The 144,179-nt window shown below is 40.7% G+C and overlaps 3 protein-coding genes, 1 long non-coding RNA gene and 1 other non-coding gene across 6 annotated transcripts in view; 2 read left to right on the top strand and 3 right to left on the bottom strand.

Annotated features, from left to right (window-relative positions):
* Nucleotides 1-3,633: 3,633 nt before the first annotated feature.
* LOC116419439 lies at nt 3,634-4,045 on the bottom strand. Its single transcript, XR_004229752.1, has 2 exons — nt 3,887-4,045; nt 3,634-3,763 (listed from the first exon to the last, which is right to left on the bottom strand). It is a non-coding gene; the product is annotated as an uncharacterized LOC116419439 (long non-coding RNA).
* A 22,149-nt stretch (nt 4,046-26,194) lies between these two features.
* On the top strand, nt 26,195-59,625 carry KRT80 (keratin 80). The gene is made up of 9 exons (XM_012551496.2): nt 26,195-26,708; nt 40,047-40,255; nt 47,922-47,982; nt 48,631-48,726; nt 51,443-51,607; nt 54,697-54,822; nt 55,726-55,946; nt 56,666-56,721; nt 57,434-59,625. The coding sequence occupies exons 1-9, from the start codon at nt 26,406-26,408 to the stop codon at nt 57,553-57,555; spliced, it is 1,359 nt and encodes a 452-aa protein (XP_012406950.1). The 5' UTR covers nt 26,195-26,405; the 3' UTR covers nt 57,556-59,625.
* Nucleotides 59,626-98,799: 39,174 nt separating this feature from the next.
* Nucleotides 98,800-98,902, top strand: LOC111721207. The gene has a single exon (XR_002770525.1). It is a non-coding gene; the product is annotated as a U6 spliceosomal RNA (small nuclear RNA).
* A 40,559-nt stretch (nt 98,903-139,461) lies between these two features.
* On the bottom strand, nt 139,462-141,890 carry SMIM41 (small integral membrane protein 41). The gene is made up of 3 exons (XM_031940186.1): nt 141,690-141,890; nt 141,366-141,601; nt 139,462-140,809 (listed from the first exon to the last, which is right to left on the bottom strand). The coding sequence occupies exons 1-3, from the start codon at nt 141,888-141,890 to the stop codon at nt 140,626-140,628; spliced, it is 621 nt and encodes a 206-aa protein (XP_031796046.1). The 3' UTR covers nt 139,462-140,625.
* A 1,425-nt stretch (nt 141,891-143,315) lies between these two features.
* Nucleotides 143,316-144,179, bottom strand: part of ATG101 (autophagy related 101) — an 11,269-nt gene continuing 10,405 nt past the window's right edge. For both annotated transcript variants that reach the window (XM_003772201.4, XM_031937840.1), the window contains exon 3: nt 143,316-144,179. This exon is cut by the window's right edge and continues 62 nt beyond it. In XM_003772201.4, the coding sequence (XP_003772249.1) occupies nt 143,837-144,179 (343 nt within the window). In that variant the 3' untranslated portion in view covers nt 143,316-143,836.

The raw sequence follows: 144,179 nt of genomic DNA on the forward strand, positions 1-144,179 counted from the left end.
TGATTGGTTGGTTGGTTGGCTGTTGTCCTACATTCTTGAAGAGGACCAAGATGACATCACTCTGTTAAAGTCAAGTTACAGGGTATCCAACTGTGACTGATCATACCAATATAAGCTCAGAATGCTCTGCCACAAGTCAGGTACTTTCAGATTCTCTAACTCTTGCTTACATTTCTTCTGAGCTACTTCCATTCTGTTTTTCGCATAAAACACAGCACCTTGGTCAAAGGATATGAACAGACAATTCTCAGATGAAGAAATTGAAACTATTTCTAGTCATATGAAAAGATGCTCCAAGTCATTATTAATCAGAGAAATGCAAATTAAGACAACTCTAAGATACCACTACACACCTGTCAGATTGGCTAAGATGACAGGAAAAAATAATGATGATTGTTGGAGGGGATGTGGGAAAACTGGGACATTGATTCATTGTTGGTGGAGTTGTGAACGAATCCAACCATTTTGGAGAGTAGTTTGGAACTATGCTCAAAAAGTTATCAAACTGTGCATACCCTTTGATCCAGCAGTGTTACTACTGGGATTATATCCCAAAGAGATTATAAAGGGGAAAGGGACCTGTATGTGCACGAATGTTTGTGGCAGCCCTTTTTGTAGTGGCTAGAAACTGGAAACTGAATGGATGTCCATCAGTTGGAGAATGGCTGAATAAATTGTGGTATATGAAAATTATGGAATATTACTGTTCTGTAAGAAATGACCAACAGGATGATTTCAGAAAGGCCTGGAGAGACTTACACGAACTGATGCTGAGTGAAATGAGCAGGACCAGGAGATCATTATATACTTCAACAACAATACTAGATGATGACCAGTTCTGATGGATCAGGCCATCCTCAGCAACGAGATCAACCAAATCATTTCTAATGGAGCAGTAATGAACTGAACTAGCTATACCCAGAAAAAGAACTCTGGGAGATGACTAAAAACCATTACATTGAATTCCCAGTCCCTATATTTATGCACACCTGCATCTTTGATTTCCTTCACAAGCTAATTGTACAATAATTCAGAGTCTGATTCTTTTTGTACAGCAAAATAATGTTTTGGTCATGTATACTTATTGTGTATCTAAGTTATATTTTAATATATTTAACATCTACTGGTCATCCTGCCATCTAGGGGAGGGGGTGGGGGGGGGGGTAAGAGGTGAAAAATTGGAACAAGAGGTTTGGCAATTGTTAATGCTGTAAAGTTACCCATGTATATATCCTGTAAATTAAAGGCTATTAAATAAATAAAAAAAAAAAAAAAACACAGCACCTTCCCTGATGAGAGCATGCTGTGTGGATGGGTCCTGTGCCAGTGTCTCCCATATTGTGAAATAATTTCTAAAGTTCTTAAGAGAAACCTTCAAGTCGAGTGAATGAGGTAGTTTAGGATAATCACTTGCTTTCTGGGATCAGTGTTACTCTGAAAGATTAAATAAGGGGAAGTAGATAATAGTGGGAAATAAAGGTGGGGCATCTGGGAATTGCCCGCACACTGTTGAGTGGTGTTCAAAAAGACTCACCAGAGAGCAATGGAGCCCTTGGTGTCAGTTTTTGAATGAATCTGCCCATCTAGCAACAAACACCTGCCTTTCCCCTTCTCTACAACCATCCCTTTCTTTCCTTTCCTCTTCAAGGTCAACCTTTGTTCTGCTCTCACCCACCTCACAATGGATGACGAAGTATTCTATCCATCTCCTGGCAAAGGGAATGAACTCAGGTTGCAGAAGGTTGCATTTTTGTTCATGGCCAATGCAAAATTTTCTTTTTGCTTGACCAGCCATATTTGTTTCAAGAATTTTGTTCTTCTTTCTCTATTTTTTCCTAGTGAAGGGTGAAATGGGAGGAAGAGAAAATGGTTATTTGTTGCATGAAATTTTAATTGTTTAAATAGACAGAAGAAGGGGTTTTGGCATTCACTAAATTATTAGTCCCAGGATTCTCAAAAGCCAGGGGACAAGCAAGATCCTTCATTAGTCTAGGGAAGACAGATTGCAGAATGCTGGATATGAATGGAAGAGGCATTAGATGAGACCTAATCTAAAACTTTCATTATACCATTGAAGAAACGGAAATGATTCATCTAAATTTACAAACCATTAAGTTGAAGTGCAAGGACTCTGACCCTTATCTGCAGGTTTTTGAGGAGATTTTATTGTTGTCTAATCATTTTTCAGTCATAGCTGACTCTTGTGGCCTCTTTGGGGGTTTTCTTGTCAAAGATACCAGAGGGGTATCTCTGGCTCATTTTACACATGAGGAAACTGAAGTAAATCAGGTTAACTGACTTGCCTAGGGTCACACAGCTACTGTGTGTCTGAGGTCAAATTTGAACTCAGGAAGAGGAATCTGATTCCAAGATAGAGAAAGCTACTATTTATTATGGAAGGGGACACAAAGGAGAGCAAGAGGATGGGAATGGGAGAAATAACCCAGACACCAGACACAGGCAGTGGGCCTCCCAGGAGACAGAAGGCAGGGCATCCAAAGGTTCCTCAATTCCCACCCAGGAATGGAATTAGCCTGGTTTACCTCCCTAGTGCACAATGAAAGAGCTTAAGAGGTATTCTTCTGCTACCACCCCCACCCCACCAGACACTAATGTCTTGAGCTTGTCAACATCTCTCTGGGCTGCCTGAGTGCCAGGCAGCAGCTCTCCAAATGAAGGGGAAGGAGCGGGTCATTAGCCACAAGAGAATGTATCATTAGGGAAGATATGTTGCCATCTCTCAGACAATGGCAAACAGTCATTAAGGACTGTGTCATTAGGATGAGGCAATGTTGGGCCAGCCACAGAACCCACCCAGGGAGCTGCCCCAGCTAGCACTGCTCTCCCTCTCTCTCCCTCCCCCCAGAAGCCTGCCACATAGAGACCCAGCTCTCCACCCTCTTCCAAAATCTCAGACATACAGACTGACACAATATCCCCAAGATCTACCCTCCCTCCGACTCCAGAGGCCCAACATATAGTCACTCTGCCTAAGAATACAGACCCTATCCCAAAAGAGACCAAACACACAATCTCCTCACCCTGCACCATATACAGATAGCCCACAGAAGGGACACAGCCATCATCCCCAAGTCCCCAGACACAGCCACTTCCATTCTAGAGACTCAGATACATGGTTATACATCTCCCCAGGGTCCCAGACACCACCAGCCCACATCATTAATTCATAGATCTGCACTCCCAGAAGGCTCAGACATACAAATACCCCTACCCAAGGACCCTAACACAGAGACCCTCTCCAGAAGGACTCAGACACCCAGGTACTCCTCAGAAGGTCCCAGATCCAGACCCCTCGCCACCCCTTATCAAGGACAGCAAGCAAGCACAGACTTTCTCCCAAAAAATTCATATATACAGACACCACTACCTCAAGGGCCTAAACACAGGCTCCTTCTCAAAGTTTGCAAGGACTCCTTATTTCTAGAACCAAAAGAAGGTTCTAGGAACCAGTTTGAAATAAAGGCTAAATAAACTCAAGAGGTTAGAGGGAATAGAGGAAGATTTTACCAGCTTTCCTTGCCTAGAATAGAAAAAGATACAGCCATGACTTTAGTCCCTGGACACCCTGCTTGGCCTCCCAGGGTGTGGCCTCCAGGAAACATTAGAGCTTTACCTTTGTCCATATAGGGAATTAAAGCATCCCAGAACTGGAAAGTACCTTGCAAGTCATCTGATCCAACCTCCTACTTTTAAGGAGGAAAAAATGTAGCACTGCTTAGCACGGGACTTGGAGTCACTACACCTAAATCAATGAATAAACAAACATTTATTAATCATCACTACATGGCAAGCATTATGTTGGATCTCACTGGTACTGAGGAGACCAAAACAAAAGTGAAAATGTTCCTGCTCTCAAGAGGCTTACCACATCCTGTGCCTATCCATTCCCTCTCATCTTGTTCAACTCTTGTTGATCCACCATATTCCAGAGAGTCTTCTCAATGTGTTTCTTCTCATCCTTCATTTTTGTCATATGACCAAAGTAAATATAAAGGAGTTAAGGGGAGGAGTGCTAGCCCTTGGGGGAAGGAGTCAGAAAGGACATTAAGTAAAAGATGGTGAGTAAGACTTGAAGAAAATTTGGATTTTACAACATAAAAATGAATAGGAAATATATTTTAGGCATGTGCAACAACAGCTATACAAAGGACCAGAGAGGGAAGGAAAGTGGAGAAATAGTACAAACTGTACTGTGGTTGAATGGTGTGTGTGTGTGTGTGTGTGTGTGTGTGTGTGTGTGTGTATAGAGGAGTACTATCTGCTAAGACTGGAAATGCTAACTGCATCAAATGGGGTCACCAAGACTCAAACACTACTGAATAACAACAATCCTCAGTGCCTATCTACTAAGACTGGAAATGCAGACTGCTCTGGATTGAAGGGTTTTAAAAAGAAAACAGAGCATTTTTTCTGTTCCTAAGGCTAATGGGGAGACATTTATCTTTTCCCCTAAATCTTCCCCATTTCACTTGAGAGTACCATCATCCTTCTAATGACCCAGTTTGACAATATTGGTGACCCCTCAGCTCATTTCTACTGGGTCCACATCACCCATCAGTTCCAAATCTTGTGCATTCTACCTCTAAAGCAATCCTGGAGTCTGACCCCTTCTCTCCACCCACACAGCCACTCCCAATTCAGGCCCTCATTACATCTCTCCTTGACTATTGTAATAATCTTCTCAGTGGCCTCCTGGCCTCAGATCTCTCATCACGCCGATCTACCCTCTGCACAATCACCCAAAGGATTTTTCTAAAGTGAAGTGTCTAAGGGGTCTAAGTGGCCCCTACTTAGTAAACTTCCCTTAGCTCCCAATTACCTCTAGAAGCAAATATAAGATCCATGAGTTGCCATTCAAAAAGCTATTCATGACTTGACCCCATCTTAGCCAAATTAGCCTGCTTACTCTTCCTCATGAACCGCTTTCCATTTCCTATCTCCATACTTTTGTACTGACTGGAATGTTCTTCCCCATCTCTGCCCTTTGAAATTCCTAATTTTTCTTTCCTTCTTTCTTTCTTTCCCTTTTTTCCTTCCTCCCTCCCTCCTTTCTTTCTTTCCTTCTTTCTTTCTTTCTTTTTATGATCCTAGAGTTTAATATCCCTTTATTAGTTTTAGATATATCCTACTGTGACATATTTAGCATGTATAGGACTGCTTGCCATCTTGGGGAAGGGGTGGAGGGAGGGAGGGAGGGAGGGAGGGGGAAAATCAGAACAGAAGTGAGTGCAAGGAATAATGTAAAAAATTACCCTGGCATGAGTTTTGTCAATAAAAAGTTATAATTATTTTTTTAAAAAGTTTTAGATATATCCAATAGAAAGATAAACAAAAAGATTTCTTCTAAGTCTCGAGTTCCTTCTGTATGGGGCTATTCCTGGCTTTCCCAGTCTTCTCCTCCAAAGTTACCTTGTATCTGCTTTATATGTGTTTTACACCTACCTATGTGTTTATGTTCAATCTTTAGGGCAGTGATTGTTTCCATTTTGTCTTTGTGTTCCCCAATACCTAGGCAACTATGTGTCAAAGCCCAACAATGCTGGGCTTGGAGTCAGCAGGATCTGAGTTCAAATTCAGTCTCAGACATTTACTATCTGTATCCCTAGGCAAGTCACTTAACACGTTTGCCTTAGTTTCTTCATCTGTAAAGTGAGCTACAAAAGAAAATGGAGAATCACTCTAGTATCTTTGCCAAGAAAACCTCAAATAGGTCACAGAGAGTCAAACACCACTGAATAGCAACACTCTTAAATACCTTGTGCAGTGCCTAATTAATTGAGGTTTGATTTGGTTGATTGATTGGCTGGTTGGTTGGTTGAATGATGGATCTAGAGAAGTAGGGCCTGGAAAGGAGAGTCAGGGAAGGCTTTCTAAAACAAAAGCCTACTCCTCAATCCTGGGGAGGGAAAAAAGAGCCAAGATTTCTGGGGAAAGAGATTGGAAAATGAACTGAATAAAAGTCAAATTTCTTCCACTGGAGAGGAGTTGAAACTGAAGAATTCCAGAAGACAATAAAGAAAATGAATGGAGAAGCCATGAAGTCTGACATGAGGACATCATCTCCAGGGCAAAGGATACGTCATTTAGTTTCCTTATCTGAGAATGATTTCTCTCTAAGTTCCTGAGAGTCCTTTGCTTCTGCCACACTCTATTTTGTATTAAATGTGTGTGTATGTGTATCCTATACATGTGTGGCTATAAACATATATATTTAGTCATTTACATGCATATATGTGTGTACATATCTATGTATGTGTATATAGGTATACTTGGTACATACATATGTGTGTATATATCTATGAATGTGTATATGCATCTGTGTGTGTACTTATATGTATTGTATACCTCTACAAATGTGTGTGTGTGTATATATATATATATATATATATATATATATATATATATGTCTTGTATATACAGATTCATATTCCCCCCCCCAAACTCCTTAAAGACTGAAACTGGGTTATTTCATTTTTATATCTCCAGTGCCTAGCACACAATAATGACTTAATCACTGTTTGTAGAATTGGATGGTATTGCATTGAAGTATATGTTTTAGCTTTGGGGGCCGGGCCTGGCCCAGAGAGGAATTGGCCAAGCCCCTGTCCCCAGGATGGGAGTGAGACTCATTTTTTTCCTCGTTTGTTTATATTGCCCTGAGCTTACTACCCACGACCCAGTGAGCTGCTATTAGCCTTCAGTAAGTGCAGGCTGTACAATCGATGACCTGGGAAGATAAACTCCCTGAATAGAGGAATCTGTCCCATTGAAAACAATCATTAGATCCCCAATCTGGCCCTGGTGTTTGTTTGCTTTCCTGGCAGACCTGCCCTCAGATGGCAGATCAGAGAGAAGCTGAGGTCATCAGATTCCTACCAGTGCCCGCCCAGCCTTCCATGGAACACCCCCTCACAGATATCTCTGTGACCACCTGCTCTAGCCTCCCCCTCCAAGGCAACTCTCTGCACCTCCATTCCTCTCCACCTCCATGCTACTCTGAGTCCACATATCTGTCCTCCCACCCATATTGTTTACACCTATATAAACCTTGCCTTCATCAATAATTACCACTGCCCCCATATCTGTTTTTAAAGCTTCTTCTGATTCTTTCCAGCTGCACATATCTATTCTCCCACCCAACCTTCATACCCAACATGCCTCACTTAGTGCTTAAGTCTTTAGTTCTCAGCATTGATCAGTCCCGATGGTCCGCATTGCTGCTCAGTTATCCTAGCCTCAACTCCCACCATGGTCAAAGTTCTAAAGTCAGCTCTATTTCCATTCCCACTGACCAAAACAATCAGATATCTTCCACAAGAAATTAAAGGAAATGAGAAAGGGGGAGGATCAGACCCTAAGGTAGACTTCCTGGTCCTGCTCTGACCCTCCCCAATCCCATCCCATCTGCTCATGTCACTTTTTCCTTTTCTCCCCCCCCCCACCTGCTCCCAGCAATGACTTCCTCTTATAAACCCCACATGTCTTAGTTCTTCACCACTTATATAAGATTATACTTATCCACATTGGCATCTTATTTCCCAGATAAATTTCTAGGTCCACAACAGCAGGGACTATACCTTAATCTAAATTTTACATCATGACCCTCAATGCCCAAGCACAAGGCTCCACATGCAGCAGCCTCTAAATAAAGGTTTGGTTAGGGAAAGATTCTTCTCCCAGCCAGTGCTCCAGGCTGCATCCCTCTCCTAGAAGTAGAAAGCTGAGGCCATCGCAATATGGGGATTCTTCTAAAGTCACACAGTCAGCACTTAAAACAGTGCTCAGCACATAGTAGGTGCTTAATCAATGTTTATTGACTGACAGATGACAGGTCACTAGCAAGGCTAAATGATAAGTATTTGTCTCTTCGATCCCAGATCAGTGTCCTTTCCACTACCTGGAATGTAATAGATTCTTGAATGAATAAATAAGTTTGCTGATCATTAATTCAAGGCTCATCTCAGATCCTACTTTCTACATGAAACCTGTCATGATTTCCCCACCCTTTCATTCAGTGATTTCTCCCTTCTCAAATTTTCCTCAAGCTATTGATTTAATTTCTCCTTTGCCCTATCACATTTTACTTGACACCATATTTGTGTGTGTGAGAGAGAGAATATGTGTACATCAAATACATTTCCCTATAGACCCTAAGCTCCACTAGGACCCTTGGATCCTTAGTACAAAGCACAATGCCCTCCTCCCTCCTTGCACACACAAGCATTCATACTTATATAAGTAGGTGATTTTGTTGTTGTTGTTGCTTAACAAATTCATATTAAACTGCATTGAGTCACAGACCCTCAGATTTGGAAAAGAAATTAGGTACCTTCTGTTCCAACCCACAGCTGCACAAGGATCCCCCATTAGTGACCACTCACCCTTAAGGTTAAAGATATCCAGGTAAGAGGAACCCACAGTGTGGTGACAAGAGACAAGTGATGGATCACAGGTTAAAGAATTCAAGACCTAACTCTATCCCGGATTGGACTCTCCCCTGTGATATTTACTACCTATGGGACCTTGGACAAATAATCTACCTTTTCTTTACCTCAATCTTCTCACCTCTAAAGTGAGAGACTAGACTTGAGGCAGCTATATGGTATATGAACTAGTTCTAAACCTAGTCAGTAAATCCTAAATTCAAATCCATCTTCAGGCACTTACTAGCTGTGTGACCCTGAATAAGCTATTTAACCTCTGTTTGCCTCAGTTTCCTTAACTGTAAAATGAAAATAATAATAATGTTTTCACACATCACATTTTTGTTTTTCACACACACAAATGTTTTTCACATTCAATAGCAATATACAGTGGGAAGCTTCCTAGATTTGGAATCCCATCCTAATTTTGTCACTGTGTGAGTTTAAACAAGTCACTATCCCTACTCTGACTCAATTTCTTCATATGTAAAATGAGGAATTTGGACCAGATGACCTCTAAAATTCCTCCAGCTCTAAATCTGTCATCTCCCAATGGTCTTAAGATTCTGGAGACCACCAAGTGAAGCTAATACAATAGATCTTACTATTCTCATTTTACAAATGAGACTGAGGTTCAGAAGTTGTGAATTCATAGAATCATAAATCTAGTGCTGAAAAGGACATCAGAGGTCTATCCCCTCACTTTACAAATGAAGAAACTGAGACCCAGAGAAGATCTCACAGGGAGTATATATCAGATGGGGAGATTTAAACCCAGATCCTTTGACTTACTGTTATCTCGCTCATGGTTAAATAGTTATTAAATATTGTAGTTGGAATTTAAAATCAATTTTTTCTTGACTAAAAGTATAACAATATTTTCTATTATAACAATGGAATTTAATTGATTTGAACTTAATTTAGAACTACCTTTTGGCTGACTACCAGATGGCTGGCTGGCAGACTGGAGGGATGGATGGATAGGTGGCCCCAGGAGCAAAAGATCTTAACTCACCCTTAGAGCTTCCTCCCAGCTTCTGCAAAGTTGCATTAACTGATGAGACAGCTACAGTAGGACCTGGCAGAAAGATTGGCATCATTGTTGGAGTCTAGGCTGGGTGTGAAGCTGAAGTTCCCTAGCTGCAGAGCAGAAATAGCTCTAGCTGTGGTTTCGGTCCATTATCAGGGCAGATAAAAGAAATGTCAGATTGCTGATGAAGGAGCGGTTGTTAGTTATTCCCTTACTATTCATTGGCATCTACCCTACCACTCCCCTGGCCTCCTTTTGACAAATTATTGCATTTTGAAGCTTTCTTTGTCCCTTTTCTGAGAAGAACTGGGAGGGACTGGAACCAGTACTGCTTTTTGTCATTTGTTGTAGAAGGAAAAGGAGGTGAGATGGGTCAGGTATTACTGTCTGGCATAAAAGCAAGAGATTTGATGAACTAGGTTTCCAAGGTTCAAGATAGGGGTATTGTGAGGGAGAGGGTATAATTGTGTGGGTTTCTGATTCCCAGTAGAAGATCAAGACCCAGCTCATGTATTACCTCCTACATGAAGCCTTCCCCCCCAGCTAAAAGTGATCACCTCCCTCATTAAATTTTCCTAGATATCTTTAGCTACATTTCTCCTTGGCCCCCATCACTCTCTAACTTGTATTATATTTATCTGTAGACATTTCATATTTCCTGATGGACTGTAATCCTCTTAAGAGGAGAGTTTATATGAAAAAGAATCACAGATTACAGGCAGCTATGTGTTATAGTGAATAATGTGAGATTCTAGCATTAGGAATATCTGAGTTTGAATCCTGCCTCAGATATTACCTGTGTGATCCGTTCACTTCACTTCTCTCAGCTTTACTTTCCTTATCTGGAAAATGGGTATAATGTAATAACACCTACTTCACAGAGATATTTCAAATGAGATAATATATGTAAAAGGTAAAAAAAATATCTTTTAAACCTTAAAGTACTCTATAAAAATTGCCAATTATAATTATCATCTAGTCCAAACCCTTTATATGACTACTCAGAACACTGAGGTCCAGAAGTGACTTGTCCATTGTCACACAGGTAGTAAACAGTAGAGCTGGGATTTCAACCCAGGGTCTTTGAAGCCAAATCCTGTTTGCCAAACTATTCTGCCTTCCTCTAAAAATAATGTTTTTGTCTGGAAAAACTTACGTGAACCAATGCTAAGTGATATGAACAGAACCAAGAGAACATAGTCCACAGCAACAACAAGATTATGTGATGATCAACTGGGATGGAGTTGGCTCTTTTCAACAATGAGGTGATTCAAGAGAGTTTCAATAGCTTTGTGATGGAGAGAGCCATCAATATCCAGAGAGAACTATTGAGAATAAATGTGGATCAAAGCATAGTACTTTCACCTTTTTTATTATTGTTGCTTTTTCTTCTTCTTCATGTTTTTTTTCCTCTTTTGATCTGATTTTTCTTGTGCAGCAAGATAAATGTGGAAATATTAGAAGAAATGTACATTTCTTTAACGTATCAGATTGCTTGCTGTTTTGGGGAGAGGGAAGAGAGGGAGAAAAATTGGAAAGTGATGTTTTGTCAAGGTAAATGTTGAAAACTGTCTTTGCATGTATTTGGAAAAATAAAAAACTATTTAAAAAGAAAAAAATTAAAATGTTGGTTTTTATCTTTGTATACGCAGTACTGGAAATCAGGCATATATGAGGCATTTTATTATTCATTTATTAAGGTCTGTTGCACGTTTAGTTGAATTTTTGTCAACAGCAAGTGTTCCATGCAGTCCCTGGTGTTGATTTTGTTGGGGAGGAGAAAAGAGAAGAGAATTAAAAAGAAGGAAAGAGAGCAGCACCTGCCCTTGGAGAACTCCCATACTGAAGGATGGATGACACAGGACACACACCCAAGGAATAGACAGCAAACTGGTGATATATGACAAGAATGTAGACTATATATGGAAAAGCTAGAAGAAAAAAAGTTGAACTTGGTGAAGTCAGTCAGGGAAGTCTTCCTGGACAACAAGCAAGATTAGAGGGAAGGAGAGTTCTAAGGTTGTAGGGCACTACCCTGGTTCTGGTTCCATTGCGACTAATATCATTGGGGATCCTGAGAACTGAGGAGGCTGCAGAACAGGAGGCAGTGAATGGGGAGATGGGCCAAGAAGGATAAGCTGAGAAGTGAGGAGAGCAGGTTCCAAGGCAGACTGAGGTGAGAAGACAACCTCATCTGTGGACTGGCATTTCCTGCAGGGGAGTAAAAACAAGAGGATGGAAGTATTTCCCAGGGAAACAAAGAAGGTTTTGGCCACCTCCTCAGAGTTTTGATTTCTTCTTCTCCCTTTTCCCTCCCCATGGGACCAGACATAATAGTGTTGGAGTGGGAGGGAGAGAGGAAGCTAGCCAGCAACCCTGCCCCCAGTTTCCCCCTTGTGCAATCCCTTTTCCTGCTCCTCTCCACCCAACAGCAGGCAGGGCACACATGCCTGAAGTGCCATTGGCATGAACCCAACACCCACATTCCAGAACTGGTGGTGGCAGTGCCTAGGCTGGGGCTCCTGAAGGAGTGATGGAGCCAGGGCCAAGGACTGCTCTCTGTAAACCTCCTGACTGTGGCCTCAGTTCCCTGACCTGATCTCCTGGGGACTTTCCAAAAGGAGCTGGCTCATGGTATCTATCTTAGTTATCTTCTATTCATAGTGACAGTTCCAAAGAGTTGAATTATGAGGAAGAGGGAGGAAAACAAGCATTTATTGAGCACCTACTATCTGCCTGGCACTGTGCAAAGCACTATGGAATATTTTCTCATCTTATCCTCACAACAACCTATGAAATAAGTACTACCTACATCCAAAACTGGAAATTTAGAGTTTAGAGGAATAGCAGTAATCTATGACAGTTCTTAAACTTTTTCTACTCGCAACCCCTTTTCATCCAAGAAATTTTTACACAGCCCCACATATATAGGTACTGAAAATAGGTAAACAGATAAAACATATATTGATAATAAATTGTAATTTCATGGCCCCCGCATTCAGTTATGTGACCCTATATGGGGTTGCAACTCACAGTTTAAGAAGCTTTAATCTATGAGATATCATAAGAATAGGTAGGGGATTAAAATGTGATGAAATTGGAAATGCCCTCCTACGTCAGTCCTATGTCAAGCCAACCCAAGATTATATTTATAATGAAGGTGCTAAAAAGCAATATGGTCCATGAGAAAGAACACTGGATTTGAAGTTGGGTATATTCCAGCTGTATGATACTGGTTATGTAACCTAGAACAAGACCACATCTCTATGACTCTCCATGTTTTCTACCCAGAATATAAAAAGACGGAGCTAAATTATTTCTAAGGTTCCCTTATGGCCTAAATCCTATCCATGGGACAGCACCTAGGATAGATTGTCCCACCCTTTACTGCTAATCTAAAATTTAAGAATGTACTCCTAACTTCTTATTTAATAACTCATTCTCAACTGGTCAGACAGGAATTTATCTCAATCCTTCTTGATCCTAGAAACATGCTAATAATAACAAATATCTACCTCACTGGTCATTTAAAGCTTGAAAAGCTTTTTCCTCATTTCAACCCTGGTATGTGAATAGTGTAATTTATAGCCATTTCACAGGGGAGGAAACAGAAACCCAGAAAGCAATGAAGTGACTTGCCTAGCATCACTGAGCTAGTAAATATCTGAATCAAGGCTTGAACTCAGATATTAGAAGGTTGGAAAGGGAAAGGAACCTGTATCAGATACTCCCTCAGGTTTGCAGATGTAAAGACTGGGGTCTGGAGAAGGAAGGTGACCTAACCAAAGTAACTTAAACATCAAGGGACAGTGTCTCCTAGCTGCCAATCCCCTGAGTCACTCGTCTATATGAGCTGCGTCCAAATCTGTATCCATCCCTTTAATATCTTCTTCCCTAACAGACTTTTCATGTAGAATGAAGCATCCAAGCAGGCTTCCCTCCATCCCAGGATATTTCCTTTTCATATATTTGTCTGGCTAAAAGAATTCATAGTAGTTGTCACATTCATTCCCCTAAACCTACGGATGACTGTGACCACACGGTCCTGGGTAGTTAAAATTGTCCTTGTGTTGAAGATTCCAAAAATTCCCTTATTCACAACATTGCTTTGTTTCACACTTCTTTCCAAAGTCTAAAAAGACTTTGGAACTCGAAACTTTTATCCCTTTTATGTATAGAACTAGAAAATTTATCCCATTTCTGCTTGCTCTAGCTTCCCCTTGAGGTAATAGAGAGAGGTAATAGAGAACTCCGAGCAGGACTTCTGTGCTATTATCTTCAGAAAATTATGACTCTTACTCCAACCCAATTTTCTCCATCCCTGGAACTTAATCCCCTACTTCTTACATAGTACAAAAAGTACTGCAAAGTAGTGGACTTAGTGTCTACAGATCCAAGTTTGAATCCTAGATTTTATGCATCATAGTTGTATGAATGTAAGCAAGATCCTTACTTAATTTCTTCACCTATATGTACTCCCTTGAACTCAATTCTTCATCTTAAATTGGTCCCTGTTTGGGTGCCCAAAGATGGCTTGCTACCTCAGGTTCTAGAGAGAATCTAACTAATCAGGTTCTGTAAGTGGCTATTCTCAACACTAGCAAGTCCCCACCAGTGTGCTTCCTATTAATAATCAGTCAGTTGACTCAGTTCTTAGAAATCTCATTTATACAAATAGCATGATAAGAGCAATAGTTACAAAACGTTCTCCCCAGATCCTGGGGTATATTGTGTCATAAATACATTCAGATACCATGGAGAAGAGTATACATAATCATAAATTACAACATATGGATGACATCGATGGCTAAGACAACTCACAACTCTGGAACTTCAGGGCTTTGATGTAACTTCTCCAGAGTTTTCATGAAGTTCACTGTAAGGTAAAGCATAGGTGATGCTTTATTTGTTCTTAAGATTAGCTGGTTCCTTGAAGGGCACAGCATCTCAGTTGGGTGAACAGATCAACTGAGCTTTCTTCACAGAGGGCACAGCATTTCTCATGGATAAAACAATCCACTTTGGGCTGGATTGAGAGGGTTGATCAGCTCCTCGTAATTCCTGCTAAGATGGTTCTTCAGAGGATACAATCTCTCTATGGAAGAGTCAATTGACTGGACTTCCTAACCTCACTTTTAGATGACAAGCTACCATTTCCACCACATCCAGCTACTGGTTTAACTGGATATTACGGTATCCAGTGAATATGGGTTTTTGGTTGCAGCTACAATATGATTATAAATTTTGAAAGATAAAGAGAACTTTAAGTTTTAATCTTCTTTGACTCCCTCAGGTGGGAGAGATATAGCCTGTGCTGTTTTGATCGTTCTTCCTGGTTCATAGAAGGGTTTCCTCAGTAAAGGACTACACCCTTATTTAGAGTTTACATTTCCCAGATTCTTGTAGGGGTCCTATGGAAACCAAATAATTAGAGACAATCTGTGCTTTGAAACAAGTTTATTGTTGCCTGGATTTTTCATCTGCAATCTATTCAAAGCCACTGATCCCTTCTGAGGTTTTTTATTTATATCTGAAGTGACCTTATCTTTCTATTTTATCATCATTGTTTTAACCCCTTTAGAACTTTCAACTTTGCTGAAGTCTAAGCATGTCATAGTTTCATATTAAAATGGGAGCAATATATTTGCTTGTATGTCTGTATGTTGTTTTGAAGAAACTAAAAAGCACCATACATACAGAAGCTTTTGAATTAATACCAATTCTGACCCTCAGACTTCCATGCATTTATTCCCCCACCCCAACTATCCTTGGGGAGTTTTTCTCTACCCCTTGAAAATTGGCCTCCATTGCCCCATTCTTGGCATTGGATTATTAAAAACAAATAAACTCCTAAATCTGAAATTTAATCTTCTCACTCATGGACTTCTCTAATACCTTAGTTTGTGAGCCTTTGGGAATATTCCTTACCAAGCTGAGCTGATTTTCATAAGCAAAACTTTTCTCATTAGAAAGTTCTCATCACTTAGCTCATCTCCAAATCATAGATGACCATAGACTCAATGTATCCCTATTATGTAGTTTTTTGGGGGGAAAAAGACATAATTCCTACTCTCCAGGAAATTTCCAATCTAATCATTCTATAGAATGTAAGCTCCTTAAGGACAATTTCTTTCTTTCATCTTTATATTCCTTCACAATGCCTGAAAAACTGTAGGTACTTGACAAAAGTTCATGAAATTTGAATTTATTGGTTCACAGGGATCTAACTCTGGTAGTTATGAGAATTATTCAGAACAATAAAAGAAAGGATCCAGTATTGTTCTGGGAGTTGGAGGCAGGGGACAAGGTAAAGATTGAGTGAGATTAATCTGCAAAGACTTCCTGCAGGTGGTACCTGGATTTCCCTATCAATTAATGAAGAAATTCTTAACCTTTCTTTGTGTCCTAGACCTTTTTGGCACTCTGGGAGCTGTTTTCAGAATTGTAAGCTGTTGGTTTCTAATTTATAACAGAAGAAAATGCTCATTTTAGTTAAAGGTCAATTTCCCATGATCTTCTGAAATTTAATTATGATCTCCAGTTAATAAGCCCTGATTTAATGAATCACAGCCAAAATTTTTCTCCCTCTCCTTCTGAAACCTTTATTTTACCCCATGGGCTCCTTTTCTTTCCCCCACCCAACTGACAGTCTCCATACTCATCACACAAATATTTACTGAGTGCCTACTGTGTGCAAGATACTGGTTTTGCTTTTATGAGCTAGACCTCTGCCCAGCTGAGGAAGCAATGTAAGGAGGAGAAGCTGAAACTATGACATAAGGAAATAACTTTCCCATCCACCCCTCAACCTTGAACAGTTGAATTGAGCCACCTTCTCCACCCCCAAACTCTGTTAAATCTGTGAGACTCCTGTCTATAATATCCAGGTGGCCATGACTGAGAAAGAGAGGAAGTAAAAAAATTATAGAAAAATCTAAAGGCTGAAAAAGGAGGGATGTGAAAGAAAGGAAGAAAAGGAAAAAGAGAAAAAGGAAGAGGAAAGGAGACAGACAAAAGAGGGGGGAAGGGGAAGAGAGGAGGAGAGAGAATAGGAATCAGAAGACCCGAGTTCAAATCCTACATCTCCCTAACCTTAGAGCTTCATCTCATCTGTAAAATGAGATAATCGGATTAAATGACTGATAAACTACTTTCTAATTCTATCAATCTACACAATGAATAGACTTTGACAACAGTAACTTGATATGGCTTATAACGGAGGCATATCTCTTCCCAGATTGTAAACTCTGTGAAGGCAGGAACCATATTAATCGTGTGTGTGTGTGTGTGTGTGTGTGTGTGTGTGTGTGTTTCTCCGTTTCTATATCTGTGTGTCTCTCTCACACACACACACAATACTCAGTACTCTGGTGGGAATATAGAAGGATCATGTCTAAGCTAAACTTTATATTAAGCGCCTAGCGTAGTGTTCTTCACACTCATAGTCCCTTACCAAATATTTACTGTTCAACACTTACAATGATCAACTTTGAATGACTTAGCTCTTCTCAGCAATACAAAAATTCAAGATAATTTCAAAAGATTCATGATGGAAAATGATATTCACATCCAGAGAAAGAATTGATGGAATCTCAATGCAGGTCAAAGAACACTAATTTCATTTTTTTTTTCATGGTTTTTTTTTCCCTTTGGGCCTGTCTCCTCTTTTACAATATGACTAATGTAGAAATATGTTTTGCATGATTATATATATATATATATATAATCTATATCAAATTGCTTATAATTTTGGGGGTAGGGTGGAGGTGAGAGAGAGAGGGAGAAAATTTGGAATTCAAAAATTTTAAATGAATATTAAAATTTTTCTTTACATGTAATTAGAAAAAATTAAATATCATTATAAATAAAAATAAATATTTGCTGTATTGCATTATAGCTATTATATCCGATTCAATTAATAATTTATTAAATTATTTTATTTAATATTTATAATTATAAATATTATATATTATAATAATATTTATATTTATTAAAGGGCATTTATTAAGCCCTTTGCTGGGGCAACAAAGACAAAAGCAAAGTAGTTCTTATCTTCAAGGAACTCATGTTACATTGGAAGGGTTAGATTCTATGATTCCCTTAAGAGCATAAGCTATTTAAATTATTCCTTCCATTTCATGACTTTCCTCATTGGATTTTAATATATCACAGGTCAGCACATTTAAATAATTAAATGGGAATTTTGGAGAGGTTTGTGGAAATTACAAATGACATGTGAAGGCCAGCAGATGACAGAGAACCTATGAACAAATACAACCCAAATTTAAAATAAGGAACTATAAACACTCCCTAAAGGGAAAAAATTCAAATTTCTTCTCTGGTACAAAGGGAAAGGCAAAAAAAAAAATTGGGGTGGACTTTCTGGATCATAGGGGCATGTCCCTAACCCCTACATTGTGAAAGGGATAACTGTAGTTTCCTATATCTTGATATTCTTGGTTGCTAGCTAACTCGGTGAAAGAAGGCAAGCAGACCCAGGGACTAATCCTGGCTTTGTGTGGCCCTAGGCGACCTCTCAATTCTCTAGGCAGCTCTCCAAGACACTTACATTGCTTAGTGCAGTGGTTCTCAACTTTTTGTTCTCAGTATCTTCATGTTGTTAAAAAAAAAAAAAACTATTGAGGATCTGTTCAAAGAGTTTTTGTTCACATGGGTTATATTTATAGCTATTTATTATATTAGAAATAAAAAATAATTTTGAATTTGTAGATCTTCTGAAAGGATTTCAGAGACCCCCAACAATTCTTTAGACTCTACTTTGAGGACCACTGTGCCTACCTGCAAAGGTGGAGGAAGTTTACTTCTCTGAGAGTTCCCTATATCAATTAAATCAGAAATCTAGCCCCAATTTTGTAAACCCAGCGCCTTCCAAAGAACCTTGCAAATACTGTGCTTGGACTGAAATTCTATCCCTAATACTCTATGTGTTTCTGTAAGGGGAGGAGAGGGGACAAGTCCTCAGGATTTGGTAGGCTTTTGTTTATTTTTGGGCTTTTCCTCCTGCTGTTCCTGTTTAGCAGCTAGATCAGGCCAGTGCAACACCTTCCTTAACAGCATCTAAAGAGGACTCCACCAACCCTGAAGAGAAAGCCACAAACACTGGACTCTGGCGTTAACTCCATATGGCCCAGAATCATGGCCCTAACGTCCTCCTGTGAACACCCTTCGCCAAGCCCAGGACTGGGACTTGGGAAAGGTGGGCAAGTCACAGACCTAAAGACAGGGTATTGGCAACAGAACTATATCAGCAATCAACCAGGGAAAGGGAATGATGGGGATCGGGCATAGTAACCAATGGAAATCAGATAGCAGAACAGCTAGAACTCACATAAAATGGAATTTAAGAGACAAATCTAAGTCCTATCCCTAAGTTTATAAAAATCAACTTTATAAGATATTATAGAAGCTGATTTGTGTTCTGATGAAAAAGATGGATTGCAAACTCATGAATAAATCAAAAAGTTTTTAAGTGTTTATTATGTGCCAAGCTTGATGTTATGATGGATGGAACACTGGGCCCAGACTGAGAAGGACTAATTTTTCTGAACTCAAATCCAGCTTCAGACACTTAGCAGCTGTGTAATCCTGGGTAAGCCATTTAACTTCTTGTGTCAATCTCAGTTCCCTCAACTATAAAAGATGGATAAAATAACACCTACCTGGGTTGTTGTAAGAATCTGAGGATCAAGTGAGATCCTCATATAGATCAACTATCTATAAAAAGAAAATACTGAGAGCTAAGAGGTAGAGTGTCTTGTTCACAGAACAGCCAATGTCACTAGATTGAAGAGCACCTATAGGGAAGTAAGGTATAAGATTGGAAAGAAAGGAGCGGGGTTAGGTTATAAAAGGGTTTGAATGCCAAACAGATCATTGTGCATTTGACCATGGAGGTCATGAGGAGTCACTGTAGTTTACTGATAGGGGTGGGAAGGTGGTGACATGATCAGTCATGAGCTGTAAGAAAATTATTTTATTATCAAGCTGTGCATACGCTTTGATCCAGCAGTGCTACTGCTGGGCTTATAACCCAAAGAGATCTTAAAGAAGGGAAAGGGACCAGTTTGTGCCAAAATGTTTGTGGCAGCCCTGTTTGTAGTGGCCAGAAACTGGAAACTGAGTAGATGCCCATCAATTGGAGAATGGCTGAATAAATTGTGGTATATGAATGTTATGGAATATTATTGTTCTGTAAGAAATGACCAACAGGATGATTTCAGAAAGGAGAGACTTACATAAACTGATGCTGAGTGAAATGAGCAGAACCAGGAGATCATTATACATGGCAACAACAATACTATATGATGATCAATTCTGATGGAAGTGGCTCTTTTCAACAATGAGATGATTCAAACTAATTCCACTTGTGCAGTGATGAAGAGAACCATCTACACCCAGAGAGAGAACCATAGGAACAGAGCGTGGAATACAACATAGCATTCTCACTCTCTGTTATTATTTGCTTGCATTTTGGTTCTTTTTTTTCTCAGTTTTTCTTTTTCTTCCTTCTTGATCTGATTTTTCTTGTGCAACCAGATGGCTGTGTGATTATGTATACACACATTGGATCTGGCATGTATTTTCGGCATATTTGGCATGTATTGGACTGCCTGCCAGGTGGGGGAGGGGATGGGGAGGAAGAAGGAGAAAATTTGTGGCAGGGGATTATTCAGGGATCAATGTTGGAAAAATTACCTATGCATATGCTTTGTGAATAAAAAGCTTTAATAAAAAAATTTTTTTAAAAAGAAAATTACTTTAGTGGCTGAATGGAGTTCAAATTAGAGTAGGGAGAGACAAGGAAGATAGACCCACCAGCAGTAATCAAGCCATGAGGTGATGGGTGTGCATTACAGTGACAGAGATACCAAAGGACAGAAGGGAACATATTGGAGAAATATTGCAAAATGAAATCAACAGGCCTTGGCAACAGTTTGGATAAAGGAGTGAGGGAAAGATAGTGAAAAATCCAGGCTCTTTGGATGTGATTCTGATGGACTGGGAGGATGGTGTTGCCCTCAATAGTAATAGAGAAAGTAGGAGGTAGTAGGGTTTAGAGAGAAATATAATGAGTTTTGTTTTGGAGATATTGAGTTTAAGATATCTACTGGACATCCAGTATATGACATTTAAAAGGCAATTGGAGATGAGAGATTGGAGGTCAGCAAAGAAACTGGGGTAGATTTGGGAATCATCAATGTAGAGGTGGTAACTAAATCTATGGGATCCAGAATCTTGAAGAAGTTAAAAGGCATAATCTGGAGGAGGATTTAGCAAAGGAAAGAGAGAAGAAGCTGTTAGGTAAGAGGAGAACCAGAAGAAAGTAGTGTCCTAAAATCCTAGAGAGAAGAAAGCATCATAGAGAACAGAGTGCAGAGTGAGCCACAAAGGCTGCATGCAAAGAGATCAAGGATCTTTTGGCAAGAGATCACTGATAACTTTGGAGAGAACACATTCAATGGAATGGCAAGCTGAGAAGTCAGATTGTAAAGGTTTGAGAAGAGAGTGAGAGGAGAGGAAGTGGAGACACTTATTATTAGTGGCCTCTTTGAAGAGTTTAGCTACAAAGGGCTGAAGAGAGGATTATAGTAAGTGGGAATGGAAACAAGTAGCAAGTGGGAAAAAACAAGTGTGAGGTTTTTTTTTTTCAAGATAAGAGAGAGAATATTTTCAGGCAATAAAGAATGAGCCAGTAGAAAGGGAGAGATTTTTAAAAAGTGAAAAAAAAATTGGAATGAGAGAAGGGGAAATCTCTTGAAGGACATGGAATAGAATGAAATCACTTGAATAGGTAAAGAGGTTAGCTTTAGTAAAGAGTAAGACTACTTCATCATGTGAAATGGAGTGATGGAGAAGAAAGTGGCAGAAAGTATCTGAATGACAGGAGATGAGAAAGAAAGGAGAAGAGGGAATTCACAGAAAATAGCCTCATTATTTGGGTAAAGAATGAGGTAAAGTGGGACAGCCAGGTAGTGCAGTGGACCGAGCACCAGCCCTGAAATCAAGACAACTGAACTCAAATCTGGTCTCAGACACTTAACACGTCCCAGCTATGTGACCCTGGACAAGTCACTTAACCCCAATTGCCTCAGGGGAAAAAAGAATGAGGCAAAATTCTCAGCTGAGAGACTGGAGAGATGATAAGCTATGGGAAGTAGAAGGATGAAGTAGACCAAAATGGGAGGTTGCAGGGCTTAGGTGAATATAATCTGCAATATGATAAAGAATTTGAGGGGAAAGAACTATGTAGAGTTGAACTGGGGAGAAGAGAAGAGAGTGGCTGGTGCAGGAAAAATAGCCTGGGAGAGAATTGAAGGGTCAAAGGAGGTGAGATCACAGAATAGTTTTGAAAGGGAAGGCAAAGGGAAAAGTTACAACCCAATATATTATGTGTCCCTTTTATCAATAAAGACAAAAGTATGAGTTATCAAAAGGGACTTCACCAGCAACAAAGAGAAATGAAATAAATTTTAAAATTGTAACCATATAACAGAATTATTAGGTGGTATGTAACAGCCCATGCAAAACCAGAGGAAATGTCATATAAAACATGAACAGAGCAAGCTTACCTTAAGATGCCCCAATATTGCCTCACAGTCTGATACCATTTCCTGAACTAACTAAAGGAAGAGGGAGAGAAGGTCTTTTTGCATCTCTCATTGCTACAATCTACAACTCAGCAAAGTTGTCCCATGTATCCCCTTTTAATCACTGAAGACAAAGATGGAATTATCAAAGAGATGTCACCAGCAGGTAGGGATGGCTGGTAAACTCCCAGTCCCATATAGCAAGACACAGGACCATAACATTTTAATCGAAAAGAGATTTTAAAAGATTATTTAGTCCCATCAAGATCAAATGATATGCTTGTAAAGTGCTTAGTACAGTACCCAATACAAAGTAGGTGCATTTATTAAGTATATGCTACATGCTTAATAAATGCTTATTCCTTGCTTCCCTCATTTATACAGAAGGAAACTTGGGCCCAGGTACATCCAACAACTAGTCCAAATTCAATCACTTCAAAATCTCCACTCATACCCATTAAAAGTCTTCAATAACTTAGTCCTATTGTTTTGTGGATCTCTTTGGAAGTCTGGTGAAAGAAATAGACCAACCTTCTTCAAAGAATAGTGTTTTTAAATGCATAGGATTACTAAGGAAACAATCATTTAAAAAATTTTTTAAAGTCCACGTATTCTAAGTTCAGAACCACTGCTCTTGGAGGGTCAGTTAAATTTAATTCCATAAACATTTTGTGAAGGCTATAACTTACAACTTGAAAGTTCTGTACTGTATTAAAATTTATTAAGTCCTTCCTATGTGCCAGGCACTGTGCTAAAAACTAGGGGTACAAATAAGAAAAAAAAAGTCTACACTCTCAAAAAGTTTTCAATTTAATAAGATGATCTTCCCAAGTTTTAGCAGCCATGTTGGTATTGAGACTGAGTTCACCTGGACTTAACCTCAGAGGAAGACCTACAAGAGGACTTATTGGGGCTCTCACTCAGCTTCCAGAATCTGTGCAAACCCCACATCGCCTCTGGGCCATAGGGAAACTACAGATGGGACATCAGCAAAGTCCCAAGGCCAGGATGTAAGCCTAGGTATTACAAATCTGAGGCCATTCCTACCATGCCATTCTGCTTCGCTGTTGAGTTAAGCTGAAACCAGAGGAGTCCAGATATAGGGCTTGAGGCATCATGGCAGTTGGCCAGGTCTAAAGTTCTGATTGAGAGGAACTGTGAAGTAGGAGAAAGATCACTGTATTTGAAGTCAGGACCTTGGTTCCATTCATATCTCGGCAGCTTGTGAGCAGTAAGATTTTGAACAAATCACATTTATTTGGATTTTAGTTTCCTTATTTATTGTACTGGAACAGTTTATAAAATGTTCACATTTGGGGCAGCTAGGTAGTGTAGTAGATAGAGCCCCAGCCCTAAAGTCAGGAGGACCTGAGTTCAAATCTGACCTCAGATACTTAACACTTCTCAACTGTGTGACCCTGGGCAAATCACTTAACCCCAATTGCCTCAGCAAAAAAAAAAAAATGTTCTAAATCTGAGACCCACCTTCCTTTCCCTTCTAAGTTTCAGTCCTTAAATCTGAGTCTTCCTTAAAATTCCTAGGATCAATATTTTTAGATATCATCATTCCACCAGACTAGCAAGGCTCTGTCCCATAAACAAGGAAAGGATTATTTTTTCACAAGTTGTTGCAGTCATGTCCAATACTTCATGGACTTATTTCAGAGTTTTCTTAGCAATGATACTAGAGTAGTTTGCCATTTCTTTCTCAATCTCATTTTACAGATGAGGAAACTGAGGCAAACAGGGATAAGTGACTTGCCTAAGATCACAGTGTCTAAAACCCAAACTTCAGGCCCAATAGTCTACCCACCAATCAATGTAGCTCCTTCCTTAGCTTAGCCATGTCCATATGATATAAGTTTCTATCAAATTTAAACTCCTTGAGGGAAGGGGATTATTTCTCTTTTTAAGGCCCAATATAATTATTTGGGTGTAATGATCACTGAATAACTGTTGAATGAGTGGAATTAAATTGCATTGAAGAAAATGAGTGTTCGGATACCTATAACCGTGAGGTATTCACATCAGTTAGAGCTGGTGTGTGGTATGATATCACAATAAGGGAAACAGAGCACCTGGTTAACAGCTGATTTTAGAAGTTCATTCACACTCTCTCTTACTCTGAAGTTACCTTCACATTTCTTTTTATTATGTGTACTCTTGTAGGGAAGTCTTGGCTTACAGGTTTTGTAGCAAGTTATCTGAAGTCTTAAGCACAGATAACACTAAAGAGTTTAGATGACAATGAATGTGTGTGGTCAAATAAGGATCTATTTTATCCTAGGAAATACTCTGGGTTCTTCCATGCTCTCTTGAGATGTTGGAGTTGAAAGAGTTTGGTTTTGGTTAAAGCTCAAGCAACATCTACATGAAGCCTTTCTTTGGCATCCAGATGCCAGTCCCCTCTCCAACAAAAACTTTCCTTACTTTTATTTTGTATATACTTATTATCTCCCCTAATGGACTGTAAGCTCCCTTCAGCACCTAGGACTAGCAGACACTTAATAAACAGTTGTTGATTGAATAATTGACCTTGACACTGGCGTTCATATCTAAAGCTTACATCCACTCTGCTACATTAAGAACACAACAGCTCAAAGCCAAATCTGACACTCATATATGTTTCTCCTCTCATTTTAGAAGATGGCAAGGTGTGATGTAAGCATCCAGGTAACCCAGTAGACAGAGCACTGAGTCTGGAGTCAGAAAGACATGAGTTCAAATCCTGCCTCAGACATTATACTAACTAGATGTGTGACTTTCTGCTTCCATTTCCTCTAGTGTAAAATGAAAATAATACAAGTGTACTGGACTTTCCTCTTTTCAACAATGAGGTAATTCGAGGCAATTCCAATAGACATGTGATGGAAAAACCTATTTGCATCCAGAGAGAGGACTATGGAGACTGAAGGTAGATCAAAGCATAATATTTTCATCTTTTTGTTGTTTGTTTTTTTTCTTGTTTTTTCCCTTTTGATCTGATTTTTCTTGTGCAACATGATGAATATGGAAATATGTTTAGAATTGCACATGTTTAACCTATATTGGATTGGTTGCTGTCTAAAAGATGGGGGAGAAAAATTTGGAACACAAGATTTTGCAAAGGTGAATGTTGAAAACTATGTTTGCATGTATTTGGAAAAATAAAACACTATTTTTTTAAAAAAAATGAAGATAATAACTCTCACTTCCCAAGATTGTTGTGAAGATCAAAAGAAAGAATATCTGTGAAGCACTAGCATGGTGCCTGGCATATAGCAGGTGCTTAATAAATGCTTGTTCATTCCCCCATCATTAGGCAGAAGGGCAGTAGAATTATGAGGCTGTTTCCCTGTTTTGCAAAGTAGCCATCCCAGGCTCTTGGGCTGAGGATCATAGATCCAAATTTCTTAGATGTTCTACCAATTCATCTGAAGTATGTTCTTTTCTTTGCATTCAAGCATTTCCTCTCCTCATGAGCAGCCTTGTGGTCCAAAAGAGTTGCTGGACTGGGCTGAGTTCAGAGCCCAGCCCCTGCTATGAACATGTGGATGATGACATTTTCAAAACCTCAGCAGGAGTGGTCAGGGAGGACAGAGATAGAAGGAAGATAAAACATCCGGGAGGGGTTGGGGATGATATTTTTGTCATCATTTATAAACTCTTTAAATTTTTTTTTTATATCTATTTTACTTTCACGGTATGAGTATAGGAGGAAGAATAAAAGGAGGAAAAGAAAAAGAGAAGACTCTGACAGTGAAAAATAAATCATTTTAGAAGCTGTTTTTCCCTGTCAGGCTGGCACCTGAAGGGCCACCATCCACACCTGAGAGCCCAGGGCCAGGGCACAGTCTTGCCTCAGCTTTTCCAGAAGTATGTGAGTATTAATACGTCACCTCTCAGGTATGTTACTGAGGTCTGTGGTGAGAGCTGCTCTCTTTCTCCTTCCTTGTTGTGTCTGCCCTTCTCTCCCACCCACCCACCTTAGGGCTCCTCCCCTCCCCTCCACCCCCGTTCGGAGCCTGACCTGGGTTTTGTTTGGGAGCCTTAATAACCCACTCATAGCATACTACCTCAGGAGGGGAGGGGAAAGATTCAGGGAACTGGGGGGGGGGGGCGGGAGGAGGGAGAGAGAGCAACAGGTTGGTCTGGCTGGGAGGCGTCACGCCCTCCCCGAGAAGGTAATGAGCACGGCACAACAGGTGTTTGCTCCTCATTACCCAGATCTCTCCTCCCTGGTAGAGAAGACAGGAGGCGACTGCCAGACCCCGGCTGCCATATCCCTCTCGCCCAGGGTGCTCCCCCAGGTGCCCGGTCTCCCTGCCCCCCAGGGGGGGCAAGATGGCCTGTCAGTCCAGCGTCAGCTTCAGTAGCCTCAGCAGCTATGGCGTAGCCTCGGGATGGAGCACTGGACCAGGGTCCCCGGGATGGAATGGCTGTGAAGGGCCCAGCTCCAGTCCCAGCTTCAGCTCTCGAAGCCTGACCAGCTGTGGGCCGAGAGGTACCTTCCAGAAGGTGACCGTAAACCCCAGCCTCCTGGTGCCTTTGGACATCAAGGTGGACCCCACCATCCAGCAACAGAAGAATCAGGAGAAAGAGGAGCTGAAGACGCTCAACGATAAATTTGCCTCTCTGATTGGGAAGGTAAGAGGAGGCAGGAGGGGAGCTTTGATGTGAGTCGGCTTCTTTTGTAACTTTATTTGGGGATAAAGTGTCAGTGACACTGGTCTCTAGTTGACACTCAGAGATTTTGCAAAGTGGGATGCATGAAACAACCGAGTGTGGGTTTATTTTTACCTCCTGCTCCTCCTCCTCTCCATTGCCCCGGCTCGGAGCATCCCCGAGGTTCCCTCATCAGCCAATGGGAAGGCAAGATACTTAGCCGAGTTAGTCTCTGAGAAGGGGCGGGACTTTCCCAGCTGCATCCAAGCACTTTGCAAGAACAGGGGACAGTACATGCTGTCCCTGAAGGATGTCTGGAACAAGGGAAAACAGGTTGAATAAAGAAAAATGTACAGGCCATTCTACCTGAGCATAATGGATGCAGTGGAAGAGTGTTTATAGCACTCAGAGATACTCTCCAAAATGCACATCCTGGGTCAAAGTCCCTTCTGCCCTATCAGATTTTCTTCTGCATGAGGGTCTTAGAATATCCTCTCTTAACAGACGAAAAAATTGAGGAATAGAGAGGCTAAACAGCAAGTAGAGGTAGAGGTTTATCAAAGAGGGCAACGAATAACTCAAGCCTCCTTCTCTCTCTATCCATCCCTGGCTGGGTTCTTGTCCCTTTTTCATAATCCTGAAGAGGTATAATATCCTTCTTGGTCCTTTTTGGCAAGCCCCTGTGATTTCCTGGTGAACTGAGGCAGAGAGGATGGGCTGAGGCAGGCCAGGAAGACTGAGGCAAGGAGGAGAATGTAGGACAGGATGAAGATGCTGCCTCGGGCATGTCAGGGGATAGGAATGTTGATGCTGGTATATAGGAGCCAGCCTAACACGTGTCTTCCCCAGTACCATAGCTCTCCAGCCAGGTCCCCTGTTCTGTTGAGATTACAGCAGAAACCCAGCCTTCTTTGGAGATATCTTCAGTACCCATATCCATTGCATGCAATTGGCTCTCTGGTCCTAAACTCTATCTTTGGGAGACCCAGCTCCCTTGTCATATCTGGTCCCTCACAGTAAGGGCCCTCATTCTAAGAAGTCATTTTTTCCTCCTTCTTCCTGTTTCAAATATCACTAACCCCCACTTTCCCGCCTCTCCAAATCCTTCTCTGGCTAATCCTCCCTTTATTCCCCAGCTCTGTCTCCCTGTCTTCTCAGCGCTGATGTCCAGAACTGTCTGCCTGCTCCCCAAAGTTTATCTTCTCCATCAGATTGTCTTCTGCTTATATTCAAGGCAGGGAAGGACGACTGACCATCAATAATAATTAGCATTTATCTAACTTTTTAAGAGCTACAAAACGCATACATACATACCTCATATTCTTATAACAGCATCCTGAGATGGGTGCTATTGTTATCTCCATTTGACAGATGGGTTTGACAAAGGTTAAGTGACTTGTCCAATGTCTTACTGCTCGTAAATGTCTAAGACAGTTTTCAAACTCAGATATATTTTGAATCCAAGTCCCGTTCTCCATCCACTACTCCACCTAGCTGCCTTCCTGAAGAGCAATTGTCTAGCTGGGTGAGAACTTTCTGCCAACTTCTAACAACTGATAAGCCCCAAAACAGTAATTTCCGTCCAATAACAAGCAATTTGTGGAGGGGGCAGGTCTCTGCAGAGCTCCACTCTCCAATCCTCTGACTTAATCCCTTAAAACTATTGCTTCACAGAACTATGGAATTTGGCCAGGACGAGTGACTTTCCTCCCTTGAATGCCAGGGCTGATATCACTTTTAGCTGTTGCCAAAGGGAAGAAGGAAGCTGGAGTTTTGTTTATAGGGCACTGGGCCGAATGACCCCAAAAGATAGGGAGCTTGTGCCCCAGAAACTGGGGCTGAGGAAACTGCCTTTGGAATGCTTTTCCTGGAAGTTATGCCCCAACTCCCACAGCCCCAAAGTTCTCTCCAAGATTATGAGTGTTGGGCATTTGGCCAAGAAGGGGCCCCATTGGTTTTACAACTCTGGAAAGAAAATCTGTTTACTTCCTATGTTGACTACTTTCCTCCCTCCCCCCTCTCTGGATGACAGGAAAGAAAGGTCTCTACCTCCAGAGCTTAAATCTGATACGGAAAACGAACAGAAGCCTGAACAACTGGAGAGAATACTAAATCATTGTAGGTTGTGGGTGGAAGTGGGGGGTCAATCAGGGAGGATTTCCTAAAAACAAGAATAATGAAAAGGGAAAGGAGTGGGGAAAGGACAGTTATGGAGAAACACTAAGAAGATACTAAAAAGCTGCAGGAAAGCTCAGAGAGAAAGGAATTGCTGCGTTATTGCAAGCTAGAATGGAGTCCCTTGCTGGAGACTCATGCAAAATGGAGGGAATGAAGAAGGCAGCACAGATGGTAACTCTAGACATCAGTGATAAAGCTAGAAGACACTTAGGAATCAACTAATCTAACTGCCTGCCATCTTTTAAATATGAGACATCTGAGGCATTTACCTCCATCTCCTACTTCCTCCCTCGTGATTAAAATAACAGTAACAACAATGTACATTTATATGGTGATTTCAAATTTGTAAAACATTTCCTGGGAAATGTTTTATCCCCACAAACCTGGGAAACAGGTGCTCAACAACCCTCATTTTCCTCCTGAGGAAACTGTGGCAAACAGAAGTTAATGGCCTGCCCAGGGTGATCCAAATAGAAAGTGTCTGAAGTTGGATTAGAACTCAGAACTTTTTAGAACTGTATTAGAATTTAGAGCGGGATTAGAACTCATAGACCTTGCTCCAAGTCCAGCGCTCCATCCACTGTGCTACCTGGCTACTTTAAGCTGAGTTAAAAGTTACAGAATTAGGAGAGTGGTAGGAACAGAGAGAAAGGGGGGACATCAGTGATGATAAAAGAGGAAAGGAATAGTAGCTAGAAGAAGAATCAGAGCGAGGAAGGATCATTTCTTCTGGAGATGACTGGCTCATGGGACAATGATCATCAAAATAATGGTCACACTCAATATCTCTAACACTTTAAAGTTTGTAAAGCTTTCAAATATGTGCTCTCATTCGATCCTTACAACAACCCTATTCTATAAGCATTATCTGTACAATGGGAATGTTATTATCCCCATTTTACAGATTAAAAAATTAAGACTGTAACTTTTGAGGAATCAAAGATGTAAAGCCAGAAAGGATCAATGAGTGCAAAGTCCTCACTTTGGATGAAGGAACTGAGGCTTCGTTCCTAAATTAAGTGATTTGTCCCAGAACAGAAGCAGGAAGCAGGAGGGCAAGGATTTGAACATATATTCTTTCTGCTTTTCCATTATACCCACCCTGACAGTCAGTGAAAAGGGCACTATTTGGGGGAGGGAGAAAGATGGTTCATGAATGGATCCTTATTGTCCCCTGAGAACAAGGCAAAAGGAAATGCATTGAGGTGAAATAGTAGGAAAGTTTGCTAGGATAAGGAAGAGATGGAAGGAGATTGTGAAATGTCAGCTTCAAGAGATAGAGCAAAGAGGCAATCACTTCTCATCTGAGCTGCCTGGAGGCAGAGAGATACCTGGGATAATTTCTGCTAGTCCCTAAGGAACTCCAGGGTTAGGAAGGAGCTCTGGATATCATGAGTACTATCCCCTTGTTTTCAGGCAGGCTCGCTAGTAGCCACACCATGAGAGAGTGGGCTCCTTATCCTCCCTAACAGAGCATATTCCCACCTAGAAGCAAAGACATAGATGAGTCCTCCAGATTTTTTTCAAGCAGGTGGGGGTGGCTGGATGGGGGGACCTCACAGCTTAGGAAAACTGCCAAGCCAGAAAGTCACAGAATGAAGAGCAAGGCTAGATAAGGGCAGGGAACGGGTAAGGAGAATTCTAAATCCTCTTGTCCTTGATTCCCAACACACACACACACACACACACACACACACACACACACACACACAAAATCTTATAGCCAGAGTCAGATAGGCCAGGCTATGGGACAAAGTGTTCCAAGAAAGTCTACAAGATCAGTTCCCCACCTTGTCCTGAGGGAATTAAGTATCCCCCACTCCCTATAGCCCCCTCCTTTGGCCCACATCCTCCCAACACTAGAGAAGGACCACCCAGGCAGGTCCTAAGCTGAGCCTAGGGCTGGGGAGCAAGGGATTGCACCTTCGTGAAAGAGGCCCAGAGGGTTGGCCCATCCCTGCTTCGAGTGAATTCCTTTGGCCTATTGGAGACAACTAAACTGGCACTTCATCTGGCTCTGGATTAGTTGCCCTTCCCAGCTCTTTTGTTCCCAGCACGGGCATCAAGGGAGGAGGCCTCCAGAAAAGAAGGTTCCTGGGTGGGGGACAGACTTTCACATCCCGATTCCCTCCCCACCCACTATGACAACATCAAGGGGGGCAAATGGGCTACCACTTCCAGGACTGGAGGTCTCTTCTCTTTAGAACACTTGACTTCATTCACTGTCTTCATGAGCAAAATGACAGCACAAGAATCTGAGATTAGACACAAGGCAAAACTTCTGGGATGGAAGATTTATCTATACACCATGGGTGGAGGAGAGAGCCTCATGTGGCTCCTCCCTCCCCACTCATTGCATAAACATGGGACTGCTGCCCAGCTGAGAATGGTGGGAAATCAGTATGGTGGTGAGAAAAGCCACTTCCCTTCCTTCACTCTACTCTCTCCAAATCCTCTATTTCTCTGTGTCTCTCTGTATGTCTCCCCTCTCTTCTCTCTCCTTCTATGTGTATCTCTCTGTCTCTCTGTCTCTGTCTCTCTCTGTCTCTCTTTGTCTTTCTGTCTCTGTCTCTGTGTGTGTGTCTCTCTCTCAGTCTCTCTCTCTCTCTCTCTCTCTCTCTCTCTTTCTCTCCACACACACACACACACACACACACACACACACACACACACACTCTGATGCATTCTGATCTCTCTGAACTAATCTAGTTATGACCGTCACAGAATATAAACTTGAGAAAGAACTTAGGTTGAACTTCCTAGAAGCTAGAATATTAAGATAATCAAACAGCATCAAATGAATCTGATCCGCATAGTCTTCTTGGCATAGACACAGAAAAAATCATTATCTTGCCCTGAGACCAATTTGACCTCTAAAGGGCCAAAGATCACCCAACTTGTAAAAGAAAGCAGCAAAAAAGGGAAGCAAAGAGAGATCCATGGAGGAGGGGGGACACACCCACTCCTAGCCCCCAGAGTGGAGGGGAATCCATAGAAGATCCCAAACTTGAGAACCACAGTAACCTAGACCTAAGCAAGGAGCCCCCATGGGAAGGAGGAAGGGCAACATTAGTTGACTGGGCTGCCAGGCCCCAGAGCTTAGAATTGTGTGAACCCAAAGAACATCATCGGGATTATTTTCACAGCCAGTGCCTCATGACAAGAGTCTGGATTGTCTAAGAACTAGGAGCCCAGCTTCCCCTCTGTGCTAAACAATTTTGCCCTATAGCTCTGTAACCCTGGTTATAGATCATATGGGGAGATCCAGAAGTGAGAAGAAATATAGTCTCTACCCCTAGGGAGCTTTCAGTCTGGTGAGAGCGGCAAGGCTCCTGCAAAGATGAGCAGAAAGTCAAGAACAGAGTATGAAATGGAAGGCTTTGGTACTTTGAGGAATACAGGTCACCTAAGGCAAATAGGACAAATCAGAGGAGGCTTCCTGAAGAAGGTAGACTTTTGAAAGAATAGAATATGAGCTGGTAGAAAGGAGATGGATGTGTACCCAAGCTCCGAAGAAATAGCTTGTCTGTGGGACAATCAGAGGTGAGTAAACTGGGAAAAGAGAATGACAGAGAAACAAAGACTCAGCTAGAAAGGAAATTTTCTGCCAACTTGTCCAACTTCTAGTAATCAGGAACCTGAGGTCTAAAGAGATACCTTGACATGTCCAAGGAAAAGTCAGAATACAAATCTGAAGCCAGCTCCTGTGGCCTTCACTGTACCTCACTGTCTCCCCAGTCTGGGTCTGGTTTCGGGGGTTCAGATGGGAACATGGAAGGATGGGAACATCCTCAGGTTTGGTATATTGGACGATATTAGCCAGGTGAGGAGGGGGATCAATGAACAGACAACAACAGCCATCACCTACAGAGTCTGTAGGAGCTCTGGGAGCTGAACATAACTCAGTGGAGACAAGCAGTAATCCAAGAATGAAGAACAGCAAAGATGGGCGAAGGATAAAACAGAATTACCCCAATGGACAAGTGTCACCAGGTGACAGGCCTAAGGGGAGGCCTTTTCATGGCCCAGTAATGAGAAAAGCTACATCTCCCTGACAGGTTAGGAAGGTCCATGTCACCACTCCTGAGAACAAAGCTTTGATTTATTCCTATTCCTATTCCTATATTCCTAGGACTTATTCAGTCCTATTCCCAATGATCAGTCTCCATCTCTATCTGTCAGTTTTTCATTAGGATAATGGAGGATGAGTAGGAAAGGGAACGTGGTGCTCACAGCATTACAGAGTCATGGATAAAATACTTCCCTGGGGGCTCAGGAGACCTCATATGTATGTTGTCTTCTATTTCTTCTCATAGCTATTTTTCTTCATGTTTTCTCTCCCCTACTAGACAGGGTGACGTCAGAGATCTCATTTTATTCTTTGGTTTGGAGGAACTTAGCATAATATGGTGACGCCCACCCATAAAATGTGCTTAAGAAATATTTCTTGAGTTGATGTATTGGCAACCCTAATATATAGGATTAAGTTGGCTTTCGTGTTATCTTGTTAATTTGCCACTGATTTGAACTGTAATATGTTCACATTTTGAGTTCAGACAGACATTCCTATGCGTAATAACTTGACATTTTTATAGCACTTTAGACAGTGGATAAGTACTCAGGAAGCTGTTTCAGTCATGTTCAAGTCATGTTCAATTCTTTGTGACCCCATCTGGGGTTTTCTTGGCAAAGATACTGGAGTGGTTTGCCATTTCCTTCTCTAGTTCATTTTACAGATGAAGAAAATGAGGGGAACAGGATGAAGTAACTGGCCCAGGGATCATACAACTAGTAAGTGTCTAAGGCTAGATTTGAATCCAGGAAGATGAAACTTCCTGAATCTAGGATCAGCATTCTATTGTGCACTCTAATTGTCCGAGGCACTGTGCTTAAAAGGAGACAAACAGCCCCTCTCTTCAAGGAGCTCACCATTTAATGGGGGAGAAAATATGTAAATAAAAATGTACAAATAAGCTATATGTGGGAAATGATCGAGGGAGAAAAAGGTGTTAGAACTAAGAGGGGTTGAGTAATGCTTCCTGAAGAAGATGGGATTTTAGTTGGTATTTAAATCTGTGATGCCATAGGACCTCTTAAAAATGAAGGATGAACAACAATAACAATTAAGGATGCTAGGGAAGTCAATAGACAGAAATAAGGAGAGAGAGCATTCTTAGGTATAGGAAACAGCCAGAGAAAATATCTAGAGACTAGAGATGGAGTGTCTTGTTCATGAAACCAGTGAGACAAGTGCCTGGATTAAGAGCGACGTGATTAGGAATAAGGTAGAAAAGACTAGAAAGGGGGATTAGATTATAAAGGGCTTTGAATGTCAAACAGGATTTTGTATTTGGTACTGGGGGGGATGGGGAGCCATTGAAGTTTATTGAGGGAGGGGATAGCATGGTCAGACCTGAGCTTCAGGAAAAATCACATTGATGACTAAATGGAGGATGGAGTGGGAGAAAGTTGTATCAGACAGACCCACCAGCAGGTTATTGCAATAAACCAGGTGTGAAGTGATGAGGGTTTGCACCAGAATTCTGGCAGGTTAAGAAGAGAAAAGAGGATATATTTACGAGATGTTATAGAGGTGAAATCAGCAAGCCTTGGCAACAGATTGACTATAAGTGAGGGGAAAGGAAGTAAGAAATAGAAAGGAGTCAAGGATGGCATCCAGGCTAAAGCCTGAGGGACTTTAGACTTTGAAATTTGCAGAAAGATCTACATATGTTATTTGCATTTGAATCTTACAGTGACTCTATAAGTTGGTCCCACAATTATTATTTCCATTTTACAGATGAGAAAACTGAGGGCCAGAGGAAAAAAGTGCCTTGTACAAAATCTCACAGCTAGTAAGTGTCAGATCACATACCAGAGGCCTCTTTGGAGAGCAGCAGGTTTCTAGAATGCAATGAATAAAATGTGGTCTATGACTTGCTTCATCCTGTCTAGAAGGGAAGATAAAATATGAACACAAGAGCTACGCCACAAAATAAAAAATAGCAAGTGCTTAACATACATACAAATCAGCATCTTGAAGAAACCCATGGAGAAAGAGCCATCTCCTCCTCTGAGCCTTTAGCACCTCCAAATCCTCCATATGGGAAAGGTACAGAAATAACCCCTGCCTGAAACAGAATACTTAGTCCTCAAACTTCCACCCCCAAAAACATCTCCCAATGTATGGACTGAGCTGCCCTGAGGCAGGGCCCCCCCCACCCCTGTCCCCAGTGCCCAGCAGCCCTCATCAGCTGTCTCCAATAACTGCCATCTTCCCCCACTTCCCTGGGAAAGCCCAGGACAAAGGCACTTCTGAGTAGTCTTGCATCCCCTCTAGCCAGAGGTTTCCATATCATAGGAACCCACCACTTCCCAACCTTGCCCAGAGAATCCCTACCCCAGCTTCCTTACTAAACCTGATCCACACCTCTCATCTGTCTTCTGAGTGAGCAAGACAACATGCCCAAATGTGGCCAATGTGTTCTGGCTCCTTCCTCTTCCTTCAGCCTCCTCCTTCCCTCTTTCACTATGAACCCCCCAGGAAAGCTTCCCCTGACTGATGCTGCCCCCTCTTAGAGGCTGGCTACATTGTGAGAATGACAAATGGACATTTGCCAAAAAGACTATTTTATGGAGAACTTGGCAGGCCAATCTCTCACAAGGTAGCCAAAAAAAGTGATACAGGAACACCCTGGAGGTTTCTCTTAAGAACTTTAGAACTGATTGCGGGAAGACACTAGCATAAGACCGCCCAATATGGTGTGCCCTTATTAGAGAAGGGGCTGTGCTCTTTAAGCAAAGGAGAATTGAATTAGCTCAGAAGAAATGAGATGCACAAAGTTAGAGAAGTCACTCCAAATGTTCATAGGACTATTTGTGTCTGGCCTGTGGCTGAGCATTCCAAACTCATATTAGATTGATCAGCCACAATCGGACACATTGTAAGTCAACTCTGACTTAGTGATGTCACTTGGGTCCTCTTCAAGAACGAAGAACAACTAACTAACCAGGCAAAGAAACAAGCAATTAACTCTTCCCTCTGCATCTCCTCTGTCCCTGAGACAAAGTATCCTTAGGATCACAACTTTAAAGCTAGAAAGGACCTTAACCCATCTCATCAGATCTCCCTGTTTTGCAACAAGGAAACAGACCAAGAGAAATGACCACAAGTAGGTAATGACAAAACTAAGAATCCAACCCTGAGGTCCTTCCTCTGTGCCACATTCCCTTCCTATTTTGTACTTGTTGCATAAACATCTAGTGGAAACATTGTATAGACACATGTATACAAGCACTGGTAACTGTCATAAGGGAAAAGGACCAGGTCAGATACAGAATCCCTGATAAGAACTGTTGTTCCTTCTCTGGAACCTCAGTTACTGCAGCCAGCACTCTAGCTCTCAGGGCATGGCCCACCCTCCCCTCTAGACTCCTCTCTGTCTCCTCTGGTCACCATCGCATGCTTCCTTCTCCATTTCAGATACAACCAGAAGTGGGGTTTAAGAGAGTTTACCCTCCATTAAAAGGGGGGTGGATAAAAAAAAAAAAAAACTTGCAGACAAGCGCAGGAGCACCAAGCCCTGGGATCTGGCCCAGAGAATCATTTGCTAAGGTCTTGCTCTAGCCAGTCTTGCAGACAAGTACATGCTGTCCAATATCCAATTCCAAAGAAGGACATGGGACTGGCATTGCTGAATAGGAGGAGCCACCAGCAGGCACCAAGGAAGGAGCTCTCTTAGGGAAAGGGTGTGGTGCACCTCCAAGACAGTAAACAGGATACTAACCAGGTCAAGGGAGAGTTCAACAGCAACTGAATAATAATAGCCCATATTTATATAGTCTTTTTTTTTTAAGTCTGTCTTGTGATATTATTGATATAGGGAGCTCCAAGGGATGAATTCCCCCTACTAATGCATGTCAGCACTTTTTCTGTTACAAAAAGCCAGTCATCAGGGCACAGAGAGGTTAAGTAATTTGACAGGGTCTCTCCCAGGATTGTCAAAGGTAGAGTTTAAATCCAGGTCTCCTCCCAAGCTGGCTCTTTATCCACTGTGCTTGCTACCTTATCTCTGATATAGACTTTAAAATTTATTACAAAACCCTTTTTTGGAGCAACATGGGATAGCAGTAAGGGAACTAGATCTGATGTTAGAAAGCCTAGATTTGAATCCTGACCCTGAAACTTATTACCTTTGTGAATTTCAGCAAGTCACTTCTCTTTAAGGCTCTTTGAAAAAGGCTTCATTATCACTAGGATATTTTCCAGGTCTAAATCCTATGAACATAGGTAGATGATATGAATATTATTAATCCCCTCAGCAGCACCTAGCCACCCCATGGCAAACCCATTGTCACTAGTCCCCAGAAATCCCCATCAGTGGTCTCTCATAACTGCAATCTGTCTCCCTCTCCTACTCATATAGTTGGTCAAGTGTAGGAAGTAGAATCCAAGGAGTTATATCAGAGGCAGAAAAAGGAGTTTACAATAGTCCAAGGCCAGAGAAGTCAGCACCAAATCAGAGATACTCACTATCAAGAGTAACAACAAGCCTGGGGAGATGAGATGCTATCTCGAAGTTTCTCTGCCCAAGATAAGTTTCTCTTGCAATAGCAGCATGCCAGCCATTGTACCTGACTTGTGTAGGTTTTCCAGGCATAAGCTTAAATGGCCACAGTTAACCCTTCTTTTATGCCCAGAGTCTCAGGCCGTGATCCACAGAAATGGCAGGGATCTTAAATTGAGTCAACCAGCCTCAATTATCCTATCCCACCTCTTTTTAGATTTTCAGGAATCCTTATCATATCTCTGCCTCTAATAGCCAACTTCTAGGGAAAGAACTTAGAAAAAGCAGCATAGTACATGGGTTCTGAGCTGCTCTCTGATGCTTACTAGTGATAACCTTAGGGAAGTGATTTAATCTTTCTGAATTCCATTTTACCTCTTGGTAAAATGAAAGTGGACAAACAATTTGGCCTCCAAAGTGCCTCTGAGTTCTAGATTGCTAATGCATGAGTTCTAGTAGCCATGATACTACTTCATAAGCAATGCTCCCCCAGTAACATTTATCATTCAGCATCCCCCTTCACTCAGTGACTGCTGATCATCACACTATCCCACAATAAGGAGATATATACAGGTTGGCAATACATATATAATACATCTTCATTCTCTAATAATGCAAGCATATGGCAAAAGAAAAATGTAATTTCTATCCCCACTTATAAGGGAAAGGCAATTTTTTGGAGGATATGAAGAGAGGGAGTTGTCCAAACGGTTGTGGGGAAGTAGGGAATGTGGAGCCTTATTCATATTGTAGAAGAATGAAGTGAGGGCTCGCCTTCTAACCACTGAGCCTAGAAGTTGGGGAGAAAGCCTTAAAAGGGCTTTAACTTTCATCTTGAATCCTGAGTAAACCACATTTTCAGAGAACTCTAACATCAATCAACAATTATTCATTCAACACTTATCATGTGTCAGCAACTATGTTAGATATTGGTGATAGAAGCACAAAGACAGCCCAGGAGGCCAAATATATTTCAAAGGAAGGAAAGTTTGGAACCAAGTGAAAGGAAGAAAGGAAAGGAAGGGAACAAGCATTTATTCAATACCTGCTTCGTATCAGATACTTTACAAATGGAGCAAACATTTATTAAATGCCTAGTATATTCCAAATCCTTTACAAATGGAGCATGCATTTAATACCTATTATGTGCCAAATACTTTTTGAATGGAGTGAGCATTTATTAATGCCTAGTATATGTGAGACATTTACAAATGGAACAAGCATTTATTAAGTGCCTACTATGTGCCAGACGCTTTACAAATATTATCTCATTTGATCCTTACAATAACCCTGAGATAGGTACTATTATTATTCCCATTTTATAGCTAAGTAAATTGAAATAAACAGAGGTTTAACTAATTCTATATTGCCCAGGAATACATAGCTAGTAAATCTGAGGTAAAATTTGAACTCTAGTGTTCCAGACCCCAGGACCAGGGATCTATCGAGTGAACCACCTACCTCCTTAGAGGGAGAGATGAATTTGATAGAGTGCAGCCAATGAACCTTAGCAGCACCTAACTTGGGATTCCTGTGTTCTGTAACTCATAAATTCTGTTAAGACTGCTGCATTTTATCCTCTTTTGTTTTCACTCCTAGTAAAGTTTTCTCTTGAAAACCATATCTCTGTCTCAAAAACAAAGAAAGGAATGTCCACAGTAGGCCAAGAGCTTCTGGGGCAACTAGAGGACCTGGGGAACAAGAAAAGTGTGGACAGTCCCACTTCACATCTTTGCCCTGACGGAACCATGTCTGTAGTGTTGTACAGAGATTTGTCCAGACCCCACATTTTAAGAAGGACAAAGCCCAGGGACATCAAGGGAAGAGCAACTTGTGGAGTTGGGAGAGGAAGAGAGAACATCCCATTAGAGGGTCAATTGAGGAAATGGAAGAAGTTTGAGGGGAACATAATTGCTATCCTCAAATATCTGAAAGGCCATTCCATCATAAATTCAGCTTGGTCCCATAGAGCAAAACCAAGTAGAAGTTGCAACCATAGATATCAATGGGATATAGGGAGAAACTTCCTGAGAATTAGATTAAAATATAAGGCTTGAGGTGCATAACTAATAATTCTTTGTGGTTTGAAATTGAAATTGAAAACCACATTTGATATAAGTCTGACAACTTAGATATTAGTTATTTATGGGTATTGATATATGGTATTAATTCAGAGGGTTCTCTGTCCCTGGGGGACAAGTGGATGACCTCTTATCAGAGACACTACAAGGCAGATTGCTATTCAGGTAAGAGTTAGACAATAAAATCTCTAAGGTCCCTATGTGCCTGTTAAACTGAATTTAAAAATAAAAATAATTAAAAATTAATAAAAATAAAATTAATTTTTAAAAAATAAGGGCAGAGGGTGGTATAATGAACAGAGACCAGGATTTGAAGCTGGGGGATTTGAGTTCAAATCTTAGATCTCTCAGTGAATTATGATCTGAGACATGTCCTAAATCCTCCAGCCTAAGACTCCTTCTCCCTCACTTTGGATCTAGAGCTCCCCAAATCCCACCAAGCATCCCAACCCTAGCATCCTGTCTTCTCACTACCCATTCCCTAATACTTCTAGGTGCAGTCCCTGGAGCAGCGGAACCAGCTGCTACAAACCCGATGGAGCTTCTTACAGGAGCAAGAATCCACCTCCGTTGACTTCAGCCACATGTATGAGGAGTACCTGAACCGGCTGCAGCAGGAGCTGAGGACAGTGAGCCAGGAGCGAGGTCAGCTTGAAACCAACCTGATGCAGATGCTGGAGAAGGTAGAAGAATACAAGATCAAGTAAGTCTCTGTCCTGTGGTCTAGGCTGGCTTGACTCTTCCTGAGCACAGGAAGACCTGAGAGAGACATGATTTTTTCCATTTCCTATGGAAGTTGGAACAGCCTGAGTTCCTGTCTCTTCTGCTTCCACCCAGAGCTCCCAAGGTCCCAGGGTCTCAGGCATCCTATCTTGGACCACAACTTTCCTCAGAAGCTGTTATTACAACAGCAAGGAGAGCAAAGCAATTAAAATTCAGGACAAAATGGTGGCAACAATTGCCGTTCCATGGGCACCAGCTTCTTCCCACTTGGATGCTATCTGTAGCTTTTTAATCACAGCAAAATTGGTCCAAGGATCTCCATAAACTAACTGTTAACAGGAAAGAGAATAAGAGCTCCCAGAAAGATTTCTCAGGGGCAGAAAAATATAGTCCTGGGAAATCTAGAAGTTTGAGTGTCTTTCTGAATGTTTCTTCATGTCTTCAAATCCTAATATTTGATAGCCTAAGACCCTATAATTCCACTCAATCTGCCCAGCATTATCAACACTTTCACCTTACAGCCTCCCTGACTCACCAGCTCTAATATCCACTTTCCCCAACAACTGACCTTCATAGTTGCCATCAACCACCCCAGACACAAAATTGAATGGAAACCAGCACAGAGAGGACACAGGAAAGACCAGAGAGATTTCATTTCTCCTGTGCTTATCCCCTCATTCCACAATTCACCGTGGGATTTCTCTTTAAGTCTCCACCTAAATTCCATGAGGCCTTTATCTGAATTCTATTAGGCCTCTTGCCTAGTTTCTATTCAGCTGTCAGATTTCTCATTAGGCCTCTCCCTGATTTTCGTTCAGTTTTCTACCTGATTTCTCATAAGCCCGTTGCCTAATTTCCATTAGACTTTCCACACTAGATCTGTAAGGTCCCTTCTCAATCTAAAAAAAAAAAAAATTGTGACGAATTCTATTTGATCTGGCACTCACTCTCCATTAGACTCACTGCCAAATTCTACTCAGTCCTACCCATAGGCATGGGGCCTATGGGCTCTTGTCTGGTCTTATCTGATGTCCCACAGTCCAAGAAACTTTCAAACTGGACTCCATTAGTAGCCAAGAGAAAGAGAATAAGATAAAAGGAGTGGATAGATGAGCGAATGAGAAATGTCAGGTCTCCCCAGAGAGAAGAGCTCAGCTTGAGGGAGAGAAGCATGGAGTTTTTTATCTCCTGGACCCCCCAGGTTGCTCTGCATTTTGGAGGGGGTGCCCAGGTGACTTTGGGCTAGGTCCCGAAGCAGAGAAGAGGGAGGGGCTAATCCTTAGCTACACAAAACTAATGAGATCAGCTATTGCTCTTGACAAGCAAACAAACTGGGAAGGGGAAGGAAGTGGGGGGTGGGGGGCAGGGAGCTGTGAGAGGTATATCAAGGCAGCAAACTGAATTAAAGATATTTTGTGGAGGTGGACAGAGGTGGGGGAAGGAAGGGCAAGGAAACATAGTCACCCAGCTTTGACTTTCAATCCAGGAAGAGGCAACCTCCATAGAACATGAAAATATAGAATATCAGAATTGGAAGGGACCTTAAAATCCATCCAAGTTAATACCCTCATTTTCCAGATGAAGCCCAAAAAAGGAGAACAATTTCCCCAAACTTATTTATGTAGGGAGCTGGAAGCCAAACTGGAATGCCTGATTCCTAGTCACAGGCTTTTCCTACAACCTGAGGAAATAAGGACTTGACACCATTGCTTCCCTTTCACCTGGAAAAGGGACCAAAAGTCAATCCTGCCTCCTCATATTCCCAGGTCTCATCCCCTTCTGGGTCATCTCCATGTGGTCTAGGCTGATTCAGCACATGCTCTAATGGGCATCCAGTGAAACAGACAGGAGAGACTCTAGACAGAAGGAACACAGCCTTCCAGTTGGAAGCAACAACTCTTAGAGACATTAAGTTATTTCTCCTTCAGTGTTTGCCCCTGACCAGGTCGGTAATACTTGTGACCTTCTCCCTTTGTCTTGCCCAAAGAACTCAACAACCTTCATTCTGTACCTTATCTCCTCCTTCTCTCAGACACAGTCCTGGGAGAAAGGCACAACTGGGACAAGAGAACAGACAATGGAAATATTATGCTTCCATGAGAACCAGCCTACTAATGTTTTCCCTGGACCCATCCCCTGCCTGGTTTCTACTGAAATTTACTGCCTGTTTTTAAATTGTTTTATTTTTAATTATCAAGCTATCTTTCTTTTTCCTCCCCACTGATGGAAAAAAAAAGAAAAAGAAAGCCTTGGATCCAACATATAAAGTTAAGCAAAACCAATTTCCACGTTGGCCATGTCTAGAACTGTTTTTATTCCATTAGAGAGTTGTATGGAGGCTCAGGGGTTAGCAAGGACCCAGGTATGTTCCCAAGTTCAATCCTTTGCCTCCAAGTCAGATGCCACCCTACAAACCAGCCTTAGTGTCAATGTCCAGACTTCCACAGAAGCCATACTTGGGATGTTTCATTCAGTCCAGTGAGGAAAGGCTGAGAGGAACTAGGAAAGGGAAGAACAGGGAAAAAGAGGTGGAGAATCCCATATGACCTCAGATAATGTTAAAACATCACCACCTTGTTCCCCATTTTCTTCCTCTAGATAATGAAGGGGTTGAATTCAATGATCATTAATGCCACTTCCGGGCAGCTTGGTGGCCCAGTAGATAGAATGCCTAGCTGGAATTGGGCACATCTACTCTAAAATCTGGCTTCAGACACTCTATGACCCTGTCTGGACAAGTCACTTAACCCTGCTCACCTTAGTTTCCTCATCTGTAAAATGGGTTGGAGAAGAAAACGGCAGATCATTCTAGTATCTCTGCCAAGAAATCCTCAAATAGGATCACCAAAAGTCATATTGGACTCAAAAAGAGTCAAGAACCGTAAAAACTATTGCTCTATTGCCCTTCTGCTCTAAACCATAGGACCCCTCCCAGGTGACCTTTTCTTTGAGCCTGGGCCCTCCTCCATTTGGAAACAGGAACTGGGGAGGAGAACATGTGGCTCTCCGAATATAATGTCCCTGACATTCAAACAAAAAAGGAATTGGGCAACAAACACAGAAGAAATTGGAATAAGCCTATTAGAAATTAGGCAAGGAGAGCATCAGATCTGTCTCAGTCTCAGATTCGTCATCTGTAAAATGGGACAGAGCAGAGAAGAGTGCTCTTGGTGTTGCTGTTTAGTCAATTTTCAGTCATATCTGACTCTTCATGATCCCATTAGGAGTTTACTTAGTAAAGATACTAAAGAATTTTCTTCTCCGGCTCATTTTACAAATGAGGAAACTGAGGCAAACAGTGAAGTGAATTGCTTAGAATCACACAGTTTGTGAGCATGTGAGGTCAGATTTGAACTCTGATCTTCCTGCCTGCGGGCCTGGCCCTCTTTCCACTACTCATATATGTGATATATACAGTGCAAGGGAAAGGTAGTTGTAGAAGGACAGGTTTGCAGAAAGACCTCTTGAAGAAAATGAAATGTTGAATATTGAAGGAAGCCTACATAGCTGGAGATTAAAAAAAAAGAAAGAAAAAAAGGAAAGCACTCCAGAAATGGGGAACAGCCACTATTCATCTTATGGGGAAACTGAGGCCCATAGCCTAAGAGACACCCATATTGTGCGGAGAAGTTAGGGAAGAGCTGGGAATAGATCCAAGTCTCCTGGATCTCAGCTCAGGACTTTGTCCCCCATAGCATCTCCTAGGAGAGCCCAGGACTCAAGGACAGCCAGGGGCTTTCTTTGCCTTCTGACCAGTAGCCTCATTTCCAGTAGACCTGGTTTCTCTCTCAGATGTGCTCCTGCTGAGCTATGATGGCAGAGGTCAAGATTGTGGGTAGATACTCCCACTCAGGATCCCTATGGGGCCTGGGGAATCATGCCAGCTGGTGACATGGGTCTGGGGCAGTCACTGGGACATGGCAGGGAGGGCCAACTATAATTACCACCAGAAAGTGATTCAGGAATTGCAGGGGGGAAACAGAGAAGAGAAGGGACCCATCTCTTAGGCAACTCAGAAGTTCCGAATCCTTGAGTGCACACAGCTTTAATCTTCAGGTCACCTGAAGAATGCCCAGAATGGAGGGAAAGGGAAATACCAGAGATCTCTGCATGATTGGGCAGAGGTCATAGCTGGTACAGCCACAGGCTGAGTATCAGGGGGCAGGTGGGAGGGAGGGGAAGAGCTTATGAGCAATTTTCGGGTCCATTATCCAAAGGGAGTCAGTTACACAAGATCAAAGAGTATTAGGTGGGGCAGAACCAGAATGCAGAAACCTAATCATGCCCTGTCCAGTGGATAGGGTCCCCATTCCAGCCCCATTCCAGCAAAGAACACTTGGAATGGCAACAGCAATGTCCAAGGACGATTCTTCACAGATCAATCTATCTAGTCCTTACCTGCAAGACCTTCCTAAGAAGACAGTATATGCCCCCTTCCCCCTCATTTCTGTTTCTGGTCTATTAGGAGATCTCTTCTGCTGCTTAGTTCTAGGTACTTGTAGCAACAATTAAGTCTAGTAATAAAATAGGCAGCCAGGTAGCACAGTGGATAGAATATGGACCTAGAGTCATGAAGACGCAGCTTCCAAAGTTCAAATGTAGTCTCAGACATTTGCTAGCCAGGCAAGTCACTTAACCTTTCTTGCCTCAGTTTCCTCATCTGTAAAATGGAAAAGAAAACCATCCCAGTATCTTTGCCAAGAAAACCCTAAATGCCATAGCACTATAAATAACTCAACAATACACAAAGTCTAAGACAAAGGTTAGTCCCTAAGTCCTAAAGAATTAGCTTTGGTGAAGGGATCTTCCTAGAGGAACCCTACCTCTGCCCTTGAGGAACTCCTGACCTAATGGAATATATAAACTAAGGCACAAGTATGGAGTGACCAGGTAATAAAGTGAAGACATAAGAGCTGGGAAGATGGAGGAAGGATCATCAATGGAATCAATTAGGGAAGGCTTCCTTGAGAACAGACCAGAAAAAAGAGCAGGATGAAACAGAGAGCCCCAGAGTTTGAGTCATAGGATAGGGGTTCAAGTCTAGATTTTTTCCTAGTTGTATGAACTTCAGCAAGTCATTCATTTCTATTACTCTCAATATCCCCACCTGTAAAATGAGATACTCATTGACTTTGCAGGGTTGTTGTGAAGAAAATGCTTTGCAAACCATTAGAAAATTTGTTGTTAGGCAATTTGCAGAGTTGGGAAGGTAAGAGGAGTAGGGATAGTATTGGAATAAGGAGAGGAGAGGAGGAGAACTGAGAGGATTCCCAATGGAAGTAGGGACAAGGTTATAAGCAGCCTGTGTGAAGAGAAGGTGAGGTGTAAACAGGGTGCTGGAGGCAGGTTAGACAGGCTGGGACAGAGTGAAACCAGAGTCATGGAACAGGAGGAGGGGGTGAAATGGCAGGACCTCTAGGGAAGTTTGATTAAAAGACAGATGGGGAAAGGATATTGAAAACTAAGTTGAATATACGATCAGGAAAAATTTCTCAAAAGAAAGAGGCTACAGGAAGAGAAGAATCAGGTAGTCCCAGAGAGAGAGAAGTTTAATGATGATAGAGAATTTGGATAATGGGAGTGGTTCAGCAGCTTCCCAGAGAATCCAAGCTGGAGAGTTATGGAGAGTCACAGCATGGGGGTGGGAGGAGGGGCAAGAAAGTGACCCTGATTGTTAGGGTCATTAACTCTTTTATGAGCTCACTGTGGAAATATGGAATATGAGTCTCCCATTTCCATTTCACAAGAGAACTTAAGTGAACCTGGGCAGTGGAAGGGACATGTAGGAAGGAAGGAGAATTGAGGATAGGGGCATCGAAGGATTCCCCCCAGTAATGTGCTAGATGGAGTTGGCAATGGGGTTCAGGTGGTCCTGCTACATGCTCCTCTATCTCTCAATCTCTGAACTTGCGATAGTTTTTCAAATATTCCAAAAGAGAATCTCTCTGTATTCTTCCTCCTCGCACCAATTGGAAAGTTTTGAAGTTCAGGGTTCACTTCTAACCTTGTCAGCTGGAGTCTGCCTCAGGGTCAGAGTTAGGTTCTACTCCAAACCTAAAGGACCTGTCATCCCTAGATGGATTGTCCTCATCCCTCTTGGTCCCTGAAGTTACTTAACTCTCTATCCTTCCCAGGACATCTTTTCCAACCCATATATTCAGCCAGAGTAATCCTCACTCTGGGAGACCGAGAGCCAGGAGTGAGTGAAGGTGGCAAAGGACAAGCTGCAAGAGCTCTTGGAACCAAGGAGGGACAGAGGATTCTGGGTTATCTCCCAGAGTGCTTTCTGGCCCTAAGGGAGGTGTGAATTCAGTTATCTCATTCTAAACCCTGATTCTCCCAAACGTGTGAACTCCATTGAGTACTTAGATACTTATAAGCTCTCTAAAGGTGTGAACACAAGCATTGTTTCTATCAGTTCCACTTAGTACCTTGTTTCAAGTTCTGGCCCAAAATATCTCTTTCTAAGATCAAATCAACTCCAATGGCTTAACAGTTTGTAAAGATTCCAACACCCATACCCCACCATACACACACTTCAAATACAAAAGGTAACCCAGAACCAGAAATAATTATATTCCAAATGAATGGGGGGAAAAAAGTCCTAGACAAATAATGAAACCTATCTCTCTCTTCCTTTGTGAAAGGCAGAATATTACATATCTTGTCAGATGAACTCATAGTTCTGGGTGAGTGGCAGGGAGGGTAATATCCAGAAACAACTATGTAAAAACAAAAGGCTTTAATAAAACACTTAAAAGTATAGTTTGCAGGAAATTAAAACTTACAATTTGTTTTCTTATTTTGGGTTATATAGAGTATTTTTAAAATTTGGTTGTCAAGACTTTGCATTGGAACTGTCTGTTCCTACTTTTTAACCATTTATCTTTTTAGGGACTGGCTGTTGGGGTTATAGAGTTGAATCAATTCCCTATAAATCTTAGATATTTGAGACCTTTATGAGAAGAGTTTGTTGCAACAAGATTATTCAATGATCAATTCTGATGGACATGATTCTTCTCAACAATAAAATGATTCAAACCAGTTCCAGTGATCTTGTGATAAAGAGAGCCATCTGCATCTAGAAAGAGAAATGTGGGAATTGCATGTGGTTCATAACATAGCATTTTCACTCTTTTTGTTGTTGTTTGCTTGCATCTTATTTTCTTTCTCATTTTTTTCCTGTTTGAGCTGATTTTTCTTGAACATTAAGTATAAATATGTATGCATATATTGGATTTAGCATATATTTCTACCATGTTTAACATATGTTGGATTACTTGCCATCTAGGGGAGGAAGTGAGGGAAGGGGAAAGAAAATTGGAACACAAGGTTTTGTAAGGGTTAATGTTGAAAAATTATCCATGCATATGTTTTGAAAATAAAAAGCTTTAATTAATTTTTAAAAAGCTAAAAATAAATAAATAAATAAATAAAAAGTTTGTTGCAAAGATTTTTACCCCATTAACTGTTTCCCTTCTAGTTTTAATTGCACTGACTTTCTGTTTAAAAAAAAAAGTTTCAATTTTATGTAATCAAAATTATCCATTTTATTTCCAGTTATCCTTTGGGAAAGGGATTTCTGAACAACATACTTACAGCTTGAATAGAGGAATTGAATCTCTTTTTGTTTCTGTCCCTCTCAGATATGAAGAAGAAATTACCAAGAGAACTGACATGGAGTTCACCTTTGTCCAGTTAAAGAAGGTACTATGCACCCCCACCCCACTACCTCCAGAACTTACCTCCCAAGAATTCTCAATCTTGAGTATGTTACAATCCACACTGTCAATCTGGTGACGCCTATGAAACCCTTCTGGGAATAATACTTCATAACTGGAGGAAATGATAAATCCAAAACAGACTTAGTAAAAACAAAAATGTAACTTTTTCCTATTCAAAATCATGGACCCTCAAGGGGTTTATGGACCCCAGATTAAAAGCCCTTCCCCAAACCCATGGCTTGATTTTTCTTAACCCTGTTTTCTGATTTCCACTAGGTCCACCTGGCTTTTTTTTTTAACACTTTTTTGCAAATGCATCAGCATTTATCCCAAAATACAAAATCAAATAGGCAAATATATGAATAAGAAGAATCACATAACAGGTAGATAGGGCACTGTTCTTGTCGCACTCCTTTTTCCCAGAAGTCTTTTAGATTCTTCTCACAGATCCTTTTCCTCCTCCTTCCCTTAAGTTCCTAGGATCTCTCCTAGGAGGACACTTTCACTCCCTATTGTTGAGACAGCCCCAATACTTGCCCTGTCATTACCCTAATATCCTTCTTTCCTCATTTCAATTCAATCCCAATGTACCCCTCCTACATCTTCCTCACTGATCACTCCCTCCCACTAGGATCTGGATGCCGAGTGTCTTCGAAGGACAGAGCTGGAAGCCAAACTACAAGGACTCCAGAGTTTTGTGGAGTTGATGAAAACTGTGTATGAGCAGGTGAGGAAAAAAAAAGTTCTCTGGCAGCCTCATGAGCATGAAAAGATGGGGGAAAATGGCCTACTAAAAACAAAGTACAACAAAGACTGTCCCTCTCCTCCCGCAAAAGAGATCAACATCAGTATCACATGGTCTGGTCAGAGGATATTGATGTGATTTCCATCTCTGTTACTATATTTATGACTTCAAACAGGTAATTTAAGTTTCCTGAACTTCATCTATAAAATTAAGAGATGATGTTAGATGAGTTCCAAGGTTTCCTTCAGGTTCTTCTTATAAAATCCACTTCTGGGTGACGTTAAATTAATCAATAACTTCTCAGTTTCCTCATCTATAAAGGGATCAGGTCAAAGAAAAGCATCTCTTAAGTCCCTTCCAGCTGTAATATTTGGAGTCTAGGATTCTTTATCCTGGTTTTCACCAGAAAGAAAAATGGAGGACGGTCAGGGGAGAGACTAGGAGGATGCTGGGAATAAAAGGGCCTGAGTAAATGCAATAATTCCTTGGCCATTCATCTGTCTGGCAAAATGGTGAGTTCCCAGGTCACAAAATAGCTCTTCAGAAGACTGGGTGCATAACAAGGACAGAAAGTAGAGAGATCAGAACAAAGGAGATAAGGGGGGAAATGATAATTGTGGGTTGACTACTAGAGGTCCAAGCCAAACTCTCTAAGATCAAGTCATAATGACAGAGAAAACAGATATTTTACAGTCATGTTTGACCCTTTGTGACCCCATTTAGGGTTTTTTTAGCAAAGATTCTAGACTGTTTGCCTTTTCCTTTTCCACGTCATTTTAAAATGAAGGAACTGATACAAATAGGGTTAAGTGACTGGCCCAGGATAACACACAGCTAGTGTCTGAGGCCAGATCTGAACTTAGAAAGATGAGGCTTCTTGATTCCAACCTTGATGCTCCATACACTATGGCCCACTTACCTGCCAGGGAGCCAGCCTCAAAAACTCTGAAGACCTGAATTAAAGTAGCCTTTGACATATTGTCTGTGTGATCTCAAAAAAGTTTCTTAAGTTCTCTGGCAACTCTAGACAATTATGCGTTGCAGAAAAAGTACTGACCCATTTCAATAGTTTTCTTAGCCTAAAGTTCTACATATCAATGAAAATATAGATTCAGGCCCGATCCTATCTCTATATGTAAAGCACTAAGAAGATCCCATTGTCTGCAGATCTGGCTAGGCTCCTCCCATCACCCATCTATTAATTTGAGTTCATGAGCTCCAAGACTGGAAAGAATCATCAAATCATAGAATTGAGAACCAGAAGGACCTAAAAACAATCCCATACAATCTTTCAGCTTTGCTTCTGATCATCAGGTTTATGCCTCAGAGCAAACCTGGAGAGATATTGTCCCACCCTAGAACCAAGTTCTAATGTTGTCAATAAAGAAATTAGAGGCTGCTATCCCTGAATATATCCTGAAAAAAAAACAAAAACGAAGAGTGTACCTCTGAGCCGGAGCCATACTAGCCCTGCAGCCAGCCCATGAAGGAAGGCAACCCCAATTACTGAAATTCTTAATTTCTGAATATTGCCCATTGGGTATGGAGTCTTTCTCTTCCAGGATCTCCATGTTTGGCACTTTCCCAGCCTTTATTCATATTATTATCATTGATATAAATGATTTTCTGGTTCAATTGAACTCCTCACTCTCCTCCATATTTTCCAGTGTCTGTGCTTTTGTCCATGTTATTCTCTATGTCTGGAATATAACCTTCCTAAACCACCCGACTTTGCCTGATGAATTCTCACTCATCCTTCCAAGTCGAACTCAAATACCTCCCCCTCCATGAAGTCTCCCTTTCCCTCAATAGCTATTCTGAATAATCCATAGTCTTGAAGAGTCAGACAAACTGAACTAATTAACAAAAATATGTCATATACCTTGTCAATTGTTATTTCCATAAACTGAAGGAACATGTCTCTTATAAATTTCATATCCCCCTCCTAAAACACTGTACACAGTGGTCTTTAATAAATGGTTGTTGTTTAACTCACCCTTCACTAGGCTCCATCCTCAACTGAGCTCTAAGGAAGAAAGAGACACAGTATCTCCTCTCGTGGAGCTATCAATCTTATGGGAAAGACATGAAGTACTTAGGAAGAATGAGACAAATATAAAGAAAGGATGAGAAACAGATGAGCAGAATGCTTATCTTCAGTGCTGAGGCAATGGGGGAAAAGCAGGAAAAAATGGAATTAGGAGAAGATAATCTGAGAAGACTTCCTAGAAAAGGAGTGTGTAGATTGGGTTAGGAATCCAGGAGGGAAGGCTTAGGGGCAGAGGGGATGAGCAAAGAAGGAAAAAGGAAAGGAAAGAAAGGAAAAAGCAATAACGTAAGAACTCTGACACGTGAGAAATATTAATCATAGACTTCCTAGCTGGAAAGGACCTTACAGATCATCTCGTTCAAATCCCATCCCCTTATTTGGTAGAGAAAGAAAAGAGAATTGATTTTCCCAATATCATACAGAGCGAGGTTTTGAATTCAAGTCCTCTCTTTCCATTCTAGTGTTTTGTGTTATTTTTTTAAAATACCACAAATACTTTCATTCTCTTTTCATGGAAGTGAACATGCTGGGACATCCCCTATTGTAAAAACAAAGGAGCTGAGATAATAGAGGATGGGCACCCCATGGAATCTCTTGCATTCTTCCTCTCTGTTCAAACCTGTTCTTTCCCTTCTTCCCTCCCTCCAGGAACTCCAGGACTTGATGGCCCAGGTGAAGGACATATCAGTGACTGTAGGAATGGACAGTCGCTGCCACATCGACCTCAGTGGCATCGTGGAGGAAGTGAAGGCCCAATATGATGCCATTGCTGCCAAGAGTCTGGAGGAGGCTGAAGCATATTCCAGAAGCAGAGTAAGGACTGTAGTAAGGGCAAACAGGATGGTAGGAAGGGAAGGGAAAAGGGAGATTTTGCAGGTAGGTTATGGACTGCATTTCATAAGGTTGAGAGGGAGAAGTTGGGGGCTGACTCCAGGAAGCTGTCCTAGTCTAGGAATGGGGAGGTAGCTAAGTGCCAGAGAAGGAATGGAAAGGTGAGTGTAGAGGATGAGGAAGGTAAACTCAGGAATACATCAGAAATTTCATGAAACAACTGTGAGACCAAATGTGAGAGAAATTTGGAAAGTGGGGAAGAAATAAAATGCATAATACATGACGAGAAAGAGATAGTCTAGTCTAGAGACTAGAGGAGACTAGACCAGAATCCAGTTGACATTTCCACTAACTTGCTCATTAACCTAAAACAAAAATAATTTCTGAACTACATTTTCTTGGGCAAAACAAGGTGCCTTCCAACCTTGATAAACTGTGTTTTTCTTGGAGGATACTGCAGAGAGGAAACAAATCAATCCATCAAGTATTGCTTCTGTTATGTGGCAGTTGAGGAGGCAAACACAGAGGTCCTTGCTCTCCAGGAGTTTATATCTAATTAGGAAAATAAGGCCTGTTGTATTTCCATTTGTACTGGTCTCTATTCTCAATATGGCCAAAAGTGATTCATCACTCTCTCCCTCTCCCCACCTGTTCCTCCTCCTATCTCCATCACTTCATCTTTTTTAGATTTTTATTTGTACTTGCATTTAATATTATTTTATTTTTTCAATCTCATGTAAAGAGAATTTTCAACACTCATTTTTATAAGATTTTGAGTTCCAAAATTTTCTCCTTTCCTTCTTCCCTCTCCCAGAGAGCAAACAATTCAATATACATGTACAATCATGTTAAACATATTTTAGTCATGTTGTGAAAAAAGAATCAGAACAAAAGGGAAAACCACAAAAAGAAAAAACAAATTTAAGAAAGTGAAAACAGTATGCTTCATTCTGCATTAAGACTTCATAGTTCTTTCTCTGGATACCTATTGCTTCATTTTAAAATATGGTATAAGACTTTGACTCTCTCCTCTGACCTTCAACACTGTCTCAATCTCCAAAGGTTGTATATTCCACCTCTGCCATATCTTTTCTCTGTCCCCTTCTCCCCTAACCCAATCAGGTCCTCATTGACTTTCCCCTGGATGATTATACTAGTTTCATAATGAGTCTTATAGTAGCCTAAGAGTCTAGATCTAACACTGGAAGGATGTCAGAAACCATCTAATACCCTCAAATGAAGGGACCAAAGCCAAGGGAAATTAAATGATTTTTCCAAAACACACAGAAAATTATAGAATTTATCTGAAGACACACAGGTAAAGGTGGGATTTGAACCCATCTACTGTTATCCTATTTTTAGTCTTAACTTCTCTAAATCCATGCTTCCTTCACACTCCTGACCAACTAACCTTCCTTTAATCATGTCTCCTCAAAAGCTTTCAATGGGGACAGCTAGTTGATACAGTGGATAGAGCACCAGCCCTGAAATCAGCAGGAGGATCTAAGTTCAAATCTGGGCTCAGACACTTAACACTTCCTGGCTATGTGACCTTGGGCAAGTCACTTAACCCCAATTGCCTCAGCAACAAAAAAAAAAAAAAAAAACTTCAATGGCTCCCATTTCCCTAGTGAAAAAACTATAAACTCCTGACCATTGGGGCATTCTAGACCTTCCACAACATGGCTCTACCATACATAACCAGTCTTGCCAACTCTTCACCATGGATGCTAGATGTCAGGCTAAGGCTATTGACTTCTACACCATTTTCGAACCTTAGTCTTGCCTTTTCTATCTTCACACCTTTATTTATACAATCCCATGTAGTTGGAATGGACTCCCCCCACTATATTTTGAATAAGTTGCCTTCTGGTAAGGCTTAACTCAGATACTAGCATCTCCATGAAGGCTTCTCTTATGCTACTAACATCCCTTTATTTTTTTTCCTGAGAGTAAAAGGGACTCCTTTTCCTCAGTTTCTCAAATTGCTTTCTATATTCTATATTCAGTTCATTCTCCCTCATCACATGGGGATTCAAATTCATGTCTTCCCCCCTTCCTGAACTAAAGACCCTCATGAGCAGGGACAGTATTATACTTATCTTTGTATTTTTGTCCAATGTCTTTCATTCAATGGGCATTTATAAATGTTCATGGAATTCAAGATACATATACTTGAATCCACATCATCTGGTGATGTTCAGAATCTAAACTACAGGTTTCTGGGGAGAGAAAAATAGGATGAGGGGAAGGAGATAGAGAAGAGAAGAAGAGAGAAGAAATGAAAGGATATATTTGAGAGGATAGAGAATAGAAAGTGGGGGAACGGATAAGAGAAAGAGAGAGAAGGATAAAGAATGTAGGAAGAAAGGAGGCTGGAGAGTGAGAGAGGGGGAGAACAGAGAAGATGGGGAAGAGGGGAAAATAAAGGCTAGGGAGAGAGAAGACATGGGGAGAATAGAGAATATAGCACAATGGGTAGAGTACCAGTACTGGAAACAGAAAAACCTGAGTTCAAATCCAGCCTCAGACACTTGACATTAGCTTTGTGACCTTGAGCAAGTCACTTAATCCAATTATCTAAAAAATGAACAGAACAGACATTGGAGAATAGGAGGGAGCAGAAATGGAGGAAAAGAGAGGGAGGAAGGGAAGAGATAGAAATATAGAGAGTGAAGAAGAAAAAGGGAGGAAATAAATTTGGGAGAAAGAAGACAAGAAAATAGAAGGTGAGTGAAGCAGCTTCATACAATGGAAAGATCCATGGATCTAAAGTGAGAATAAGAAGGTGAGGGATAAAAGAAAGGAAGGATATTAAAGAAATTGGGGGGGATGAGGAGATCAGTGGAGGGAAATGAGAAGAAAACAGAAAGAAGAAAGCAGAAGGTGGGATAAAAAAAACAGAAAAAGAAATGTCAGAGAATAATAAGGAAACTGTGGGAGAAGAGAGCTTTAGGGGAAAGGGGGAGGAGAGAATCACTGAGGATACAAAAGAGAAGTATGGAATGAGAAAAAAGCAGAGAATCTTCCCTCACTAGACCATGTCTCTCACTGACTCGTTTAATTCTCAGCTGGAGGAGAGGGCAGCTCGATCTGCTGAGTTTGGGAACAGCCTTCAAAACAGCCGAAGTGAAATCGCCGACTTGAACATCCAAATTCAGAAGCTAAGGTCCCAAATCCTCTCCCTCAAAAGCCATGTGAGTAACTTAAAGGGGCCAACCCATCAGGGGGGAGATGCATGCACATCTAAACTTCCTCTCCCGTGTCTCTCAACCAGTAAAATTGGACTAGGGCTCATCAGTTGAACCACCTGAGAAAAAAAGGCATGGCCAAAGTTTAATATTCTTAACCATTAATATAGTCAACAAGCATTTCTTAATTGGACCTAGACTTGGAAAGCCTGAGTTCAAGTCTCATTTAGATCTGTAAAGAATGATAGAGTCTATCTCGTCCAAACTCTCTGAGTGGACAACCAAAAAGACTGTTAGCCTTTAAAGGTCTTAGAGTACATTTCCTCCTCTTATTAGTTGTGGCATTGGATGTGACAATCTCTCTGGTTCTCAATGGGAAAAAATGGGAAAAAAGAAAGAAGCATTTATCAAGCACTGTCTCATGCCATCTAGCTGCTTCTAACTGAGCTTATTCATAACCCTTTTCTCACTTATCCCACAGGGTTGTTATAAATCTCAAATGATAGAAGTGATAGGGATTGAACCTATGATTTCAATGATAGAGGGAATACCTAATATAGAAACTCTATCAGTGAGGATGAGAATCTCCTTTGTAACTATAGTCTTAGAAAATTACTTAGCAGCCAAGTGACTTGCGTAGGGTCACACAGTCAGGATGTGTCAGAAATGGAACTTGAACCCAGGTCTTCCAAGGCCAGGTCTCTATCCATTATAGCGCACTGCCTTTCATTGCTCAAGGTCTTTATTTTAGGAAATGTAAAGCACTCTACCATCCCATTTATCCCATCTCTTTATCTAACTGGATTCCTCCACACCTGAGGGATAACCTATTGTCTTTCTACCCAAACTGTCCAAATTGAGCTGCAGTCCCCCTCTCTCTACAATCTCTCCTCATTTTCCTGGTTGTAGTGTCTGCATTTGGAAGAGAACATCAAGACAGCAGAGGAACAAGGAGAGTTGGCCTTCCGGGATGCCCGGGCCAAGCTGACCCAGCTGGAGGAGGCCCTGCAGAAAGCCAAGAAGGACATGGCCATCCAGCTGCGGGACTACCAGGAGCTAATGAACGTCAAGCTGGCCCTGGACATTGAGATTGCCACCTACAGGAAGCTGGTGGAAGGAGAGGAGTGCAGGTAAAGAAAGTGAACTGAAACAAGCCCAGATAAGATGGGGAGATCCTGAGAATTACAGGATTTAAAGCTAGGTCATCTAATAGAACTCTGATTACTCATTTTACAAATAGGAAAACTGAGATACAAAGAGGTCACATACTGTAAAGGAAAGAACACTTGCTTTTGAATTGGAAGGTCTTTTTTCCTTGTTCTATGTGACTTTGGCAAATCATGTAACCTTTTTAGGCCTCAGTTTCCTCATCTGTAAAATCAGGGAATGAAAATAATACTTGTCCTTCCTATCTCACATGATATGAGATATATGCTCCTTGTAAGCAAAAAAACTTCTATAAACATAAGCAATTATTATTATTAAGCAATTTGACAAAGTTTATGAAGTTAGTGATTTATCTAGACCTATAAATCAGAACCCTGTTTCCAGTTGAATATTCTATCCACCCCCTGTACACTCGATGTCATTTTTTAAAGTAAAAAAAAACACTTCTAGCATATGCTATAGAATGGGACAATCCCTAAGTCCAGGAATCGAAGCCTTAAATGAAATTAGGCAATAGGACAGTAGAAATCAGAAAGCTTATTCAATGGAAGAAGAGACATACTACTTGCCCAGGTTAACACAGCACGATAATAGGAGGAATCCTCATAAATTTTTCCCCCCTCTGCTGGAGTCACTAGAGGAGCTCCCTTCTCTACCTGATCTCCTGCTTCTCTCTCCCCAGAATGGACTCTCCTTCCTCTGCAGTTGTCAGTACTGTCCAGTCCCGATCCAGACCTGGTGAGTTTATTTATTTTATCTTATATAGGAGGGAAGGTGGACAGTGGTTGGGATCCCTGAGTTTGAGAGCCTGATTCCTTTTTTGAAGGGCTCTAAAAACAGCTCCAAACAATTTAACAAACATGTACTAGGTGCCTATGGCATGTATGGGGTGGTTAGGCCCGGGAAAGCTAAAATTAAAAGGAAACTAACCTCAAAAAGTCTATCTTCTGCTTGAGGGGCTAGAATCTGCACACAGAGAAATAAATACCAAGTATATTCGAAATAATTTCCAGAGGTAAAGAAAACTAATAAATGGAGGTATAGGAGCATTTAGGAGTATGGCAGCTGAATAAGGTGGGGAAGGAGTGCATCCCAAACATGGTACCAGTCCAAAATGGCATCCAAAGTATTAGAAATAGCAGCTAATATGTCCATTTATCTGCATATAAAACATATAAAGTGAAATAATAAGAAATGGCTGAAAAGATAGGTGGAAGTCAAATGGGAGTGGGGGAGCCTTAAATGCTAAGCTAAAGATTTTGTATTTTGTCTTAGAGGCATAAGATTAGGAGCCATAGATTTTTTGAGTAAAGGAGCAAGATAATCAGATGTGCAATTTAAAAAATATTCATTTTGCATATATGAAGAGGGTAGATCAGAGAAGAAGAATGGATTGGGACGGGACTATGAAATACTACCCATTCACCTCCCATATTCACTTCCCTTTCAGTTGTCTCCAAATCAGGACTCTCAAAGAGCCCATCCAGAAGGAGGAAGAACAGGGGTCCAGTGATCAAGATAACAGAGATGTCTGAGAAACTCATCTCTCAGGAATCTGAGGCCACTCAGTAAGGCAGCTGGCCCCCTGACCCAGCTCGCCATTCCCACAATAACAGGAGTGACTCATGGAAGAGGAGGGAAGCAACAGCCTGCTTGCAACGTCAACAAGAGAAGGTGTCCAGAGGGGGTTAATGATCATTCCACTCTGTTTCTCAACCTCCCGACAACATCACTCATTTCTGGAATTTCCACCCAGAAGTCAAAGCCATTTGCTTCCTTTCCTGGACATACTAAAGGGACTTCAGGATCAATCTTGCCTCTATTCCTTGTCACCTCTAGGACTTCCTCTGATTCCTTCCCCCTACATCCAGTTTTTACTTTAGGTTGGGGGATCTGAATGACTGATCGATCTGCAGGATCCTCTGTCCTGGATATGTCTCTCAAGTTCCTGCCTCAGGACAGAATGAAATGAGCGAGTCTGCCATTGCTCCCTGCTCTGGTCACCTTCATGTTGTTGTCCCTCCTCTGGCACCTCCAGGGGATGGGTGGAGGAAAGGAAGCTTGGGTGCCACTGATGAGCCAGATTAGCAGGGAAGATGAAAGCCCACTGCCTTCCTGGCTACCAACCTTTACTTGCTCCCCAAACACTTAACAGTATTAAAAGTAAGCAGGGTGTGGGGATACCTAGGGGAGAAATTAGATGTTCTTCTGGGTGGGATGAGAGAATTAGCCTCAGGGCTCCTAGGTGCTCAGCTTAGGTGCCTAACTGTCCCTCCCTTTTCCTTCTGCCCCTGATAATTTGCTCAAATGTAATCACCCCCAGGAAAGGAACAGTGTGCTGGCCTGTTCCTGAGCCAGCTTCCCATCTCCTCATCAGGGAAACCTTATATTCTTGCCATTTAGTTGGAAGATAGGGTTAAAGAAGCACCCTTCTCCCATCTAGTTCCAAGTTCTCATGGATGTTGCTAACACTTAAACCCTACTTACATGACTAGAGGAAAGCTAACAGAATCTCATCTTAGCTTATTCAGGTGCAGCTACTGTGGAGCCTAGCATGGACCCCTTGTCCTAGTGTCCCTATGCTCTCACACTCAGGATTCCTATTCTTTAACTATGTACTCTACCCAAAAAGGCAAAGTTCTCATTATCTCTAATATAGCCACATTGCCAAAATTGTCCCCTTCCCATCCTCCCAAGAGAGAAACAGAAATGCCTTGAATCTCCAATTCTTGGTCATCTATGACTGGATTTGCTGCCCTTTTCCTTCTCCCAGGACTAACATCCTATGCCTTGCCTTTTTGCCTTCCTGCCTTCTTTCTCAGTGGTCCATGATGAAGGTTTAATTAAATCCCTTTGGAGCCCCTGAGGATAGAGAATCTAAGCACAGGTGGGTAAGGATTCTCCTTAGCTACTGTCCTCTACAGCTATGCTACAGCCCCAAAATGAAAGTCTTAAAGACACAAGAGAAAAAAATCAGTATCTAAAATAGGAGTATTCAAGTCTGTGACACTAATAATTCCTTTCCCCTTTTCCTATCAGATTCCAAGTGGCCCCCTACTGACCTTTTTTTAGTCTGAAATCTCCTCAGCAAAAGACCCCCAGACTTCCTCCAGCTTCTCCCTTACCTGGGACTCCATAATGCTCCCAACCCTAGTTTTTTCACTCTTCCCCAAGACCCATTTCTTAAGTGTCTAGACTCTGTACCTTTCTTTGGTCTTTGATCTTTAGTATTCCAAGCTGCCAAGCAGAATAGAATGCTATCCACTACCTGCGTCTCAGCTGAGAAATCAAGGGGACACAGGCTTACCTAAATCTCCATCTGGGAAGCTGTCCAACACTTTCCCAGCCCCAAACAAAGACTCTAGCTGCTGTTTTTCATGCTATTTATTGGTTTCTAAGGGTGAAACACATCAATAGGATATGCGATACATAGAAATATATGTATTATTTTTTCATAAGTTATATGGCTCTTAACTTATTGCCTCCCTCCCTCTTTCTGCCTACAAAATCAATACTCTGGACTGTCTTTGTGGACAGCACTTGTCCTAGCCACTGTACCTCATAGATTGAACTCTCCTAGGACAATACCCCCTCCTCTGCCAGGTGGGGTGAATAAAGTGTGCTGAGCATCATTTAATGATGGAGACGTGTCGGTTTCTATGTTCCCCCTTATATTAACTAATGGAATAGAGAGACAATGATAGAGCCAGAACTCGATCTTAGATCTAGCTAATAGAAGGCAGATACCAATAACCAATTGGGAGTAATCCAGGAACTTTTACCTTTGACCCCTGCTCTATTAATTTTCAGTTTTCTAAAAAATTTTGGTACCTAAGCTCCCCATTCAAAGCACTTGAAGGACCAAAAGAATTCCATAAACTTTCCTGTTTCCTAAGCCTATTTGACTCCTTGCATCTGGCTACATGCTGAAGATAAGCCCATGGGACTTATCTCCCTTATTCCATCATCGACATCACAATTAGTCTTAGATCTAACAATTCCAGAAGGTCTGACAATCTCAAAATTGGAGGAAATTTCAGAGGAGGTCTATAGCCCAATGCTTAGCTGAGAGATGCATCCACTCCACAGCCAGTATGCAATTTTCCCACCGAGAACTAGGGAAGTCATAAAATCTGGTCACAATTTCAGTCAGACAGTCCTACATGAATATATAATCCTTCTGTACTATTCTAGCCCCATATGTGGCATTGAGTGTCCTAAAAGGACAATCTTACCAACTTGATCTATGCTATTATCTCCAATATTTCTATATGAGTTGCCTTGTAAAAATCTATACAAAAAGAATTCCCCAAATTATCACTGCATCTCTGTTTTCCAATATTCCTACCTACCATTAGCAGTCAGGATGGTACTGAGCACTTATAGGTTCACAGTGCTAATAAATATAAATCATAGTGTCTGTCCTGAAAAAGTTTAAGATTTTGTTGGACTCTAATAATAATAACTCATATGTGACACCTTTTATAATTTTGAAACATTATTTCATTTGTGCTTAACAATGACCCTCTTCTGTAGGTATGACAGCTGTTATTCTCCTTCACCCTCCCCCCCCATGGTCACAAAGCAAGGTATCAAGGGTGGGGTTTGAAGTCAAGTCTTCTAGTTCTGAACTCACTGCTCATTCCACTATAACATATATGGGATAATTAGAAAACAAAGAAAAACAGAATACAGACACATCTTGCTTTGTTGCACTTCATTTTATTGCTCTTTGCAGATAATGATTTTTTTTTTTACAAATCGAAGGTTTATGCAAAACCTTCATTGAGCAGTCTATTAGTGCCATTTTTCCAACAGCATGTGTTCACATCATGTTTCTGTGTCACATTTTGATAATTTTCACATTTCACATTTTCAAATATCATATTATGCTTATTATAGTGATCTGTGATCAGTGATCTTTGTTGTTACTATTGTGATTGTTTTGAAGCACCATGAATTAGGCCCATATACGAATTTAATTGATAAATGTTATGTCTTCTGACTGCTCTACCAACTAGTCATTCTCCCTCTTCCTGGGCCTCCCTTTTCCCTGAGACGCAGAAATATTGAAATTAAGCTATTTAATAACCTTACAATGGTCTCTAAATGTTCAAGTGAAAGAAAGAGGCAAAGCAACCTTTATTATTATCTTGTATAGAGAAATTGCCACAGTCACCCCAGCCTTCAGCAACCACTATCTGAACAGTCGGAAGCCATCAACTTTGAGGAAAGACCTTTTACCAGCAAAAAGATTTTAGACTCACTGAAAATTCAGATGATGATTAGTATTTTTAGCAATAAAATACATTAATTAAGCTATGTACTGTAGAGGGTCACAGACAGTGGGGAAACTCTGGGTGAGATATAAGACCCTTCAGCCCAGAGGGAACCTGCTAACAATGTCTGGTTCAGCTCCCCATCTCCCCTAAAAGTGCACGACCTTCCTGAGAAGTCAGGGGGCAGTGACAACCTGTGTTGTGATTGAAGCAGAGTGATACCAGGCGGCCAACTACATACAATAGCAAGTTGTTTATGTGGTCCCACGTGCACAGTATATATTGGGCACATTCCCAGTATTTTTGTTACATAAGGATATGAGAGTATAAAAAGGGGAAAGTCCTTGGAATAAACAGACTCCATTTTTCCACCATCCTCAGGAGTCCTGCCTCATCACTACTCCACTAAAACAGTATTTTTTTTATTATAACTTTTTATTGACAGAGCCCATGCCTGGGTAATTTTTTTACAACATTATCCCTTGTACTCACTTCTGTTCTGACTTTTCTCCTCCCTCTCTTCACCCCCTCCCCTAGATGGCAAGCAGTCCTATACAAGTTAAACATGTCACAGTGTATCCTAGATACAATATATGTGTGCAGAACCAAACAGTTCTCTTGTTGCACAAGAAGAATTGGATTCTGAAGGTAAAAATAACCTGGGAAGAAAGACAAAAATGCAGGCAGTTTACATTCATTTCCCAGTGTTCTTTCTTTGGGTGTAACTGCTTCTGTCCATCTTTGATCAATTGAAACTGAGTAAGATCTCTTTGTTGAAGAAATCCACTTCCATCAGAATACATTCTCATATAGTATAATTGTTGAGGTATATAATGATCTCCTGGTTCTGCTCATTTCACTTAGCATCAGTTCATGTAAGTAAGATGGTATATTTTAATCACCCCAGTGTGGGGGCTCTAGAAAGCATGGTACATTTTGTCACCCCAACTTGGGGGCTCTAGAAAGCAGGACACAATAATGTACTTTTTTAGACATAATATTATTTCACACTTAGACTTACAGTATAGTATATATAGTATATTATATTATAAACATATATATAGTACATATAAACTTTTATATGTACTAGGTAGCCAAAATGTTTGTGTGATTTGCTTTATTGTGGTGATTTGGAATTGGAACCCACAATTATCTCCAAGATATGCCTGCGTAGCCCAGGGCAAAGATTAGTGATGTATGAGAGTCCAGACAAAAGCAATGGGTGAGTGCTTATTGTTATTCTCTGGCTCAAACCTATTGCAGAATCTCAGAGTTGGAAAATTCTTCAAAGGCACCTAATCCAACCCCAAACTGAACAAGATTCCCCCATACAACCTTTCTCCTAAAGGGCCATCAACCTTTGTTTTTGTAGTGTGTCACTCTAATGAGCTCTGCTCACTACATGCAGATACAGCCCATCTCACTTTAGGTTATTGCCTTTCATTTGACCCACTCCTAGAGCTCAAATGGCCCAGAGGTTACTGTTTTGTACTGTTTATACACATTTTTGTTAGACCTAAGTCTTTTCTCCCAACCAAATTGTCAGCTCCTGGAGTGCAGGGCTGTCCAAGAGAGCAGTGTACTGAGAAAGAAAGCCTAGGGAAAAGTGGGGTAAGGAAGCCAGGCTTGAAATTCTGGCTGTGTCAAGTCACTTTTCTCCATGTATCTGCCACCTCTTCTGTAAAATGGGGATACTATTAGTTGTACTACCTACCTATCTCTTAGACTTGTCCACGAGATCAAATGAGTTCACAAATGTAAAGCACATTGCAAAGAACTCTATATATATAAGTTAAGTGTGCCTGATTCAGGTCTTCCTAACTCCAGGTCCCATACTTTATTCATTGACCCATCTGGCTACCTCTATGTTTGTTGAATAATAATAATAACTATTAATAACTAATAATTTATCTAGTCTTTACTATATGCTAAGCATTGTGCTAAGTAGTTTTCAATAATCTCAACTGATCCTCATTTTACAGATATGGAAACTAAGTTTGTTATTGTTACAATAACAATTGTTATAATTGTTAAACAGAGTTAAGTGACTTGCCTAAGGTCACACAACTAGTAAGTGTCTGAGGCAAGATTTGAACTCAAGTCCTCCTGACTCCAGACTCACTCTATCTACTGTGCCACCCAGCTATTTATATTTATATACATTTGCTATGTACCAGGCAATGTGCTTTCCATTTGATCTTCATTACATTCATTTGATTTTCACAACAAATTTGAAATGTAGTTATCATTATCTCTATATTACAAATGGGGAAACTGAGGTCAAATAACTTAATAAGGGTCACACAGTTAGTGTCTAAGACAAGATTTGCATTAAATCTTCCTAACTCCAGGCCTGTTGCTTTCTTCACTGTACCACCTAGTTGCCTGAAACAACAATTTCTCCTGTTTCATCCCTGTAGTCTGGAAGAAAAGCATCCAGTATTCCCAAAGAATGTTGCTTTTTTAAATTTTAATTTAAGTTTTAATTTAAATTTAATTAATTAATTAATTAATTTTTGATGTTGTCTTTTTTCAAAATACCTACAAATATAATTTTCAACATTCACCTTTGCAAAATCTTACGTTCCATAGTTTTCTCCCTTCCTCCCTACTTTTCCCTTCCTCTAGACAGCAAATAATGCAATATAGGTTAAACATGTGCAATTCTTTAAACACATTTCCATATTTATCTTGCTGCACAACCAAAGAATATTTCTACCAAGCTTTGGTAGTCTGATGATTTGCCTTGTACACTCCACAGATGCTAAATTAAAAGTAATGACTTAGAAGTGGAGCCTCCTCTCTTTGAGAAACTACTGGATTAAAAAAACAAATTGCAAAGTCTTACTCAATTGCTCTTTCCAAATCAACTTTTAAATACTGCTTATCAATTACCAGCATCTTCTGTCATTATGGAATGGCTTGCCATATGAGATCCCAAAACTGTTGTTTATCTTGCATGAGTTACATTTCAGGGTGGATGCTTCCTGGTTACAAAGAGGGAGACACCTTCCCCTGCTGCTTCTTATCTCTCATCCCAGACTTGTCTGGCTCATTCAAATCCTCCCTAATATTTGTCCTGGATTTAGGCTCTCATATATTTTGCTTTGAGAGCCTATAATGGAACCCAGAATAGATTCAGAATCTAATTTTTTATTTCTGGCCCCCTTCCTTCAGAGGGCAGTTAGGTGGCATAGTAGATAGAGCACTAGATATCAGGTCAGGAAGACTCATCTTCCTGAGTTCAAATCCAGCCTCAGACTCTTACTGGCTATGTGATCTTTGCTGTTTGCCTCATCTGCCTCATATGTAAAATGAGCTTGTGAAAGAAATGACAAACCACTCTGGTATCTTTGCCAAGAAAGCCCTAAATGGGGTCACAAAGAGTTGGACATGACTGAAAAACTACTGAACAGCAACACCCTCTCCTCAGCCTAGAGCTCTCTTGGTATGGTCCCTGCCCAGGTCCTAGCTTTCTGAGGATTGCCTTTTTCTAAATCCTCTCGGCTTAATAAAAATAACACAGCTTTCTAAAGCAATTAAAGGTTCACAAAGTTCTTGGATCACAGAATCCCTATGAGTCAGGGAGTACAAATAATAATATCCCCATTATACAAGTGAGAATAAAAATTAATTATTTGATTGATTTATACAAATATTTCTTTTCTCTCCCTCCTGCTGCCCATCCCATAATTGAACAAAAAGAATGAAAAAGAAAACTCTCATAATTAACATGTGCAGTCCCACAAAACATATTGCACATAAGCCATGTCCAAAAGTGTATGTCCTTTGCCCCACCTTACCCCCTCTTCCCAGGAAGAGCTTCATTTTGAATTTTAAATTCCCTCTCTGACAAGAGATACATGCTACTTCTTTAGTGCTCTGAACTTACTGTACTCATCAGAGTTCTCAAGTTTTTCAACATTGTTTTTCTTTATAATGTTATCATCAAAATCATTCTTTTTACTTACTTCTCTCAGTAATGGAGGAGAAAATTGAGATCCAGTTGTTATTGTTCCATCATTTTTAATGTGTTCCCACTCTCTTACCCCCTTTGGGATTTTCATGGCAAAAAATGGAGTGGTTTGCCATTTTTATCTCCAGGTCTTTTTATAGATGAAGAAACTGAGGCAGACAGGGTTAAGGGACTTGAATAGGGTCACACAGCTACTATGTATCTAAGGTTAGATTCAAACTCAGGAAGATGAATCTTCCTGACTCCAGACCTTGCACTGTACACATTGTAACACTTAACTATCCACCAAGAATTCAGAGAGACTAAGTAATTTGCCCATGGTCACACAGTAAATAAATATCAGATGAACTTGGCCCTGAGTCTATGACTCTTTCCTTCCCTGCCTCTTCTTTTTTAAAAAGGAAAAGAAAATTTTTTTCCTGACTTTTTAATCCTCTGCTGGTGCCCCAAACATTTGCCTTGGGACTCTTTCCCCTTCCCCTTCCCCTTCCCTTGTGGATGGGAAGGTTTCCCATTTCCTCTACCGCAGGAGTGGATGGCTTGTGGTATGCATTCCATAGTGACAGGCATATGTGTGTTAGCAATAAGCCTTAAGAGAAACTATGACATCATCGAGATTTGTCTTTGGCTCTCCCTCTCTGGCGCCTGCCCTGAGTCAATCCCTGGATTATGGTACAGTTTAGATTAATAAGAGTTGACATTCTTATAGCGCTTTTATGACTTGCAAAGTCTTTCAGGCATTATCTCATTTGATTCTCAAAACAACCTGGTGAGATAGGTGCCATTCTTATGCCCATTTTACAGGTGAGGAAACTGAGAATTAGAGAGGTAAAATTATTTATGCAGGATCACACAGCTAAATAAGTATTTTGGGAGGGATTTCAATACTAATATTACCAACTCCAAATCCAGCACTCTAGTTCCTATTCCATGTTTCCTCTGTGACTTAAGAATTTAAAAGAGATACAGTGCTTAGGCTCAAGAAACTCAGCTAAATAAAATTTGTGTATATGAAAACAACAGCATGTATGCAATTCTGTGACACAGTTATCCTGGGTCTCTCATCCCAACCTTGGATAGAACCCAGCACATGTGATGTCTAACCAGAAGCTGGCCAGCTAAACCTAGGACTTCAGACTAACTGTAAGCAACACAAATCAAACTCTCCTCCATCTCCCACCCTAATACATAAAAAGAGAAAGAGAGAGAAAAATGTTTTATAATATATATTATTAATAATTAATAATATATTGGATATATAATATAATAATGTAATAGAGCACAAGAAACTTTATGAATATATCAGTCTAGAGTAAGAAAACCTAATGAACTGACAAAAAGACCAATCATAAGAGAATGCTCAGTAATATGTGGACAAATTCTTATTTAACTCCTTTTTTTCTGTACTCCTTTCCAAAAGCCAATGCATGAATTGGTATTATTCCTTTTTCAATGTTAATGATAGATTCCCAGTTACTCTGAATGTTTCTGTCCACTGGCTCCTACCCTTGAGTTTGAGGGAAGAGGCCAAAACTGATTGCCCTGCTAATAACACTGATATTGGTGTTGACTACTAAGAGATAACCAAAGGGTTAACAGATAATAATAATAGTTATTATAGCTCTCTTGGTGAAATTGTGAACTGGTCCAACCATTCTGGAGAACAATTTGGAACTATGCCCAAAGAATTATAAAACTGTGCATATAGTTTGACCCAGAAATACCACTATTAGGTCTGTATCCCAAAGAGATCGAAGACAAAGAAAAAAGACTTGTTACGTACAAAAATATTTATAGCAGCTCTTTCTGTGCTAGCAAAAAATTGGAAATTAAGGTCATGCCCATCAATTGGGGAATAGATGAACAAGTTGTAGCATATGGTTGTGTGGCATATAAATAGCTATAAGAAATGATGAAGGGAATAACTTCAGAAAAACCAGGGAAGATTTATATGAACTGATATAAAGTGAAGTGAACAGAACCAGAAGATTATTGTACATAGTAAGAGTAATATTGTAACGATGACCAACTGGTAAATATTTGGCTAATCTGATCAATATAATAATACAAGACAATTCCAAATACTCATGATGAGAAATGCTGTCCACCTCCAGAGAGAAAATTGATGAATTCTGCACGCAGATTGAAGCATACTTTTTTCACTTTCTATATTTTTCTTGCTTTCTTTTTTTTAAGCTTGGGTTAATATGGAAATTGGCTTTGTATGACTTTCAATGGGTGGTAAAAAGACTAGAGTAAGGAAGGGAATTTGGAATTCAAAATTTTTTTAAAATAATATAGCTCCTATTTCTGTAGCACTTTAAGGTTAACAAATTGCTTTCCCCAGAAATCTATGAGGTGGGTAGTGTGTTACTGATTCCATTTAAGAGATAAGCAAACTGAAGCTCAAGGAGGATAAGTATCATCCCATGGCTAGTTAAAATTGAGAGTCACATTTCCTGACTTCAAATCCAGTGTTCTTTCCATTCCAGCAGCCTAACATGACGCCTCCCCCAAGAGCTTTTGAATTTTAGTGAGGGACCTTTGAAAAGTACCTTTCCTTGGGAGAAAGATCTTCCTTCTATGACCCCAATCTCTGTGGGTGAAGGAAGACCCTCAAAACAGTTGCCACGTCCTGTTCTACAAACATTTATTCATTTATTCAAAAACATTTTTGAACAGTGAGATAAAATTACTGAACTTTGAGTAATAGATTTGACTCCAATGCACATTAGCTTTGTAGTCCTGGATAAGGATCTCTGAACTTTAGTTTCTTCAACAAAATGAGAAGGATAATTCTCTTCTTAGTCTGCTACCCTCCCACTCCTTTGCTCAGTCCTGGTATGAAGGTAACCTGGGGAAGTTTCAAAAGCTATGTCACTAAGTCAAGGCCATTCCAATAAACTTGTGATAGAAAGTGCCATCTGCATCCAGAGAGAAAACTATGGAGATCAAAGCATAGTATTTTCACCTTTTCTTATTGTTGTTTTTTCTTTCTTGTGTTTTTTTTTCCACTTTTGATCCCATTTTTCTCATGTAGTATGATGAATATGGAAATATGTTTAGAAGAATTGCACATGATTAACCTATATCAGATTGCTTGCTATCTAGGGGAGGGAGGAAGTCCAGGAGAAGGAGAAAATTTTGGAATACAAGGTTTTGCAAAAGTGAATATTGAAAACTATCTTTGGAAAAATAAGATACTATTTTTAAAAGCCAATTTTAAATTTTAAATTAAAATTAAAAAGCTATCCAGTGGAGGGCAAACTCTGAGGGATCCTCAGAAACTAAAAAATAAAACTCTGAGAAGAGATCAGATCATCATAGGATTGTAAGAAAGTCGGAGATCCTCAGTAGAAATCCAGCTATTATCTGTATAATGTTAAGTAATTCACTTAATCCCTATGGTCCTCCTTTTCCCCATTTGTTGGTTGGTTTCCCTGTCTCGAGTCTCTCCCCGCTGTGGTTCATGTTCCGCTCAGTTGTTAAAGCACAAGTCTGACCATGTCTCCTCAATTAATCCTAGAGACTCCCTATCACTTCTAGGATCAAATATAAAACTCTGTGTTTGGCATTCGAAGCTTTTCACAACTTGGCTCCCTTCTACTTTTCCAGTCTCATACATTACTCACCTGTACATCTTCTGCTATCCAGTGCTGTTGGTCTTCCTGCCATCCTCAAACAAGACACTCCCATTTCCCAACTCCAGGCATTTTCATTGGCCTTACTCCACACACAGAATTCCTTGCCTCCTTATCTCTGGCTCTTGACTTCCCTCTCTTTCTTCAGGTCTCAGTTAAAATTCTACTTTCTACAAGAAACCTTTCCCTATTCCCCTTAATTTTGCACTTTCCCTTTGAGATTATCTTGAATCTATTATGTATAACTCGGTTTATGTCCAGAGTCTCTCTATCACTTCTAAAATCAAATAGCAAATCCGGTGTTTGGCATTCAAAGCCTTTCACAATCTGGCTTCCTCCTATTTTTCTATTAGAATCTGACCTCCTGGAGAACAAGGATTATCATTTGCTTAATTTTGGGTCCTCAGAACATAGCACAATGCCTGGCACATAGTAAGGGCTTAATAAATATTTATGGATTACCTGACTGATCTATAAAAATAAGGAGATCAGACTTTATGACCTTTAAAGTCCTTTTATCTCTGGCTCTCTGCTCCTTTATTAATATATATGTGTCACCTGGAGACCAGCCTAACTAAATTTGAAAAGGTTCATCTCTATACTGGCTGTAAAGAGATGCATTTCTCAGCCAATACAACTCATGGAGACCTGCTTAATTAGAGAAGGGTTGTAATCTATATCAGAAAAAGGAAGGTAGATGCAGATGCAATCTTAGATCCTTAGGTAGCAAACCAAATACTAGTATTATAGTGTGAGCTCTTGTTGGTTAAATGTTGTTTCTTGTTCTCAAAGAGGACTTAAATGTCATCATTGTGTTGGAATCAAGTTACAGTGTTTCCAACCATGGCTAATCAGACCAGTACAATCTTAGCAAGCTCTACTATGTGTTGGGCACAAATAGTCCATGTGAACATTTGGAACAGATTCTCTAAATTTGTAATCTATTATTATAACCCTGTGTAATGTACTGAGCACCCAAAGTCCTTTGCTCTTCAAAAATCAAAATGCATTTCCTTTCAGATTATCCATCTCCTATTTCCTATCCTTTTGGGGGGAGCAAGTCACTCACATATCTCTATACCAAGAGTTCTTAACTGGAGCCCCAGGAAACTCTTGAACAAAAATGTACATCGTTATTTTTGCTAACTTTTGGTTTCCTTTGTCATTTTACATATTTTATTTTATATATTTAAAACAATTAGGACAAGAGGACTATAGGCTTTATCAGACTGACAAAGGGGATCATGACACAAGGGAAAAGGCACTTACTAGGTGCCTGCTGTATGCCAAGCTCTTTGCACACATTAAATTTGATCCTTGCAACAACCCTGGAAGGTAAGTGCTATTATGAGTTTCATTTTACAGCTGAGGAAACTGAAGCAATAAAAATTAAGGGTCGCACAGCTAATAAGTATCTGAGACCAGATTTAAACTCAGATATTCCTGATTCTATACTGACTCTATCCAGTGTGTCTCATCATCATCATCATCATCATCATCCAAGTAACATTTATATAGCACTTAGGATGTGCCAAGCACTGTGCTAAATACTTTACAATTTTTTATTTCATTTTATCCTCATAGCAACCCTGGGAAGTAGATGCTATTATTTTACCAATGTAGAAATAAGGAAACTGAGGCAAACAGATAAGTGACTTGCCCAAGATGACACAGCTAGCAAGTTTCTGAAGCTACCTTTGAACTCGGATGTTCCGGCACTCTGTACCACTTAACTAAGAATCCCTGTGGTATAACAAAAGTGTACCAGTCATCAAATGTCTGCTCAAAATTTAAGGACACAGAGTGTCAAAGTATCATTTCTTTGGAGAAACTGTCAATTAACTCAAGCATCAATACACACACTCCCTCCTTCCTCCTTGGCTCATAAATTTATTCTTAGTGCTGACTGAGAAGGAGGATATAAAGAAAAACTTCCTAATAATTATAGCTGACCCAGCGTAGGATGAACTAGCACATAGTAAGTACCCTACCTCTGGACATCTTTGAATAGAGCTTAGATATCAACTTTGGGGTAGATCTTTAACACATAGCTCTCCAAAAATGCATGATACACTTTTACATTTTATCCACATTATTAACATTTTCTGCATCACTTTCTTAAGTCCAGACAATTGACAAAGCAATAAACTAAGTTCTAATTTGTAACATTTATTGATTCCCAAGATGTAAAAATTTTCATGCTGAAAATTTAACAATTGGCTCTGGCAAGCCAACATTATTGGTGGGCAATATGGTGTTCAATAGAAGGAGTCTATATTTCAGATAATGTTGAATTGGAGCTCTTGAAGCTGAAGAGTGTGAATATGATAGAAAAGATAACTAGCACCTTTGAAAAGGTGGAGAATGACAGGGGAGAAGCAGTAGAGGATTAAAAAAACCCACTAACCAAATGTTTCTAACTGTTGAAAAAGAAAATGCTGCATTATCCTAGGCAAGTTACTTAAGTTCTGTCTGCCTCAGTTTTCTCAATTGTAAAATGAGGATCATAAAAGTATCTGCCTCCCAAGACTGTTGCAAAGTTCAAATGTAATATGTGCAAAGAGCTTAACAAACAGTAGGAACTTAATAAATTCCTTTCCCCTCCTGTCATGGCCCTCTTTGGCAGTCTGATGAAGCCTATGGACCTATTCTCATAATCATTTTTAAATACATAAAATAAAACACACAGGATTACAAAGGAAGCTAAAAGTTAGTGAAAATAATGATGTATATTTTTGCCCAAGAGTTTATGGATTCCCTGCAAGTGTTTATTGAGTATCTACTGTGCAATTAAGCACTGTGGAGGGAATGAAATAGGATCATAAGGTGACACCTGCCTCCAAGAAACTGTAGTCTGGCAAAGAGTGTGCAGGAACCTCTCCTGTCTCTACTGTGGGGACTCCTTTCTCATCATCATCCCCTATGCTATCTTTACCCTTCTCCCCTCTCCTCCTTCCCACATAGCACAAGGAATGTCCCCTCCAATGTCCTCAGTTAGGGGTCATTTAGCTTCTGTTTGCATACATTCCGGAACAAAAGAATTTTTCTTTTTCTTCTTTTTCTTCTTTTTCTCCTTCCTTTTTTCTCCTCCTTCCTTCTTTCTTTTCTTCTTTTCCTTTCTTCCTTCTTTTTTTCTTTTCTTCTTCTTTTTCTTCTTTTTTCTCCTACTTCATTCTTGTTCTTCTTCCTCCCCCCCCCTCCTCCTTTCTTCTCCTTCTCTCTCCTTTTCTCTCCTCTCTTCCAATCCCTCCTGTCTTTTGAGACATGGTTATCCTGTCTCACCCAGGCTGGAAGTGAAGCACAAGCTTGACCCTACTGATATACTCCATTTCTGCAGTAAGCCAGTTTGCCTTTCTTTGGCAGCCTGGTCACCTCTTTTTCAACCCACCTCAATTCCCCTTGGTCTCAAAAGTATTATTATTGTTGTTGTTGTTGCCAGACATCCTACCATAGCTCAGAACCCCCAAATTCAAGTGATCCAGTAAATTTAGCACCCCTTAGTAATTAGCAGGGATTACAGACATGCATTACCATGCCATCCACCCCTTTTTGTTGTTCAACAATTTCAGTTTTGTCCAACTCTTAGTGACTCCATTTGGAGGTTTTGTTGGCAAACATACTGGAGTGGTTTGCTGTTGCCTTCTCCAGGTTATTTTATAGATAAAAAAAACTGAGGCAAACAGCTTTAAGGTATTTGCCTAGACTCATACAGCTAGTAAGTATCTACGGCTGGATTTGAACTCAAGTCAGGAAGACACCAGCCAAGCTCAGCTCTCTATCCACTATACCATCTAGCTGCTGCCCAGGTTTTCCTAACTCAGAAGTCAGCTCTCTAGCCTTTGCCTCTAGACTTTCAGGAAACTAGGAAAGACAAGAAGCATCAGTCTTGGTACCTGTATGTTTTCCTCACCTCCCCCAAAATTCTGGTTTTGTAGGGCATGAGGAGTGGCAAGGAGCAAGGAATATGAAGGCAAATAAGAGAAAACAGGGAAAGAGATCTTCAACTTTCTCCCCTCTGTCCCAGGTAGACCAACTGGGTCACATTCCATTGTGAGAAGGTCATTCTCTGGGCAATATCCCTGTGATTCAGCCTGTCTGCCTTACTGCCTCGCATCCTTTTTTCAGACTGCAACTGGTAGCCCAAGAGTTCCTAGGATCACTAGGAAGCAATTTACTAAGATAGGAGTTCAGATTGATGTAAAGGGATAGGTGGAAGAAAAAGAGAAGGGAGTCAACCTTAAAAATCATAAGTTCAGAAGATTTGTAGTTGTAAAAGACTTGAGATAACATCTCATTTTAAAGAGAAAAAATGAGAAGCCCAGAGAGAATTAAAACCATTCCTAAAATGAGACAGGAAGAAGTGAGTAGCAGCAGCAGTAGTAGCAGATTTGAACCCATTTCTCACAGTAAAACCAAAACACCAATAGGCACATAGGTAGGATTATAAGAGCAAACATTTAAAGATGGAAGAAAATTTAGGAATTATTTAGGCCAGACCCCTCACTTTACATGAATAAAAACAAGGGTTAGTGGTAAACAGAGTACATGTTTAACAAGAGGGTTTCCAGAAAAGAAAAGAGGGAGGGGGAAAAAAGGAAGCATGGCACACTTTTAACCCTAACATTCATTATTAACATTTTCTCCGTCACCTTTTCCAGTCTTTAGCAATCAACAAAACAATAAATTAAGCCCTGATTTATAGCATTTGCCGACGTGTATATGCTCACACTGAAAATTTAACAGTAGGTCTTTTGAACAGGTTTGAGCTGGCTCCAGCATAACTCCAGGTCATAACACAGGCTAGCAGGTTTTAGTGTTGTAAGAAAACCAATTAAGTGAGACTCTAGTTCAGGGTTTCTTCACCTCAGGTAAGGGGACTGTGGAGAGATTTCAGAGGTTCTATGAACTTGGATGAGGGGAAAAAACCTTTCAACTTTAACCAACCTCTAATTAAAACAGCATTTCCTTCAGTTATGACAGTAGGAGACAAAGCATAATCCTGAAAAGTCCATCCAAAGGTTTCTCTGGACTGCCAAAGGCAGAGGTGACAAACACACAGACATACACACACACACACACACACACACACACACACAGAGTTAAGAATTCCTCCTCATCCAACAATTTGATTTCACAGATGAGAAAACCAAGATCCAGTGAATTGTATAGCTAGTTCTTAGTACTCTCTCCATGATAAAATATTATAAGAAATTCCTCATTATAAAAAATTCATTGGCATCCATGACCCATGCTCCACGTGCCCCTTTGGGGTTTCTGGGGGTCTCTAGAGGCTGTTTGCAGCTCTATCATTTTCTTCTCCAGCTTATTTTACAGATGAGGAACTGAGGCAAACAGGGCTAAGAGACTTGCCCAGGATCACACAGCTAGTAAGTGTCTCTGAGGTCAGATTTGAACTCACAAAGAGGAGCCTTCTTGACTCCTCTTCAGGGGTGACTGAATCATTCAGTTAAGCTGGCCAGATTCTGGGTTGTAAAAATCTTCAGAGAGCTTCTGCTGGGCACAGATCAGAGCTCTCTGACTCCTTGGATGTCTCTAGAAGTGGGCATCCCAGTAGCAGAAGCTCTCAGACCAATGGGGCAGAATTACCCTTTCACCACCCTTCTCTCAGCTATTCCCCCCAGAGACCCATATTGGAAGTGAGGTTATAGGCCCCTTTGGCAACCTGGTAAAACTTACAGAGCCATTCTCAAAGTGTTTTTAAATAATCAGAGAAAACTGCTATAATTCAGTTAGTGAAAATAAAGATGTCAGTTTTTTCCCATATTAATTCAGACTCCCTAAAATCTGTTCCCAGGCTCTTTGAAGTTCCCTGAACCCCAAATAAAAAAACCTACTCTATGGTAACCTGCTTCCAGCTTCCCAAAAAAAGCATCTGTGAGTATGTGTCTGTGTCCCTGTATTTGTGTCTATGTGAGTGTCGTGTGTGTCTGTGTCTATGTGTTGTATGTGTGTGTCTGTGTATATGGGTATGTGTCTATATTTTGCTATCTGTATGTATGCCTGTGTCTGTGTCTGTGTGTATCTGTGCATGTCTGGGTATGTGCCCATGTATCTATATTTGTGCATGTCTGTGTGTATGTATATCTGTATCTATGTCTATGTCTGGGTGTCTGGATGTGTATGTACGTGGATATATATATATATATATATATATATATATATATGTATTTGTGTGTCTCTCTGTGTCTGTATGTATTATGTATTATATATGTTTGTATGTGTGTGTCTATAAATGTCTCTGTCTATCTTTATGCATGTAATGTGTGTTTGTATATGTCTTCTGTGTCTGTGTGTATATCTATTTGTGTGTCTATGTGTGTGTCTGTGTATGTCTATATGTTCTATATGTATGTCTTTATGTGTGTGAGTATGTCTCTGTGTATCTCTGGGTGTCTGTATTTTTGTATCCTTTATTATGTAAGTGTGTGTGTATGTGTGTGTATATGAGTGGGTGTCTGTGTGTATATCTGTATATGTATGTCTCTGTGTGCTTCTAAGTGTATGTCTGTGTGTATCCATGTATGTCTGTGTATGTCTCTGTGTTCTGGATGTGTGTGAGTGTATGTGTGTCTATATGTGTCTCAGTGTGTCTTGGGTGTGTGTCTTGGTGTGTGAGTATGTGTCTATGTCTGTGCATGTGTCTATGTGTGTATGTGTCTGTGTCTGTGTGCCTATGTGTGTGTGTGTGTCTGTGTGTTGTGTCTTGGTGTGTGAGTATGTGTCTGTATGTGTCTGTGTCTGTGCATGTGTCTATGTGTGTATGTGTCTGTGTCCGTGTGTCTGTGTGTGTATCTGTGTCTGTGTGTGTGTGTGTGTGTGTGTGTGTGTGTTGGAGGATGTGTCTGAACTACCTATTTGTGCTTTTTTTGAGGGGTGGGGCATTCAGTCTGTATGGGGGGCTTCAGAAGGGCACATGTACCTAAACTCCAAAGAGCAAAGAAGACAAGGGGCACTTAGCCTATATACATCCTCTTCTTTAAGACCCAGCTCTTTCCTTCTTCCCCTTCTCCAGCCTCCACCCTCTCTTGAGTTCCAGATCAGTCATTCTTGAGAAGGGAGCACTCCCTGCTGGTTATACTGCTCCATACTCTCCCTCTTCTGGACTACAAGGAGACCTGCATAATAGCTCAGAAGGAAACCTGGAAGCCTTCAATCATGGCTAGGATTAAGTGGGAAGTCCCTGTGGCCTGGAATTTGGTGAGGGAGGAGGGCTGGCCTTTTGTTTTGTTTCATTTTTTTTGGTCTGGTTTAAAGTCTCAAATCAAGAGTCCTTTTGTTCTAATGTCTCTTCCCAATCCTAAGGTAAGTAAAGATATGAGGAAGACATTCAGGTACAATGTGGGAATGTCTTTTTTAAAGTTAAACTACTTTCTGTTCCCACTTCTTCCCCTCTCTCCCCCTGAAGGAAATTGAGGAGAAACAGACAATCTGTCTGGAGACACTAAGCAAATGGAAAATAGGGAAGCAAGAACTTTGTTCCCAAATCCCCCCATTCCTTCCCCAAGTTCAGGGGCAGATTTGCAAAAATATATACTAGCTCACTGGAAGCAAGCTTTTTCAAATTATCCCAAATGGTTTATTGATTGGAAATTTAAGAGGGAAGGAAGGAAAGAGGGAGGGAGGAAGGAAGGGAGGGAAGAAGGAAGGAAAGAGGAAGGGAGGGAGGAAGGAAGGAAGGAAGGAAGGAAGGAAGGAAGGAAGGAAGGAAGGAAGGAAGGAAGGAAGGAAGGAAGGAAGACCCAGACCTGTTTTCCCTTTATCTTCCTCTCTGCCCTTCCCAATATAATCCCCTTTTCCCCCAAGTACCACTCCTTAAGATGTCAAAAATTTGGCACTCCCCAGACCCCAAAGCCATCAGCAAGCTGCGTCAAGAAGCACCCCGACCCATGGCTCCCACACAAGCCTAATAAGGACTTGATTTCATTCAAGGGATTTCATTCAGAATGTGAATATGGATAATAGAATAATGAGGCCTTCTCCGCTCCCCAAGGGAATTCAAGTACACTCTTGTATGTATAAGTACATGCAAATTATATACATATCTAGATATAAATAGAGACGCATAAGATCCATGAGAGCTATCTTTTCTAACTGTGGCTCCCCCAGTAGTTAGAAAGTGGTAGGTAAATATATATATATATATATATAGAGAGAGAGAGAGAGAGAGAGAGAGAGAGACAATAGATTGATAGATGATAGGCAGATAGAAATAGATGATACATATAGAGCTAGATGAAAAGTAGGTGATAGATCATGTATTAATAAATATCAAGCACTTTGCTAAACTAAGCATACACACATAAGATAGTTTCTGCCCTCAAGTGTATATTCCAATGAAAGAAATCTAGAAAGGAAAGAGATCAAAACATTCTACATCATATGGAGATGGCAGGACTTGGGGGGCCTTATTTCCAACAAAATAAGACAAAATTCTTACCAATCAGAGCCTAGTTTTTTTTATTTAAATGAGTTATTAAGTGAATTATAATGAGTGGATTCCATAGATAGATAGATAAACAGATAGATATAGACAGACGGGTGATTGGATAGATAGATATAGACAGACGGGTGGATGGATAGATAAATAGATAGATGGATGGATGGATGAATAAATGGATGAATGGATAAATGGATGGCTATAGGTATAGATATCTGGGTATTAAACACATTTATGAATCCAATAACACATGAGTACAAGAACAGACCTACACAGACTTGCAGCTGCTCAGTCATTTTCCTCACTAATCACTAACCACAGGCAAACATGCCCATACACACACATCCATTTCCATACTGTACACATGTGTGCATGTAAACAGTTCTATTATTGCTCCTCTGCATTTCTCTGCTTTATTTAGTTTTTTAACTATCCTTGTTGTGACCATGAACATACACACTCCTAAAAGGCTTTAAGCTAGTCACTTGAGTCAAATGAGATAATATCTATAAAGCCCTGAACATAGTGCTTGGCACACTTGGCATTTAATAAATGCACATTCCCTTTCCCTGGCTGTGATGTAGTAGAAACCTTTCTAGATCTTGAAGCTCATGAAGACATGGGTTCAAGTCTTATCACTGACATGTAGCCTGGCTGTGTGATCCTCAGATAAATCACAATCTCTTGATGCTCAGGGGAGCTCTCTGCCACTACAAGTTGCAGAGCATTGATAGAGGCAATTTCCTCACCAGGTTATTCCTTTTATAGTGAAATCTTACCTAGCCCTGACCTGATAACATGTTACACTGGCCTCGAGGCCAGTGGGATGCAGTAGTTTATGCAATATCAAAATGACAAATGATAAATCTGGGATTTGAATCCATGAATCCTGATTCTAGACACCAAGTCCTTTCAACTACCGCAAGATGCTTAGCGTCATTTCTCCCCAAAATGCCTCATCCTACTCCAATCATTCATATTGCTAGAATAAGAGAAGTATCTAATTTATAAACTGCTGGGTCAGAAATCAGACCTGAGTTCAAATTTTGCCTCAGATATTTACAGTGTGGTGCGCCTGACCAAGTCCCTTCACTTCGCTCAACTTCCTTATCTATAAAATGGGTAGAATAATAACATATCTATTTTATAAACCTGAAAGTTATTAATAATGTAATTGTGTTGGTTATATTAGTCATGATAATTATCTAAATTAATTTAATTATATTAATTGTATTCATATTATTGATTTAATGATTTCACTATTAATTATTAACTATTAATAGTAATATAGATACTTGCTATTATTATCAATCCTCCCCCATCTTGTCACTCATCTACTTATTCACTCCTACACTATGGGTATGGATCATAACCTATCTCCACTTCATAGGATTATAAAATATTAAACATGAAGGGCCTAGAAACCATTAAACCCAATTCCACCACCATTTATTTTAAAAACTGAGACCCGGAATGGCTAACTTTCTGAGCATTCTGAGCAATTCTTCTGAACATTCAGGATTAGTCTGCCATTGTGGTTGGAACAATCATGAATCTATGCACTCCTCTCTCTGCAGAAAAAAGGAAATCCATCAGGCAGTTATCCAGAGTCTAGGTTTGGAAGAGAGAAAAAAAGATATGGTGTCATCTTATTTCTCCTTGCTATATCTGATGGGTTAATGTCATAACAATATAAATACTATTCTTTTGACAAGGTCAGAATGACTCAAGACCAGGACCATAGTAAGGAGGAAGCTGGTATAACATCAGACTTAAAGTGAGTTTGGGAAAAGGAAACCAGAATTCATTCTTATCTCTCTTGTCCAATCATTTTCACACTAATCCCCGGAGTCTGGAACAACTCACTAGACCAGGGATCAACAGAATTGTGTTACAGAGTTTTACCTCTGCTATTTACTAGTTGTTCACCTCAGTGGCCTCAGTTTCCTCATCTATAAAATGGGAAAGGTCAGAAAGGATGAGCGTTCAAGTTCCTTCCAACTAAGATCCCAGAATTATGGAGGAGAAGGGTAAGAATAAGAAGAGGGGAAAATGAAAGAAGGAATGGCAAATAGGATCCCATCCCAGCATCCAGACTTATTCTGGGGACTTCCTCTGTCTTGGGAGACAGCTACCAGTGTATTGAAACTATCCCACAGGACCCCTGTGAGCATCAACCTTGATATCCCAAGAATGTATCCCCACCCCCTACCACACACACACACACACACACATACACACACACACACACACACACATACATTTCCCCCTGGCATTATGAGTCACTAGAAACTGAACCAGGATTAAATTCACATATCATACACCCCTCTCCTTGCTTTGTTCTCTAACTTCAAACCCTAAAAGATAGGTTGGAAAAGAGGCCACAGTCCCATTCCCAAATCATCATTCTTTTGTGATCCTGAGTTTGCTTATATGAAAAATGAGGAGATTGAACTAAGGTCTCTCCAAGTGCCTTCCAGCTCTGAATTCATGACTCAGTAATAGGCAAAAACCAAGTGTTTTCATCTCCCTTCTTCTTGTTCCTAAGCCCCTGATGTATAGGAGGGAGCCACAGAATGCTGAAGTAGAGGAACAGCCAGATTGTTCAGTGGTTAGAATGTGGCCCTGAAAGAAGATCTGAGTTTAAACATGATCTCAGACACATATTAGCTGCATGACACTAGGCAAGTCATTTAACCCCATTGCTGAAGGAAGGAAGAAAGGATTTGAAACTAGCTGTGTCAGCTAATACAACCTTTTCACTTTTCAGATAAGGAAACTAAGTCAAATATCTTACCCAGGGTCACACAAGTAGCAAACTCTCTTAACTCATCAGTTACAGATCATTTTTAAAAGTAATTAGAAAGGGGAAAGGAATATGAGGCAATTTAGGCAATGTAAAAATAAAAGATCCCACTTTAATTAATTTTTTTAAAGTTGGAAAATATAATCTCAAATTTTCAAAAGCATTCCAGAAAAACATTCCTGGCTCTCCATTCCCCAAACTCTACTGATTCCAAATCTAATTCTCTTCACACTTCCTCAAGGGAGGGAGAATTGGTAGCAGTGGGCAGGATTTGCAGTCAGAAAGACTAGGTTTAAATTCTGTTTCCCTATGTAACTACGTTTCCCTAAACAAGTCACTTAACTATTGTTGTTATTATTGTTGCCATTATTATTATTACTAACATAACTCTCACTATAAACTCAATCTCATTCATCTCGGAATTGTCTCAAATTACTGAACCCCCAGTCCCTGAGCTAAGCTAAGATGCCAGATGTGCTGTGCCCTGCCCACACCCTCTACCCACTCCCAAGAAGGAGGGTCCCTTGGCAAGGTTTATACTCTATTCTTTTCTCTTTCTACCAACACACAAACAAAACTGTGTGCATCTCTTCAGATTCACCAGGGGAAAGAGCATATAAATTCACAAAGATTAAGTAATTCATATGTGTGTGCAACCCCAGAACTGGAGAGTTGGATGGTGCATCAGAGATCGTCTGAAGAAAAATCACTACAACTCTCCAGACAAAAGCTATTCAATCTCTTTAAGGACTTCCAAAGATGAGCAGCTCACTTCTAAAAAAAGTTCATCTACTTTTGGCATATGTTTAATTGTGAAGATCAAGAAAAGTGATCTCTAACTTCAAGGAAATTACAATGGAAGGGACAAGAGAAAAAGGAGGGAGAAGAGTCAAATTTGTGTTCATTGGAAAAAAAAGAAAATTTCATTCTTTTTTTTTTTAATCTGAGGAACTCTATAGTCTGCCCTTCCTCTTCTATCTATCTACATTCTTCAATACTAATTGTGTCATTTCAATTTATGTATCTCTCCCTTTTAACTTTTGTCACAGGATCATATCATAGGATCATTTAGATCTAGATGGAGAAGAGGGGAGACACCTTAGAGGCATTAGAGTCTTATTTTATAATAACTGAGATGAAGTGATTTTCTCTGCTAGATTATACACCTACATGTATAAAAATGATGAGGTTTGTATCCCCTCAATTCTGGTGGTGATGAGGTTAGTGACAATGAGAGAGCTGTTTAAAATTCCCTTTTAAATGGCCACAGCTTTAAAGTGAAAGAATTCACTTGTTCCTGAATTATTAATTGGAAAATGAAACTTTATTGTTGCATAGAAACCAGTTTGCTAAGAGACTTCTATAGTGGGAAAGACCTATTAGGGAAATGGAATTTTACACTGAAGGAGGCAGAGTCCTAGCAAATTGCTTGGCCCTCTGCAAGGAGTTGAGAAGGAAGCTTGTTATATGGGTATCTTGGTGAGGGGCTGGGACAGCCTGAGCTGATCAGACCAGGATTTCTCAGTTGAATGAGAATTTAGAATTTCAAAAAGATCTATGGGAGTTGATTTGCCCTTGAATCGTACTGCTTCTTTCATCCTGGGAAGATGGGCCTTCTCTAGACTCCTTAGAGTCTGGGAGATCCTGATCTCTCAGATCAAAAAGAGGACACACTAAAGGGAATCTTAAAGGGAACACAGTTTCAGTAAAGGGAACCGTTTTCCTCCCTCTTCAAAAGGACATGGATTTAAGTTGCTGGGTTTTTTTAAGAAAGAAAAAGGTTTATTTCCTTTGTCCAATTTCCCTGACATGTGTCTCTGATCATATGCCTAAACTGGTAGGTAACACATGTAGACAGATAATTTTTTATTTTAAAAAAAAAGTCTCCAAGACACCTTCCAAAGCCCCTGTTTAAGTTGGCCTGCCTGTTAACAGGCAGCTAACAAATAATACCATACAAGGAAGAGCCCACTGTGTACACTGTTTTGTCCTATGAGCCAGAGGAGAGGCTGGGTGGGGAGAATCTAGAAGAAGGACAAAGTTCTACCCTCCTTAAACTTCTAGTTTAGACAGGGACACAATGAAAGTAGCTTAAGGACAGACTAAAGAAGAGGAAAACAAAATCTCTGCCCTCTGAACACTCTTGTGGGAAAGATGAAAGTCATAATAATGGTGGTGGTGATGATGATGATGATGATGATGATGATGATGATGACGATGATGATGATGATGATGATGTCAGGAGGGCAAGGAAGGTAGCTTCCTCCCAAGATCTCACCCTGACAAAGGTTGCAGGAACTATAAGGGTCCTAAAAGGGGGTCTTAATGCTCTGCCACCACCCCTCCTAAGTAGGATTCAGCTAAGCCTGTGGTCTTTGTGGATACAGGCCAGCTCTGAACCCTTGATGGCTACTTAGTTCACTACCTGGTACCATGAAATAAAAGACTGGATCCCAAGGGGACATGGCTCAAGAATCCCCAAGCCCACCCCTTGTGGAAGCTTCTGCTCCCGAAAACACAAACATCTGGTGGCCCATGCTCGTGGGACAAAGAACAAGCCTGGGCAGGAAGGCTGCTCTTGGCTTCAGAGATTCCGGGCAGGGCGGGACCCAACTCCATCTGAGCCATGGCAGCATTCTTGGGCCACCCCGCCCTGCCCCCCACCCTCCATTGCCTTGGGGAGCAGTTGAAAAGTTGGTGTCCATCTCCCTCTAGTGGTTATCACTGACCATTGCAGTCCCTTATGTTTAAACTCTAGAATAATCTTTAACTTTCTTTGTTAATTTTTTTTATCTCATTCCTTATCTGCCCCCCCCCCCCACCGCTTCACAAAGTATGTGTTAATGAGTATGCATTAAGTGCCTACTCATTGTTCTATCTATTCAAAGGTTATTATTAATTACTGTGGGGGACACCTCTCTCAGAGCACCTATAATAAATATATTTACACAAATAAAATAAATAATTTCATAAAATGCTTTAAGTTTTGCAAATCCCTTTTTTATATGTTATTTTACTTACTCTTCACAATATTCTATGTGCTAGTATTAACCCCATTTCACAGATGAGGAAACCACTGACAAAGGTTAAGTGACCTGCCCAAGTTCTTACAACTAATGTGAGGCAGAATTCTCACTCTGCTCTATCTCACTCAAAAGTTTAACACTATTCCCAGTGCTGCCTAATTGCCATTATGATGCTGTGGAAAGAACATGGAGCCTGGAATAGGAGATTCAAATCTTCCTTCTGATGCTACTTTGAGAAGGTCACTTAATTTCTTGAGCTTTGGTTGTTTTAGGTTTGGAGGTTTATTATTATTTTTGGGTTTTTTCATCTGTAAGATACAGGAGTTAGATGAGATGGCTTCTAACTCTCCTTCCAACTCTGTTCAGCTACATTATTCCCAGAATGGCTCTAAATTTATGATCCTTTGTTTTAGCTAAGGACGCTCACCTGGATTCTTAACCCACTCTCACCCCATAACCATATTAATCCTCAACACACTCTTGGTCTTTAGCCCTAAAAGCCACACCTTCCTCAATGTTCTATCAGGGTAATGGAGGACTCGGGTCTTTAAACCTGGCACTTTAAGGTGTCCATCTCTGCACTGAGATTAGTCCAGGCTAGTCTCACACTGACTGCTTCCTCCCCCTTCCAGACCTGGTCTGTCCTCTCATTTCATTCACTATCACCACCCCCAGCTTCTTTGTTCCAGGCACACTAGACTTTTAATCTCCTTTTAATCTTACCTCATTTGCCCTACATAAGAAAAGCCTCCCCCACAGCTCATTTTTCCTTAGCAGCCCAAAGAGATATCTCATCCAGGTAAAGATATCTCAGCCCAGGACCACCCCTACTAGCCCACCTACACAAATACACACAGCTGTGTTGTCCATCAGGCACTTCTATGTTGTTTTGCATGTACTTCAACTCATTTCCTGTCTACCTGTCATAGAATATAGCTTAAAATATAGCTTCTTGATGGCATCAGTTGAATGAGCTATCCTGTATTCCAAGTAGTTAATATCCCCAGTGACTTCATCTTCTAGGCAGAGACTATTTCTTATTGTCTTGCTCAGTAGAGTATCACTGACTTCAGTCCAAATATAGATAAAAACCACCTTTTCCAGATTTCCTGATCTCCCTCCCTTTCCCCTAGCCAGTTATCAGGGCTCTTTCCCTTTTTTGTTGTTGTTTCACTCTTTCACTTTAAAAATTACTTTGTATCACTCTGTACACGCTTTATTTACTTCATTTTGTATCTCTCTTCCCAGTACAATGTAAGCTTCTTGAGGTCAGGGACTGTTAAGTTTTTGTCATTGTATCCCTAGTAGATATTGCACTACAAGCGCTTTTATCGAATAAACTCTCTGTACATACACACCAATATTCATGCACAACTAGACAATGGATAGATATAGAATCTCAAATACTCATTCATAGAGTTAACAAGGACCTTGGAGGTCAGCTACTCTAAGGCTTTTGTTTTCTAGTTAAAGAAACAAAAATGTAACCAACAACATATCTACCAGAGTACTGAATAATGCAAAAAATATTTGTTAAATGAAGGTAGTGAATGAATGGAATAATGTTCTCTGTCTTCTGGGCCCAGCTATTACTGCTTGTTCCTACCATTTTAACTAATTAGCACAGTCATTAGAGAGCTGGGCTTGGAGTCAGGAATATCTGGATTCAAATGCAGCCTTGGATATTAACTAGCTTTTTGATCCTGGGCAAGTCACATACCTTCTGTTTGCCTCAGTTTTCATCAACTGTAAAACCAGGATAATAATACCACCCACTTCATAGAGTTGCTGTAAGGTTCAAACAAGACAATATTTGTAAAGTATCGTAGGTAATTACATAAATGTTTATTCCCTTTTCCATCATTGTCAAAAGTTAGGAAAAGGATGTGGATAGAAATTTAATATTTTCACTTTTTTTGTTGTTTGCTTGCTTTTTGCTCTCTTTCTCATTTTTTCCTTTTTGACTTGATTTTTCTTGTGCAGCATGACAACTATGGAAATAAGTATAGAAGAATTGCGCATATATTGCATTACTTGCTGTCTAGGGGAGGGAATGAGAGGAAGGAGGGAGAAAAATTTGAAACACGAGGTTTTGCAAGGGTGAATGCTGAAAACTATCTCTGCATGTATTTTAAAAATAAAAAGCTAATTTTTTTATTTTTTTTTTTATTAAAAGTTGAGGAAAGTAGATGAGGAAAGGGAAATGAGTTACCAGCTCACCTTCAAATTTATCTTCCCAAAACCTTCAATGGGTGAATATTTACCTGGCCTAATACTCATAATATTTACTATAAATAATATATTAATTAAATAAATTATTTATAATAAAAATATATAAAATATATAAAAATAATTAATTAAATAAATAATTACTCATAATAGCTAAAAATAATCACCAGCTTTAATGTGTTTAAAGCACTTTATATGTTATCTCATTGGATCCTCACAATAACTTGTAAGGTAAGTGATATTATCTCCACTTTACTGAAAAGGAAATTGAGGCTGACAGATATTAAGTGACTTCACACAGCTAGCCAAAGGTAGAATTTGAATTCTGCTCTTCCCAACATTAAGTCCAGGAGTTTCATTTGGAGACTGTTATGCCATCTAACTTCCTTTTCAGCACTTTATGCTCAACCACAAAATGATGCAGACACAGTCTATTTCACACAGGTACACAGACATATTGTACCCTGGAGAAAAACCAGAATAGACAGGATACCCAAAGAAATGCCCTGATCTTGTTTCCAGGCCAGATCTGACTCAGCCAGGCCACATAGCTCAAGTTTGATACTAGAACAGAATGAGAACTTTGTAAGCCATTCAAACAGCTGAGGTCCTTGTTAACTCTATGAATAATTCTTTGAGATTCTGTATCTATTCATTTATGTCCCGTTGTACATGTGCTTGTATGAATGTTGGTGTGTAGCCATAGCATGGAAAGGACATTCAGCAAGAACCCAATATTGTCCCAAATTGGGGGTGCCTTCTTTATCTCCACATCTTCCATGATGTCCTATGTCAGGATCTTGGGTCAAACCCTATCAGAGAGGAGCCACTGAAACCCCCTGAGATCGCTTTTTAATTTAGTAAGCAGAAAGCTACCTCAATTCATAAGTCTTTTATCCCCTGTTCAACTAAATCTAAAGTATGGTTTCAATTTGGACTGCATAGAGTTGGGATTGCTCATACAATGCCTGAACTCAAGTCCTGCCTCAGACACATACTAACTGTATGATTTTGAGCAACTCACTTCATTTTTGCTTGCTCAAGGCAGAAAGGCTGCCCATCTGCACCAACAAAGGTTGTTTCCACATTTGGAAGTTTCTCACATTGATGAAATCAAACTATCTTCCTTTCTGCCCCCTACCCCCCCCCCCAAAAAAAAGAATCTCTGCTCTCCTCCCTCAAATAATATCTGTCCTGTCCTACTTTCAGATTCCTTTTGGAGACTCAGCATCTCAGGAAACTTTCCCTGATTCACCCCACCCATCTCTTCATTCATGCTGCTTCAGCATTAAGAGACACTGTTCCCACTGGCTCAGCTTCTTCACAATTGTGTCTCTCTTCCTATGTCATGGGCTGCCTGTGTCTTAGGTGTGCATGTATCTTATCTTCCCCATCAATAGAGAATTCCTGATGTCCTCCTCCTTCATGTCTTCCCTCATCATCCAACACTGGCTTATCTCTACAAGCCAGTGAAAAGAAACTCAATTAATCCATCAATTTGGGATCCAATCCCACTTTGGACATATGTTAAGTCTGTGGGCAAGTGACCGAGGTTTGATTCCCTCAACTCTAAAGGGGGAAAGCAATATTTGATACACTCAAATCAAATAGAGTTGTTTTAGGCTTGAATTGCATGTCAAGTGCCTAGTAGATTTGAAAGTATTTCATAAATACAGAGGTCATGGATTATATTCAAAGGGCTTGGGAATTATGGGGAAAGGGCTCCTCATTAGAGGCTTAGATAGGAAAGTGTCTATTCTCATCTGTCTTTAAATATTTGATGGATAATCATGTTGCAGAAAGACTTCTTCCATGTCACTCCAGAAGGCAGAACTGATAGGTTCAGAAGACCATAAAGATCATTTAGTCTGACAGCTTCATTTTACAAATTGAAGGCAAATATAACAAGAACTTTCAAACAATGAGAGCTGTCTATCAAGAGAGGGATTTGTCCCATGAAGAAATGAAGAAAGGGTCTTTAGGGTTAGAATCCTTCAAACTGGAAGGGACCCCATAAAACATCCAGTCTAGCTCTCTCTTTCTCTACTTCTTTTAGAGATCCTCTGAGTATTTCAGGAACTACAGAGAAGGTATTCTAGAAACATGAAGAAAGAAGGAAAAATGGATGAAAAGGCTGGAAGGTATATGTCATCACTCCTATCCAGAATCAATCATGATCCTAGGCTCTGACTGATGAGCATTGTAGCTTATCTGGCCCCACCTCAAGGCTGCCATGTTTCTTCTTGTCCATCTTCATGTCATCTGCCTCTCATGTGTCCCATCCATCAGTTCTAACTCTGAAAGATCCAATTAAAAATTTCTGGCAAGAGACATGTCAGTCTTCTCCAAATACCCACCATTCCCACTGACTTCCCTCTCAAAACACTCCCCTCTGGCTACCATTCCTCAATATGTATTATCTTCCTCTATTAAAGGTAAATTCTTAAAGAATAGGGATTGCCTTTGTTTCTTTTGATTATATCCTCAGTACTTAACACAGTGGATGGCATGCAGTACTGAATGGATGATTTTTCATTCATTCATTAATTCACCTATAACTAGAAGGGACCTCAAATGCTATCTATTCCAACTCTACCATTTTTCAGTAAAAGAAACTAGCAGGGAGAGGTAAGTGACCCAGGAAGTAGTCAGAGGTAAGATGTGAAACCAGGGCCTCCAAAGCCAGCATTTTTTCCATAATACCATAAAATTCCTTTTTAGTGAACACAGACACCTTCCTAGCACTGAGTGAGAGTGTGCAAGCCACCAAAACTTGAACTGAGGCCCAAAGTGTAGACCAAAAGCTCTCTCTCCATCAAGGCCAGTTCCAATGATCCTGTGATGAAGAGATCCATCTACACCCAGAGTGAGGATTGTGGGAACTGAGTGTGGATCACAACATGGCATTTTCACTTTTTGTTGTTTGCTTGCATTTTGTTTTCTTTCTAATTTTTTTTCCTTTTTGATATGATTTTTCTTATGCAGCAAGTTAATTATGTAAATATGCATACATATATTGGATTTAACATGTATTTTAACATGTTTAACATATATTGGATTACTTGCCATCTAGAGAAGGGGGTGGGAAAAAGGAAAGGAAAATTTGGAACACAAGGTTTTGTAAGAGTAAGTGTTGAAAAATTATCCATGCATATGTTTTGAAAAGAAAAGGCTTTAATAAATACATAAAACTCTCTCTCTTTCTCTCTCTCTCTCTCTCTCTCTCTCTCTCTCTCTCTCTCTCTCTCTCTCTTTCTCATTCTCCAGGTCAGAATCTAGAGAAATAGATGCAAAAATGCAAAAGTCCCATGCTGGTCCCCTAACAAAATCTTTGCCACTTGTTACCATTCCCACAAACACTCTAGCTTCATTCCATTGGACCTGGACTGTGACCTTGATAGCTAAGTTTGGAAAATGACGCAGAGGCCCCTTAGTCTATGAGATACTAGAACACAGGCCCAGGACATAATTTAGATCAGCCAGTTGGAACTCTGGACTTCAGTGAGTAGGGGAAAGGAAAGACAAGTGGAAGACAGAGAGGCATTCAACAGGAGAAGAGTATGGAAGAATTTGAGATGATGGGGAAAACAATAGCTTCCATTTACATAGGGCTTACTACAGGTCAGAACTGTGCTAAGTGCTTTATAATTACATTTGATCCTCAAAATAGCAACCACAAAAGCCCTAGGAGCTAAATGCTATTATTATCTCCATTCTATAGATGAGGAAACTGAGGCAAATGTTAAATGTTAAATGTTAAATGATTTGCCCTAAATCTGAGGCCAAATTTGAACTCAGGTCTTCCCCCACCCTTAGCTGACAAAGCTAAAAAGACAAAAAAAAAAAAAAAATCAGATTAGGGTTGAATCAGAAAGATCCAAATTCAAATCCTTCCTTTGATATTCTCTGAGTCTCAGTTTCCTCCTCTATGAAAAAGTGGGACTTGATTGTGGTGTCCTTTAAGGTACCTTTCAGCTCCGATCCTAATGATTCTACGAACTCCTGTTCATAGTGCCTTCCTAAACCCTGCAAGTAGGAAATCAGAATGGAGTCTGGTGCTGTCTGTCCATTAACTATGCCACAGATCAATACAGAAAATGTGAAGATCCATCTTAATCATATTCCTCAAATACCTAAAGAGCTCAGACATACAGGAAGGCAACCTGATGATCTCTGTCTCTAAGAACAGAAAAGATGCTCTAAATTAACATGAGGGACTATAGTCAGACTTGAGAAAGAACTTCCTGTCAGGAAAAACTGATGGATTTCCAAATAAGCAAAGGAAGTAAGTGATAGAATCATTTAATATGAGAATTTTCAAATAAAATAAATCTTCTCCAGCATAGCATGAAATAGGATTCTTCTCAGAGGCAGAGGAATGGACTGAATGACCTTTGATAGTCTACATTAGCCAAAGGAGTCTGAGGCTATGAGACAGCTAGGACTCAGCTCTTGCTACATGCCATCTTGCCTTTCCTTTCTGCTTTCAGCAACAGAGAGTTGCCTAGTCAGCCACCCTAGCAAATCACCATTTGGTGAAATGGGTTGGGCTGAAAGCTTCCAGTTAATTAAGAAAAGAAGCCAAGAACCCAGGACAGAGAACTCAGCAGCATAGCAGGGAGAAGCTAGATTCCCTCCAGGGGACTCCTAGCAGTAGATTCCTTGATTTCCAACCTAGGCAAAATGCTCAAACTCAATCTTTAATGCTGAAATATAAATTAATCAATTTTATTCAGAGTACACTATGTGCCAAGTATGTGCTAGGATACAAGAACTAAAGGCAAACAGTCCCTGCCCTCAAAGAGCTTGAAATCTTTGGGGAAGGCAATATGTGTGTATATGTGTGTGTGTGTGTGTGTGTGTGTGTGTGTGTGTGTGTATAAATATATATGTGTATATACTATATATATGTATGTATGTATATGTGATGTGAACAAATTAGATGCTAATAACTGGGCCAGAGAATATAATTTGGACAGAGTTTTGAAAGAAATCCTAAGAGGCAAAGCTAAAGTGGGGGACAGCCAATGAAAAGGCAAAAGGATGGGAACAACTTAAAAAGACCATTTGTCTGGACCACAGAATGCAAGAAGGGAAATAATCATTGATAAGGATGGCAAGATAGTCCAGGGCCAGGTGGTAAAGGGTTTAAAAAGCTAAAAAAGAAGAGAACATATTCTATCTTAGAGTAAGTTGGGAACCTTTAGAGTTTGGGTAGGGATAAGTTTACCTTACCAAGGAAAATCCCTTGGGAGAGAGTGGTAGGGCATGGCCTGGAGTGGAGAGAGAAGAGTGACCAGGAGACCAGTAAAGAAGCTTTTTCATTAGTCTAGACAAGAGGTGATAAGGGCAATATGAGTAGAGAAAAAAAGAATGGAAACAAGATGACTGATTAGAAATGTGGTATGAAGGAGACTGAAAGGGTCAAAGATAAGGCCAAGCTTATGAATGTTAAAAGCGATACTTTCAGTAGCAATAGGGAAGTTCAGAAAAAAAGTAGGTTTGGGAGGAAGATATTAAATTCTGATTTTCACGTTGGGTTCAAGCTAATTATGGCACATCAAATTTGAAATGTTCTACAGGCAATTTTGGTGATGTGGTACAAGATCTCAGGAGAGATTGGGGTTGGATATATTGAGCTGGAAGTCATCTACACGGAGATGATAATTAAGGCCATGGAAGCTGATCAACTCACCACATTACAGAGTTTTAGGGTACACTCACAGGTGTATAATATAAAAGATGAAACAGCAAAGGAGTGATCAGACCAGAAAGAACAAGAAGAAAGCTGTCATGAAAACCTAGAAATAAGAGACCCTCTGAAAATCCCCTTCACAAGTAATCATTAGGCAAAAACAGTACACAGGTCACTTCCAAATAGCTGGCATATATATTACACTTTAAAATTTAGAAATTCAGTTTTACATTTATGTCCTGGGGGGTAGGTATTATAAGAGTGTCAAAGATAGAATTAAGGTATTAGAGCTCAAAGAGAGAAAAAAAAAAAAAAAAAAAAGGATCTGGGAATCATCTCCACAAGCTGAAAAAAAAGAACTAACAAAGTGATAGTGAAGTTCCCAACTATCCCATATTCAAGCAGAAATTATCAGGGATAATAGGAGATTCCCACACTGAATTTAGCTCATGAAATAACAAGAAAGGCCTGAAAGACCATCTTGTTCAATACTCTCTTTTTTGTTAGTGATCCAACTCTTCATGCCCCAATTTGGGGTTTTCTTGGCAAAGATACTACAATGGTTTGCCATTTCCTTCTCCAGCTCATTTTACAGATGAGGAAACTGAGTCAAAACTTGCTCAGGATCACACAGCTGGTCTGATTCCAGGGCCAATGTTCTATCCAGAGAACCATTTAGCATGCCCTCTTTTTATTGATGAGAAAACTGAGTCCATAGATAGTGTCTTGTCCCAAATTACACAAAGAGGAAGTTGCAGAATTGAGAGAAAATCCCTACCCTGCTCAAGCTGATCCTGCTGCTGATCAGCTTGGAAGCTTTGATCTGTTCCAGATCCAATCTGGCTTGGTTTGCCCCTATTCTTTAGACAGCTTGGTTGACCCCTGAGGATCCATATTGGAGATCCAAGGCACGACAACAGCTCAAATCTTCAAAACCTTAGGGATCCTCCCAAGCTCAGCCTCCCCAGAAGCAAGGACCACAGGTCCACCTCACTCTTTGGAACACCCCCTTCAAATAGTGGAAAGATTGTTCTTTGGGAAGAGGGTCCAAATGACTCCAGTCCTGGGGCCAGGGAGGGGTGGAAATACCAGGATGAAAATGGGAATAGGCTGAGCCAGAATAATCTGGAGCAGGAGGTTCCCCAGCTGAGCAGGGTAGGGCAGGGCCTGGAGGGAGGAGCAGTGGGCCAGAGCTCACTCCATTCCCAAACAGGCTTTTGTTACCTTATAAGGTGATCTCCTGCATCCTCCACTCCCACCCCTCCTCCTCCTAAAGGAAAGACTCCAGCTCCCAGAGCCACTACTCAGGCCCCACCACACCCACCCATTTCTTCCCCAGGGGAGGAGGAGGGCCTCCAGGGACTGCCTGAACCTGTCAAATCAATCAGATGGAAACACCTTTAGTTGGCCACAAACCCCAGGTTTCTGGGGCCTTTGATCTTTTGAGCCTACAATTGACTTAAATCTCTACACCCTCCCTCGGGGTAGACTAGAAAATCTTCCCATACAAGCCAATTCTGACCCCAGACCATCTCATCACCAATAGGGGGTTGCCTTCCATGATCTCCCCCTACCCAAGGACTCCTTCACAGATGTTTAAACAGTATTTCCATTCTCCTTCACACACCCTGACCTTGTCTTTCTTTCTGTTCACTCTTTCCATACACAGAATAATTAATACTCAGGTGGGTGACCAACTCTCAGACCCCTATTAGCCAATGGGGATAATGGTTTAGAGGCAGGGTATGGATAGTGGGATTACGGTTTGAGAGAGGAGGGGTAATTTTCCTGAAAGCTTGGCTGTAATAGCTGGAGCTGTGACCTGAGCCTCCTGGGATTGTATTTAACGATCCCATCTTGGCTTGCCAGGTGAGTGAGGTTGGCACAAGTCAGTAGAACTCTCAGCACCTTCCTTGTAATATCTCTCCTATGAGGAAAATGCTTTGTACATTATAAAACACAATGCAGATAGGGTCTATTATTCCCTTCCCACAATGCATCAACTTCCCCTGCTCCCATCCACTACTAGCATTCATTTCATTCATTTCTAGCCTTTCCTTCCATGCTCCACATAGTACTATCCCTGTCACCTTTGCATTAGATGGTCATGTTCCTATCAGTTGGGCTGAACTAATTGACCCAGGTTTTCCTATTCTTTGGGGCTCCCGCAATAGTCCCTCCTATCATACACTTATTCCTGGTCCTCTCTCCCTGCTGCTCTTCTTTCCCAGCTGCTCCTCCAGTAAAAGTTATGGGGACAGCCATGTGCCACTGGGACCTGGAAGGCTGAACCTAAGGCAGGAAGGACTTCTATTACCGAAGTATTCAGGGAAGGTGGCTCAGAGTAGGTAAGTTTTAAACTATCTGCCAAAAGAGGTAATGAGCATCAATTAGGAAGAGAGAAAGGCTAAGAGGTGAGGGAAAAAGATTTAATGTGGCATTGTGGTTAGCCTCAAGGGAGGGGGATGTGGCTTCTAGACTGGCTTCTGATGTATGATCTTAGGCAAATCATTTAACCTCTGAGGGATCTCAAGAGTTCTAAGTTGAGGGAACTCAAGAGTTTCAGTTACAGAAAAAGGGTTAACTTGTATTGATGGAAAGAATTTCTATAGGTGGGAGTTTTCTCTATCAATGATATCATAGATCAATTCCCCCCAATTGTCCCCTATCCCCAGAAGAATATAGGGGCTAAAACCAAAAGGGAAACTAACCATGGGGGAATGAGTTACAATCACGGAATGCCTTCAATAACCCAACCATTTCAAGGTCAGGATTGTTGATCCATTAGTCCTTTACCAATGGGTATCCAGCAAAGGTGATAGTGATTTCAGGGACCTGAGTGTTGGAAAGTGGAGAAAGAAAGCTAGGTTTTGAGGCCCTTCTGATGTGATTAGTGGCAGTGCAGAGAATTGTGGGAACCCTTCTTTGGTCAGCACAGGTCCAACATGAAAGAATTCATGAACCCCAAAATATTAGACTGGCAAAAGGAAGTTTATTGGCACTGAGAAGTCCATTTTTGCTAAGAGACTAACTTCTTCAGTGACAAGGTCCTGATAGAGAGAGATAAAGGTCCTAACAGAGAAACCCTGGCAGAGAGATAAAGAGGGGTTAATGCTGACAAGAGAATGTCTTCACAGTGGGCAGGGGTCCAAAGAGAGGTCCCTTGCCCTGGCATGATTCCTGCTTTTAGGCCTCTGCAAAGAAATGAGCCCCCAAATTGCCCTTTAAATAGGAAATCTAAGACTGAAGTTTCAATTGAATGAAATTACTTCAATGTTGTCACTGCCCCCAGGCCTAGATTTCCAGTAGAATGAGACCACTTAAGTTTGAGCTAAGACCAATTTTCAACTCAATAGAGGGTACAGCCAGCTACTCAATAGAAATATCAGGTCCAGATCTCCAGCTAAATGAGACCACTTAAGTTCGAGCTAAGTAGAAAGTGGTCCTAAGCCAATCTTAATGAAACCACTTAAGTGCCCTAAGGGTGGGTCCCTTTCAGGAGAATTTCAGGGCTCACCCCAAAAGCCAAGGACAGTTTCAGGGTTCCCCCATCACTTCCAGATATTGTTATAGAGAAGAATCACAGAATCACAGCTTTGAAAGGTAGCTCAGAGGCCACTTAATTCAACAATCCCAACTTGACCTTCCACAGCATACCCTATAAAACTTTTAGAGCTCTCCCATGACAGGGAACCCATCACCTCTCAAAGCAACCTATATGTAACATTAATTGTCAGGATTTTTTTTTCCCTTACAAGAAGTCTAAATCTGTCTCTGCAATTTCCCTTCCTAGGTCTCTCATTCTGGGGCCAAGCAGCACAAGTCTAATTAATCCTTCCATTAAACAGCTCTTTATGTAGCTATGGTGCTCCCTCCATTCCTAAGCAAGTAATATCTTCTCCAGTCTAAACATTACCAGTTCCTCCAGATGATTATCCTATGGAACAATCTTAAATCTTTCCCCAACCTGGCTGCTCTCCTCTGGACATGTTCTAGATTGTCAATGTCTTTCCAAAATCATGACACCCAGATTTGAAGACAAAAACTTCAAATGTAATCTGACTAGGGCACACTGGTACATTGGAAACAGCCCTAAATTTAAATCCTACCTCTAAGATGTATTTCCTTTAGCATGTCCAGAGCATTAGATTAGATGACTTACAGCTCTGGATCTATGATCCTGTGACCATCCCAGACCTAAGCATAATGCCACATAATATTAGCTTTTTTGTGGCTGCCATATTGCACTGTTGAGCAAACAAAAATGTTGATTAAAGATAGAAGTTGAAGAGAAAGAAAGATATTCAAAAAGGGAGAGGAAAAAGTAGAAGGAGTTTCAGGGATTAGTAAAGGTTATTGCATTACAATGACTTTTTATTTAATTTTTTGGATAATTTCAGAGATACAGGCAAAACAGGAAGTTGTCAGCCCCCAATCTCTTAAATTTTATTTGTGGTGGTACTATAAATTCATAGCTGAAGGGCTAAAACAAGAGATAGGGACCCAGCAATAGGCATTTAAGTAAATTATTTGGATAGTCCTTAACAATACAATGACCCAAGACAATTCCAAAGGACTTACAATGAAAAAATTCTATCCACTTCTAGAAAAAGAACTCATGGATGAATGCAGATTGAGGCATACTATTTTTAAACTTTATTATTCTTTTTTTATAGCTTTTTATTTACAAGATATATGCATAAGTAATTTTTCAGCATTGAAAGTTGCAAATCCTTTTGTTCCAACTTTTTCTCTCCTTCCCCCCCACCCCTTGCCCCAGATGGCAGGTTGACCAATACATGTTAAATACGTTAAAGTATAAGTTAAATACAATATATGTATACATGTCCATACAGTTATTTTGCTGTACAAAAAGAATCGGACTTCAAAATAGTGTACAATTATCCTGTGAAGGAAATAAAAAAAATGCAGGCAGACAAAAATAGAGGGATTGGGAATTCTATATAGTGGTTCATAGTCATCTCCCAGAATTCTTTCGCTGGGTGTAGCTGGTTCAGTTCATTACTGCTCTATTGAAACTGATTTAGTTCATCTCATTGTTGAAGAGGGACCTGTCCTTCAGAATTGATCATCATATAGTATTATTGTTGAAGTATATAATGATCTCCTGGCCCTGCTCATTTCACTCAGCATCAGTTCGTGTAAGTCTCTCCAGGCCTTTCTGAAATCATCCTGCTGGTCATTTTTTATAGAATTTACCCAACCACTCTCCAATTGATGGGCATCCATTCATTTTCCAGTCTCTGGCCACTACAAAGAGGGCTGCCACAAACATTCTTGCACATACAGGTCCCTTTCCCTTCTTTAAGATCTCTTTGGGTTATAAGCCTAGTATAAACTTTATTTTTCTTGGATTTTTTGGTCTGCATTTTCTTTTGTAACATAGTTAATATGGAAATGATTTTGCATGACTGTACATGTATAATCTATATCAAATTGTTTGTTGTCTCAGGGAGGGGAAAAGAAAGGAAGGGAAAGACTTGGGAGCTCAAAATTTAAATATATATATGGAGGAGAAGGAGAAAAAGAAAAAGTAAAGAGACCCAGGCCTTAATTCTGTCTTCAGTATTGATAAGCTGAAAGCTGTAATTTCATCTGTAAAATGGAGACTTTAGCCTAGATGATTACTAAATGCTATCATAAATATAAAATCTATTCTAATTTTCCTGCTTACAGAAAATCTGGTGATATCTATTTTTTAAAAAGGTGAGAGAGAAAGAATCTAAGTAATAAAAAAATTCTAAATAGTAAAAAAAAAAAAAAAAAAAAAAACAATTGGCACATTGACTGAAAAGATCTCAGGAATTCTCCAACCAGTCTCAGATTGCCTTGGGATCCATGTTATATAGTACTGACTATGTGCCAGACACTTTGCTATAATTGATCCTGTGGGTGACACTACCCATCCACTCCAGACCTTTGCTTCCAAGAAGGAGAATAGCTGCAGCACTTAGTGGGGCCAAGCTCCAGCTCCTGGGTTAGGAGCTTTGGTGAAAGTTGAGGGAAAAGTGGTTATTGTTTTTGTCTGTTCTTCATTCTTGAAGAAGACTATGACATCAAGGAAGTGATGTCATGACATACAAGTGAATTGGATTTAAGTGAGGAAGAGCTGTGCAGGGTCACCTGTCTCACTTTGCCCTCCAGAGCCAGCTGGATCCAGTGACCAGATATAGATCAGGACACCTGGAGATGGCCCTGGATGCAATGAGGGACCTTGGCCTTTTTAAGCTAAAGTCTTCAACAAGGCTCAGTTTGATCGAGCTTGAACTCATTCAGTGATTAAGGCTGGGTAGCAATTGAAGCAAAAAATCTCCTCTTTCACCTAATCCAAAATATACCTAAATAAATAAAAAGAAGGAAATAATAGTGAGTGAATCTTAGCAGTTAAAGCAGAGGATTCGTGATATCTGACTAGCACCTAAAGTGCCTTCTCTTCTTTACTCCTCAAGAAAAAAATACTAAACGTATTATTTCCCCATTTTATGGATGAGGAAATTGAGTCCCAGAGAGATAAGATGATTTCATGTTTATAAAGCTACTGTCAGCTATAAGCTTCAAACCCCAGATTTCTGGCTGACATCCAGAGGTTTTTCCTACCTAACCACAATGTCCTCTGAAATCCCCATGCCTTCTATGTAGAATTTAAATTCCTTAATGTGACATTCAAGCCCTTCACAATCTGGCACCAATCTACATTTTCAAAATTTATTTAACTTCTCTCTCCCACACTTGCCATACCTAAATCAAAAGTTCCCTGATCTCTTTTTCCAACCTGTTCCCCATACCTAGGATTCTAGTTCCTTCAGCCTCCATTAGTGGAAGTTTTACTCCATCTCTTAAATGTCACCTCCAAAGTCTGTCAGTCATTGAGGATTTTGTGCTTACTATGGAGCAGGCACTGTGCTGAGGGTTGAGAATAGGCAACAATATCTCTTTCTGCCTTTAAAAGAACATGCATTCTAACAGAGGAGACCACAGGCAAGTAACTATGTCCACATGAAAGATACATTGTATAGAGAAACTTAGCAGGAAGAGCCTGGGATGGGGGAAACCACCAAAAGTCTCTTGCAGGAGATGTCTTGAAGGAAACCAGAAGCTACAGAAGGTGATATGAGAAGGGAGAGTATTCCAGGAATAGAGGACTGGTGGGGGGAGGAGAGAGAAGTCAATGCAAATGCAGTTGGGAGATGGAATATCTCACCTGTCCAATGCCAGGAACCTTAAAAAGGTCAATGTGGCTGGATAACAGAGCATATGGAAGAAGTTTAAGTACAAGACCAGGAAAATAAGAAGGGCTTTACATGCCAAATAAGACTATATAGAAGAGGAAGTTTATTGAGCAGGGATTGATCCAGTCTTTATTAGAAACACCACTTAAGCTACTGTGTGAAGGATATGTTGGATTGGACAGAAACTCAAGACCAATTTTTGTTGCTATTCAGTCATGTCTGATATTTCATGACTCCATTTGAGGTTTTCTTGGCAAAGATACTGGAGTTGTTTGCCATTTTCTTCACCAGTTCATTTTATAGATGAGGAAACTGAGGCAAGCAGGGTTAAGTGCCTTGCCCAGGGTCATACAGCTAGTACGCATCTGAGGCCAGATTTGAACTAAAGTCTTCCTAAGTGTTCTATACATCTAGTTGTCCTAAGACCAATTAGAGGCTATTGAAACAGTACAATGCTTGCTTCAGCAGCACTTATATTAAACTTGGAATGATACAGAGAAGATTAGCATGTTCTTTGCATAAGGATGACACACAAATTCATGAAAAAGAAAGAAAGAAAGAGAAGAAGGGAAAGAGGGAGGAAGGAAGGAAGGAAGGAAGGAAGGAAGGAAGGAAGGAAGGAAGGAAGGAAGGAAGGAAGGAAGGAAGGAAGGAAGGAAAGAAGGAAGGAAGGAAGATAAAGGAAGGGAGAGAAAGAGGAAGGGAGGGAGAGAGAGGAAGGGAAGGAGAAAGGAAGAAAAAGAGGAAGGGAGAGAGGGAGGGAGGCAGGGAAGGAGAGAGGGAGGGAGGGAGGGAAGGAGAGAGGGAAGGAGGGAGGAAGAGAGAGGGGGAAGGAGAGAGGGAAGGAGGGAAAGAGGGAGAGAGGGAGAAAAGGAAGGAAAAGAAAAAGAAAGTGAGTATAGAAGAGAGTTGAAAAGAACCTGTACATGGGTAATAGTTGTATGAGGCAAGCTGTACCAGAAGGTAAAAATGACAAGATAAGGGACTTCTCCAATCATTTCCCAGTCACTAACTTGAATATGTCTCAACTGAGATGCTCAAAAATAGTTCTTGCCTCTATTTTAGGAATTAATCACATCATTTTGTATTACAGTTGTTTGTGTGTTATATACAGTTACTAGAATGCAAACTCCATGAGGGCAGAAACCGGGTCTGATTGAGTCTTCCTAATCTCCTTCTCAGTACCAGTATATGTCAGGCACATAATTTTCACCAAGGCTGAAGGAAGTATAAAATCCCTGTTTGTGCATTTATGCTTGTGGGCACTTCTTTAAAAATCTGTGATTCTTTCTATTTCTGGTGCACAATTGGGCATATTATGAAGGTGTGTGGGCATCTTTTTTCTGAGCCTGGTGGTTCATATAGTGGCTTCTTAGACACTTGAGGGTGGGAGGAAGAAAGAAGGGTTCAAATAGTGGAGAACTGCTCCCTGCCCCCAAGGATTTTCTGGTTCCCCTGTAAGGAGTTGAGGAAGGGAGGTGTGGTGGCAGGAGCAGATACACAAAAATAACTTGCACAAAAGACAGAAGCTAATGCAAAGGACTGAAGTTTCTACTATCTATCTTGCACAAGTGTCTGCCTCTGTGACTGTCCTTTCCTACAGGCTAGGCAAACACACCCTGGGTGACTCATAGCTCTAACATGTGCCCAACCTGGCCAGGGAAGATGGGCAGGCCAGCAGTGATGTAGCCCAGGGTAAAGTCACCAGCTCATTGCTCAGGTATCCGTGCTGAGCACACACACACACACACACACACACACACACACACACACACACATTCATTCTGTGTATGTATTTGTGTGTCTCTCTGTCTCAGTATATCTTTCTGTCTCTCTCTGTCCTTGTTTGTCTCTGTCTCTATCTCTATCTCCCTCTGTCTCTGTCCCTCTCTGTCTCTGCTTCTCTTTCTGTCCCTTTGTCTCTCTGTGTTTCTTTGTCTCTGCCTGTCTATCTGTGTGTGTGTATGTCTGTCTGTCTATCTGTCTCTCTCTAATTCCTATAGCCTGGTTAGGGACGAAGGGTGACATAGAAGGGTCCTGAGTCTGACTTGAAGGGGAGGGAGAAGACCTTCCCTGAACCTGCCTGGGGAAGTGGACAAGAAAAAGAAGTCTCACTCTTCTATCCCAGGGTCTGGTTTTCATCCAGACTCTATACGCATAATCTTTCCTTCTTCAACTTATAACTTACTAGAGCCCAGTTTGAACAAAGAAAGTAAGATTAAAATGCTAGTGGTCAAAGAAAGACAGCTCTCCAGGCCTGAGACATTAGTAGTCTCTTGCTAACCTTAGATTAAATTACCCCTAAAAATGGTTTCTTTTTAACAATTCCAGTGGCAAAAAAACATGACAGGGATGATATACATTCCTTACATAACATTATACATATAATTTTTTGCTCTATATTTTGTTTGTATTTCTTAAGCTTTTAATTTCACATGGATTGGAAATTATGAATACTTGGTAAAATGATTATTAAAAACCATCATTCTTTCCAACAATTTTGGAGAGCAATTTGGAACTATAAAACTGTGCATACCCTTTAATCCAATAATACCCCTACTATGTTTGTATCCCAAAGAGATCAAAGAAAAAGGAAAAAGACCTATATATACAAAAATATTCACAAAGACTATTTTTGTGGTATATAGAATTGGAAATTGAGATCCCTCGGTTGGAGAAAAGCTGGATAATTTATGGTATATGATTGTGATGGAATACTTCTGTGCTAGTAGAAATGATGAGCATGACAGTTTCAGAAAAACTTGGAAAAATTTACATAAACTGATGCAAAGTGAAGTAAGAAGTACAAAAGAACATTTCACAGTAACAATATTGTACAATGATCAACTGTGAATGACTTAGCTATTCTCTGCAATGCAATGACCCAGCACATTTCCAAAGGTCTTATGATAAAAAATGCTATCTGTTAATTTTGATTATATTAAATTTAAAAGGTTTTGTACAAACAAAACCAATGCAGACAAGATTGGAAGGGAGGCAGAAAACTGGGGAAAAGTTCTTTTAAAGGCCTCATTTCTAAAATATAGAAAGAATTGATTCAAATCTATAAGAATACAAGCTATTCTCCAATTGATAAATGGTCAAAGGATATAAACAGACAATTTTCAGATGAAGAAATTAAAGCCATTTCTTGTCATATGAAAAAATGTCCTGAATCACTATTGATTAGAGAAATGCAAATTAAGACAACTCTGAGGTGCTACTACATACCTCTCAGGCTGACTAAGATAACAAGAAAAGATAATGACAAATGTTGGAGGGAATGTGGGAAAACTAGGACACTAATACATTGTTGGTGGAGTTGTGAACAGATCCAACCATTCAACTAACTGTACAAGCCTTTGATCTAGCAGTGTCTCTACTATATCTATATCCCAAAGAGATCAAAAAAAAGGAATAAGGAACCACATGTGCAAAAATATTTGTAGCAGCCCTTTTTATAATGGCAAGGAACTGGAAACTGAATCGAATCAGGGGAGTAACTGAGTAAGTCATGGTATATGAATTTTATGGAATATTATTGTTCCATAAGAAATGATTATCAGGATGATTTCAGAAAGGCCTGGAGAGACTTGCATGAACTGATGCTAAGTGAAGTGAGTAGAACCAAGACTTTACAATAGCAAGATTATGGGATGATCAACTGTGATGGCCTTGACTCCTTTCAACAACAAGGTGATTCAGGCCAATTCCAATAGACTTGTGATCGAGAAAACCATCTGCATTCAGAGAGAGGACTATGGGGACTGAATGTGGATCACAATATAGTATTTCCACCTTTTTGTTGATGTTTGCTTATTTTTTTGTTTTCTTTCATGTTTTTTTTTCCTTTATGATTTGATTTTTCTTATGTAGCATGATAAATGTGGAAATATGTATAGAAGAATTGTACATGTTTAATATATATTGGATTTCTTGCTTCTAGGGAAGGGGGAAAGGGGAGGGGAAAAAATTTGGAACACAAGGTTTTACAAGGGTGAATGTTGAAAATTATCTTTGCATATATTTTGAAAATAAAAAGCTATTTTTTAAAATGCTATCCATTTCCAGAGATAGAACTCAAGGAATCTGTATGCAGATCATAGTATTCTTTATTTACTTCATTTTTCTTGGAATTGGTTTTTTTCCCCCCTCTATTATCTTTTGTAATGTAGCTACTTGCCTTCTCAAAAGGAGAAGAGAAAGAGGGATGAAAGGAACTTAGAACTCAAAAATTATTGTTAAAATGAATGTTTAAAACTGTTTCCACATACAATTGAGAAAAAATAAAAACTTTTTTAAAAATCATTCTTAAATTTTTATGGATCAATGTTATGTCATAGCTCTGACTGTGAATGATGGTATTTTATTTTGCTGTTTATTTACTGAATTTTCAAAACTTTTGGAGATTTGTCATCTATGAGACACTGGTCTATAATTCCAGACATCTAACTTTGTCTTTCTAAGTATCTGGTTAGTGCTAAATTTTTGCAACCAGCAGTGAGATACTGTATAGTTGCCATCATTCCATTACAGAAGCTACATTAATCATTATGTCTAGAATCCATATGGAGAACCTTTCTGTAATTTCTGATGGCAATAACCTAGTCCCTCCATTTTCACAAATAAATTCACATGAAACCATTAATTCAAGGCTTTTTTTGTCCACAAGTTGTTGATAGGTTTATTCAGAGGTTACCCATTTTGATTCCATTCTTGGCTCTTAAATTATTGGCTTCATCTTGAAATAAACTTGTCTTAGATATTTTTGACACTTGTTCCAAAGGTATTTCTGTGGTCCAGTTTGTCATGTATTCTAAGAAGGTCTACTAATCCTCTTGCTCCTTTTTAGGCAAGCTTGTGTTAGTTAGTAGGGTATTGGGTCTTTTGCTTCATTAATACTAAACAGAATTTTGTTAGAATACTTTCCAGATATGTTATGATCGATTTTACAGTTCTAAAAGTACACATTAAACTTGGCATTGCACTAAGTGTTAAATCTTTTGAATATTCTTTCCATTCAGCTTTGATTTCAGGATGCCAATAAGTCTCTTAATGGATTCACTTACAGATACTCTCCTTGATATTTTTATTCTCAGTTTGCTTTACTTAGAGATCAACATATTTGTACTTACTGCCTATATCCATTGGTTCAAATTCAGTCTTCAGGCTTTTTCCTTGGAGTATATCACAAAGTTTTTACTTACTGAAACCAAATATCATTTTTATATCATTAGAGAAAGGTTCTGTGAGATGAATAAGCTGTTTAATTCATTTTTCAGCAGAACCACGATGCATATACATCATGTGACTAAAAAGATATTTTAGTTTAAGTCCTTAATTCAGAATCTATTCTTAATTCTATTTAGGAGAGATGACCACAGATTTAAGGCTTGGAAGTACATCAAATAGTTCAATGTTCTAAATATAGTTTCATTTTTTCTTTATTTCTATCCTTTCTTCCTTTGTTTTTCCTTCATTTCTTCCCTTTTCCTTCCTCTTTTTCTTCCTTCCTCCCTCCTTTTTCTTTCCTTCCTTCCTTTCTTTGATTACTACCTATATAGCTGTATCTCTCACCTTAAGCTACCCCTGAGTTCGAGGGCTGAATGAGTGAGGGTAGGGTTAGTTTTGGTCATCTTTAGGGTTCAGTTAGGGTTGATATCTTTTCTGAGAAGGAGCAGTGTCCTAGCCACTCATTTCTTTGCGTTGAAACATAGTATGAGAGAATCCAGATCCCAAATCCACAATGAGAAACTTTGTGACATTGTACCCCTCTTGAAGGGGATGGCCCTAACTCCAGTGAGAGAGTGAGAAGAATCAAGTAAAAGAGAGGGGATAAATTAGGACCAATTGCTATTGGAATATATGTGATAGTCATGGCAAGATGGTAATATAAGAAAGGAAACCCCATTCATTAGGGCTAGGATTTGGGGCCCAAACAAATTTGGGACCCAGATTCATTTGTCTATTTTAAGGGCAGGACTTGATGTCTCTCCTGTTCCTGTGAAGGGCCTAGAGGTTGACTAGGGCCAAACAGAGCTTCGGGTTTTGCATGACAGACACTAAGAAGCTGTCTCACCAAGCTGGAGGAAAGATGAGCTAAAGAGGTTTTCAGAGCAAGAGACAGGTAGGCAGATGCTCCTAGGGATGAAAACAGGGGAAACAGAGGGGGCCAGTGTTCCCAGGCAAGAAGGGCCCCCACCACACCCACCAGCATCTGCCTTTTGTCAATGTCTGTAAGGTTCCTGGGATGGATGGCTCTGGGCAAGAAGCAGTAATGAGTCAGAGAGATGCCAGAGGAGGCAAGTCTGACACTGTCCCAGCTGCTGCCCTGAAGAGAAGGAAGCAAGCCCCTGCAAGAGCTCCAGGCCCTGGATTTACAGATCCTTATACAGACCTCCTCTCCCTCTCCCCCACATCCACACAGAGAGGCCTTTGGACACCCATTCTAGGAAATCCCAGTACTGAAAGTGCCCCAAACCTACGGAGGTAAATTATCTGAATGTGGCCCCCCGTTCTGCTATTTACTACCTTCATGAACCTAGACAGTAATTCCTCTTTTTGTTTCCTTTGCTATAAAAATGAAAGGATTATGATAAATGATCTCCAAGGCTCCTTTCAGTCTCAGAAAGCACCCACACAACTCAGCACTGCTCTAGTTAACTCGAAGAAAAGCACATCAATCCAACCAGCCCCCAAGCAACCCAGAACTCTACTGGCAAAAGCAACTGGTTTGGGGAGTCTAAAAGAGCTGGCTTCAAATCCCAATTCTAACACCAATACGTATCACCAATATAATTCTGGAAAATGGAAATAACTATATACATATATATACATGTATGTACATAGATATGTATATGGGTATATATAGATATATATAGTGCATATATGATATGAATGCTCCCCACAGTGTATCATGAAGAAAATATTTTACAAAATTAGTAGATTATAGTGGGTAGAGAATGAGCCTCAAAGACAGAAAGACCTGAGTTCAAGTCCTACTTATAACATATCCTGGTTCTGTAATTGTGGGCAGACCATTTAGCCTCAATGCTAAACTAGTGCAGAGATACAAATACACAGTTCATAACCCCCATCAAGCTTACAACACTGCTGAGTATGTCCCAAAGTTAAAAGATAGTTTTCATCATATTGTGATTTATTTATATATTAATAAAAAGTGTGTGTATATATGTATACATATATACATACACATGTATACATACACACAAACATACTTGGTTTTCTAAGTCAATATACTTATGGCTTAGTGACTCCTCCATTTCTACTGGAGCTTGGCCCCACTGATCTAGGCAAATCCCTCAGGTTATAAGAAAAGGTGAGGGACCTGCATTGGTGGAGGGAATTTCTTTAGCTAAGATTTCTCTCCATAAAGGAAATCCTAGGTCCAACCCCTATCACCATATAAATACCAGTCATCATTATCATTATTATTATTATAAGCTGTCATCTTTATTATTGCTATTATTATTTCATCTCTGTGGGAACTAGAGAAATCCAAAAGGTTCCCACAAGGGAAACTGAGTCATAGAGACATTTGATGCAGAAGAATGCACCCTTGACCTGAGGCAAGAAGCCTTGCAATAGGAACAGACAAAAGACAGATGGACACTGGTCTCTAGAACTGACTTTTCTCTTCTTCCTTTCTTTGCCTTGAAAAGACTTCCTCCTTTTCCCTTTCACTGAAGGGAGCAGAGACACTATCAGCTTTTGCCAATGAAACCAAGAACTTCTGAAAGGTCTATAACACTGAAGCAGTGAAAGAAGAAACCCACTAATCAGAGAGCAAAAAAGGAGAAGGTTGGGGAGAAGTTCAAGAGATTAGCTTGACCTTTGGTGTTTCACACATACACACACACACACACACACACACACACACACAGCTTAGGACCTACAGCTGCGCCCTACCTGGACAGCAACTCACCTCCTCTCCCTTCCATTATTTCCCTTCCAATTTCCAGGACTTGAGGTGAAGGATTAATAGAGGATTATTTGAAGTACTCTGGAAAGGCCAGAAAACCCCTTAAATGCAACAATTTTCTTCCACATTTTTCCTATGCTTAATAACAGATAATGTGTATGTGGACTCCAAAATTGCTTGCCTGTGCAATATATATATGCTTGTGCAATATAAAGATTCTAGAAATGGAACCAGACATTTTCCAGATAAGGGAATAAAGGCTCTAGAGCTATAGATTGTCCTTAAAAAAAATAATCCCAAGGAATAATTTGATGTCACCCTTCATGCTTTTCAGAACCTGGTCAGGCAGGGGTCCTTTGCCCAGACCTTTCTGGCCATCTGGGACTGCTGGAACACGTACACAAGATATCCTTTGGACATAAAACTTGGATGAGACCCCAACGCCTACTATCCATGAGAAATTATTAGGCAAACTAAAAGCTATATTATCTTGCTGCTTAATTGTAAACTAACACCCGTCTTCCTGTGAGTTTAAGGAAGGCTGGACAAAAGCAGCTACTGCCACAGCAATACCTCTGGTATCACATGGAGTTCCTTCTCAGACTGACACTTTACCAATACTTCTGTCAGTACTGTTTTCTGAAAACTCAATCCTAAATCTCTACCTTAATCCTAGATCAATTCCCAACACTGAATCTGGCCATAGGGCTTTTATTAGGAGAGACTAAGGGGAAAAGGGAGGCTAAGGATGGTAGACCCCTTAAGCACAGGACTTCTGGACCAAAGCCAACCCGGTATCTGCCCTAAGTCTGATATCAATATGGTCAGCCTGTAGAGGGGGCCACCAGACTTCCTGAGGAGGGGCAAAGTGGCCCAAATAGGACCCAGAATAGGTCAAGGCCTCTGTGCCAGTTAGGAGAAGCTCTGTCTTATTGCACTTTCAGCCTGGATAGGTTAGGGAGAGCCAAGTCTGAAAAATATTTGTGTGTGTGTGTGTGTGTGTGTGTGTGTGTGTTATGTGTATATATACATACATAGGGAAAGACAGAGACCTTAACTCTACAACAAATCCTATACAAACTAACCCCAAACCTCAATCCTTTATGAAACCTACCTCACCTCAAACCTACCTCAAATCAATTCTATATTACAGCTCAATCTACCCCAAAATCTGACCCTGTATGAAACAGAATGTTTTGAAAAAGCCTCACTTTTTCCTTAACCCCAATTTCTACCCCTAAATTTTAATGCTATATCAAATCTCAATCCTACTTCATCCCCTTCCCCAAATTCTATCCTAAACCTCCTCTTCCCCCAAACTCCTCAGTGATTTCTTTCCCAGGCTTCTCGATGTGGAGTCTCTTCTGTTTGCTTTGATGGATCTGAGAAATGATTCTCTGGAACCCCTTGGGAGGAGATTAAGATGGAGCAGAATCTCACTGCATGAATTCTTGGTTGCTCCTGGGGATACTGTTGGTGCTGCAATAGTACCTATCAGCTGGTGTCCTGCCTTCCTTGGACCCAAAAGAGACATGCTCTTACTTGAATAAACCAGATTCTCACAGGGAACAGGGCTCCCCAGAATAAAGCAAGAGATGGGCTCTACCGGGCTGCTGAGGACAATGATAAGAGACCATAGCTGCCCCCTCCCTCCCCTCCTCCCCAGGGCTTCTAGAAGCTCCCCAGGTGAGCCCCACCCTGCTCCCTCCCCATAGCCTGCCTCAGCCTGCCCTATTTGCTAAGGGGCCTGCTTGGCCCAGAGCCTCATCTCACTGTATGACTGGTTTTTCTCATTAAATGAGACAGGGGTCCCACCCCATAGCTCAATCCTTAGCATCTGAGGGCCAGACAAATAGATAATGCTAGTGTTGCAGTTCAAGAGGAGACCCCAAAAGGTTGGAGTTATGGACCAGTGTCGCAAGGTGTCTCAAAAGAATTTGCAGCTTGAATCCATCTCCAAGTCAAAGGACAAAGTTTATTATAACTGTAACACCAATTAAAGTGGGCTAAATTCTAAAAGGATCTAGCAAAGACCCAGAAGCAAGAAGATAAATTTCTAAGAAAGAGAGATCTGGTTCTTCATGTCACTGATGTGCTAGTTTTATGGCTTAGAGGTAGAACTGAGACCACTGTCTAGTATGCACCTCAATATTGAATTTTATGGTTTAGAGGTGCAGTTGAGGAGTGGTCTGGTATGCACCTCAGCATTTGTCTCAGAAACCCTGTTATCACTGACCCACAGATTGTTATCTGGAAGTCAGCAATTTTTCTAGGACTATACTATAGAATTCCTAAAGCCAGGAGACTTTAGGATCATTGACAAACAGGTTGTTAGAACAATAGCACTCCTAAGTCTGGGGGCCTCAAGATTACTTCTATATTTCTCCTAGAAGCTACACCCTATCACTAGTACAGGCCTAGCCCTACCCCCTAGATTCTTGAGATGAGGAGAACTTGGAAGCACTCAGGCTCTATTGCTCAGTCCTGAGGCTATAACCCCAAATTCCCTAACCCCAGGACCCTCTCCCAAGTATCCCCAGCTCTTTTGAGTCAGCGTCTTCCAGCCCAACCCTTTTCCTTCTAGAGTCTCCAAGCTTTGTTCAGCTCCCTCTGGGTCTCCTAGCTTCCATCCTATCCCCCCAGAATTCTACCCAATTCTTGGCCCTCTTCCCCAAAGCCTCTGAGACCTCTACCTTTTCCCCCAGTGATTCCTCAGCTCTTTCCCTTTCAGGGGCCCTTTTTACTTCAAAGCCTCTCAGTCCCTACCCTTTCTTGGGGTTCTCCTCAGCATCTGACCTTTTCCCAAAAAATACTCTCACCCTGTCTTTACCCAGTACCATCCCCTTCCTCCCTCCTCCAATGGTCCCTAAACTCCCACCCTTTCCCCTAGTATCCAGCTTTTGCTCCCTTCCCTCAGTGTCCCTGACTCTAGCCTCTAGATTCTTTCCCACGTCGCCACCACGTCCATAACTCAGCCCTACGAGAGTTTCCCATTCACTCCTGTGAGAACAGAGTTTGTGGAAGCTTAAAGAAGCCATGATTCCCTCAATGACTTATTTGGGGAGGGAGTCACAGAGGAGTCGGGGAAGGAGATAAAAGAAAAGAGAGAGGAGTTAGAATGAGGAGGGGGATAAAAAAGGATCAGAGCCTGGTGTTCTGTGGACAGAGCTGAGTCTCCCCTTTCAGGGGCCAAGCAGGCAAGCTACATTCCCAACAAGCCAAGACCTGTGCAGGATTTCTACATGGAGAATAAACAGGAAATAGGGTTGTCTGCCACCCCTTCCTTTGCTCAGCCTCCTCAATTATAGTCAGAAAACATTCCTTTCTCAGCGGCAACCAAAAGCCCCACATGGCAGTTATAATCGGATGCACCAATGTATGTATATCTCCTGACAGACAATGGGATCCTGAGAGTCCCTGCTCCCAGCACCCACTGGCCCTAAACACGTAGAGGAAAGAGGGGAGTCTCAGAATATTTCTTGTTGCCTTTCCTTCATTTAACAAATCCCTATACATTAAGCCCTTATAACAAATCAAAATTAAAATTAAAATGTCCCTGCCCACAAAGAGTTTACACTCAGGAATTACTTCCTCTCCACTTCCCAGAAGGATCAATTAGGTCCCAGGAAAATTTAAGCATTTTGTCTGTTAGGCAACATTTGTATATTTCTAACTCTAAGCGGAGCACCAAGCTGCCCCTCCTAACACTCTTATCATTTATTAATTATTAGAGGATTTGGAGCTCCCTGAGCTGACCACAGAATTATATTTTTAATTATATTATAATTTATGTATAATATAAATTATAATTATATTTTAATTACAGATTATAGAACAGATCTTTGATGCTATTATTGCATTATGATCCATCTCATTTTTTATGGCTTTTATTGTTCAGCCATTTTCAATCATGTCCAACTCTTCATGACCCTATTTGAGAGTTTTCTTGGCAAAGATACTACAGGGGTTTGCCATCTCCTTCTCCAGCTCATTTTACACATGAGGAAACAGAGGAAAACAGGACTAAGTGACTGGCCCAATTCACACTGCTAGAAAGTGTCTGAGGTCAGATGTGAATTCAGGTCTCCCTCAGGTCTGGGACTGCGTCTACTTTGCCATGTAGCTGCCCCTTATTTTCCAAATGAGGAAGCCCAGGCTCAGCGGTCCATTGTTCTCATAGATAGCGAGTAATCGAAGAAATATTTGACCCCAGGTCCTCTGACTCCCAGTCTGGAGTTCTTTTCACTCCCACAGTAAGATCTTCCCTGCACAGCTCCAGGATTTCTGTGACTTGTTCGTGGTTACAGGGCTGGTATTCAGGGTAGTATTTGACCCCAGGAATTCTGATACCAAATCCAGAGGTCTTTCCTCTCCTCCCCTTCCCCTCCACTAAGCTGTGAGTTATCAGAGAAGAGACTTTATCTTATCTCAAGTGCTTTGCATACAATGGATATTAATAAATACTTGTTGAGTGGAAGAAGTTTGCTGTCTGACCTTCTTCCCCAAAATTTAAGCCTAAACTCAGATCCTTGGGTCAGAAGTTCAACAAATTCCCCAAAGTTTTGTAACTATAGAGTTAAGAGACCAATTAGACCAGCTTCTCATTCTGCAGATGAGGGAACTCTAGCATGGATTGTCTGTTCTACCACAAGACCACAAAGGGCCACATTTCTCCCCTCCCTCCCATCCCATGTAATGTGACCTATTCCTTGATATAAATGATAAAAGTATTAGGAGGGGCAGCTTGGAGAAGTGTATAATATATGTGACAGAGGTCACATGGCTGCTAAGTGATAGAGATAAATAAGATAAATAAGATTTGAGAATAATCAAGGCTGCCATCGAGCATTTATTAAGTTCTTAACGTGTTCCAGACATTCTGCCAAGCCCTGGGAATACAAAGGCAAAAAAACTCCACAGTTCTTAATCTTGAGAAGCTTACATTCCATGGAGAAGATAAAATACAAATAACTACTAAGAGATGTAGAAATATACCCACACATAAACACTTATATATACATACAAACACATGTGTGTATTTAGATATATACATATGTAATATAATATTTCATATAATAATTATGGTTATAATATATGTGGAAAATTGGAGGCGTTTCTGAAGGGAGGGAGGTCAGAGCAGAGCTATGGGGACAGGAAAGGGCTCCAGCAGAAGGGAAGACTGGAGCTGAGACTCAAAGGAACTCGGGGAGCTCAGGCAGCAGAGGTGAGGAGGCAATCCTGAAGTGGGGCAACCAAAGAGATGCAGCGGCAGCAAGTGTCGTGTGTGAGAAAGATGTTGCTGGAGAGAGTCAGGTGTAAGAAGAGGAGAAAAATAGAAAGAGGGCAAGTCATCAACGCTTTAAATGCCAAACGGAGGGTTTTCTATTTGGCCCTAGCAGTAATAGGGAGCCACCGAAGGTTACTGAATGGGAGGTAGAAGATGATTTAGCCAGATCTGCCCTTTCAGAAAATCTCTTTGCAAGTAAAAAGAGGATGAAGCAGAGAAAAATTAGGTGATTATGACAGTCCAGGGGAGAAATAAGGCAGCCCTATACCAAAGGGATGGTTCCTGGAGTGAAGAAAAGGAGCCCCTGGGGCCATGTTTTCCTAACATTATTGGAAAGAAGGGATTTTGGTCCAGTGGAAAGAGCATGACTGGAATGAGAGGATCTGGCTTCAAATGCTGCCTCTGACATTGACTCCCCTGAGTCTCAACTTCACTTTGATAAATTATGTGTATGCATGTATGTATACAAGTATGTGGAAGTGTATACATATATGTGTGTGAATATTATATATATATATATATATATATATATATATATATACTTCATCTATAAGATAAAGGCATTTGACTAGATGGTCTTCCAGTGCTAGAGCTACAATCCTATGTGTCTGCTGTATTATAAGCCTCCATATTGTAAATCTCCCATCCTGTGGGCCAAGGAATGGGACCTGCAGAAATAAGAAACAATATTCAGCCCTATGAGGAAATAATGCTATCTCTATTCTTTTCTTCTTGTTGTTATTCAATCATTTCAATCTGTCTGACCCTTTGTGTTCCCATTTAGGGTTTTCTTGGAAGAGATACTGAAGTAGTTTGCCATTTTCTTCTCCAGCTCATTTTACAAATTAGGGAACTGAGGCAAACAGTAAGTGTTCGAAGCTCTGTTTGAACTCAGGTTTTCTGACTCTAGTGCTGGCTCTCTATCCACTGTACCAGCTAATTGTCATTTCTATTCTACAAATCAGGAAATTAAGACCCAGATAATTAGACTACTTTTCCCAATAATTTACAATATATAAGTTATTATTATCATTATTATGCTTTTACAGACTCAGCCACAAAAATGCTTATATTATGGACATATGGCATTAAGGAATTTCCATTTTGGAAACCTCTTCCTCCAATTATTGTAGATTCCTGGTTAGGCTGGAATTTATAATCTTAGAGAGTGATTGTGGTCACACATGTAGTATGGATCAGTGGCAAGACTTAAGCCAATATACCTCATAATTAAAGACACAAATACCTCTGCACAACTGCTCTCTCTGTGTATCTCTCTCCATCTCTATCTCTCTCTGTCTCTCCCTTTATCTCTCTTTCTCTTTCTCTCTCTGTCTCTCTGCCTCTGTGTATGTCTCTTCCTGTCTCTGCTCTGTAGGTGTGTCTTTCTGTCTCTGTCTCTGTCTCTGTGTCTCTGTCCCTCTCTGTTTCTGTCTCTATTTCTATCTTTTGTCACTGACTCTCTGTCTCTCTGTTTTTCTCTCTCTCTGTCTCTCTCTTTCTTTTTCTGTCTCTGTCTCTGTCTCAGTGTGTTGTCTGTCTCTGTCTCTATCTCTCTCTGTCTCTATTTGCCTCTATCTCTGTTTTTCTCACTGTTCCTCTGCTTCTCTGTCTCTGCCTCTCTCTCTGGGTCTCTCTGTCTCTCTCTGGGTCTCTGTCTCTTTGTCTGTCTCATACACACACACACACACACAAACACACACACACACACACACCCCTGCATTCACAAACATCCACAAATACACTCATGCACCTTCTTGACCTCATTCTATCACAGGAGGAGAGCTCTAGAAAGGCCAGTCACCTCATTTTACAGATAAGATTGAGGACTCAAGAACCCATGAGTAGTAAGCATCAGAAGCAGAATTCTAACCTCTGTCTTCTGTCCTGATGAATAGTTAGAAGAGATTCCTTATCTTCTCTCCTCTCCCATTTGGATGGTGAGTGGATAGAGATTGAAATCAAGAAGTTTGCTGTTCAGTCATCTTACAGTTAGACACCATTTGCAGTTTTGTTGGCCAACATACTGGAGTAATTTGCCATTTCCTTCTCCATCTTATTTTACCGATGAAGAAACTGAGGCAAACAGGATAAGTGACTTGGCAGGGTCATACAGCTAATAAGTGTCTAAGTCTGGATTTGAATTCAAGGAAATGAATCTTCCTGATTCCAGGCCCAGTACTTAACCCACTGAGCCAACTAACTGAATTCACATCTATTATCAGACCCTTACAAGCCCAGTGGGCATGGGCAAGTCACTTAACCTATATTTGCCTCAGTTTCCTCAACTGTAAAATGGAGAAAGTTATAGCTACTTCTTTCCAGAGTGATTGTGAAGTTCAAACAAGATAGTCATTGTAAAGCTTGTGACTCTCTTCAACAGATAAGGAAACAGACTTTATAAAAGAAATCAATCACCCTAACAGTAACTCTCTCTGCCTATCTAACCCAGATATTGTCTTCTGCAAATTTGGGAAGAAATTTGTGTACCAGGTCGAAAGATTCTTCAGGGTGGATATAAATGTTTCTTTCCTTCCTTTCTCGCCCCTACCCTCCCCCAACTTCCACTTTCTCTCTCCTTTCTCTTACATTCATTCCATACCCAAAGTTTCTGAACCCCAAAGCACTCAGGGTAAAGGCTCCAGAAATGATCTTCCTTGTCTCTGCCAAGTCTGGGGACCTTGTGTTTCGTGGGGCAGGAGTGCCACCATCTGGGCATTCCACCCAAAGCAGAAAGAAACCAGCTCAGTCACTTGAGACAGGGTAGAGCCCTTCCTGGAAGAGAATTAGTAACCAATTAATAAATCATTAAATCTACACCCGGAGAGAGGACTGTAGGAATTGAGTGTGGTTCACAACATAGCATTTTTACTCTTTTTATTGTTGTTTGCTTGCATTTTATTTTCTTCCTCATTTTTTTCCTGTTTGATTTGATTTTTCTTGTGTAGAAAGATATTGTATAAATTTGTATGCATATATTGGAGTTAACATATATTTTTACTATGTTTATCATATATTGAGCTACTTGTCATTTAGGGGAAGGGGGAGGAGGAGGGAGAGGAATTGGAACACAAGGTTTTTCAAGGGTTAATGTTGAAAAATTATCCATGCATATGTTTTGAAAATTAAAAAAAGCTTTAATAAAAAAAGGAAAAAAATAAATCATCAATCATTTAATAAACATTAATTAAGCATCAACTATACGCCAAATAGTGTGAACTATGATGTCAAAGAATCTTCAAATTGAAAGGGACCTTAGATACCATTTACTCCAACCTAAACTCAAATAACTTCAATATTATCTACAAATAGTCATTCAACCTTAACAAGACTCCTTGAGTCTTGAGGAGATGCTCACTGCTTCCCTACTGTTCTCCATTAAGAGATTTCTAATTATTAGTCAGTAAAGTACACAGGTAGGTATTAGGTACACATAGAATATGTATTTTCCTATCTGGGAAATCTTTCTACCTTCTCATCTGCTTCCACTGCTATTTTCCCTTGCAATTAGTTTTCAGGACACAGACACACTTGGAAAAAAGATAATACAAACAAATTTCCACCCTGTTTCTGTTTTTATTGTTAGTAGCCAGTAATAATAGTAACTCACCATATAGACATCATTCCACAGTTACAAAGTACTTGGCATATATTATTTCATTCCATTCTTATGACAATCCTGTTAGGTATGTGTCTGCTATTATTATCCCCATTACACAAATGAGGAAACTGAAATTACAAAAAAATACATTTAAAGGTAATCCCATCTTCCTCCACACAGCTATTGTTTTCTGTGATTTTGGGGATGACCTGTGTATCAAGCTGAGCCACTCTGAAATTTGAGGTTTTAATAGACTAGTATGATTCAGGCCTGGCTGGTAGAACAGGTTCAAGTTTGAAATCAAATGAGATACTTATAGTTCATCTAACAGTTATCAAAAGGAGGATTACTTAGTCATAGCAAGGAAAAAATATCAGATTAAGGAAAGGATATTCAGCAATTCAGCAATATTCAGCATTGATTCAGTTAGACAAAGCTTTCTCTGCCTCTGTGTCACTCGCTCTGATCCACCAGCCAGAAACCTGCAGAAGTAGTTAACCCCATATGTCCTGGCAATTTTATACTTAGATCATCCATAAGCCACATCAGTGGTCCGGTACATTAAGTTAATCGAGTCTTGATAAAGGCTTTCACCATTATGGAAAAATAAGATTGGCTTCTGTGAAGTAAATGAGAGATCAAGACCAAGTGCTCTAAGAAAATTCCCCTTCCCCCTATAATACTACCTGGTCTATATCCTGAATGCCTTTTAACTGACCATATGCCTTAGATCAGGGGTCCTCAAACTTTTTAAATAGGGGGCCAGTTCAGTGTCCCTCAGCCTGTTGGAGGGCCGGACTATCGTAAAAACAAAAACTTTGTTTTGTGGGCCTTTAAATAAAGAAACTTAATAGCCCTGGGTAAGGGGGATAATCGTCCTCAGGTGCCTCATCTGGTCCACAGGCGTAGTTTGAGGACCCCTGTTTTAGATTGTCTAAAGTCAACGAGAAAATTAGCTCTGTGATATCCCATTCTCCCTTCTGTATCAGACATTTTGCCATCCCTCATTGACTGACTGATAAAATACTGAGGACTTGAGGTCCCATCAATACCATCACACTACTGTCTCATAAAAACAAGGTTGTTTGGATTCCTTCCCCTTAACCATTCACTATCTGTGTGTTCTTTGTATGTTACAGAATTACTATATTTTTATTCTTTTATTTTGGGTCCATGTTGATTCTATCCATATTCTACCCTGTTCTCCTCCACAGCAAGTTTCTCACACTATGCACTTTGTGGCCATAAGGCCACAATTTCACAAATAGTATTTCACAAATAGATTCACTAGGTCACAAGTTTCTTCTGAACACTTAGGAGGTTGACTACATTGACTTTGGGCTGTGCCTCCAGTGCTCACTGTCACCTTTGCTTTTCCACTGACCAGTGAATGTAATTCATGGAGATAACTGATGATAGAGTATTTTAGGTCAGACCTAAACCAGTGATTGGGATTGGAGTACAAAGAATGTATCATAAATTACAATAAACACAACTATATTGGAAACAAAGAATGAAAAAGATATAATTCTTAAGAGTTAAAAAACAATTAAAATAAAATGGCTATTCCTCTCTACCTTCCTAAACCTCAAACAAAGGAGAAAACTCAAGAAACATCTGATACTGAAAGAGCCTGGCTGATAATGAGAATGTCATAGAACTTCAAAATCAGCAGGAATCATTGGATGCATGAAAAGACTGTTGCAGGACTTCAAAACTTGCAGGAATCATTGGATTCCCTGACACATGAAGTAATGAACAACAGATTGGTTTCTAGGACTTATGGACATGTATAATTCCTCATGTTGATGCATGTTGTTTGTTACATCACTACTAAACTGTGTTATTGCTATGTGCTTGTGTAATACCTCCCATGTTGATGGGTTTGTGCATACCTGTTTCAAGTGAGACCCTTCAGAAACCCACTAACAAAATCTGGTTTTATTCCCCATTTCCCTTTGGTGTTTTCACCTCCCTTCCTGAGACGTCAGGGAGAGAATGATCACCTCCTTTTGGGGTGTTTTCACACCCTTTTCTGAGAAATCAGGGAGGGTGTGATCACCTCCTTTTGGGGGTTCTCACCTCCCTGAGAAGTCAGGGAGGGCGTGACCACCTATTTTCTAAAACAAAAGAAAGTAGGCAATGTAAAGGGCAGAACTCTGGAAAAGCATACTTGAAACAAGGTGTTAAGTGAATGGAATTGATAATACAATGGTTATTTAGTTTAGCATGGTGATTAGTAGTTCTCTAGTTCAGTATGATTGATTTAATCCTACAACAAGGTGTTAACTCAATGGAATTAAGATAATAATTCTCTAGTTTACATGTACTTAGTACTTAATTTAGTACTACAAGATTGACACCTATGATGATGTACTTATAATAGAGTAGATAAGAGCCAACAAGGACTGGGAGAGAGACATTCCACCTCCCACTATGGAGGCAGCTGACCTGTCCTCCTTCATTTCTCCACTGATACCAAGTCCTCTCTGAAGGTATCCAGAAAACTAGCCAGGCTCCAGGCGAAGGAGACAATAAAGAATTTGGACTTTATTTCTGGCTATTCTCCTGGTGATTACTCTGCTGAAATGAAGGCTGGTCCTAAGACCTCAAGAAAGCTAACCAGAATATTACAAGGGGTGAAACAAGGTTGCCCATTATCACCATTATGATTCAATATTAGAAATGTTATCTTTGGCAATAAGAGAAGAAAAAGGGTTTAAAAGCATTAGAGCAGGTAATGAGGAAACCAAATTATGACTCTTTGCAGATGATATGATGGTATGCTCAGAGAATCTTAGAAAATCAACTAAAAAACTATTAGAAATAATCCATGACTTTAGCAAAGTTGCAGGATACAAAATAAATCCACATAAGTCATCAGCATTTTTATATATTACCAACAAAGTCCAATAGCAAGAGATACAAAGAGAAATTCTATTTAAAATAACTTTCAATAATATAAACTATTTGGGAGTCTATGTGCCAAGGCAAAGTCAGGAATTATATGACCACAACTACAAAACACTTTCCACACAAATAAAGTCAAATCTAACCAATTGGGAAAACATCAAGTGCTCATGAATAGGCTGAATGAATATAATAAAAATCACAATACCAACTAAATTAATCTACTTATTCAGTGCCATATCAATTAGACTCCCAAGAAATTATCTTACAGATCTAGAAAATTTCAGAATTACTTTAATTTGCATTTCTCCATTAGAGTTGATTTGGAGCATTTTCTCATATGGTTATAAACAGTCTGAGTTTCTGCCTTTGAGAACTAATTATTCTTATCTTTAGACCATTTATCAGTTGGGCAGATTTTTTTTCCATATAAATTTGAATTAGTTCCACATATATATTAGAAAAGAGACTCTTATCAGAGAAACTTGCTGCAAAGATTTCCCCCAGGTAATTATTTCCAAGTTAATCTTAACTTTATTCATTTGTTTGTATAGAAATTTTTAAAATTTTATATGATCAGAATTATTCATTTTGCCTTCTCTGATACTCTCTCTATATACCTTATCTGATCACCAATTTTTCTCCTATCCATAGATCTAATAGGTAATTTTGTCCATGATTCTTTAATTATGATGTGACCTTTTATATTTAGTTATATACTCTTTTGAATTTATCTTTATATAATATTTGGTCTAAATTTAATTTCTTCTACACTACTTTCTGATTTTCCCAGCAGTTTTTCTCAAATAGTGAATACTTATCTCAGGCTCAGTAGCTGAAGTCTTTGTGTTTATCAAACACTAGAATATTAGATGCCTTTTTATTTTTATACTATATACCTACTCTGGTCCCAAAATTGCTTTAATAATTAATAATTTAATAATAATTGAGATCTGGCACTGCTAGGTCTCCTTTATTCCCTTTTCTTTTCATATTTCTCTTGAGATTCCTAATCTCTTTTTTTCTTCCATATAAATTTTATTTTGATTTTTTCTAGTCTTATAGAATAATCCTTTGGCTGTTTGATTGATTTATTTCCTTTCTTTTAAAAAAAAAAGTGTTTAATGAAGTATGTAATTCACAGTAAGTTAAGTATCTGAATCCTCTGTAGGAAGAAAGGGAGCAGGGGTTGGGACAAAAGTAAAGATGACCTGGCCAGATAGTGTGGCGTCTTTAGAGCTATATAAAACCTTTGTTGTTGAGCAATTACAGGAGTGTCCAATTTTTCAGGACCCCATCTGGGGTTTTCTTGGGAAAGATACTAGAGTTGTTTCCCCCTTCCTTCTCTGCCTTATCGTACAGATGGGGAAACTGAGGTAAACAGACTTAAGTGACTTGCCCAAGGTCACACAGCTAGTAAGTGTCTAAGATTAAATTTGAATTAAGAACAAAGCCCTTGAAGTCAGGAGGACTCTTTCTATCTACAACACCACCTACTTACCCCCAATCATTCTTAAGTCTAGGAAAACTAGACTAAACAAGGCACTAATCAATTATTCCAACAGAAATGGCAAAAAAATATTAGAATGAAATCAAAAGACTGAAAAAATAGAAGAAAATATAAATTGTATGACACTAAAATAGCTGTTTTGGAAAACAGGTCAAGGAAGGATAACTTAAATCCACCATGGATTTACAACCATCCTGTGCCTTTTTCATGCATCCATTCTTGCTGCCTCCACAAAGAGCCCTGTAGGTTACATTTGTATCTGACTCTTCTCTGGTTATGCTAAAAAGCTACAGACTTATCCACCTGTGCTGGAAGTCCCTATTCCTATTGCCTATTGGTTTGCTGGCTCATATTCTGGGAATTTACTCATTGGATTTCTTGATTATTATTCCATTTGAGGGGGGGGGGGAATCTCAGATTTTGGCTGCAGTAAGTGTGTGAAACTGACCAGAAGGCCATCACTATGGATTTAGTGAAATTGAACATGTCATAAGGCATTAGAGGCATTTCCTGCACTAAAGAAATATACTATAAAAACGGAAAATATGTTTTTCAAGTCTTTTTCAAAAGTCTTAAAATGACCTTTGAAAAATTTGTTGGAACAAAATTTTCTCAGTACGTTTGAATTTTGGATCAAGATCAGAGAATTTCTTGGAATAGTCAATTTGTGCACTGAAATTTCACATCATAGAAGGATTATAAATATAATTCAAAATGCTACCAAGAACTAGTTTAAATCTCATCAGTATTCCAGATGAGGTCTGCTAATATCCCCTTCTTATATAATGAGTCACTGGTTCATCTGCATAAATATTTTTTCCTAGTATCAAAATATAATTATGGACAATAGATTAATAAAATGGGTATAGGTTATTTAACATCTCAGGGTCACAATCCCATAACTGTTAAGTGTTATTTTCCTTATCTGTAAAAAATGAAGGGCTTAGACTCAATGAATTATAAGGTTTCCACTGGCTCTTAATATAGAAAAGACGAAGTGACAAGGAAGATTGCACAGAATTCATTACATACAAATGAGAAAAATGAAGTTCATAAGAAGTAAAATGTTCAGATAACTTGCAAAGAAAAAATTTGAATCCATGACCTGCTACAAAAGTCAAGTTTTTGTCAGTATAACTTGGGTATAATTGTTTCTGGGATTACTATATACCCAGGCTACAGATGATAAGGGGTCCTTCCCTTCTTGGGATCCCCAAACTGCTGAGTTCCTGAGTTTGGAGGATTTGGCATCTGATGAATCTGATGAATAGGCAAAGGACAATGTTTTTAAAAGGACAGTTTCAAACTCTGGCAAAGTATCAGAAACACATACAACTTTATAAGATATAATTAAGAAGATGAGGAGAATCAGCTCCTGGCCTCTACTTTCCCTTATGTTGGGATACCAGTAGAATCACCAGGATGCCTTTAGATGCTTTATTTTCCCTGTCTCTTTCTCTGTTTTCTAGAAAACAAGAAAGTGGTGGCTTTTAATTCCAGTCTCTCTTCCCTTTAGACTTCCTTTTCTCCTCTAAAAGACAGTATTCTGTCCAAGATTACACAGTCTTACAGCCTAACCTTAAATGTAGATTTTCTGAGCCCCAAGTCTAGGGCTCATTCTACTATGATTCCCACACCTCCCCCCCTTCTCTCTCTCTCTCTCTCTCTCTCTCTCCTTTCCTCCCTCCCTTCTTCCCTCCCTCCCCCTCTCTCTCCCTCTCTCTTTCTCTTTTCCTCTCTCTCCTCCCCTCCTGTGTGTCTCCTCTCTCTGTCTCTGTTTCTCTTTCTGTCTCTCTTTGTCTGCCTCTCTGTTTCTCTCCCTCCCTCTGTCTCCTCTCTATCTCTCTGTGTGCTTTCTCTGTATCTCCTCTCTGTCTGTTTCTCTGTGTTTCCTTCCCTCTGTCTCTCTGTCTGTCTCTGTGTGTCTCTCTGTGTCTCTATCTCTGTGTGTGTCTCTGTCTCTGTTTCTTTGTGTGTGTGTGTGTCTATCTCTGCCTGCCTTTTTTCTGTCTGCCTCTGTATCTTTCTGTCTCTCTGTGACTCTGTGAGTCTCTGTCTCTTTCTGTGTGTCTCTGTCTCTGTCTCTCTCTCTCTCTCTCTCTCTCTCTCTTTTTCACACACACACACACACACACACACACACATACAGTAATTTCATTTGTGTAATAATGATAATAGCTAAGAATCCCATATTGCTAAGGATTACAAAGTACTTGGCTAAATTATCTTATTGAGTCATCACAAAAATTTCATGATATAGGGCTCTATTCTCCCACTATTATCCTACTATTCTCTCCTTCACTGATACAGAATAGCCATTCCTCTGTAACTTAATGTCGGAAAAAAAAATCACCTGGGAGTGTTGAGAGATTAATATTCTCACTGGTGGTCACACAGCTAGTATATATTGGAAGCAGTATTTGCACCCAATTTTTTCATACTCTAAGACCAACCCTCTATCCACCCTGGCGATAACCTCAAAACTTTAAAAGTCATCACCCCCACTAGTAAAAAAAAAAATTACAGCCATGGATTTTTAATATTGTATACTTATGTATAAATATATTGTATGTGTGAGCTACTGTAATGAAAAGCAGAGTATATCATAGGGAATAGAGAGCTGGCCCCAGAACCAGGAAGATTTGAGTTCAAATGACCCACTTCTGTCATACTGTTACCCCTTCCTCATCACAACTTTCCCTATTGCAGTTCTGATATATCATGGATCAGCATAAAAAATTAAATGGGAATTTGGGAGAAGTTTTGTAGGAGCTATAAACAATACATGAAGGTCAGCAGATGACACAGAAAAAGTTTAGAAATTTAAAAATACATAAAACATATGTATGATGTATAATGTTAACATATTTTATCTTTTAATACTGTAATAATTCAAATCTTCTCTGGTATGAATGGAGGACTAAAAAATTTTATGCTGATTTTTCAGATAGCAGGGAGTGCTGTTCCCTTCATCTCCATGATTTGGAAGGAGTACTGTAAGCAGAGATGTCAAATCTGAGGACCATTTTGCAGCTGGCAGCACTCAGGAATGCTGTCATTGGGAAATATTTAGTAAAAAATAAAAAATACAATAGAACATAATGTTAATATGTGATTCTAAGTCAAGATGCAGCCAGAGACTCTTATATATGAGTTAGTGCTTTCTGTTTCTATTGAATTTGACAACCCTGATGTCAACTCTCAGTATCCTGGGCAAATTTCTAAATTGATAAAGGATGTTTTGTCATCCAGAAAATCCTTATATCAATAAAATCCCATTCCAGTCACATTTCCCATTTAGTTTGATATCAAACAAAACCCACAAAAATAAATATGTTAAAAAGATGAGAAATCTAATGGTAGCCATCTCAGGAGTGGGTGGAAGAAGGGGGAAAATAAAGTTATATGATAATTTAATTATATGTTTTTTTAAAAGAAAGCAAGTTATACATAATAGATTTGCTGTTTCATGTGCAATTCTCTTTTTTTCTATTCTCCTTTGCTATGGAAAGAAGAAAATAATAGAATGAGATAAAATGGAAATAATATTTGTTCTTAGAATCAATAGGAAGCTATGGGAGTTTATTGAGTAGGGAAGTAATATAGTCAGACCTAATGCTTTAAGACAATCACATTGATGTGTGATGTTTAAAAAACTATGAGAAACATAGTTTCTGATTAATAAATCATTTTATATAGGTTTATATAGCTACTCATGCTAGCATTTAATTAACAAAAGCAGTCAATGACATTCTCAAATGCCAAAGATCCACAATCCCAGTGCTTATATATTCTTGGAAGAGTGGGTGATCCTGAGTATAAAAATCAATTCTAATTGGTTACCAATTAATTAAAGAATGAATATTATAATGAGAGGTGGGCCTATTCTAATGAGGATCTAGTGGTCTTAGTCAAAAAGACATCTATATTCATATGACCCTTCTGACAAAAGGGAGAATACACATTTTCTCAGATCTGTCTGAGGAAAACACAATGGGACAGAATTCATTAATTCACCTAAACTAAAATTTCTTTACCTTTTGAAAAGTTCTGAGTATATCTCTGAAAAACCTAAAGGAACTGATTTCAGAGTGAGGAAGTAGAAGAGCAGGGGGGAAAAAAAATCTTAGTGCTAATTTAATAATTATTCATTAAAACAAGAGAGAAATGATCATTTTTCTCAGGTGGCTGCACGGAGGATAGACTGGCGAAGGGAGAGGTTTGAGGAAGGGTTATTTAGAACTAATCTGTAACTAGAGATGATGAGGGAATGAGCTAAACTGGTGACTGTGTGAATAGTAAAAAGAGAACAAATGCCAGATGCGAGTGATGTTGTAGAGACAAAAATTATAAGATCTAGAAATTGATTGAATATGTAGGTGAGAGGGACTAAGGAACTGAAGATGACCATGTTTGATGAGCAAGAACTAGAAATATGATGATGCCCTTGGTACAGATTGAGAAGTTTAGAAGCAAGATGGGTTGAAGAAGGAAAGAGAATGTAACGCTATTTCTTATGCATGAACTTATTGGACAACTCACTGGTCACTGCCCCAAAGAGTAGAACCCCCCTCTAAGAGCAGAACCTGCCAACTCCAGCTGGAGATGATGGAACTCGGGAATGGGACTTGGGACTTTTCCAAAGGTACCTGTGCAATAGTTGTGGGTGCCACCTAGTGGTTATATCTGTTCTGAGAGACCATCACTTACATCAAAACAAGAAAGGATAGAAACCAGCAGAGCTGAGGAAGGGGACGATGGGGGAGGGCTGAGGAAGGAGGGCAGAGGTTGTGTTGGAGACAATCCTCATGATGGGCTCTTACAAAGGATGCAGTAAGCAACCCCTCTTCCCATCCTCTCATTGGTTGTTCATATGTACACTCCTTTGAGTTTCCTCTCACTGGTTCTTAAAATGAGAGATTCAGGTCCAGCCTAAGGCAAGACTCCCTTAAGGGAGTTTTCAACCTAGGCTTCATTACATCATTATTTTGACAACATGTGGAAATATGTTTTGCATGATTTCTACCATATTTCTTGCTTTTTCAATGGATAGGAGAATTTGTAGAGAAGAGAATTTGGAACTGAAAATAAAAGTAACCAAAACATTTTAAATTAACAAATAAAAATATTTTGATAACTTTTACTGTAATTAGTTTTCTTATAATCCTATTTGTTCTACTGTATGCATTTAAAGACATATGTTTCACTCGACTGCTGAAGGAGTCCACAGCACAGGAAGGGCAAACCCCAGCCCTGAGATATCCCTCTATTCAGCCTCTATGTTAGACTCAGTAACCCAAGAGGTAGCCCATTCCAGTAACCCTTGGAATAGTTTTGATTATTTGAGGGGTTTCCTTTGTTTCAGGCTAATTTCACCTCACTGGTCTTACCTTACAGATCTTACTTCAAATTCTGGGGGCATAACAGAATAAACCCAAATTCCTCTTCCATGTGTCAATTTTTCCAAAACCCATGTGTCTTTCCACCTTGCTCTGTCTCCAAAAATCCTCCCTTTTCCTTTTCCATCTCCTTCTGAGCTGTTCACCCTTATTTCTTGATCCTTCCTGTCTATCATGTCTCTCTTCACCCTGTTTTCTCACCTTCCAGAAACTCTACCTGTCATCTTCAGAAATCTAGCATAGAAAAGTATGGTGCAGCTCAAGCATTTAACTGGAAATGAAAAAGACGCCTTCTAGGCCTTGTTTCCTAGATATAAACTAAGGATAATGTTTCCTTACTCCTTTAACATTCTGTGAGTTTGCACAGATCAGTCTCTGGCCACAGCCATTTTTGCTCTACAAAAGTGGTCTAGTGGGATCATTACCATCACTTTAGAGGCAGCTAAGGGGTACAGTGAATAGAATTTTGGTCTTAGAGTCAGGAAAACCTAAGTTTCAAATCCAGCCTCATATATCTATTGATTATGTGACTCTGAGTAAGTTACTCCACCTGTCTGCCTCAATTCTTCCAACTGTAAAATGGGGAAAATAACAACACCTACTTTTCAGAGTGGTGATGAGGATCAAATGAGATAATATTGGTAAAGTGCTTAACACAGAGCTTGGCACATAGTGAAAGATTAATAATGTTTATTTCCTTCCTCCTTTAGTCCTTATTGAAAGAGCCACTGGCAGACTCGAACTGGCTCAAACAAAGGCAGACTGCTGAGTTTCTTATTAAAAGAACACACACACTATAAAAAACAGAAAACTCAGCAGTATATTGCATATATAGATATATATGCAATATACTGCTGAGTTTATATATTATTTATATTATATATATGTACGTATATATGTAAATTATATAATGTAATATGCTTGGTCTTATAATCTTTGTTGTTTGAGTTATAATCTGTTATACAGACTACAACATTGTAGAAACAATATGGTATAGTGGAAAGAGTACTGTATTCAAATCCTGCCTTTGATATTGTAAAAGGTAGACCTAATGCCAGCAGTCTCAAAATTCAGATTTGCTCTTAGGATGAAAGGAGACACTCTTAACTCACTGAACCATTGACTAAGAAAGAGGTTGACTTTGTCCTAACATAGCCAGGATGTACAACAAGGAGACAGCCGAATTTGGAGTCAACTTTGGTAGATCTTACCTTCTTATGGAAACTAGCCTGGTGGTTAATATGTAATGACTTATATGGTCTCAGGCGCTCATCAAGGACTTAGATTCCACATATCTAGGAGTTTAACGTTTTTAGGTTACCAAAAAGCTACATAGGGAAGCTAAGTCCACTGAGGTCCTGGGGGCAGCTTTGTCTCCATTTAAAGAAAGTTAATTTCTACTGGAGAATGGAAAAGTCTATCCCATGTGGGGAATGGAAGGAAAATATGGAAGCCTATCATACACCACGTCATAGTGACAAGGCCCCAAGTATCTTCTATAGGACCTTTCATGATTCAAATGCTTTTATGTTTTTTACTGGACAGTCCTGTAAAAATGGACAGTATGGAGAAGAAAAATAGAAAAGGGAAAAAAGGAAAAAAAAAACAAACAAAAAATTTTGAGAACAAAAACTAAAGATCGTTCCTCCTCACTTCAGAAGGAAAAAGTCTTAAATTTCACAGCCAGATCCATAGGATACCAAATCTTTGCAGTTCCCAATAACGCTTCCAATGCAGTGAAGTGATGATGAACTGGTGTCAGGAATACAGAATCACAGCACATATGAGAACATCTCCAAGACAAACTCAGATTTCCTCTCCTGTTATGAGATGGTGATGATAATGATGAGCAAGGGAGGCTCCAGGAACATCAGGATCTCTGTATAGACACTTCTAATAGCATCAACAATTCCTTATCATAAATCAAACAAATACAAAGTCATAAGCTTCTAGCAGCCACTTGCCCTAGGTGACCCATCCAAGATTCCCTGAAACACCTACTAAATCTCACTCCCTCTTCTTGAGGGCCTTATAAGGGGATAAAAGCCAATCTTGGACCTTTAGAGGCCTCTGCTGAAGCTCTATCTTCCTTCCACAGAAGCTAGATAGGGATTGTCCCTCATCTTTTTTCCAAGGATTTCAGATTGCCTCCAAGTAGGCTCAGAGATCTCCTCACCTATGTGTAAAATTTGTAATCACTGTAGTTGTACACAGAGTTTTGTATCTCCTATGTTATCAGAAATCAGGGCACTTCCCAACAATTCCACTTCATATTCTCATAAGCTCCTTCTTGGAAGAAGTTCTCCAAATCATCTGGGGAAAAAAAAGATCTGTCAGTTGGGAGGAACCTGAGACATTTCTCCAGGATATAAGAGCTCCCCGAAGGAACAGGAACTTTGTGACTTAGGTGACTTGGTACATGCTGGTGAAACAAAGAACGCCTTTAGAAGGTCAACTTGAATTAAGAACTAACAAGCAGTCCTTTCTCTTTCATGGAGACTAGAACCAAGAAACCATGAGCCTTTACCCTTCCAAGTACTTTGTGAAGAAAAAAGGAGTGTTACGGAAATGAATTGTTGATTCAAGAAATTATTTCAATATTCAACAATGCCATCTCCCAAAGGATATTATGAGAGGCAGAAAATCCAGCAGATAATATGACAGCAGGACCATAGACCTCCTTTAAAGTAAAATAGGTTCCCTGATCAAAAATCTGGTGAAAGGGGGCTCTTGAGGAAGGAAAGTATGTTCTTCTGTAAGAACTCTGAGGTAACAGACATGTTGAGGTACTATCAACTGAAGAGGTATAAAACTTCAGTAAGTACCAACTTCTTGCTCTGAGATGGCCAGTATAATCAATATGGCCTTTGCCATAGGCCAGCAAGAGGCAAGGCAGGAAGAAGGAAAGGCAGGAATCAAAAGGAATCATGTTATATTGGTCGTTAAGAAGGGAGTACTCTATCTAGTTAAGAAGGGAGGGACTGTTCTGATGAGGAACAAACTTGGGCCAAAATATGTCTCAGAGTTAGAGAGAATCATATGATCCCAAGCCTATCTCAATATGGCATCATAGCACCCATTCCCAAACAGTGATGGACCTCATCCCCAACCTCTATTGTTCTTATAAATACATCAACCATCTTATTCAGTTCATATGATGCTCCTAATGAATGCTAACACACTCCACAAACCATTTTATATAAGGAGAAGCATCAGCAAAATTCCTCCAATTAGTCCTGAACCCAAAGGGGACATTCCTTGATTGTTCAGTCCTGTTCTTTTCAGACTCTAGACAACTTTGCCAGTCCCACAGTATAAATATAGATCTTATCTACCCAATCCTTCAATATGTTCTTGACATGCCATTCATGCAGCCCATTAGGAGGAAATCCCAGGAACCCCATTCCTAAAAGTATCCCATATTCCCAAATTAATGTCCAATTTTATATACTTCTCTCAAAACTGTCAATCAAACAGGTAAAATGGAATTATGGAGGAGTCAGATCTTCATAGGCAAGGAGTCCAGTGGGCTAGCAAGGGAAACTTCAGGTCTATGGTAAAATAATAACCTTGTGGAGGACATCGGGCTTCATCCTGAATGTAACATTTCCATTTGATATTAGAGCCTTCTAAAGCCTTATCTCCCTCCTTGGAGAGTCTCCCACCACCCAATTCAAAGAACAAAAGATGAATAGCTTATCTTGATGTCCTCCACTCAGTAGCAGGAGAGTAATTGCTTTTCAAAAGTAGTATAGTGAGGATCCCCTTCAGGCAGATTTTGGCTCCAGAAATATAATGGTTATTTGGTCTGATCACCTCCAGGAACCTGAAAAAGATGCTACTTCACCTGATCTTTGTGAATTGGGACCAGAGAAACATGGGCCCCATGAGCCCATAAGGAACCACAGGAAGAGATTGGATGCTCTTCTTTGGGTCTTCCAGAACTGTAGCAAATTTGTGGATGACTTCGTAAATGGGATTATTGGATATTAGAATACCCAAGCAAAGATATGTAAGTTACCCAGAAGCCAAAAAAATCTGATAAAAGTCTCTGTGCTTCTTTCTTTTATTGTGGGAAATCTAGTGTCAGTAGCCCCAGACTGTGGAAACATTTAGGTCCTTCCCATTTACCATATGACCAACAACTTTACTGAGCAGGTTACAGACTGAATTTTCATAGGGTTAATTTTCCACTCTCTGATCCATGACCTCAGTCACTGTGGCCTCATATAGCCTGTTTATGGTATCATGTACCCCAGTACCTACAGAAAAGGAAACATCTTTCAAGTCTCTGTCTATCAGACTATTGCAGTATGAGAGTGGGTTCAGAGGACCTGAGGAAGGATAGAACAGATATAACGGGCAGGAACTCTTGGTCTTGGATTTAGGCATACCCCTCTCCAAAAGTTTCTCAAATATGAACAAAGAAATTTAGATGACTCAGAATCTCCAAGTAGCATGGGAACTTTAGGGGGTGACTTAAGACTTGGGTAGGGTTTGGGGAGGGACCTTTAGGGTCCTTACATTTTCAGTCCAGAGTTCCCTATATAATTTCACTAGCACTTTCTCATGATCAATAGCTTTCTTATAAATTTCATCATTCAGAAGTCACATCCAAAATCCTTTTGGGAGAGGCTACTATCTATATGAGCTGCCTCCCAATACTCTCAGACTACAATATTTGCCCTGATAGTTACTGTCTGTACCAAGTGTCATTAGCTGATCTATCCAAGCCTTTATAGTAGTGTGGCTATTAGAAGTGGAATTCATTTTAATGGAGGCAGCTATAAGTTACTCTTGTCTCAGCCACCTAAAAAGGGACAAAGAGCAGTCCTCATGTAGTTGACTTAGTTGACTCTGTAAAAGTCAACTAGAGATTTCATTTAGTTGACTCTGTAGAATTCTACTGGAGAGGGTCCCCTAAATCTATTAAATTCCACTGCAGAGAAAGTTTCTGCTTTTTGTTCCATCAGATTAGACTCTCAAAAAGCCATTGGTTTAGCTGCTATACAAATTTCTCTTTTAACTTAGGAAGTTCTTATGTAGTAAAAGCTGCTCCCCTATTTGCTTCCTGAAGTGTAGGAAATCACTCTCTGGAGTGTAGTATTACAAAAAGTCTTTCACTCTCTTACAAAAAATGGGACTTCTCAAGTCTCTTGCTCACTACCACCATCAGTCTCCTGTCTTATGGCTCTGATTTCAGTGGGATGCAATGTAACTCTGGGTTGCCATCTTTCCATCCCCATTCCCATAGCTTTCTAGCTGGGGACTGCTGATCTCTAACTTTTCAAAAGAGCTCCTTTCACACAGTCACCAATTCCGTTGGTTGCCCTCTTAGCCCTTAAGAGCCACTAGCTCTGCCTCTCGCTGCTGAATCCTCTTGGTCAGTTTGCTTACAGTCTTAGTATACAAGTAGTCCAACTTATGGAAGATGGTCAGTAATAATCAGGGAATTCTGGACATAGCATTCTCAGTGCCTTCCCCAAGGACCTTTTCCGGTACTCACTGGGCCAATTGCTCTGCTTCCTGTTCCATTGAGAGGACTGCCCACACAAAATCAAAAGTTCTCCAAAAACTGGACCCCACCAAGAGGTTTCCAGCTATCTGATCATTTTACCCTTCAGATTTTGTAGTATTCTTCCTTAAACGCAACCATGATGTGAACTGTATTTGGCAGTTTAATTCAAGAAAGGACTTCAGTGTCTAGTATCTGATCCTGCCAGGTGGTCTTCAAAATCTTCCTAAGATAATTCAAATGGAAGCGATTCAGTTTCCTGGCATGGCACTTACATACTGTCCAGGTTTCACAGGAACACAACAATGAGGGTAGCCAAGCGGCATAGTGGAGAGAGAATCAGAAAGAAAAATCCTGACTCCAAATATGATTTCAGAAATATATTAGCTGTGTGACCTAGACAAGTCACTTAACCCTGTTTGTCTCAGTTTTCTCACCTGTAAAATGAGCTGGAGATGGAAATGGCAAATCATTCCTGTATCTTTGCCAAGAAAACCCTAAATTGGGGTCATGAAGAATCGGAATCTATTGAAACAACTAAACAACAACTTCTTATAAAAGAAAGAGAGTCCTGAGCCTAACCCATAATGAGAGTGGAGGGAAAGTGCGGTTAAACTATCAGACACTGTCTTGAGAAATTATGGAAGAAGTCACCAGATGGCAGCCACGAGCCATTTAGCAGACTAGGGCCAATCTCAGTCAATAAATATCCTGATTGACTCAGAATTAATATAAATAGCAGTGATTTCTGCTTTGGCCCCAAACCCAGAGGACCTTCCTCTCCCAGATCCATTTTTTTTGGGGGGGGAGGGGATTGGGAGGGGAGTAGGGAGGAAATAGGTGAAAGAGGAGATTTCTTTGCCTCAATTACTACCTAGCCTTAATCACCAAATGGGTACGACCTCAGTCAAACTGAAAACCTTAATTTTAAAAGGTCGTGGTCTCCCATTACATCCAGGGTTTGATTATATTTCCAGTAATTTAGACCTATATCTGGCATTGGACTGAGATGGCTCTGGAGGGGAAAGTAAGGCAGATGACCTCGAACAGCCCTCCTTCACTTAAATCCAATTCACCTGCATGTCATAGCATCACCTCCCTGATGTCATGGTCCTCTTTAAGAATGAAGGAATAAATAAAAACAATTAAGCACCATCTATGAGCCAGACTCTGTTAAAAGCTGGAAATACAAAGAAACGCAAATGACAGTTCACGTTTTCAAGGAATTCATAGTTTAATGGGGAAAACAACATGCAAACAACTACATACAAGTAACTAAATGAATAAGCAGATAAATTCAGGTCATGGATATGTGTACAGATATAGATATATATAGATGAGAAATACATTTTTACCTAGACACATATGTATATATGGGATATATGTGTATACACGTATGTAATGTATTGGACATATATATTTATATATATCCTATGTATATGTATGTACATACAATATATAAATACAAAATACATAAATTGGACATTATCCACAAAGGGAAGGTATTAGAATTAAGAGGCTTTGGTAATGGCTACCTGTAAAAGGTGAGATTTTAGCAGGGAATTAAAGGAAGTCCAGGAAGCCAGGATGTGGAGATGAGAAGAAAAAGTCTCCCAGGCAATGGGGATAGCCAGTGAAAACTTGTAGACTTGGGAAATGGACTGTCTTGTTTGAGGTTCATCAAGGACAATGTCACTGAATTGAAGAGTTGTTAGCTCCTCATATGGAACTGAACTCTAGCTCCATGCAACTTATCCTCATTGCTCTCTCTGGAACCAAGAACAACTTTAAGCCCTTCGAATTATTGGACTTGTAATGTTCCACCATTTCCCTCCCCCAGCTCTAATATTAATAGTATAATATATAATAATATAATATAATAATAATAGTAATATCTCTAGGGTAACTTAGATAAGAATGGTTTACTATCTCCTGGCCATCTCATCCCCCTCCTCTGGACACTCTCCAGCTCATTATTAATCTTTATATATATATATATATATATATATATACTACATACTATAGTATATATCCGAATATATATATATATTCCTATATATAGTACTATAGTATAGTATATATAGTATATAGACAGTACCTGTCTGCTCAGGGGCCATACTGCTGATGCACTCTGAAAATGTGCTCTATTTTGACCAGGGAAGGTCTGGAAATGAACACCTCCATAATATTGAAATATACGTGCCCAAGATGGCAATTTTTGGTCAAAAGAATCCAACCTGACCACTCTTGACATCTCCCACATGCCATCTTCTCAAACCAATATCCCTTTGCCCTAAAGCCTACCAGCATTTTGCTCCATATTTTAAACACAGGGAAGGCTCCCTCCATCTATCTACCTTGGATATTACCAAAAGCATTTCAGCATAATTTAAGTAACCCTGCCCAGTCTGACCCCAAGGAAAGAATTACAGACCAGAACTGGAGTATTGGTGATGTTCGTTTGTTTTGAAGACATCGAATGTGTAATGGTGGTGGAAACCACATATACTAATTGTTAGGAGTAAGAAGACATCACACTATAAATTTCACCTTAATGAAGACTCTGAAGGATAACAGGTTCTTAACAATTGCGTGATTTCTTTTGAATGGCCAGAAGTCTACTTCTGCAGTATCACGTAATCCATAGTCATGGGGCCATCAAGACTTCTGAGTTCAAACCCGGGAGCTGACCACAATGGAGAAGTTTTTATTTTCTCTTTTTGGTTCACTGCACACCAGTAAAACTTCCAAATTTAGCTCTTCTTTGGTTCCTGAATAAGATTTCCCCAAACATAGGAAACAAGCCCCTAGCTCTTCACCCAAGAGAAAATAAAAAAAACATAGGGTACTGAAAGGAGTTGATATAACAGATACAGAAATAGATACAATCTACCAGCTCTCATTAGAAGAGAACTGAATTTGGGGTTACCATCAGGGATTACCCATTGATAGTACTAATAGTATATTATCTCTAGTCCTAATGGATCTCTAGTCCTTCCACAAGTCAAGTCAACAAGCATTTATTAAGCACTTACTATGTGCCAGGATTTGGGGTTACAAAGAAAGGCAAAAGCAAAACAGTCCCTGCCCTAAAGAAGCTGGGTAAATTGGTGTGGATAACATTGGAGGAGAAAACAGTAAAAAATACCACCATCACCACTTTGGTGTGATGGAAAGTATTGGATCCAGAGTTAAGAGAGATATGAGTCCAAATTCCACCTTCTGAAATGAGTTATGGACAAAATCATTTAACCTTCTGCAAAATGGAAAGTATCTCACATGGTTGTTGTAAGGATCAAATGAGATCATGCATGCAAAGTACTCTTGCAAAACTTAATTAATTTTATCAATAATTATTATTAAGACAGCTGGAAAAGAAGGGTTGGAGTGAGGAGGGAGCCTTACCTTAGAAATACAAGAAAGAACCATTAGCAGTTACAAAGCTATGCTGCTGCCCACAGCCCTGAAGCTCTGGAGGAGATCCCAGAAGGTCCCTGACTCCACCCAGTAGGGACAGGAAAGGTGCTGCTGGACAGCTCTTGGCTAAAGACAGTCAAGAGCTATATAGGAGGTAGGGAGGTGCTAGGCAGTCTGTCCAGAGGAAAGAAATGACTTCTCAGTTTTGTCTTGTGTTTGTATGTGCTTCCCTTTGCTCTGGGGTCTGGGCTACTCAATAAAGCATTAACAAAGTTATGCATAAAAAAGATAGTGTGGTGACGTTAGCCTTTTAACTCAGCCTTTAACTAATTGTCTATTTTAAATTAACCTGGTGTTATATATTTTTCCATCTCTGCCTGAAGGCAGCCAGAGGTTAAAGTGGATAAATTTAAACCTGAGTTCAAATCCAGGCTCTGACATTAAGTTTGGGCATTCACCTCCATCAGCCTCAACTTCCTCAACTCAATAACAGCACTTATCTCACTAGTAAGATGCTTGTAATAAATATTGCACTATGCCCTGGCATATAGTAGGTGCTTAATAAATATTTCCCTTTTAGGATGTTGTGCTAGAGTTTCCTTTTATGGTCCTGTCTCAGTTTCCCTAAATTGTTCTGCCTCAATCCCCCGGTTGCAACCCCCCTAACCTAACCAAGACTGAGATAATTAGGATTGTAGAGATCTGGCCACTCTGGCATTCCAAAAGGTAAACTCCAGATGTCCTATCTCAGATACCTAATTGGCATCCTCTATCTCTAAGTTCCAGACTTTCTGTCTCTTAACTAACTACCCCCTTCACTCCCAGTTTATCAGAATTTGTGATCCTACCCTCAACCTGTAAGAACCAGATTGATGATCCCTTCTTGGAAATACCCATTATCAGTGTTCTGACTCCACTCCTTGCCTTTACTTACCCTGATCTCTGGAGACATATATAATTAATTGGAATATCACATTCAATGCTTATGCTGATGCTAAATGCTTTAAGACATCAGCCCTGGGATCAAAATGAATCCTCTGGTCCCAGAATTCCAAGTAAAATATTAAAAATTCTCTAATCCCTCTCTTGCCTCAGTTTCTCCGGCATAACAAGGATAGGATGCTTACAAAAGAAAAATCACTTAGAGGGACTGAATGTTGCCTGTAGCAAACATACTCAGTCCAGGGTTAGAAAAGAACAATTCTCTGGCTTTATATTTTAATCATTAAAACTTTAATCATTTTTTAATTAAAAATTTAATCCAATTTAACAGCCATTTGTTGAACACCAACACATCGTATAGTCCCTATCTATATGAGCCCATAATGACTCAGTGAATATGACACATCATATTGTACACACAAGTATATGCTACATTACATGGTAGAAGCAGTGAAATGGCTTAGTGGACAGAGGGCTGGACTTGGAACCAGGAAGATCTGAATTCAAATCCAGCTTCAGACACAAGTCACATTCTCTGCCTCAATTTCCCCAACAGTCCACATGGGAATGACAGCATTTATCTCCTGATATTACTGTAAGAATCAAATGAATTAGCATTTGTGAAATGGTATGCAAATCTTCAAGGGCTATACAAATGCCAGTCATTATCAAAAAGGTACAAATCAAATGCCATATCGCGTCTTAAGAGGAAAAAATAAGTACTATCAGGAAATCAGCAAAAACTTCCTAGAAATTTGGCACACTTAGTTATACTTCAACTAAGTTTTTATTTCTCTGAATTTGTTACTGTTGTTGAGTCATTTCAATCGTATCCTATGCTTTGTGACCTCATTTGGGTTTTTCTTGGCAAAGATAATGGAGTGGTTTCCCATTTCCTGTTCCAGTCCATTTTTCAGATGAGGAAACTGAGCCACACAGGGTTAAATGACTTGTCCAGAGTCACACAGCTAGTAAGTGTCTGAGGTCAGACTTGAGCTCAGGAAAAAGAGTCATCCTGAATTCCACACCCAGAGCTCTATCCATTGTGCCCCCTTAATAACTAATTTCTTATCACTTTAAGGCAGTGCTTCCTTATGTCAGAAACCCTATAATCCAACCTGGCTGGTCCTTTTGCTGTTCCTCACAATATTAGATCTTTCATCTCTGTACCTTTGCACACACTGTTTCCCCCCTCCCTGGCCCTCTCTCTAGAATGGTCTCCATACTCACCTCCGCTTCTTAAAATCTCAAATTCTTTTCAAAGCTCAGTTTAATCCCAACCTCCTAATGAAGCTTTTCTTGTCCTCCTCCCAGTTGCTAGTGGTACCGTCCCGCTCCCTCCTCAGAAAAAAAAAAAAAAAAAAAAAAAATTGTTATTGTTTGTCCCTTGTTCTCAAAGAGGACCAATGTCAACAGGAGAGTGATCTCCTTGACTTTGCAAGTGAATTGCTTTAAGGGAGGCAGAGCTGTGCAAAGTCATCAGCTTCCCTCTCTCCTCCAGTCCTCGGAATCCGGTGGCAAGACATAGGTCAAGATAACTGGAATGACTTGGTGCTTGTATTGCACAAGCTTGCAGCTAGACAGACACTAGTGGACAGAGCACTGGGGTCGGAATCTGGAAAACTTCATCTTTATGAATTCTCTTCCAGCCTCAGGAATTTATTAGCTGTGTGTTTCTTAGCAAGTCATTTAACTTTGTTTGCCTCAATTCCTCATCTGTCAAATGAGCTGGAATAGGAAATTGCCAACGACTCCAGTATCTTTGCCAAGAAAACCCCAAACGGGGCCCGAAGAGTTGGACACCACAATTTAGAACAGAATTTGTTAATGGGTGTATATATACATGTTTCTTCCAATAGAATATGGTGCCCTTGAACACTGGGACCCTGTCACTTTTGTGTATGTCTCCCCAGAGACTAGGACAGCTAAATCACATAATGGGTATTTAAAATTGCTGATTGGTTGGTTGATAGCATTGGGTTGGACCTGTGGTTTCACTCATCTGGGGAATTCCCAGATCCACATATTCTTCTACCAATGCAAGGTCAATTTACAAGCTGAGACAGTTACTTACAATTATTTAATTGATAGTGTTTTCCCCTGGTGAAACTTTTGATTTGATCCTAATTTTTCTCAGCCAGTTTAAAGGAAGAAGGGGATGGATTCCTTTCTCGCCTAAATCAGGAAAACGATGGAAATCCGGGCACCCCCAAAACCCAGAGAGGGGGTTACTGGGCAATGCCCCCGCGCACTTAGAGGGATTACGTTCCCAAGGAATCCTCAAGGACAGCAATGTGGGGCTCGGCCTGATGAATGGTACTGTTTCATCCAGAGGGTTTCCTCCTAGCATTTATAAAGCCGGGCTGGGGATTTTCAGAGCTTGGGGTGGGGCAGATTCTTGGCAAGCAGCTCGCTCACTATGGGAGTCCCTCAGGCTAAAGTTCCTTTGAAAATACTAACCTCAGAGATCTGGAGAAAATTGGAGACATCCTCAGCCTCAGGGTAAGGAATCACAGAGCTAAAAGGAACCTTAGAGATGCTCTCTTTCAGCACCCAGAGAAAGGAAAGAATTTGGCTGTAACTACACCCGTAATCAGGGGCAGGAAAGATTCAATGCCAGGTCCCCAGATTCCAGATCTAGTCTCCCCAGGGGCTTCATCTCTACAAACAACCCCCCCTGGAACCAACACCTTCTTCTCTCTTCCCCAAGATTGAGTGTCCCCAGATCCAGCACCAAGCACACCCCCATCCCTGGTCTATAGTTATTTAATCCCACTGATTCTATTCTCCATCCTATAAGTCCAGCAAAAGTCCAAATTTATTTCCTGCATTCCCCATTCCAGGAGTAGGAGGCTTCACCTGATCCTAAGCAAATTTATTTAAAATAAATAAATCCCATGATGCAGAGAGACCTGGCTTTCCAAAATGTGCATTTATAAAGAAACATCTAAAATGTACATTTCTTTGCTCCTACACCCTCCTGGTGCAGTATGTGGCCACTTGCCTGGTTTGGCTCTGCCCAGCTCCGATGCCCTCCTGTCCCCTGTACACTGGGCCATCTCACTCTCCTTCCACAGCACTCGCCGGGGGACTAGGCATCCAGGGGTCTCCCACCGGGACTTTCAGGGTTAATGGGTTAGGGAGTGGGCTACACGCTGCTGTTACTGCAAACAGCCGCGTGGTGGCAGCAAAGCGATCGTCTTGAAGCCAGTTCCACTGACCCTCATCATGGAAAGAGCCCTTTGAAAGGAGCCAGTGGGAGGAGAGACCAAGGTCCTGGTGGGTGGATTCTGGGAAGAGAGGCAGGGGCTGGAAGATGTTTGTGATTCTGTGAATATTCCCTCACTTTGTCAGAGACAGACCAAACTGTAGAAAAGGGCTGACCCTTAGCGGCCCACTGTCTGCTCTGTTCCATTGTCGGTGTGGAGAGGAGGGGTAACCCTTCACAAGCATTAAGGAACATCTTGTCCAGGCTGGGCAGGGGAGGGGGTATCATGTATGGAAGGAAAGGACATTCATTTTGGAGCTTCAAGAGACCCAGGTTCTTGTCTTAGATTTGTCTTCCTGGCAAGTTTTTGGATTTTTTTCCCCACTTTTCCTAACTTTATTTTCCACATCTGTAAAATGGACATAATTCCAACACTACTAACGGTTATTGTGAGGAAGTACATGAACTATTTCTTCTTTCAATCCCTTCTGCTTTCAGACAGTCCAGACTGACAGGGTGATTTCTCCAATTGTTTTAGATGATCTTGCATCAGAGGTACTTTTGAGAGTCTCATCCTGATCTCCCACCCACACTTCTCTGTCTAGTTCAAGCCCAGTACAGCCAGGCTTGAGGGTTGGGATGCAGTCAGTTTCCAGATTTTCCTAATTCCTTCCCTCCCTATATTACGTCTGTAGCCATGACCACCCAGCAGAGGTTGCCTCCTTATCTTTCTAGGGAGAACATGAAGGTTACTCACCACTCTCCTGGCCAATCCCAGGCACCCTTAGTCTGCATGCTCTAGACTGCAAGCAGTCGGGATGGAGAAATCATTTGGGGTCATCCCTCCCGGCTTCACTCCTCCACTCCCCAGGTGGGAGACAGCAAGCTGGAGGACAGGAGGCTGGGGCGGGAAGCTCTATGGAGCCTTCTTTCCTTCTGCTTAGTTAGTCCTCACTGACCCCTTAGTCGTGGTGGGAAATTCCCCTTCATTCCTGGCAACTCTGAGCTCTGCGTTCTGACCTCTTGGAGCTGTGTTTCATGGAGATTTTTAAGTCTCTGATCATTTTCAGCCCATCCAGTGTTCCAGCTCCCCCTGTTCCTACAGACAACACTCACTCTCTCCCCGGCTTTAGCCTGGGGAAACCATTTTGTATATTAGAGGAAATCATCCCATGAGGAAGAGGCAAAAAAGTAGGAAGATGAATAGGCACAATATTTTGTATTTATATACATGTATATATACACATACGTATATACGTAAACACACCCACATATCCTAGTTCTTTGGGTTTATCCCTAATTAGATTGCAGACTTCAAGAAAGTGAAGATGGCTCCTTCAATTTAGGATGAGCCCCCAGGACCTAGCATGGTATCCAGCACACAGTGGGTACTTAATATGTTTAATAAATGGAATGGAATGCATGAGGAAGCAAAGGGGGAAGGGACTCCCTCCTTCCCTAGGGTGATGGAAAGCATCTCAGAAGTAGAATTAACATAACAAAGATTAACTGGAAAATATCACACACAAATAAGTCTCATTCATTCCAGGGAAGACAGACTCCACAGCTGCTCAGCTAGTTCCTCCCAAAGCCCCTCCAGGATCCCACCCTATATCTCCCTCCAGCTCCCTCTAATACTCCCTCAACACTCCAGTATTAGTCTTCATCTCCTTTCTCACTTATTCTCCAGGTCCCCCACCTCAACTTCCCTCTCCAGTCTCCCTTATCTCCCCCACTTTAGACGGAGTGTTTATGTGTCCCTCTCTTGCCCAACTATACTACAGACCCCAATTAAGCCTCTGAGCTGGGATCTCTCAATGAATGGGGTTGGCCATGGACCTGGAGCCTTGGTTACAGCCTTGCTGCCAGTAAGAAAGGAGAAAGGCTTTGGAAATCCTAAGGGCATGAATCAATTCCCTTACCAGAAGCAGGCAAGACTCAAGGCAGCCAATTGTCTAGAAAAGGCCAACCTGAAGTTAAGGCTTTGAGATCTTTTCCACAGAACAAAGAATAGGAGGGAGGGAGCGGGACCTTCTCCCATACATCTCATCCCAGGTCTTCAGTTGCATCAGAATTAAAAATGCTCCCTTCCATTCTCCAGTCCCCAGAAGTGCTCTTCTGATTGGAGACTACAATGCTTCTGGGGGAAGGGAGAGTGATGTGTGGCTAAGGCCTAAAATTGGCGGAAATCAAGGATTCAGAGGAGGGATGGGGGCCTTTCTAGAGACCACAGACCCTTTCTTTAGCTCCCCAGCCCCACACATCTCCTTCCAGCTGGACACAGTCACTGTGAGATCAAGAAGTCCCTAAGAGACTGAGATGAGGTGGGAGACACCACAGCTGGAATCTCTCTGCTCCCAGCTCCTTAGGATAGTTTCTCAGAAGCCTGGGAGCCGTCTTCTCCTCCCCAACCCCCAGCTGGTTATTCAGGAGGAAAGGCATCAGACTGACTCCTATAAGGCCATCCATTCTCTGGACTCAGAAGCGAGGAGGCTTCTCAACATTTATTCGGGCCCTTGGCTCCTCCCCAAATTTTTTTATAATCGCAGAATCAGAAGTTAGAGATCTGCTCCAACTGCTCCATTTTAAAGATTGGTAAATTGAGGCTATAGGGATGTCCAATGGGTTCCAGCCTCCAGAGGGAGATCAGAGTTTGCTCTTCAGTCCATGGCCTGTTTCCAAAGGAGGGCTTTCTGAGAGCTTGGGCGATTGTTTGCTCTTCATCGCCTAAAAACCTGGAGAACGAAAGGGGGATAGGATTGCTATGCAAGGTCAAGGCCTGCCCGCGCTTGCCCAGTGGGTGGTACTGACTGCCGGGAGCTGAGGAGCTGGAGGGCTAGCCTGGGGGCGGGGGTGGGGAGTGGGAAGAGGCAGGGCAGCCGGCCGCAGAGAGGGGTCCCAGTCGGTCAGAGCCCACCCCTATATCTTGATCATAATATTCAGTACACTGGTCTAACTTTTCCGGAGGAATGGGGGCTGGGGGGACCGGTAAGGAGAACAGGGGGAGCACAGGTGTTCTTCCCTCGGGCCCTGAGAAAGCCCAGGCTCAAGCTCTGACCTGGGAGGGCTCCATCCGGCCCAGCGGCCGTTCCCCATTCCCGATCTCAGGTCCCACCGCCCAAGGCCCCGCCACAGGCTCTCAGTACGGAACTAATGGGAAAGGTCCCAGCTGACCGAGCCTTGGCCCGTTGGGGGGGGCGGTAGGTGACTTCACATCCCCCCCCACTCCCGGGTGCCCATTTCCCTCTCCCCCGGACTCTCGGCGGCTGCTTTCTGTGGCGGAGCTCTCACCTCTGCCCGGCGTGGGCCTCTGACCGTTCGGGCTGAGAGGGTTCAGGATGCCTGGGTCTAGCTGGGGACTCTTCCAGCTCGAGCTGGCTCCAAAGCAGAGTCCAGTGCCCCCCGTGCCCGACGGCCAGGAGTCCGGGCTCCGTGGCAGGGCCGAGAGGAGACTCCTCTGGAGCCCCAGGCTGGTGTCCCAGGGTCCCCAGAGTCGCGCTCGGGGAAGGGGTGGCTTGGGCGAGGTTCTGGAGATCAGGCAGAGCCGGGGCCGCTGCTCCCGCACCCCCAGTCGTCCTCCCGGGACGGGCGCCGCTCCCGGGCCAACTGACCGGCCAGGCTCTCGGCCCGGAGGAGCAGGCTCCCCCCCAGGAAGAGAACCCCGCACAGCACAAGCAGGGAAAGCACTCCCAGCACCGCAGCCTGCAGCGCCCGCGCTCCCGAGAGGCCCCCGGCCCCCGGCTCCACACCCGGGGGCAAGCCCGACACGTTACAGCAGGAGCCGGGGGCCGCGTCCCCGGGCTCCGAGGCGTTCATCCTCCGCGGCCGGCAGATGTGCGAGAAAGCCAGATGTGTGCGAGACAGCCTACTGCGGGCGGGGAGGGGCAAGCGAAGAGGGCGGGGCCGCTCGGGTCCCGCTCCCAGGCTTCTTGCACTCGGGGGAACTTTTATTCCAGGTGGAAGGAAACCATTCCTCCGCCGCGGCTTCTCACCGGGTCCCTTCCAAATCCCCTCTGTGGTCCCCAAGGGGACCTCAGCCAAAGTTCCGCTCACCTTAGCTGAAGTGCTGCGCCCCATGGGCAATAAAGAGCCCTGTGTATTACACCCTCCCGGAGGGAGCCGCCAGTCACAAAAGCCTCAACCTGGAGACAGCCTGGTACCAAGTGTGTGGCTTAGAAGCAGACTAAGCGGGAAGCTCGGTGTGACTGGACCAGCCACTTAACTTTTCAGAGCCTCAGTTTCCTCCTATGTAAAGTGAGAGGCAGACTTTAAACAAGGAACCAACATGTCTCCGATCTAAGCTGAAGGCCAACAAAGTGAAAAAGGGACTGGAAAAGTCACTGCCTTTCAACTTTCCACAGCCCGAATCTGCTTTTAGTAGCATGGCATTTGCAGATGCTTTTTCCATGGGGTGGAGGTGGGGGCGGGGGAGCCTGCTACCAATCTATCCACACTTTTCCACCAGATGCCCATTCAGACCAACAGACATTTTGCAAAAAAAAAAGTCTTAAGAGTAGGAAGCTCCAAGGCTGTGTATGTGGGTGAAGGCAACACATCTTTTTTAGTGACTTGATCTTTCAAGAGTGATTGGTCTAAGTGGCTGAGCACCTGTTCATCAGTCCAGGGGAGAGAGAGGGCCAGAGCCCAGGGAGACCTTTTCTAACTCTGCTTTCTCAGGAAGGTTTGGTGTTGGCACACATATTCATTCACTCATTCTCTCTTCTTCCTCCCTCCCTTCCTCTTCCTCTCTCCCTCTCTTTTTCAAAAGAATCAAGGCATATATCATTGACGGATAGATTTAGAACTGAAAAGGAGCTTGGTAGTCATTGCATCTAATTCAACATGTCCCCAAGTAACTACAAGCAAAGAAAAAGCTACCAGGTGCACACTTCTGCAAGCCAGGAAGTGTCCTGAGTGTATTGTTGTAGAATGGCAGGAAGCGAGAACAGCTCCAGCTCCCGGGGCAATCAGAGTAATCATGGATTTTTCTGTCCCCACCAGGCCACCTAGCCACTGTGCCCTCACAGAAATCAGAAAAGTACGAGGAGACCCCGGCTCCCACAGGTCTTGGCACACTCCTTCCCAGGTCCTCCCAGAGCCCAGCCATGCTGTGGAAGGGGGAAAACCTAGAAGCTGCCTCCTAACTCAAATAGAGTCTGCAACCCAGGGCTGGATACTTAGACCTATGTCTCAGGACAAAACACGGCACAGGACAGAGGTGGGGGGAGATCACCCCAAAACTCACATTTCCAACTTTTATTCACTATTACTTAGTGTGTTTTCTGTACAGAAGAGGCAGAGGGGAAAGGGACTCCCACCCCAGAGGTTTGAAAAGACAGAAAAATGGTCCTAAGTAAGGACCTGAAGATAAACACATCTCCAACAGTTTGAGAGAGATGGGGAAGGAGCCTTTGCTGTCAGCAAAAAAAAAAAAAAAAAAGAGGGGAGGAGCTACCATTCAAGAGGTCATCTGAGGAGGGAAGAAGGGCCTGAGGATAACAGGTTGCTTCTATGAAGCTTGGCCAGGAGGCCCGACTTCTACCCACTGGCCCAGGTACCTAAACCCCCGATTTTTGTCACAACCCCTTCTGATATCCCCCAGCAACAGAGAGCAGATTCCCCCCTACATGCACCTTGCCCATTCAAGTCCCCAAGGAGAGAAAGAATGCAGCCACCCCATTTCTGAGGCCCACAGTCATTCAGAAAGCTACTGAGAGTCAGTCTCCCATCCGGTCCTCTCCCTCAACCTGGCTCTTTGAACTCTAGAGAGCCAACGTGTCCTTAATGAGCCTCCGCATGGTGGTGGTGACTGAGGTACCCAAGGCATCTGTGATCTGGAAGGAGATCTTGTAGAGGTAGGGCTGCACATCCCGAAGCCCCGTATCAAACACGTTGTCCACCTCGGACTGTGTGGGCATCTTGGGCAAGTACTCATGCCGGTTCATCACCTCCACGATGTTGATGACCTTCTCACAAAGCTTCTCCCCCACCTTCTCTCGGCAGATCTGTCGCTCCTGCTCTGTGGCCAAGGCCACCACGTGGACCTTAACCGTCCACACCTCCCATGGGATACACTCATCAGAAAATGGCCACCTCGACTTCTTC

This window comes from Sarcophilus harrisii, chromosome 5 (assembly GCF_902635505.1).
Source record: "Sarcophilus harrisii chromosome 5, mSarHar1.11, whole genome shotgun sequence".
Classification (NCBI taxonomy): Eukaryota; Metazoa; Chordata; class Mammalia; order Dasyuromorphia; family Dasyuridae; genus Sarcophilus; species Sarcophilus harrisii.

Excerpts from the sequence above, each read along its gene's own strand:
- KRT80 (XM_012551496.2), top strand. The coding sequence starts at position 26,406 with ATGGCCTGTCAGTCCAGCGTCAGCTTCAGTAGCCTCAGCAGCTATGGC. Across the intron at positions 47,983-48,630 it reads CCTTTGTCCAGTTAAAGAAG|GATCTGGATGCCGAGTGTCT; the intron begins GTACTATGCACC and ends CCCTCCCACTAG. Across the intron at positions 51,608-54,696 it reads AAGCATATTCCAGAAGCAGA|CTGGAGGAGAGGGCAGCTCG; the intron begins GTAAGGACTGTA and ends TTTAATTCTCAG.
- SMIM41 (XM_031940186.1), bottom strand. The coding sequence starts at position 141,890 with ATGAACGCCTCGGAGCCCGGGGACGCGGCCCCCGGCTCCTGCTGTAAC. Across the intron at positions 141,602-141,689 it reads TCCTCCGGGCCGAGAGCCTG|AACCTCGCCCAAGCCACCCC; the intron begins GCCGGTCAGTTG and ends CCTGATCTCCAG. Across the intron at positions 140,810-141,365 it reads GAGGCCCACGCCGGGCAGAG|GTTTTTAGGCGATGAAGAGC; the intron begins GTGAGAGCTCCG and ends TTCGTTCTCCAG.